This window comes from Cannabis sativa, chromosome 2 (assembly GCF_029168945.1).
Source record: "Cannabis sativa cultivar Pink pepper isolate KNU-18-1 chromosome 2, ASM2916894v1, whole genome shotgun sequence".
Classification (NCBI taxonomy): domain Eukaryota; kingdom Viridiplantae; phylum Streptophyta; class Magnoliopsida; order Rosales; family Cannabaceae; genus Cannabis; species Cannabis sativa.
In genome coordinates, this window is record NC_083602.1 from 11,091,811 (window position 1) to 11,235,989 (window position 144,179).

Sequence of the window (144,179 nt, forward strand, 5' to 3'; positions counted from 1 at the left end):
TATTCTTCTCAACTGAGCCTGAAGTAGTAGGATTGTCGGAGGAATCATTCTCAATATCTTCAGCGTTCTTTTAGCCCTTATCTGCATTACTGGAGAAGGACCTCTAGGACCTCCATGCAAGTGACAATGTCCGTTCATAAGCACACAATTCAGCGTCCAACTTGTCTATGTCAGACGAGTTCCAATTGTTAACAAAAAATTGGTTAAACTCAGGTGATAAGCTGTTGAGAACAAAATGAACTATTAGCTCTCTAGATAAAGCAATTCCCAACATAGCTGCTTTATGGAATTTCATGTTTATCATGAGCAAGTGTGAAGTGATACTCTAACTAGGAGTCATCTTCACACTTTGAAGTTCATTCCTAAAGGCATATACTAGATGAGGATTGGAGTGTGGGTTATACATTTTAACACTACAAATATCACTAAACATAAATAAATTATTGGTTCAATTAAATTCATACACAAGTTCAGAAAATAACAAGTAAAGCAAATATGTTTACAAAAATACCAAAAAATTAAACATATTAATTATTTTCTAAGGTTTCCAACATAATGAAATACAGTGTCCTAAGAGGCGAGAGTCAAACATAACATTAGTTGAATAGAGTAGTCAGCTCATCTAAAATAGACACCATTTTAGTAACCTTTTATTCGATCAAAATAAGAATTCAACGTTGTCCAGGTAGGCGAGAGTCAAGGATATTCTCATTTTATGAGCTTCCACCATTGTTTCATATTTTGTAAGTTTATTTCTAAGTAGTCACTGTATGGGAGAGTCTAATAGAAACAAAAACTTACAAAATATTTATCGTACGAGATCTTACGGTGTTGAGTGCTTTCAACGAATAACCATCCATAAGGAGGACGAAGTCTAGCATCTCAAAGTTATATTGAAAACAATTAACAAATGTAAGACCAACAATGGAGATCGAATATCTCTTTGATTAAAGCTCATTATTTAAAATAATGTATTTTTAACAAATCATTTATTTTGATCTATATATTTTAATAATGAAAATTGATTAATTTAAGTTGGTCCAAAATTAATTAAAATTAATTTTTAACTTTAATTTAATTTTCAAACAATAATTTCGAAAATCTATTTATAAATAAATATGAAATTTCAAAATTATAATAATATATAATCAAATAAATTATTGAAAAATATCTAATTTAAGTTATTCTAAAATAACAAAATTTTCAACTTAAATAATTTTCCAAAATTTAATTAAATAACAAATTAAGTATTTTAAACTAATCGCCTAAATTTGAAAAAATATCCCTATTTAAGTTAATCTAAAATTAACAAATTTTCAACTTAAAAATATTTTTAAAGAATATCAGAATGATTAATTTCTTAGAAAATTCTACTTAGTTATTAATTTTAAAATATTCTAATATAAGTTGATCCAAAATTAGTTTGAAAAACTAACTTTCAACTTAAATATATTTTCTATGAAAATTTAAATAATTAAGTATATAGAAGAATCTAATTAGTTATAACTTCTTTTATTTAATTAAATACAAAAAAAAAATACATATAGTTTATCTTGAATTATTTCATTAAACTAAGTGTGTTTTTTTTAAAATTAATTTCAAAATAATCTGATGAAAAATTAATTTTATATATTTCGAAATTAATTATGTTGCTAATCAATTTTATTAGGTTATACTAGTGTAATTAACCTACTACAGTTATTCAAATAAGGCAAATAAGTCTTCACAATTGGGGTTGTTCATGTGAGGGAGGGCTGGGTACAGCATGTCGTACCCACTACTAATGGCCGCCTAACTCTCACACAAGGCCCAAAGAAGAGGAATTTAACCTTTCATTAAATAATTGTTATTCATTGAATAAGCCCAATACTAATTGGGCCTAAATAAAACTAGGGACTTTTTTATTTTTACACTTCAAAATAGTTTTTTTTTTTTGTATTTTTCTGAAATTCTACATAGAAACTCATATTGTAACTAGCGCTAGAGGTGTTCGCGGTGCGGGTGGTGCGGTTTTTGACTATTTTTTCAAACCAACCCGCACATGCAGTTTTTCCAATTTTCCAAACCGCACCCGCACCGCGAAACTAAAAACCCGCAAAAATCGCACCAAAAAAAATAGTGCGGTGCGGTGCGGTTTTTGTGGTTTATGTGGTTTGGACTATCACTAAATAATTAAACTATCACAAAATACAACAAACTTTGAGCAAAACTTGTCAAAATACTATAAGACTTGAAAATAAATATATCAAAAAAAAAGTAAGTGTCAACAATACAATAATTAGTGGACTTTGAGTTGAACATTCACATATTGGACCTAAGTAAATATAAAAATTGGTATTTTTATAATGTGAGGTGCGGTGCGGTTTGAACCGCATATTAACAATTCAAAACCGTAAATCGCACCGCACCGCGCGGTTTAGGAAAAATTCAAACCGCGACCGCACAGCAAAGAATTTAAAACTGCATTTTTTTTGCGGTGCGTGCGATTTGAGCGGTTTGGGCGGTTTGATGAACACCCCTAACTTGCGCTAAAACCTAAATTGTCACAAAAAATCGTATAGAATCCCCTATTACAACTAGCGCTGCAACCACTTTAGAAACCCAAACCGTAAATTTGAAAAAAAAAAAGTTAAAAAAATAGTATATGGGGTAATTCTCCATAAAACTATCATGTGTGACATTTTATTTTAGAAACCTAGTCCATTTTAATTACAAAAATTAAATGGACTTCCTATATGCATCTAAGCCCAAAGCAAACATATGGGAAAAGGCACATACTAATTTGGATGGATCCTATCATGTTACTAGGTTTATACACAAATGAAAGAAGATTACAAAATTTACCTGTTTCAAATTATTAATTTGACTATTGATAATTGAACTATTAGTTAAAATTAGATCATTAGATCTGTCAACAAGTTAACCATAGCAATTTAGATCAAACAATAATAAGATTTATATAAAAAAAAAGTTTTAATAATAAATAATATATAAAGCACACACATGCAACAAACTGGATAGTTGGATATAGGATTTATTTAATTTAAATTAATTAAATAATTAAATTATTTTCAAAAATCTAATTAATAAATTATTATTTTCGAAAATCATAAAATTAAATTAAATAATTAATTTTAAAATTAAACCTAAAAATTTAAAAAAAAAATAAGGGTTTTAACAAACCTAAATATCTATTCAAAAAATGTCAACTAAGTTTTTAAACTTTATATTATTTTAAAAAAAAAATTAAATATCTAATAAAATAAAAAGATAAATAAATATTATTTATCTAATTTTATAATGTAATTTAAATAAAATAACAAAATTTAAAAGGTGACAAAATATCTAGTTAGATTTTTAAAATTCTTTAGATTAAAATATATCTTATTTTAAATTTCAAATAAGATCATTTTATAAAATTAATTAAATAATATAAAATATATGACCTTAAATTTAAAAATAAGATAAAATAATTAAACTTTGTAAAAAAGTAACCAATTAAGTAGAAAAAGAATAAGATTTTATCCATTTTCAGGTTCAAAATCTACTAATATCTAAAATTAATTAATTTTATTCTGATAATTAGATTTGATATTTAAAAAATAAAAATCTAAATACAAAGTTACACAAAAAGTTCGAAATTAATTCAATGAAAAAGCATGAAAAAAATGAAAAAATCGAAAAAAAAAATTGCATTTGGTGCGGATGGTATGTAGTGCATACCATCCACGTGTGCATGGTGGGGATTAGCCGAGAATAGTCGCATAGCCATGCTGCACGTAGCATTTCCGTGCGCAGATTAGGGCTTCAGACACGGCTCGTGTGTGTTTTCTCGAACAAAAACTGTCCGACCACGTGTGTGTCACGTGGTGTCCGCGCGCACATGGGGTGTCACGACCCCTCGATATTTTTTTATTTTTCAAAAAGTCATAACTAATTCAAATAAAATCGAAATCAAGTTCTGTTAAAAAAGTGAATTACTTAATTTTTTCCATACTATCCAAGAAAAATAATTCCAGAATGCAATTCTAATTATTTTATGTAATAATTTCGCAAACATCAAACAAACATCAATAAACACATAGATCAACATGAATCACATCCAAATCACACATACATCGTTTTAAATCCACATTTCTTGAAAGTAAATCAATTACCATGACTTTGAGGCCAGTTGTTGGAATTTATTTTACCATGACCTAGATTTACTAACAAGTATATTTTTAACATCCTAAATATGAACTTCTAAAACGATATAAAATTAAACACATAAAAGATATGAGAAACATTGCATTGGTTGCAGCAGAATTAAATGAATCCTTCCGCTTAGATCTCTAACTCTTGCATCCTTTCTGTCGCAGAGTATCACCAAGATCTGAGCCCGACACTCCTTCAGTTGTTTGGATTCCTCAGTCTTACACACTATGATTGAGGACTAACTTGCTATGGGTGGGCATGCACTCAATCACTTAGGCTCGAATGGTGAAGAGCACTAAGAATTTCAAAATTAGTAGAGAGAAAAGAAGAAGAAGAAGTCTCAAAACTCTAGTTGTCTAACAGAATAAAAACTAGGTTTAAAAGCTATAGAAGCATTAGTTGGATAGTGAGACCTCTCTTTTCTTTTTATATTAATTCTCTTAGGGTTAGGATTGAATTATTTGGAATAAAAACAAATGATAAAATAAGAGCAAAAATATGACCTAGTGGCAGGCCTTATGTGGTCCATCACTAGTTAGATTTTTGCCACTTTTCTTCATAAATACCACTTTTTGCACTTTCAATCCTATAAATGCCAAAACTATTTATTTAATAATTAACTTAATTATCAAATAAAATTGTCATTTATATTATTTATTAATTAGACTCCATAAAGTCTTTTAATTAACAAATAAATCCTAAAATTCTATTTTTTCACAATCAAGCCACATCTTACTGAAAATTCATAAACTAGACACAGTCTAACTTTAGAATTATAATTGAATAATTAAAATCAATTAACTGAGTCTTACAAGAAGTTTATCTCAACTAGTATTGGGATCATGGGCCTATATAACCGAGTTTCCAATAAGTAGATATAGAATTTACCAAGTAAATTTCCTGACTTATTAATTCCTTCTTGCACCACTATAGATTTGGAATTGCACTCTCAATTATATAGAACGTTGTATATGTTCCACAATCTAGATACGTTATAAATTATCTATTTGTTATAATCTTAATAATCAATGATCATCTATAGATGATTTACATTGAGTATAGACAAATTTACTGTTACACCCTTCAATGTATTTTATCCTTAAAACACTTAACTATCTATAAATGATATTTCAATGAACTAATATAATCACTAAAATGAGCCCTCTATCATTTATCTCTATCAAGCGAAGCTCGAAGGAAATTATCGTTTCACTTCTATGTTCGGATAGAAGCTATAGATTCTGTATCTATAATTAGCGCTCCCACTCAATTGAACAACCATGTCCTTAATATATATGTCACGAGAAGATCCATTAGTTGACTTTAACAAATAGATTGAAGAACACAAATAATACAATCTAACTATAACATAACCATCTCAGGATTGAGATCATTTGATCGAAGATCAACTAGGTGATATTGAATTGAATAGATATTACGGTAAGTTTATTATATCTAATCCAAGTTAAATATCGGTCCCTTCCGATGCATACTCTATACATCCAACCCAAGCTTACTTTAACCAATGCCCTGGAAAGGACATAGCACTTTTCCAAGGTGCAAGTAAACTACATTGTAGATTATCCTATCAGTTAAACCCTATGTACTGATAAATCATAGGAATACATTTAATCACACAATCTTGATTACTTTCCACTGTGTTGACAACACAATAAACAAGAATAACAGTGTGATAAGGATTTAAATGAATTTATAAATCAAATAAATAAATAATCACATGAACTAAATAACACGTTAAACAAGTAATGAAATTAAGTCTGTTTCTTTATTAATAATTGAATAGAAAAGATTATCTTGAAATAGAGTTTTATTTAAGGCATAAAGTCCAACACCATGGGCGTGCAACCTTGATCAGGTGGGGGGCAAGCTTCGGACACACCCTTGTCTGAAGGGATTTTGTCCGAGCGAGCCACAGATGACACGGTCGTGTCCCCTTCATGCGCGCGCGTAGGCTAGAAACCCTAGCCTAGATATTTTTCCAACTTCAAAAAATCATAACTAATTCATAAAAAAAAAAAAAACAATAAGTTCTATAAAAGCCTAAATTTATTAATTTTTCATCTACTTTCCAGGAAAATATTTTCAGAACGAAATAAAAAATATTTATCATCGTAAATTGCGATTTCTATACAATCATCAAATATGCACATAAACCAACATGAACACATCCAAATCAACACAAACATCATTTTAATTCCATATTTCATGAAAGTAACTTGCTATAAGTGGACCTATACTCAATCACTAAGGCTTGAATTTTAATGGTGAAGAACACTATAGGATTCGAATTAGGCAACGTAATACAAGATCATTAGATTAAAGCATCGACTTGCCTGATTAGGCAATGTGATGTAATGAAGATGGTTACTTTATGAAATAACATATATAAAATATACATTTTTAAATGAAAATGATTCCTGTTATTGGTATAATGATGTTGTTTTACCAGATATCTGTATACTGATACTTATTCATGGTAGAAGCCAGTAGTGATTTTGGATTTCATTTTATGAACAATGCGTAATGGTTTGATTCTGATTGTGTATAAATGACAGTATTTGAATAATAAACTATATGATTATTATTATTTTTCTTGCTGAGTCTTTGTGACTCACGGGTGCTATGTGGTGCAAGTAAGGGCAAAGAAAAGTTAGAGCTGCCATGAGGTGACTACCTTCTCCAACAATGTACATATTGACCTCGCTAGCTTGCGTGCTGGGCTGCCAGGATTTGTTTTGGACTGTATCTATTGTGTATTTTGATTTATATGTTTTGAGGCATCGTCGTATATAGTTCTTTTGTAAAACTTTTATAACAGGGATCCCCGGAATACACATTTTATGCCATTACAATGTCTATTTTTAGTGTTTTATTTTAGTCAAGTTTTTAATATTATCACGGGTTTTAATAATTAATTAATCTTTAGTATTAAACTAGTTTATAAAATCACACGCGTGGCGTCCCTATAGATTAGGGCGTTACACAAACCATATTGCTTTCTTTATTTCAGATAACATGACTTGGGATACCACCTGCCTACTGCAGTTTTACCCTCCTCACATTGTTCAAGAAATTCTAGCTATCCCTTTGCCCTTCACACCCACAGAGGACACCCTTATCTGGAGTCCTACAAAATTTGGCACCTATTCTGTCAAATTTGGATATCATTTGAGCTACTCCACCAGTTCCGATAATAGCATTCTCACATCTTCTTCTCCCTCTCATTTTTGGAAAATAATTTGGCATCTGAACCTCCCTTCAAAATAAAACACTTCGTTTATAGAGCCACCACCTCTAGTTTGCCCTAGGAGTGTATGTCGGTCGGTTTGGTCGGGTTATAGCATATTTTTACAAACCCAATATAAATATTGGGTTGCAAATATTTACTTGTAACCCGCCCAATTAAAAATTAGTAAAAGTTTAACCCGCCCAATAATTTTGTCATTTTGGTCAGGTTAACCCGTCCAAACCGTTCTTCACTTTTTTTATATAATTATTATTGTTAGTTTCTAATTCATAAAATTAGATCTAAAAAAATAAAAATATATTATTTATCTTTCAAGCTAAAAAATAATATAGTCTAAATTAATTTTAAGAACTTTAATATAAGATAAATATAATTGAGTAAACATGAAATAATTGAACAAAATAATAAAAAAAGTACTAATAATGTACAGATTATAAACTTCAACTTCAATATCCAAATAAAATAAAAATTATTAATTATAAAGTCTAGATTTTATGTTACACACTGTCCAAACTTTAAATACAAAATAATTTGACTTACAAATGTAATTTATGTAATATATTATATACAATTTTATTAAAAAAATATATAAATCGGTTTAATTTAGTTTATTCGGGTTAATTGAGCGGTTTAAAATATTTTATAAACCACCCAATATATTCATTGGGCAGTTTGAATTTTCATTGTACTATTTCGAGTTGTATTTTTTGTCGGTTTATTCAGGTTGGGCGGTTTGTAAATTTTGTTGAAACCCCTAGTTTGCCCCTCTATAAACCTTGTTATTTTTCGTAAAATCATTAGTTCACCTTCTTGTCCACATTGTTATGGAGATATAGAAATTCTTACTCATGCCTTGTTCTTTTGCAGCTGTGTTAGAAGGGCTGGAAAGGTACAATCTTCTATCCTTTATTTATTTATTTTTTGATCAATTAGTGAATTTCATTACTCCGAAAGAATATACAATTACAACCTATTAGCACTTTCATCTGAAGGCCTTATATTTTAGTCTATACAATCTGATTACTCCTCTATTACACGTTTTTTATATTACAACCATTGGATTACAAAATCAGAACAAAAACAGACCAAAACCAGAAATTGTTTCCTGGTTTGCACAACTTCTGGTTTTTAGATTTAAAAACCATTCTCTGTCTATCGGCTTGGTTTTGCTTGGCCAGAAACACAATGTTCTATTCTTCCTATCCTCCTTAATCTTTCTCACAACCTGCTTAACTGATATGGCATCTGAATTCCATAAAATACCATTGCGAACTTGCCAAATGTGATACACAACAGCAGCAACAGCAACTGTTATAACAACTTTTCGAAATGAGCTGCTTTTTGCTCTTTTTATCCACCTAAGCAATCTGTTCAAATCTGTTGTTTCAGCTCTCCAATTTAACCATTCTTTAACTTTGGATAAGCAATTATGAGAGAAAGAACATAAGAAGAATAAGTGTTTAGAAGACTCAATCTGATTTCTGCAAAACAGACATGAGTCCTCCTCAATAATATTCAACCTATGCAATCTTTCTCTAGCTTTGAGCCTAACCTGTACAACAAACCACAAATTAAAGCTATGTCTAGGAATATTTAGTCTATTCCAAACCTCATGGCTCCAATTCACTATGCTTTGTGATGGACAAAGAGCTTTGTAGCCATTAGAAATTCTATAAGGGACTGCTGCATTTTGCTGAATGTTCATGACCTCTTTAACTTGGTTTTTGACAGCCACCAATTTCTTCCGATACCAACTAGCCTGGGAAGGAGCTTAATAATTCCACCAATCCTCGCCTTTCATATATACACAATGGATCCATCTAACCACAAATTGTCTTCCTTGTTTGCAATTGCCCACAGATATTTGGTCATCGCAGCAATGTTTCATTCAAAAATCTTTTTCAGTCCTATTCCTCCAACTTTTTTTGGTTGACAAACATAATCCCAAGCTATAGGAGCAGCTCCCACAGACACATGATGACCTTTCCACAAATAGGCTCGACATATAGCTTCAATGTCCCTTATAGTCTTCTTAGGTAACACCATAATTTGGCTCCAATATAAGTGAATTGACATGAGGATAGAGTTAACAAAAACAACCCTTCCTGCTAGTGATAAATTCCTTGAACTCCATGTTTTGATCCTTTATTGTCTCGTATATCTTTTCATGAGATTATCTTTAATAATAATGCTAACATGTGTGCACAAGATGTGAAATTCTTTCTGTGTAGCTTTTTATTTGGCATAATAAGAATAAGGCGTGAAGGAGTTAGCTCTCAGATGGGGATTCTACCATTCTTAGGATTCTACCATTCTTAGTTTGGCTAAGAGTTATTTGTAAGAATTTAAAGCCGCCAACTATAATAGCAACAGTATTTTGTTATATACAACATGCCTCTAGCTGATGAACTTTGGACCCTTTCGCCTCTGGGTCAGTCAAAACTCAACATTGATGCAGAAACATGAGTCCAACAACACAAAGCTGGCTTTGGAGGTGTAATTCGTAATAAAGTTATCGCAGCAATGGCCTTTTCTTATCCTTGAAGCAAAATTCCTTCTAAAAACCCTGTCTTGGTGCATTGGGGAAGCTTTCCAACTACATCAAATTGAAACAGATTGCAAAGCAATTACAAAATGCTATTCTTTTAAGCAAAGAAGACCACTCACTTTTTGGAGAACTAATCACTCAAATTAAGAACACTTTATCTCATTTCCTCACTGCTTCGGTCAAGCATGTGAAGCGTTCGACCAATACTTTAGTTCATAAGCTGACAAAGCATGTTTTGGTCTTTCATAGGCCATCTTTCCAAAAAAATAAGATACTTCGGCCAAGGAAATTTTGACAATAAATTGTCAAGATTCATACAACCCCAGCGAGTCGATATATTAGATTTTGAAAAGTAAATTACATATGTTATTTTAGGCAGATTTTTATGGAAGGATATGATATAATAATTTTGTTTACGTTTTGTTTTTGCTGAAAAAAAATTAATAAAAATAAAAGGAATAAAGGTCCAAAATTGAAAAGACACGTGAGGAAAGCAAAAAAAACCGGTAAGTTCGATAAATCGGAATAAGATACGTGTCAATATTAAAAAGAATAAAGTACAACCTAACGGCCAACTCTTGTTCTTATCTTTGTTTTTTTATATTATTATTTTGGAGTGATCGACGGTCTTGATCACTCCACACTCCCAACGCTGAGCCATTCTTTCCGACCTTATTTAAACGCTTCCATCCCTCTCACCACGCGTTTTACTCTCTCAATATCCATCATTTCATTTCTTTTTTCCTAACAGATTTTTCTCTCTCAAAAACCCCAAAACTTTGGAAAATACTCAAACCTAGGGTTTGATTTCTTGTTTTTGGGTGTAGCTAGAGAGAGGATCGGAGTTTTAATGATTTTAATTTATTTGGAATAATAGGATCACTGAAAAATAATGGCTGTCATCTCTGTGCATGGCGAGGTTCGTCAACACCAGCCTCAGGTGGGGAGCTCTCGAGCTTTATACGCCACGGAACGTGATGATTCCTATTCGCTCAAGTCTGAATCGTCTTCCCGCAATCTTGCCACTTTCAAGGCCTCTGATTCCATTGAAGGTTTGTTCAATTTCTGTTAAAGTTTTTTTTTTTTTTTTGGGTAATGTGAAGTGACGAAGCAGCTAGATTTTTTAGTTTTATTGTTGTAGAAATGATTTCAGTAGACTTGCCTTGATTTTTTAGTCACTTCTTGTCGTTGCAAGTGCCTTAAAATAATGTTTTATTTGTATGTATTGTAGTCGATGAAGATACGCATTTGGCTCTAGCTCATCACATGTACAAGGCTGGGAACTACAAGGAGGCGCTGGAACATAGCAATTCTGTTTACGAAAGAAGTCCAACTCGGGCTGATAATTTGCTTCTTTTGGGTGCAATTTATTATCAGGTTCTTTCTTAGCTCAAAAATGTTCAGATTTGAGTTTACTGTACAGCATTTCGATTAAGTTATGTATGTTGAAAATGTTTTTATTTTTTCTTTCTTTCTTTCAGTTGCATGATTTTGATATGTGCATTGCTAAGAATGAAGAGGCCGTTCGAATTCAGCCACATTTTTCTGAGTGTTATGGTAACATGGCTAATGCCTGGAAGGTATTTTCATATTTACCACTATGTTCCACTATCATTGGTGTATTTATCTTGGTTCTTTATTAGGTAGTGAACTAAACATTTTACCTCAATAATCAATTTGGTATTTTTTTTCATAATGCAGGAAAAAGGCAATATCGACCTTGCAATTCATTACTATTTAATTGCTATTGAGGTTTGCATATACCTGTTTCTTTTTTTCTCTTAGTTATCTTTATTTAGTATTAGTTTGTGGCCGTGAATTAAAGTTTATGCATCTTGGCTAGTTATTGATCTTTGATTTTCTTTGACTGCAGCTTCGCCCCAATTTCTGTGATGCGTGGTCAAACCTGTGTAGTGCTTACATGCGAAAAGGAAAACTAAATGAAGCAGCACAATGTTGTCGTCAGGCACTTGCTCTGAATCCGCTTCTGGTAAAATGCCTTCTGTTTTTTTTTTTCCTTATCTATAACACGCTTTATGTTGCACCAGCGTTTTCCACATTGCCTTCAATCTTGGCTAGAGTCTTTTGTTTACATTTTTTTTGCTATTAATGATCCTAATTATTGAATTCGCACACAGGTTGATGCCCACAGCAACCTTGGGAATCTAATGAAAGCGCAGGGATTTGTGGAAGAAGTAAGTTCTAAATACAAAATAATTACACATTCTATGAAGTGCTTGTATGGTTTATACTTTCTTTTGTTGTCGTCAATGAAAAGCTATAATTGGGTTACTGGTGTCTCACTTCTGCTAGTATTGTGGATGTAATGAAAAAGTAATTTGTCCTCAGTTTTGAGTTGACTTCCAATTGAAGTCACCTGTTCCGAACTCTTTTCCTGCTCCCACATAAATGTGGGTGTAGTAAGATCTGGAAGAACCCTTCCACAATTAGACTTTCACGATACTACAGTAAAATTACTGATGTTAGCAATTCATGTGTGGAACTGTGATTCACAGTTCGATACAGATATAATCTACAAGGCAGGGGTCAGATGAGGGTTGCTTCTAGTTGTACTTCCACTTCCGAGACTGCAAATAGTCAGAATCTAACATTTTATGCAGGCATACAGTTGCTACCTTGATGCTTTACGTATACAACCAACATTTGCTATTGCATGGTCAAATCTCGCGGGTATATTTATGGAGTCGGGTGATCTTAACAGAGCCCTTCAATACTATAAGGTAATCTTTTTTTCTTGCTTTTATTTTCTTGTTCGACCAAAAAAAATTGCTTGCTTGATATGCTTTGCTATCGGTGTTAATGAATTTTTGTTACAATTATGATTATTAGGAGGCTGTAAAGCTCAAACCATCATTTCCAGATGCATATTTGAACCTTGGGAATGTTTATAAGGTAAGCAGTTATGTATGTGCCAGTATGGTTGGCTAGCTACAAGTGGATGGAATCATATTGGAGAAAAACACGATATTTCTTTTGCCCTTTTCCAGGCTCTTGGAATGCCTCAAGAGGCAATTGTGTGTTATCAGCGGGCTCTACAGGCAAAACCAAACTATGCAATGGCTTTTGGTGAGTGTTTCTATACATTGTAGACTGTCCTGGCATTTCTATATTTCATGTTTTAGCTATTATTTTAATTTTTAACATAGCCTATAAATATGAAGACATAAATTTGAGCTAAAATTTTGATGTTTATGTTGTCTTAAAAGACCCATACTTGCACACTTGAAAAACTAAAAGTAAAATCCAACACAAAGTCCTGCTAACGTACAAATTTCCCTACGAGGTTTGCTCAAGTGAATAGTGGGAGTTTTATGTCCCCTTTAACGTATGCATATATATTAAAAGGCGCTTAATGTATAAAAAAGTAGTAATAATACACATGCATATTTATTTAAAGGAGGTATTATGTATGTTTTTCCCACTATTAGTTATTTTTCCCATTTGAAAGATTCTTATTCGTCTTGTAGTTTCTATTTTAACCCTTTTAGATTTATTCCATATATAAAGTATGGGATATTATTGAGGAACAGATGTTTTGAATAATCCTTCCTAAATTTCGGGAATTATTTTCTTGGTTCTGCCCTTGGATTTTGTTAGATATTAGGTGTATATTAGCTGTAAGAGAGTTAGATATTTAGTAGATATTTAGTAGATATTTAGTCTCCTAACTCTGTATATAAATATGTATTATTCTATGAAATCAACACACAATTTGAATCACTATTTTCTACATGGTATCAGAGCATTGTGATTCAAAATTCGAAATTCGAAATTAGGGTTCTGAAAAAAAAAAAAAAATTTTAGGGTTTGAGTTTAGGGTTGTTTTCGAAAATCCTATTTGGAGTGAACATCTTTTCTCACCGCCCACATAGGAGGACTGCCCAGCCGCCGATCTACAAACCCCCGAAGTCCGGTCGCCGGATTCCTCGCGCGTGGGGCTCACGCGCCCCCTGAAGCTTCTGCGCGTGGGGCTCACGCGCCGGCGCGTGGAGGCGCGTGTGACGGCGCCTTCGACGGCGTTCTGTTGCCGATTCTTCACTGGGTTCTTCTAAGCCCACTCGCATCTGTTCTAGGTTGTAATTCGGTATTTGTTTGTCTTCTTCGTGTTTGGGTGTTCATTCCTTGGTGTTCTTTTGTTCTTTTTCTCTGTCCTTTGTGTTTGTTTTTGAGATTATGGCAGAGATAAGATTAGATTCAAAATCAGTTGTTGTTTCTGATGTTGTTCCCGTGATGTCTAAAATCACGGATCATAAGTTGATTGGTTCGAATTATTTGGAATGGAGTAAGACGATTCGACTGTATTTGAGGAGTATTGACAAAGATGATCACTTGACTGACGATCCTCCTGAAGAAACAAACGATTCAAGGAAAATATGGCTCCGTGAGGATGCTCGCTTGTTCCTTCAAATTCGAAATTCTATCGATAATGAGGTAATTAGTTTGATTAATCATTGTGAATTGGTTAAAGAACTAATGGGTTACTTGGAGTTTTTGTATTCTGGCAAAGACAACATATCTCGCATATATGATGTTTGCAAAGCTTTTTATCGCGCGGAGAAACAAGATAAGTCTCTTATGAATTATTTTATGGCTTTCAAGAAAACATATGAAGAACTTAATGTGCTATTACCGTTTAGTCCTGATGTAAAAGTTCAACAGCGCCAACGAGAACAGATGGCTATTATTAGTTTTCTTGCGGGACTCTCATCCGAATTTGACTCGCAAAGTCACAAGTTCTCTCCGGTTACGATGTCTCCTCTTTACAAGATGTGTTTACTCGTGTTCTTCGCACGAGACTACCTCTTCAACTCCTCCGAATAGCGCCTTGGTGAGTCGTAATAATGCACCGGAAAGAAACTCTACTCCAAGTGGATTTAAAGGAGATAATTCACAAGGACCTGATAACCGCACACCAAATTCTGGGAGCATCATGTGCAATTATTGTAAGAAACCAGGCCACACCAAGTTTGAGTGTAGGAAGTTACAATTTAAGAATCGACAACAACACTCTGCCAATATTGCAAGCACTAGTGATGCATCTGACAAATCGGTCCTTATTTCTGCTGATGAATTTGCCAAGTTCTCAAGGTATCAGGAAACACTTAAGTCTTCATCTTCTTACATCATCGCGATTGCCGAATCGGGTAACTCTAATGCATGCCTTCTTTCCAAATCCTCAAAATGGGTCATTGATTCTGGTGCCACAGATCATATGACAGGTAATTCCCGTCTCTTTTCCACTTTTCAGTCTCATAGTCCCACTTCTGTTGTCACCTTAGCTGATGGGTCAACAGCTTCTGTTCTTGGATCTGGCACTATTGTTCCTACACCTATGCTATCTTTGTCATCAGTCTTACATTTACCTGATTTGTCCTTTAATTTGCTTTCTGTTAGTCAACTCACTCGTAATCTAAATTGTTGCATCTCATTCTTTCCTGATCATTGTTTGTTTCAGGATCTTGTGACGAAGAAGATTATTGGTAAAGGACATGAATCTGGTGGCTTGTATGTTCTTGACCCACTTCCGCCAACCTCTATTGCTTGTTCGAGTGTTGCTTCCGCTTTTGAGGCTCATTGTCGTTTAGGTCATCCATCCCTTCCTTTGCTCAAGAAACTGTGTCCCCAATATAGTAGTTTATCTTCGTTAGATTGTGAGTCATGTCAGTTTGCCAAACATCATCGTGTTAGTTTGAGTCCACGTGTCAATAAACGTGCTAGTGTTCCTTTTGAGTTAGTTCATTCTGATGTTTGGGGTCCTTCTCCTATTTTGTCTCAACTTTGGATTCGGTATTTTGTTACTTTTGTGGATGATTATTCTCGTGTAACTTGGTTATATTTAATGAAAAATCGTTCTGAGTTGTTTTCTATATTCTGTGCTTTTTGTGCTGAGATTCAAACTCAATTTAATGTATCTATTCGTACTTTGAGAAGTGATAATGCCAAAGAGTACATGTCTGCTCAATTTCAATCTTATATGACCTCTAATGGCATGCTTCATGAAACTTCTTGTGTTGATACGACATCTCAGAATGGTGTTGCAGAACGTAAAAACAGACATCTTCTTGAAACTGCACGTGCTCTCTTGTTTCAAATGAAAGTCCCTAAACCTTTTTGGGCCGATGCAGTTTCCACGGCATGCTTTCTTATTAATCGCATGCCATCCTCTGTTCTTAATGGTGCAATTCCATTTAAAATTCTTTTTCCTAATAAGTCATTATTTCCAGTTGCTCCGCGAGTGTTTGGTAGTGTTTGTTTTGCTCGCGATGTCCGTCCATCTGTCACCAAATTAGACCCTAAGGCACTAAAGTGTGTCTTTCTTGGTTATTCTCGTCTTCAGAAAGGGTATAGGTGTTATTGTCCTGATCTCAACAAATATCTTGTTTCTATTGATGTTACTTTTGTAGAAAATACACCTTATTTTTCATCTTCCACTACTTCTACTAGTCAGGGGGAGGATGATGATTTGTTGGTTTATTCTGTCACATCCTATGCGCCTGCTACATGTTCTGGCGGGTCTCTAGTTCCTTCACCTGCCTCGGTCGTCACCCCCACAGTGTCTACACCTCCACCACCTCCACCACCTCCCTTAAGTCTTTCATTCACACCCAGTTTAACACGAAAGATTCAGGGGAGCTCAAGTATTTCTTGGGGATTGAAGTTACTCGGAGTAAACAAGGTATTCTTCTGTCTCAAAGAAAGTATGTACTTGATTTGCTAACTGAGACAGGGAAATTGGGATCAAAACCCTGCAATGCTCCAATGAATCCAGCTGTGCATCTTACACGTGATGGGAAACCATTTGAAGATCCTGAGAAATATCGCAGGTTAGTTGGAAAGTTGAATTATTTAACTGTGACTCGTCCAGATATTGCATTCCCGGTTAGTGTTATCAGTCAGTTCATGTCTTCTCCAACAATTCATCATTGGGCAGCATTAGAACAAATTTTATGTTATTTAAAAGGAGCACCAGGACGAGGTATAGTTTACAAGGATCATGGACATACCCAGATTGAGTGTTTCTCTGATGCAGATTGGGCAGGCTCCAAGGTAGATAGACGATCCACTTCAGGATATTGTGTATTTGTTGGGGGCAATCTGGTCTCTTGGAAGAGTAAGAAACAAAATGTTGTATCTAGATCCGATCCGAATCGAATATAGAGCTATGGCCCAGTCTGTGTGTGAGGTAATATGGATTTATCAGCTTTTGACTGAATTTGGGTTTAAGACTTCTATTCCAGCAAAATTATGGTGTGATAATCAAGCTGCTCTTCATATTGCCTCGAATCCCGTATTCCACGAGCGAACTAAGCACATTGAGATTGATTGTCATTTTGTTCGTGAGAAAATTCAACAAGGTCTGATCTCCACAGGATATGTGAAGACCGGAGAACAACTAGGAGATATTTTTACAAAGGCTTTGAATGGGGTGCGGGTTGATTATCTTTGTAACAAGCTGGGCATGATTAACATCTATGCTCCAGCTTGAGGGGGAGTGTTAGATATTAGGTGTATATTAGCTGTAAGAGAGTTAGATATTTAGTAGATATTTAGTAGATATTTAGTCTCCTAACTCTGTATATAAATATGTATTATTCTATGAAATCAACACACAATTTGAATCACTATTTTCTACAGATTTTATCATATTTTGGCATGCAAGAATGAGGTAATATCCTCGTGTTCCTCAAATATTGTAGGTTTGAGTGAGGAGCCTAGTGCGTGTGTGTATTTTATTTCGGTCTATTGGATGGCTTTTGGTAAAGTAGATTTTTCTGGAGGATAAATGTTGGGAGAATTATTTCTTGGTTCTGCCCTTACATTTCATCAATTTTTGGCTTGCCAGACAATTTCTTCATGTTCCTCAAATATTGTAGGTTCGGGTGAGGAGCCTAGTGTGTGTGTGTGTTCCTCAAATATTGTAGGTTTGGCTGAGGAGCCATGTGTGTGTGATATTTCATCGTTGAAAGTTGGCAGGTGAAACATAGTATTTGAAAACTTTTACAAAATAGTATGGTGCCTAATGTTTAAGAGATCCTTTGTCATCTTGGTTTTGATATTTCAGCATTGAAGGTTGGCATGTGAAACATAGTATTCAAAAACTTTTACAAAATAGTGTGGTGCCTAGTGTTTAAGAGATCCTTTGATCTCACTGTAAGAGGAGTACACATTTTGATGCTCAAATAATGACTGGAACATCAAAAGTTGTAAAATCTTAGATAAAGTCTGCCTAGTGTCCAAACATCTTTTCAATATGCATAAACCCCACTTTTTCTCCTAAAGGATCAACAAAATATTTGGTTTCAAGGATGACAATGATTCATAAATTAATTTTGAACTAAAATTCGTATGCAATAATTGCAATGTATTTGTGGTATATCTTTGTAGTGAAGAATGGCCAAATTCAATTTAGATAAATCTTTGTTTTTTCCTTTATTTTATGTGATAGTAGTCATGAACACACATTATTTCTTTCAATAACTAAGTCAGTCATATAATAACGGCAGGTAACTTGGCTAGTACTTATTACGATCAAGGCCAATTGGATTTGGCCATTCTTCACTACAAACAAGCCATTTCATCAGATCCAAGATTTTTGGAAGCTTACAACAATCTGGTTGGCTCTCTCGTCGCCTGAATGATGCAATCTTGATATTGAATTTGTGATTTTATCGATTGACTTGATTTTTGTACCTTTTTTAGGGTAATGCTCTGAAAGATGTTGGCAGGGCGGATGAAGCAATTCAATGCTACAATGTATGTTGATCTCATATTTTGGATGTGTTTGTTTTGAAGTTGTTCAATGTTTAATCTCTCTGTATAACTTGAATCTGTATTTGAATGTCTGAAGCAATGCCTTACATTACAACCAAACCATCCACAAGCGCTTACAAACCTTGGGAATATTTATATGGAATGGTATGTTGCCCTGATGCCACTCATTGATCATCTAGTTCATATAAATTCCATTCCTGACATGATGTGTATGAACAGGAACATGGTGCCAACTGCAGCTTCATATTATAAGGCCACATTGAGTGTGACAACCGGATTATCTGCTCCTTTTAGTAATCTTGCAATTATTTATAAGCAGCAGGTATGATTTATTATTAATATTGTATCTTATATAGATAAATAATTTTAATTTTTCTTTTATATTTTTGGGACCCCTTATTAGAGCTATAATAATGCTCAGCATGTTAAATTAAAACTTGAGATGAAAGATAAAAAGGAACCAATGTAGGAAGGATTATACACAGTAGTATAATTTCTTCCACTTTTTTTCTAAAAGAAAATCATTGAATTTCTGGGGCACATATTTTCATCACAGGGAAGTTATGCAGATGCAATATCTTGCTACAATGAGGTGCTTCGCATTGATCCCTTGGCAGCTGACAGTCTTGTCAATAGGGGAAACACTTACAAGGAGATTGGCAGGGTAAATGAAGCAATTCAAGACTATTTACGGGCAATAGCTACGAGGCCAACCATGGCTGAGGCTCATGCAAATCTGGCTTCAGCCTATAAAGACAGGTAATTACTATCTTTCATATTGTTCACATCGTTGAATTAGTTTTCAAGTTGGACAAGGAACCAGTATTTTTGAAAGCTGTTTTAGTAGCCTGAAAGTCGTGGCTGGCTTGGTGTAGCACCAACAACTATGGTGATTGTGTCCGGAAGTTTTGAAATATTATTTTATTATGTTTACAATCTGCATATCTTATTTTTATTATAATTTTAAGATATTTCTTTTACAATTTTATTTTAAGAAGGAAAATCATGTAGTAATTTAATTTAAATTTTTATTGCCTAACTCTCAGCATATGAATGAAATTTCTTACTGTGACAATAAAAGAGTTCTAATTGGTGTTTATGCTGTAGTGGGCTTGTGGAGGCAGCTGTTAAGAGCTACAGACAGGCTTTGGTTCTTCGACCTGATTTTCCTGAGGCAACTTGTAACCTGCTCCATACATTGCAGGTTAATGATTTTTATTGTATCTATAATTTTGGTGTGCATAGTACTTGGCTTTTGTAATTCTGAGTTTCAAGAAATTCAGTTATTGATTTCCATAGTGTTTTTTTTTCTTTCTGTATTGCAACATTTACTTGAGTTCAATTATTCAGGGGATAAATTTCTATTTTCAGGTGCTGGGAGCCATTGTATTTTGATTTATTAATCATGTTAATAACATCCTTGCCTTATGAATGAACAAAGCCTAGATATTTGTTCTTGTTTATTACGATCATTAACTTTAATTCTTTTTACAGTGCGTGTGCAGTTGGGAGGGTCGTGATAAACTTTTTACTGAAGTTGAAGCAATAATCAGGAGACAGATTGATGTCAGTAAAAGTCTCTGTGTTTGTCTCTTTTTGCTTATATCACCAGCTATGTTAATTTTGTAGTGTTGATGGGTTTTTGTTTTTTCAGATGTCACTTCTTCCTAGCGTACAGCCGTTCCATGCAATAGCATATCCCATCGACCCAATGCTGGCTCTTGAGATTAGGTAAGACACTCCTTTAGAATACTATTTTTCTCAGAAATGTTTTCTTGTTTTTCTTACTTCTTTGTCTGCTCTTTCAGCTGTAAGTATGCTGCACAGTGCTCCATAGTTGCTTCCCGCTTTGCACTTCCTACCTTCAACCATCCTACACCAATTCCTGTTAAATGTGACGGAGGAAACAGCAGACTTAGAGTGGGGTATGCTCTCTGATTTGTGCACGTATATGTTTAGCTACTCTAGTATTTCTTACCCTACGACTGTTTTCTGTGCCAGATATGTCAGCAGTGACTTTGGTAATCATCCTTTGTCACACCTCATGGGGTCTGTTTTTGGCATGCATGACAGACAAAATGTGGAGGTTCGTAGTTCTTTACCTTTCGTTTTGTTCTGTAAAGTCAGCCATTGAGCTTTTCTAATTATTGCAGGTGTTTTGTTATGCCTTGAGCCAAAATGATGGTACTGAATGGAGACAGCGTATCTTGTCTGAAGCTGAGCATTTTCTAGATGTTTCTTCTATGTCATCAGATATGATTGCGAAGATGATTAATGAGGATAAGATTCAGATCTTGATTAATCTTAACGGTTATACGAAGGTGATGCTATTTACCCCTTTTTTTTGTTTTCTATCTGAAGCTTCATTGTTGTTTTTTTTTATCATAAACACATAAAAGTTGAGGAAATAACTATATACTAACTGGTGCAGTTTCAGAAGAATCATTGTTTGTCATGGGTTCTGATGATGATTTTGAAAAAGTGAATCCATGGTTGCTTTGTCTCATTACTTTCCTCTTTAAAAATGCAGGGGGCAAGAAATGAGATATTTGCCATGCAGCCTGCACCTATTCAGGTATCGTATATGGGATTTCCAGGGACAACAGGTGCTAGTTACATCCATTACCTGGTAACTGACGAGGTAAGATGGGTCAAATTTTACATCGACTTATTTGCTTTGCCTTTTTGGGGGGTCTCGGTTTCATATAATGCCCTCTGTTTGATTTCAGTTTGTCTCGCCTTTACACTTATCTCATATTTATTCTGAGAAGCTGGTACATCTTCCCCATTGCTACTTTGTGAATGACTATCAGCAGGTCAGTTTTCTAGCATACTATGTTAGAGAGAGATTCTGTAATTTTTTTCCCTGTTACCTGAATCTTTTTTGTCCTGCATACAGAAAAATCAGGATGTGTTGGAACCAAACTGTCTGCACAAGCGATCTGATTATGGTCTGCCCGAGGACAAATTCATTTTTGCATGCTTCAATCAGTTGTATAAGATGGACCCTGAAATATTCAGTACATGGTACTTTCACGATACTTCTTCTTTTCATTTTTATAAAAGCATCTCATTTTTTTTCATCCTTTTCATATAGGTGCAATATTCTTAAACGTGTACCCAACAGTGCACTATGGCTACTCAGATTCCCAGCTGCTGGTGAAATGAGACTTCGTGCATGTATGATGGCTGATTTACTATAACCATTAATTCTTCATCCGCACTCGTACACACTAGTTTATGGAAAATTTCTGCTTTCTCATTGCATATTTAACTTTTCCTCTGGTGAACTATTCAGATGCTGTTGCTCAGGGAGTGCAGCCAGACCAGATCATTTTCACAGATGTAGCTATGAAAAAGGAACATATTAGGCGCAGTTCTTTAGCAGATTTATTCCTTGACACGTAAGTTTTTCCTCCACTTTATACGTGTTGCTGATCTCTCTATTGTTCCTTTTTGGATTTAAGATGCGTGCATTTATGTGAAGTTGCCTTGGGCTATTTGGTTTTTATTGATTATTGAATTTTCCCTTTCGCGTTTTAGGCCTTTATGCAATGCACATACAACTGGCACAGACATTTTATGGGCTGGTTTACCAATGGTGACCTTGCCTCTCGAGAAAATGGCTACAAGAGTTGCAGGATCACTCTGTCTTGCCACAGGACTAGGAGAGGAGATGATTGTAAATAGGTAAGCATTTTGAATGTCAGTATGCAGCACATTGGTATATGGTAATCTGTGACTGAAAAAGTTATCCACCAGTGCATTTTCCAATATGAATGTGTTTGCCTTTTGGGTTCTTGGGAATAAATAAATTGTGCACACATCATAATTTTAGCTTTGGTGCGTGGTTCCTTGATTGTGTCTAATCTTTTCTTGTATGCCTTGCAGTATGAAGGAGTACGAGGAGAAGGCAGTTTCATTGGCATTGAATCGTCCTAAGCTCCAAGCTCTTACTAACAAACTTAAGTTGAATCGATTGACTTGTCCGCTATTTGATACGAAACGCTGGGTATGTTTTTCTGATGTTACTCGTTATTCTGTTTTGCATTACACAGCATTAAGAGAAATGGTTGAGTCTTTTACTACTGTTGCAGGTGAGGAATTTAGAAAGGTCATATTTCAAAATGTGGAATATGCATTGCTCAGGCCAGCACCCTCAGCATTTCAAGGTCACTGAGAATGATTTGCAATTCCCGTACGATAGATAAGGTATACAGTTAGGAGAGGCGGCATTGTAGATAGAACAAACATGAGGAAATTATTTATCAAAAAGTAAAATTATGTTGAAAAGTTTGGAAATGAGATGAGTACAAGAAAGATTTGTATTTGCGTGATTCTTCCAGTTAAAATGGAAATATTCAAGATTAATATTTGCTGTGTAACTCTGGGACCGGCTTCTTGGCCCTTCCTTGCGTGCCTTGACAATATTGTGTACAAGTGTCTTTTCATGCGATCATTTTGTATCCTTATGGTCTCAATGAAGGTCACTAGAGTTGTGCTCTGATTTTCTAACTATTCCTAAAAGCCTCATCTATTCCTTAATAACGGAGAACGTAACTCTTCAGCTGTAATGGGCTACACAAGAATATTGTATCACTCTTTCACCTGTAATGTTTGCACAAAACCTTAAAATTGGAATCCGAAGTCTGAACAAAATTACCTTGCTATTCAAGGAACACCACCACCTGAAATACCAACTCCAAATTTGGGACGATTCTGTTGTATGACATCTTCATTTTCTCAGCAGAGTACTTGACCTACATGAGTTCACCGTCTTCAAAAACCTCATACGACATTGGATTATAACTTCTATTGCTTTGAGTTGACAAATGGATACCGAGCTCTCTTTGATCTGCAAAATTTTGCATACATGGTATCTGTAAGCATGCCATTTTAGGAGGAAGCGTTCACCCGGATTCAAACAAAGAAATAATCATAAATTGATATGTTTAGGAATCTAAGTATGATTTTTGAAATGTTAAAAAGCATTTCCGAAGTGCAACTTTCGACCCAAAGGAGCAAGATATTTGGACATATAAAAACTTTCCTAGTACCTCTTCAATTATCGCTTTATCTCAATAAGAAAAGACACACTACAACCTCCGATCAGCAAATGATGATTAACCACATTATCATGTGCCACGTACAGAAACTTCTAACTGCTCAATCCTACTAGCCAAATCATGCTTTCCACAATTCTTCAAACCATCAGTGACCAAATCAAAGCACCGGGAAATGGGAGTCAAACCCAATTCAGTCATCTCCATCAAGAAATTAGCAGCCTCGATGAACCTGCCGCCACGGCCGAACATGGTTATCAACATGGTGTAAACGGGTCGATTGGGCGGGTGACCTTTAACCTTCATCTCACTAAAGAAGCAATGAGCATCATCGAACTGTCCACTCTTACACATTCCTTTAATTATGGGCGCATACAAGCTTGGAAATGGCTTGTGCCCATCTTCAATGGAATTATGCAGAAGCTTAAAAGCTTCATCGATTCTACCCAATTTCGAAACCGCAGGAATCAATACCTTGTAAGTATTGATATCCGGAACAAGACCGATTCTGCATACTTCGTGGTAAAGCTCAATGCAAAACTCAACTTCACCAGACTTTGAAATGACTTCCACAACAGAATTGAACGTAGAAACGTCTGGAGAAAAGCCTTGTTTCACCATTCTTTTCACCATTTCTTTGGCGGACTCGATGTACCCAGCATTCAGTAGCCCTTCCACTAGTAGATCCCGGCCTCGCACCGGCGGATTGAACCCTTTTTCACTCATTTCCTTCAAGAACAATTCAGCTTCTCTCATCTTTCCAGCCGAGCACCAAGCGTTGACAAGAATCGTGTAAGTCCGCTTATCGGGGACCAACCCTTTTCTTATCATCCTTCGTACTAATGCATAAGCGCCATGAAAGAGTTTCACTTCGCAGAGCGAGAAGAGAAGGGAGTTATGGAGCTCGACGGTCTGCTGACATCGGAAAATCTTCGAGGCTCTGTTAAAGACTTGGACTGCCTGGTCTACGAGGCCCTGTTTCCCGTATTCCTCGATTATGAAGCAAAGGGTATCGGAAGAGACGATTAAGCCGTGAAGGGTCTGCATCTGTTGAAGGATTTTCCACATTGACTCGTACTTTTTTGTCCGGGCGAGAGTTCGCGCCAGCTCCTCCAGCTCGACGGTGGTGGGTTTGTAAGAGGGGTGGTGGGTCCGAGCCCAGTTGAAGAAACGGAGTGACTCAGTGCCGGATTTGGAACAGGCCCGGAGGACTCGGTAGACAAGTTCAGAGTCGATGGAGATTCGCATCTTGTTGAGAGTTCGCTCCATGTAGAAATCACGCTGTACGATGTTGGAGATGTGGTGGATTGCTGCAAAGTAATCATCTTTGGAAGTTTTAGTGCCATTTCGATTTCCCTCGATGCGGTCGCTGGTGTGGAGGTAGCGGACGATAGGCTGGAGGCTCTGTGTCTTGTATGTGTTTGTGTTTATTCCTCTGAGAAAGAGGAAAATAGCGTTTTTGGAGGACCTAAACATCTTCGTCTTCTTTAGCAAAAAATATCAAATAAAAAAAACATCTTCGTTTTTGCCAGGTGCCACGATTGTTTTTTTAGTAGCTCACTTATATACTATATTCTTGAGTAATTTTTCAAGTAAATACTATGTTTAACTCTTTTACACATAAATATTTGGATTTTATTAAGATAAATACTTCAATTTAATTTTTAATTGTAATAAGAGTTAAATTTAATTATTACGTCCTAAATTATTCTATATTCTTAGTCAACTTTCCTTTTCTAGTTTCTTTTTCAACAAAAATAATTCGTTTTCTTGAGAATTTTATTTAATTTTATTCTTAAAAAAATTATTGGGAACATTTGAAAACTAAAAATTGTCTTTTAATAGTAAATTAATTTTGGCACCCATAAATTTATATAGTGATTTGAATATTGCTACAGTGTGTCTAACACCAGCATTATTTAAAAGATGGTGGTGTTGAATACTATGGAGAAATAATTAAAAGTGTGACAGAAAACGTGAGATGATAATTTTTTTCGTTCTCTTTTGCATGTTAACATAATGTGTGTGGTTTTCATATTTCATTTGCAAATTTTTATTGTTTTGCCATACTTTATTCCGTCAAAGTAATAATCATTGATGTCATTGACGGAGGGAGGATTTATATGTTTGGGGGCAAATTGTGAAAAAAACTAATTTGTGGGGGGAGGATTATTAATTACTATAGATAATTGTTTTTTTTAATATGTGAAAATATATGTATAAAAATACATGTAAGCAATTGTGTTAAGCCCCCTAGCTAGTCTCAAGAGTGGCTCCGTCAGTGACTGATGAATAGTTTGAGGATAAAGTCACACTCATGCACACAAGATTCGCTTCTAGTTATCAGTTATATGTAGCCATAGTCTAGTATAGAAAAAGAGGGAGAATGAGATGATGTATATGCCTCACAAACTGGTAACTAAATTCTTTTTTTGTATTAATAAATTCAGTAAATGAAAGGTACATAGGGGACCTTCTTATTTAGTAATGACTACTAGTGTCACTATAACTGGAAATTAAGATATGAATAATTATTGAAGTAGTAGCACAGAGGCACTATTACAAGATCATATGGCAGCATCTTTTCAGCTTATCTAATTGTTGTCATACCAGAACTGCTTTTGAAGATGGTTGATAATGTTTTTGTCAACCTGGAAGGCCTTGGCAAGGACATCAGGGTTGATGGGAGGGTCCGAACCGAACACAGCATTTGCAATGGTGATCACTCCTGCATTTTGGCTGCTGAGAGCAGCAAAGGCAACTGCTGGTGTGTGTCCTTGATTGAATTGGAAATGAATCAAACCAATTGGGAACACGAACACATCTCCCTTGTTCAGAACCTTTGTGAAGAGGCGGTTTTTGCCATCTTTTTGGTTGGATGTCACAAACCCAACGTAGAGTGTTCCCTCAAGGACGACCAAGATTTCAGTTCCACGAGGGTGAGTGTGAGGCGGGTTTTGGCCATATGGTGCAAAGTCAATGCGAGCCAATGTTATTCCAAGAGTGTTGAGTCCTTTAATCATGTCAACATTCACTTGTGTCACATTGGATCCAACAGGGTTGTGTGTGTCTCTTGGAGTGTCCAGCCCAGTGAAGAAAAAGTCTTCTGCCTTGACCTGCATTGGATCCTTACAGAATTTTCCATTCACAAACACTGTAAAATAAACACTTGTTAGTTAGCATGAAAGAATTGCACTCTATACATAAACTATGTTAAATAACGAGTAAAGAGAGTTAGTAGTGCGTTTACATACAAGCATTTTCAGGGTCGTCTACTGCTACACAGAAGTCCTGAAGAGGACTAGGATCATAGGCAGAGGCAATGGATGATGCCAAAGCAAATATGGCAAGTGTGAGAAGGAAATGAGCACTCTTCATTTTTGGTTAAGTGGCTAAGGTCTCCTAAATAATTATTCTATTCTGTAGTTATAAGCGAGTTATTGTGATATAAGCTAGCATGAAACCAAGTCTATTTATAGAGTTATTTTCTAACCTGAACCTACTCCATCTTTTCTTATCGAAGATGTGAGTAATACTTGGAAAAATGTAGTCTTAAGGTTGGTATATATTTAATAATAAAACAAAGAATCATTCTTCAACCACTATGAAGAAGTTTATTTCATTTAACTTGATCCGCAATCGTTTGCTTCATACAATTACCAATTGGTAAGGAAGTGGTCATCTTTCTCTCTACTAGTATTACTTACCTATATTAATTATGTACACTATTAGAGCTTATAGTTTAGTACGTAAATAGAAAGCAAAACTAATCTAATGATTTTTTTCTTTTTAGTAGTATAATGCAAAATATTTTAGCTTAAATATCATAAAGCTTTTAGTGTATTTTAACCCACTTATTTGATTTTAATTATTATAGATTAATAATATATGACTACATGCCTTTAGAATTTAGATGTGAAAACAAGAATTCTCTTAATTAGAAACAATTAATTCAATGTCTTGCTTGAGGAGCACTCTACAGAATTTGCAGATATATATATCCTACATATCAAAGCAACCATATACTTTTCAACTTACAAACAGTGCTTTTCTACAATCTTACTAGTTTTTCTGGCCATTTTTCTACATTTGATCTGTGAAAGAAATGTGCTACCTAATTGGCTAAGTTTTCTTGAGTTATGTCTTTTAAGACCTCAACAAAAGATGAGCTATAGTTCTTCCCTTCATAAAAAAACATGAACATGATGAGGATACCATTTGATGAGGCTAAGCTGTAGCAAAAGAAGAAAAGAAGTTGCATCATCTAGCATAACTACATGTTCTATTATTTGAAACATGCAAATTAATTTACTACTAGTAGAAACTATTAGTGATAAGTAATAAAATAACAACTTTTTTAATGGTTAAAATCTCTATCTTCATTACAAATCTTGATTTTTATCTATCTATATATTATATTTATCTGCATTGAATAAACAACCTTCATTTTCCTGTGGAAAAAAGTTTCAACTGGTTCATATTCAAATTCAAAGAAGGTAGTTAGAGCTTTCACTTAGATAAGTATCATATTTCCCAAATTGATTTTAAAAGATGATGTGATTGTTTACTTAACAAAACATTGTATATATATAAATATATTAATAACACAGCACAATAGTTATATAGAAAGTGTTTAACCATTAATAGCCAAGAACGTGGTTTTGACTTGTTTGAACTTTCAGTGAAAGAGTAATTTATTTTACTGAAACAATGACGTCTGGGCTGAGACTAAAGATTTATCTGGTGCAGCCTTTCAAAGAACGTGTCAAATTGAAACTTCTTCTAATGTATATTTTTTTCCTTATACGAGTATTTTCTTCTCAGTTCCTATTTTACTTTTTATGATGTTTTAATTTGTTTCTACTAATTTCATTTTCCTGTTGTATTACTTACTAGCCCATTAAAATAAAATAAAATAAAGAGTATGCAAACTATTTTGCACATGGTATAAAAGACTCTGTATATCACTAATAAAAAGTCATGTTATTTTTGTTGTCTTTTTAAAGAGATGTTTTCACAAGTACCCAAAAATGATAATTTTTTTTTTAATAAAAATGCAGATTTATAATTTTTTTCAATATTTTTATGGTAATTTTTTTATTTTTTTACAAAAAATTTGAATTTTTATGCACATAATTGGTTAGGTAAACAAAAACTTAAGGTAATTGTTAAATAGGACTATTTTGCTTAAACCTCAAAAATACTTCTCTCATAATCACCTCCCCCTTTTCTCTCTCCTTCCCCTTTTCTCTCTGCCCGTGCGATACCCCATCGCAAGAACACACCGACCCACAACGCCCACCCCACAGCACCATTCCGACCGACCCCCACCCACCATTCAGACCGATCGATTACCGCACGGAGTCAACCGAGTATTCCGACCGACTACTGCGCGGAGGAGAACCCCAAACTCGAAATTTGTTGTACCGGGTTCGATTGGTCCGATTGGGGCCCGATGGGTACCCGAAATTATTTTATACAATACTATTCTAATAACTCCTCATTTTACCCAAAATACCCTTACCATTTATTTTTTTTTTCAAAACCTAAAAAACTTAAAAATAATCCAATCTCTCTCTCTCTCTCTCTCACTCTCTCTCTCTCTCTCTCTCTCTCTCTCTCTCTCTCTCTCTCTCTAATCCCATATGAGGAGAACCACTTTGCCAAAAAAAAAACCCTACAGCCGCCACCTACCGTCGTTGGGATACTCGGCCAACCGCCGTGAAGAACGTTCGCCCAACCTTCCCTCATCAGCCCAACCGCCACCCCTCATCATAAAGGATGTCCGCCCTACCTCCCTCTCATTGTGGATTAATGGTAAGTGTTTTGTAAAACATTTTGTTTGAAAGTATTTTGTAAACTTTCTTGCCCCATGTATAGTATATTTTCGTTAGATCTATGTGGTTGTTGTTTATTTGTTTGCTTTTTTTTTTGGTGTTGATATAAATTTTGCGAAAATCGTGAGATCTCGTTGTTTGGAGTATTTGTCTGTTCGTATTTTTCTTGATGGGTTCTTGACACCATTGTCTCAAGGTTAGAGATGATCTTTCTCGACTGGTTCTTGATATGTTCTCGATAGGTTCTCGACACGGATGTCCCAAGGTTAGGGAAGACCTTTCTCGACGCATTATCGATATGTTCTCGAAAGGTTCTTCAGAAATATTAAAAATTTTACTAACAAACTTTTGTGGTTGATTTAGAATGATTGTTTAATGTTCGTCTTGAAATACACTTAGTTTTGATGGATTCTTCTGAATATTTGGTCAGTTTTGAATGGTGGTTATGGTGTTTCCCGATTCGATGGTGTTGGTCGGGAAAAATAAAAACGATGTATGTTCTTGATTATTTATCGACAGATTCTCGATAGGTTATTGACAGATTTTGGTGGGAGTCATTAAGTTTAGATATTATCGATGTGTTATCGATATGTTATCGACATGTTCTTCATAGTTGAAACATTGAAAAAAAAAATTGTAATTTTGTTTTTTTTTTATTGATTCTCGTTTGAATGTCAATTGATTATTGACGAGTTGTCGATAAGATTTAGCTTTTGGTGATAGTCATTAAGTTTAGCTATTATCAATGGGTTATCGATATGTTATCGATAGTTGAAGCATTGCCAAAAAAATTGTAATTTAGTTTTTTTTATTGAATATCGATTAATTATTGACGGATTGTTGATAGGTTATCGATTAAGATTTAGCTTTTGGTTCTTGACATGTTAAAGTCTGTGTTATCGATATGTTCTTAACAGGTTCTCGATCGTTGAAGCATTAGAAATGAATTGTAATTTTTTTTTTATTTATTATCGCTTGAATATCAATTGATTATTGATGGGTTGTCGACAGAATCTTGATAGGTTATAACACAATAAAAGTGGTCTAATTTTTGGTGCATAATGGAATATTATAAGATGAAAAAATAAAAATAGTTGAGTAAGAACAATAGATCTAATATATAATATAATATGTTGGTATCTCGTAACATTACTTTTTTATTTATATATTACAAATTATCACTTGTTAAACAAACAATAGTGTTAGTTAAGTTATATTATTACAATTAATTATATAATGTTCTTGGTTAATGACAACTATAACAAACAATTTTTATTACGTACTTAAAAGATTTGTCAATATAAACAGTATATATATGTATATGTCAAATGAAGAAGATGATGAAGCTTTAAGAATTACTCTGTTGCTAGAATTAATATATTTTTGCACTTTAATAAAATTGCAAAAAAATAAAGCAAACATTAATGAAAGTACATAATCAACTATCTATTTGATGACCTTCAAATCAGCTTTGACTTAAGTAGCATTACTTGCCCATTTAAAAGATTAATTTAGTTCAATATGAAGCAAAAATATACTAATTAATTAAAAAAAAAGTTTAATGGTAAATCATTAAATATGAAATGTAACAGAAGAATAAGGTAGAAAGGAAAACATAAGTATTGACCTCACTTTTAGACAACAACAATGAGTTAATAAAAGTGATTAGAAATAATAAGTAATGATAATAATAATTAAACAAATAAAACACATAAATTGTAGAAAAGAACTAAGAAGTTCTTAATCTATCTCGAAAGCTCGTACAATAGTTTTTGCAACTTAAGTGCTCTGAAAAAACTGATTTCGGATCCCAAAATAGTGAAATGATTTCACTATATATAGGTAATGATTACATCAATTAGGTTTCCCAAAACTAATAAGATCTTAAAATAGGAAACTTAAGTACTTTCCTTAAACAAATAAAGTAAAAAACGAAAATAAGTAGGGTTCCTCTTATTTTCTTGTCATTGCAAATTTGTTTCATAAAATGGGAATATAATCGTGACTTGAATACTTGAGGATTTATATAAAGTATCTCTGTAACACCTTTCGAGAACGTATCGATAACTCGTCGAGAAAGGTCTTCCCTGACCTTCGGACATCCGTGTCGAGAACCTATCGAGAACGTATCAAGAACCAGTCGAGAAAGATCATCCCTAACCTTGAGACAATGGTGTCAAGAACCCATCGAGAAAAATACGAACAGACAAAATACTCCAAATAGCTAGATCTCACGATTTCTGCAAAATTTATATCAAAACAAAAAAAAAAAGTAAATAAACAAACAACAACCACATATATCTAACGAAAAAAAACTATACATGGGTCAAGGAAGTTTACAAAACACTTTCAAACAAAATGTTTTACAAAACACTTACCCATTAATCTACAATGAGAGGGAGGTAGGGCAGACATCCTTCACGACGAGGGGCGGCGATTGGGCTGATGAGGGAAGGTTGGGCAGACGTCCTTCATGGCGGTTGGCCGAGTATCCCTGCGGCAGTAGGGTTTTTTTTTTTTTTTTTTTTTTTTTTGTAAAGTGGTTCTCCTCATATGGGGTTAGAGAGAAAGATTGGATTATTTTTAAGTTTTTTAGGTTTTGAAAAATAAAATAAATGGTAAGGGTATTTTAGGTAAAATGAGAAGTTATTAGGATAGTATTGTATAAAATAATTAGTAGAGTATTTTTTGTAATAGGGATTTTTATTAAGTATAAGAAATGAAATTTCCCTATTAAAAATAATATTTGTTTGAAAATTGGTTATAAACTTATAATTATTTTATTAATTATTTAATTTTAAATAAATATAATTTATTATTATATTAACTATTTTCTAAAAAGTTGTTATAGGTAACTTATTTTTAAACTTATATTAAAATATTATTTTAAACAAACATAAATGCACATAAATTTTGTCTTTAGTTAGTGATTAAAAATTGTTTTTAAAACCTAACTATATGTTATATATATTATTGTTGGAAATTATTTTACCAGGATTTTCGATCTACTCACAAGTATGTTGATTAACACCCTAAATATGAACTTTCTAAAACGATGAAATAAACACATATAAAGTTTAGTAAACCTTACATTGGGTGCATCGGAATAATATGACTCCTTCCGTTCAGATATCTAGCCCTTGATTCCTTTCTGTAGCAGAGCATTATCAATATTTGAACCTGGATCTCTTTCTCTGATTCTTAGTGCTGAAACTCCTTCTTGCTGAAAGTCTTTCTTCATGATCTTCCTTACTATGATTGAGGTATCACTTACTGTGTGTGGGAACTACTCTAGCACTAAGAATTTCGAAATTCAAGGAAGAAGAGAGAGAGAGTGGGGTCGGCCAAAGATAGGGAGAGAGAGGCTCAGTTTTTTCTGAATGAAAAGTTAGAAGAAAAGTGTGAAATTTTAGTGTAAATTTCCTGAAGCCTTCACTATCTATTTATAGCATTCCACTAGGGTTAGGTTTGAATTATTTGACATTTAAATAATGAAAATATCAGAGGAAAAAACCCTACAAAAGTGGCCGGCCCTATACATGTGGATTTGGGCCTCACTTTTTTGCAATTTTGCAGTTTTATCTTTTCTGCATCTGATTTTCTAAAAAATGCCAATTTTCTAATTCAACCATTTAAATGTCAATTCTAACTATTTAATAACTATAAATAATTATTAAATAATATTGTCATTTATTATATTTATTAATTGAACCATACAAAGTATCATAATTAACAAATATGCCCCTTAAACTCTTTCTTTATAATTTTGCCCTTACTTAGTGAAAAAATTCACAAATAGACATAGTCTAAATTGAGAATTATAATTGATTAATCAAAACCAATTATATGAGTCTTACAAGCAATATTATCTCAACTAGTGCGGGAACCATGGGTCTATATAACCGAGCTTCCAATAAGTAGATCAAGAATTTATTACTAAAATTCACTGACTTATTAATTCTTCGTTGAATCCACGCATAGAACTTAGAATTGCACTCTCAGTATATAGAATGCTCTATATATTCCACCATATAGACACATCATTAGTTATCCATTGTTATAATCCTAATTTGATCAATGATCCTCTATATGAATGATCTACACTGTAAAGGGATTAGATTACCGTTACACCCTACAATGTATTTAATCCTTAAAACACTTAACCCCATATAAATGATATTTCAGCTTATGTGAAATGAGATCTCCACCATTTATTTTCGTTTGGTCAAGCTCGAAGGAGATCATCCTTTACTTACTATTTGCCAGATAGAAGCTATAGATTCCATGTTTATATTAGCGCTCCCACTCAATTGCACTACCGTGTTTCCAAAATGTACGTATCACCCTGACCCAAAAGTAGGTTAACTAACAAATCAAAGAACACGAATAGCCTCTTGAGATTGAGCCTAATCATAACAGGATTAAGATCATTTGATCTAGGATCAACTAGGCGATATTGACTTGAATAGATATTACGGTAAGTTTAATAAATCTAAGTCAAAGTTCAATATCTGTCCCTTCCGATGCATACTCCATGCATCCAACCTGAGCTTTACTTTAACTAATGCTTTGGAAAGAACATAGCACTTCTCCAAATGCAAGTGAACTCTGTTGTAGATTATCATATCAGTAAAACCCTATGTCTGATAAATCTAGGAAACTTTATTCACATAGTCATGTTTACTTTCCAATGTGTTGACAACACAATAAACAGGATCAGGTATGTGAAAAGGGTTTCAGATGAATTTATACATTATGTGCATATAATCATGAAATAAATCATGTGAACCATGCAACATTAAATGTTATTTCTGATCTATATTAATAAGTAAATCTGATTATATTGAAATGAGTTTTATTTAGGGCATAAAACCCAACAATTATATATATTGTATATAATAATTAATTTCAATTAGTAATTAATTGTTTTGGAAATATTTTAAAATATTTCTATTTACATAATTAAGTAAATTTTAATTATTTAATTATTTAATTACAATTAATGAAATGACAAGATAAAGGGTTTGAATTAATTTGTTAAAATTAATTTGTAATTAGAAAAGGTGCTTCTAATTACATGGTGGTCGATTATAAATGATGGTGTGAAATTCCCAAAGCTACATCCATGAAAAACAAAGAAGATTTTTTATCGAGAGAGATTGGTCAAGTGTAGTTTATTTCTTTTATTTCAAAGGTTGTAATTTTAGAAATACTTAATATTTATTTGATTCATATTTTTAATATTTGATTAATTGTTTGCTAATAGTGAATTAGCACATGCATATTAATTTCCATACATATAATGCATATTAATTGCCATACATATATTTCCACACAATTTACTTTTTGATAATCACGCATCATGTAATGACCGCTTTAATAATTTGGATTAGTAAAGGCAATTAGACTAATTTCTGTTATTTTATGAATTAATTATCTGTGGACCCTAATATTTAGAAATAAATATTAGAGTTATAATTTCTCAATTCTTGAGATTTTATTAAACTCTAGGGGTATTATTTATCTTATATGTGAAATATGTAATTTTTGTAATTTTGCTCGGCGACAACGGAAAATACGATGGATGGCTAGATTGATCACATGGGTAAGTTTAGAACCTTACTTCTTGATGGGAAATATATTGGAGAAAATAAAATACCGAGATTAGACGGGGTTATGGAAATTGACCATTTTACCCCTAGTTTTTAAATGCTTAAGTTATAGGCGTAAGGGTATTTTAGTCTTTTATTAAGGGAAGAGTTAGGTGGCTGGTTGTGGTTGTGACACCTAGCAAGTTAAAGGGCAGAAAGGATTAATTAGAAATCCTTTTCCCTTTGAGGAAAATCAAAATTAAAAGGAAAAAATAGAAAAACAATACACCTCTTGAAACTCTCTCTCTCTCTCTCTCTCTCTCTCTCTCTCTCTCTCTCTCTCTCTCTCTCTCTCTCTCTCTCTTTCGGCTGGGGTAAAACTAAAGAGAATCATTCTCAAATCTTGGAGTTTTGCTGGATTGAAGCTAAGGATTTGATCATTCTTGAAGTTAAGGTAAACCTTAACCATTAGTTTATGTTTTTAAGCTTTTTCTTGAGTTTGAGGTTATGAAGTTGTGATTTAGTGGTTGTTGGGGTTTGGGATGTTTAGAGTTTGATTTTTAAGGTTCATTTGAGTTGATTAAGAGTCCTAGCAGCTGGTTTTAGTATGTGATGTTGATTTTATGCAAGTTTGAGTTTTGAACTCAAAGCTTTGATTATTAATGGCAAGTTGAGTTTTAATGGTTTGTTCTGTGATTTTCGGGTTGAATTATGTTGTAAATACATTGTACAGGTATACTGGAAAGTTTGGTAGAGTTTGGTTGGATTTTGAGGTCATGGGGGGAATTTTTTGGGTTCCCAGCACGGTCCGGAATTCGGTTACGGGGACACAACAGCAACCGGTCGACCGGTTGGTGTCCCAGAACCGGACTTCTGGTTGGGAACCGGTCTGCCGGTTGGGGGAGTTTTTAGAACCCTAGTTTTTCCCATTTTTGAGATATTTAGGGTATTGTCATGTTATCTATCGATAGGGAAACTTATAGTTTCAAGTTTAAGTCCCTGGAAAGTGATTTAGTGAGTCACTCATCTGTGTTATAATTAATGTGATTAGGGCATCCATCTAGCACGAGACTTTCCGTTCAGGTCGGCCAGCACACTTGAGTTCGGAAAAAAGGTAAGAACTGTATATATTGTGTGATATGAATATATGAGTGTATGTATATGTTATGTGTATATGCGTGCTTAAAATGTTATTTGCACTACCAACACTTATACGGTTATAGTATAGAGTGCATTGGTATAGTGAATGTCATCTGAGAGTACCGTGATACCAGCATAAGTACGGAGAGGTACTGGGAGTGCGTGGTATATCACTCAGGGGTACTCAGGGTATGAACAAACCCTACCAACACTCGTACATTGAGGTACGTAGTGTATGTGGTATAGTGGCTATACCCTAGTATGGAACGTTCGTACTCATCTGTTAAGCCTTGTAAATAGGTGTATGGGCGCCTAAGTACAAGTCGGAAATTATATGATATGTTATATGCTTTTCTTGCTGAGTCTGTCGACTCACAGTTCTACTTCCTTGTGTAGGTAAAGGAAAGGTGAAAGCTGAACATGAGTGAGCCTGAGCTGAGATGAGATTGTACATGTCAAAGCAGAGTGACCTGGAGTGTTCGGTCACGGGACATCTGGGAGTTGTATTTTGTAGTCGCTGTGCGACCTGTATATTATGTATTTTGGAATATTAAGTTTAAAAGTTTAAAAACAGGATCCCGACACTTGTGAATATTTTAATATATTATAAAGTTTGTTAATTAATATAAAAGTTTTAATTTGACACGTTTTTTAAGAAAATTCTTTGATTAGCAAAGACTGCACTGTAATTAAAAAAGCACTGTAGTGTGCCTTAGCATTAGGGCGTTACACATCACATACCTAAAACATGATTATCTAAGATTGTCCTATATATATTATGTATATTTCATTTAGAGAAACTAATGACATTTTTTTTTGTGTCCTTTTCTTCGGCAAAATAAACAATATTTAACACTGATTTATTTGAATTTTACTGGAGGCACTCTATAATTCAATTGATGTCTTATTATTTTACTTATACTAGCAAAATCTTTTCCATTATAGTTCGGGAAAGTAATGGGACTAGTCACAGTATTATTATTATCAGGAGACTTATCATCATCCTCAGAAATATTCAAAACATCTATCTTATTAGAAACGGAATCATTAGAATTATGTCCTCATCACCAGCAATGACAATAACATTTTCAATATTTGCTCCAGTGGCAATCACTGGAGGATTAGGACGACATGCCATGAACAATATGAAACACACCATTTTGTTAAAAAGGAATACATGAGAAGCGGAGCAGAGCCTAGAAAGCTTAGGAGGCAGAGTAGAGCTCGGGGAATTAGGAAATAGAGTCTGCGAAGTTTGAAGAGGGGAGGCAGAGGAGAAAGTGCGCACAAGGATATGAAGAGAGCAAGTTCACGTGGACCAATCCGAATGTGAGAAAGGGAAAGATGCAACGGTCATTCTTGCCTATAAATAGAAGACTCATTGTTCAAAAAAAAGCACGAATTCTTGACCACACCAGACTAGTCGTAACTCTGTTGGAATCCATCCTCAAACTATTTTCAGTTTGGAGCACGGGAGACTTAGAGATAAAGTTGACAATAATTAGTGGAAATTATGTAAATCAGCATAATCCATTTCAATTAAGATCAATCATTGTTTAAAGAATTCAAATTCATAGTACAAATTTGTTGCTAAACTAATTTTCAGCATCAACAAATACTATGTTAGCAAATTTTATAAATTTATGAAAGGAGCACAACTATATATTTGATTATAATCATCAAAAATGAAAGAGTACATATGGATGTTTAGTAAGATCACTGAGATACACTCATGACCAAACTATTTTATTGTACAACATAAAACACAGTATATAAAATATTATTCAGTTCAGAGCTTCCCTTCTCCAAAGCATGTTTAGTTGTCGTTATCATACCAGAATTGCTTCTGAAGTTTTTCAATCACATACTTGTCAACTTGGAAAGCCTTGGCAAGCACATCAGGGTTAATAGCAGAATTTGATCCAAATATTGAGTTTGCAATGGTGATGGTTCCTGCATTTTGGCTACTAAGACCAGCAAACGCAACAGCTGGAGCATGTGCCGGATTAAACTGAAAGTGAATCATGCCTATTGGAAACACAAATACATCTCCCTCTTTCAAAACCTTAGTAAACAGTCGGTTTCCATCTTGGTTCGATGACACAAAGCCAACGTAGAGAGTTCCCTCAACAACAACTAGGATTTCAGAGCCACGAGGATGAGTGTGAGGTGGGTTTTGACCAAATGGTGCATAGTCAATACGAGCCAATGTTATTCCAAGAGTGTTAAGTCCTTTAATCAAGTCTACATTTACTTGTGTCACATTAGATCCAACTGGATTGTGTGTGTCTCTTGGAATGTTGAGCCCAGTAAAGAAGAAATCATCAGCATTAGCAAGCTTAGGATCCTTACAGAATTTCCCATTCACAAATACTGCTTGACCAAAAAAAATTAACATTAAAGAATTTTAAGTAAATGCATATAGAAAAGTGCTATAGTAAGTAAAAGTGTATTACTTACAAGCTTTGTGGGGGTCATCTACAGCCACACAGAAGTCTTGGAGAGGGCTTGGGTCAGAGGCAGAGGCTATGGAGGATGCCAAAGCCAACACAACAAGTGAAAGAAGAAAATGAGCACCTTTCATGGTTGAGTAATCGATCAATTCACCAATTCACTAGTATATATATGCTATATATAAATCTCTTATCAAAAACGGTCTTTTTTTTTTTTTGCTTGAGTGAGAGGTTTGATAATATATGAACTAGATTAACAATCCTATTTATAGATGGAAGTTCTTGAACTAGTCTCTCTAATTACTTCAGGGAGCGGATAAGAGACTATGAATTTTTTTTCCCTCTTATAGAAGACTTGGTATAAATTAGTTAGTGACTATTAACATGACGATGAATTGCTTAATTGTATATACACATTAATTATTTAAGTTAAATAAGGGTTTTCATCCAGAAACCTTACAGAAAAAAAAAAGTTTTTCATCCAGAAACAATCTTACAACATTGAACTGGTCATTTTAGTTATTTAATCACTACTTAACTTTAAGACTTCTTCACCCACTACTGCAGCTTAAAAAAAAATTGTGACACTTTCAATCAAATATGGTATTTTTTTATTGTTAATTTTTTACGATGTAAATGTTTCGCTTCAAGAATTCTAGCTTTGAACAAAACACGGCATAAAATGTGATGACAAACTTTTAGCTCTGGTTAAGTAAATATAACGGGTAAAGACATTGATTCGTTCGTATGAAAGTAGATTAAAATAAGAGAAGATTTCAAAAAAAAAAAAAAGAGACAAACATTAAATTAAATGAGGAAATCCTTTCAAAAAAAAAATAATAAATGAGGAAAATTTAGTGAAGGAAACATCGTCACTTTGACATGTTCTTTGAAAAGTGTTTTAAAAGTTAATGAGATTTATGGTTAAAATATTTAAACTTTGTATTTGCTTACTGTTAAATATTAATATTTTTTGGCTGAAAAAAAAAAAAGAAAATACTAATATTTTTTGGTTTCATAAAAAAGATAGTAATATTTTTTGGTAGTACCAAAATGTTACATTTTGTTCTTTTGTTTTTTTTTTTAAAAAAAAAATCACATTTTGTTATATTGTAGTACTAATTGTTAAATTTGACTTTTGAAATAGTTTGCTCTATGTTTTGGTACTTTGACCACCAATTTTTTTTTTCATCATTAAGTAAACACAAAATTTACATATTTTAAGAGTAAATATTTTTTTGACACAATATTTCAACAGTACATTTTCAATTTATTGTTTATGAGACAAAAAAACGTTTTGTTTAAAGATTTAATTTTTAATTATATTTAAATAAAAATGTTTTAATTAAAATAGTTTAATTTTTTTAATTGTTAAAATCAATCAAAACAATTTTTAATAATTTTTTAAATTACTTATAAGACTAAAAAATTAATTAAAATATCGTAAAATGATTTATGTAAATATTAACCTACTGATTTGTAATGATTTGTACGATAATATCATGGAGTAATCTGATTAATTCCAACTGGGTAATATTAGGGGTTTTAGAAAAAATTCCATACAAAATATACATATATATCGATCTCTCTTATATAAATATTATTATAAAACAAAAAATATTAATTTTTTTTTTTAAATACTACAATTCAAATTTAATCTAGACATTTTTTAATTTATTGTTATTTTTTTAAAACTCATTGCATATTTAAAAAATAGCATTCTATTATTTTTTTTTTACATATATCTAAAAATGTATTTTTCTATTAATGTTTTTTTTTTTTTAAAAACAACAAAATAGAAAAAAAAAAAAAAGTATTTATGAAATGTGACCTTATTACTTATTGTACCTAGTTACTAAAAAAAAGCTTTCAAGCTATTCTAAAAGAAATACATAATTAAAATAAAAATTGTATTACCCATTAATGGGTATTAAAGATTTTTTAAAAAATATACGTACAATATAAAATGATTTCGAAAATAACTTAACAAATCTTAATTACAATAATATTTTACCACGTCATTAAAAAATACATTAATTCTAAAATAATATGCCTAAAATAAAACTAATCTCGAAATTCTTTTTTCTTTCTACGTTTCAAAAGTAACCTTTTGTTTACTTATGATGTTGTTTAATAAACCAATAAGTATTTTTTTCACAAAAAAGTATCACTTCTGTATTATATAATTTGAGATACATTTTAATTACGTCTAAAACTTATATGTATGCACTTTAATAATTAATTAATTATTTAAGTTATATTAATATATTTGAGTAACTTTCAAGTTTATTTTCAAAAATAATGAATTGTCATCTAGCAAGCTTTCATTTTAGTAAACTGTATTTTTAGAAAATATATATCATAAATTTAAATTAATATATGTATTTTAATTAGTTAAATAAAGAATGAAGTTACAAATAACTTTTAAATTATTACAAATATGATATTTTTTTTGGACCAATTAATTATAATTTCAATAAGATACAATTGGTTACTTTTGACAAAATCATCAATTTTAAATAAAAAGTTGATGATCAGACTAAAAATTCTATAATGATATATGTCTATACTCATATATGTCAGTCAAATAAACTTATTAGTTTATTTTGACATATTACTTACTTTGGCATATTGAATTTTTTTTCATTCTTTGTTACATTTTTCGTACAATCTACCATTGTATATGCTAATAAATCTATTGGTTTATTTTGACATATTGAAATAAATTTTTATTTTTCTTTTAGTATATTGGAACAACAAATCATTTTATTTCATAAGCCTACCATTATATATGTCAATAAACCTACTAGTTTCTGTTTGTTGGAACAACATTTTTTCTTTCTTTTTTTTTTAATACAGAGTAAACTATAATCAAACATAATGATATACGCCAATAAAACTATTAGTCTATTTTTCGTATATTGGAACAACAATTTATTTTTTTTTTAGGCCGAGACATCAAATTTAGTTTTATACAAAGTACATGACTGTAAGATGTCTTATAACTTACATATTAAAGTTAGATAACAATATATGCACTTGTTAAAGATTTGTATGATGAGATGTCTTGCTCATATAAAATGCCTTGTTTATAAGTTTATTTGGTATATATAGCTATACTATGTCTATACCTATACATGCAAATAGTTTATTTTAGCATATTAAAACAAAATTTTATTCTTGATTTACATGATAGCTTTTTGTACATAGCCTATACTATCGAATAGGTTAATAAACTAATAAGTTATATTAAAAAAAAGAGAAGTTAAAAAATTCACATGTAAAATTTGTACACATCTAAATTGCTAATTAGTTTTATCAAAAAAAAAAAATTGCTAATTACTTATTTTAAAATTATATTTTTAGTTATCTTAAATTTATTGTAAAAACTAATTAGTTGTCATATAAAATACCACATATTTATAAAATAGTTTTGTTTAGTATATACTTTACAATAATATTCAAATAAAACTATACAATACACATGTAATCACTTATGAATTATAATAAAACAGAACTCACATAATATTCTAGTTAAATTTGTTGACATTTAAGTTATCAATAAGTTATTTTAAAATTATATTATAGTATCTTTAATATTTTAAAAATATTATTTAAGATATATTTTTGATAATTTTAATTTTGTTATTGAAACTAAGGTGACAAATATAATTAGTATCAAGAGCAACTCAATGATTTATTTAAATTTAAAAATAGTAAAATAAAAGGTATATGATTTTTACATTTTAAAATATCACATTAAAGAGTAAACATGATAATACTTTTCTGAAGCTTAATTGAGAAATGATGTGCATGGAAATAATAGTTTTGGGTGATTCTACAATGCACCCAAAGGGATGTACTGATACACCCTTAACTCGTTTCGGCCTCGAGAAAATTTTTTTAGTCTAATTTTTTTTTTCATATTCATGTACGTTATAACTATTTAAGATAACCTACAAAATTTTGAGAAATTTCGAATAATTTACAATTTAAAAAATAATGTTCAAACAGTTTATTTTACACACGTATAAAATAAAATAGTCACGCGTGCAATACACTGTTTGAACGTAGATTTCGGTGTGTTAAACTTTTCCGAATTTCTTAAAATTTTGCAGGATGTCTTAAATAACTATAACGTACATGACCATAAGAAAAAATTTGACTAAAAAATTATTTCGAGTGCTAAAACAGATAAGGGTGCATCAATGTATCCATTTTAAAGGGGTGCTGTTATATTATTTATAATAATATAATATATAGATTAAATATGTGTAATAAACTAATAATATGTAACATATGACTATATTACTTGTCATCTTTTTGTAACATTTGAGGAGTTGTTACTATGAGTAACCTCCACCATTATCACCAACATTAAGAGTGTAAAAGATGTTACACACATTTATTTGAAATTCTTAATGCTATCACTACTACAATTTGCCTTTTTAGTGACACTATATAGTGACACGCAGAAAAGTGCATGTCACTAAAGAGTCAAGAGTGATTTTTAGTGACATGCACAATTAGACTCTAAAAATTCAGTATTAGTCTCTTGTAATGTGAGTCAAGTAAAATATGAAGTGTCAATAAAGACTAAAATCTAAAATTTTCTGATTTTTATTAATATAAAAAATATTAACATATAGTGACACGCCAGGCGTGAATGGATAAATATATCCCCACCCATTTAGTGTGTCACTATATCATAAATATACTTTTATTCTTTTATTTTTATAAATATATAAATGCTAGCTGTACCATTTATTGGGGATATCAAAATAAATTAAAAAAATAAAAAAAAGAAGAAAAGTTCATCCCATTTACCGAGCATCACATTTATTAATACTCTTTATAACTTTTTTTTTTATTTTTCTAATTAATACCCTTAATAATTCAAAAAACAAGAAACCCTAGCCCATCATATTCCCAGCTGCCTTCCCCTCTCTTTTTTTTTTCCTCTGTCGGTCTGGGCAGAAAGAAGGTTGCCTCCCCCTCTCTCTTTTTTCCTCTCTCGGTCTGGGCAGAAAGAAGGCGGACGACCAAGAAGATCGACGGCCAAGCGGACGACCAAGCAGATCGACGGACAGGCGAACGATCGAATTCGGCTAGGTGATCAGATCGACGACCGAATTCTGTCCAAAAAATATATTTTCTCTCCATATATCCGATTTCTCACTCTAAAAAAACCCAGATCTCGACGGTGGTGGAGAAGAACGACAAGGATGGTGGCGCTGATAAAGATGAACGATGGATGGTGGCGCTGATTGTAAAGCTTCACAGATTGAAATATTCTTCCCACAGATTGTAAAGCTTCTCCATTTTTATCTGGTTTGATTTTCTCTATAGCTCGATGGATGGTTGTTGGTGGTACTTCGTAGACGCTTGGTTGGTGGTTCGTGGCGGTTTATAGTTGCCCGCGGTTGGTGGTTCGTGGACTGTAAAGATTTAAGGATTATTGTTTTATTTTGAATGTATGTAAATGCCCTTTTTTTTTATTATCCTGAGATTTGTTTTATGTTGAAGGAAATTATGGAACAATGATCATTATTTGAGATTTACAGAAGCTGGAATAAATATTTAAACTTGTGGAGGAAGTTGCATATGCGTCTACTATAAAATTGAAATTATCATCTTTGGACATTGCTTCAACATTCAAAAAACTGCTGCTGTGAAATGGTGGGGGAAGATATAATTAATTAAATTATTTTAATAAATTTTATAATATATAATCTGAATTTAAAAAAATTAATATTTATTTTTTTTTAAAAAAAAAAAAATAGATATAGTGACACTTTTAAAGAGTAGTTGATTCTAATAAAGTCTGACTCTAAACGCCTATAGTGACGCACCGAGAGTGACTGTGAAAGGGTTCAGTGACACATGTGAAGTGTCACTAAAAATTGTTTTTCCAGTCACCCTCATTAGTGACGCGCGGTGAAGTGTCACTAAATAGTTTTAGAGATACTCAATGTGGGTCACTAAAACCTATTTTTCTAGTAGTGTATAGGAGTTATGGTGTGTGTAAGAGTTACATTTGAGTCCATAACATCTATAGGGGTTATGAGTTTGAATTTCAAATGGTGATATCCTAAACACTATATAAAGGAGGTCTATGGTGCTCATTTGGGAGTAAGAGATGTCAAGTTTTCTATCAAGAAAGCACATTGCTAGAAAACTCTAAAAGGCTTGATAATTCCCAAAGCTATTTCCTAGAGAGTTCCCTTAGTGCTTAGAGATAGGGGGAAATAAGCTTTTGGACAAAGGTGTAATACCTTGTTCAAGTCATGGTGATCCCCACTAATCTACACTCAAGGTTGTGAGTGAGTGTTTATATATATATATATTATTCTCTTATTATATATACATATTTTATATTGCATGTGTTCTTATTTTCTTCCACCTTTCTTATATATAACATATATAGTGTATATATTATATATTATATTGTTGTAACATTTATTTAATTTCTTTGTTGGTCCTTGTATTGTATTGCAATAGAGTTGTAATATCTTGGTTTATCTTCCATTGTAATAATATCTCTAACAATCAAAAGCTTATCCCTTTTCAATGGAAGAGGTGATAAATCAAGATTGTGAGAATACAAGGATAAGAGATTTTATGTGAAAGTCATTCATGGGTGAGCATGATGGTGAATATTATGTGATTTACTATTTTATATGATAGTAATATATAATATATATATATGAATTATATATATGTGACATATATATGATTATGTGTTTGTATCATATTAATATATATAGTAGTGTATAATATGATATTTAAATTTTATATCATGCTATTATATGTATATATGTGAGATATATAATATATAATATGTATGTATGAGTAATATATATTATATATATGTAGAGCATGTGATATAATATATATTAGTGAGATTAAATATGTAGAAATAATTATTTTTATGTATTTATATGAGACATGCATACATAATATATGTTATATATGTGTATATAATATATATCATGTATATTAATGTGTATATATATGTTATATATGTGTGAGGTATGTAACATATATTATAGTATATATGTTATATATATGAGATATGTAATATATATATTGTGAATTTAATAATATTGATATTATGTGTATGTTACATATGAGATGTTGATTAGTAACATACATATTATCTTAATATATGAGTTACATAGAATGATAATAATGTTGATAGTAATAAAATAGTGTTTATTATTATTGTGAGAATTATTATCATCTATTTTGTGAATAAAGAATATTTTAAATTCTTTTTTAATTTGGTGGTGAACATCTCACTTTATGAGATAATAAAAGATGGCTTTTGAGAAGTTACATCTTTTATTGGATTATAAGAGATAATCATCTCATATTATGAGATAAGAAAAGTGAACTATATGAGAGTTACACTTATGAGAATTGTCTTGTCATAGCAAGAACAATAGATTAAAAAGGGATCCAAACTTGTGAAATGAGCCATAAATTAGAAGAGCAATTTTGGACTCAAAAGTAAATGAATCAATGTGGATTCAAAAAATAGTGAAGCAATTTGGAATCTTAAATAATCAAAGTTGTGAACAAAATTGATGAGAATTTTGTTAACTTTGGTATAATTTTGGGCTAATCTCAATGAGGAGATAGCTTTAAAATTATGGTAAAAATAATCACATTATTTTATGAGTAGTAATGTGAGTTTGACATTTTAGATTTATTGAGAAAACTAAAAATATCAAATGATATTTTTTAAGGTGACCTTAAAAAGTCATTTCAAGAGGAAATACACAAAAGTGATATTTTATATACACTATGCTAGAAATGTGGGGGTGAGCCACAATGTGTTGAGACATTGTTGATTAATTTATTTGATTTTGAATTCAAATTCTAAATCAAGTTTGGCTATGTGCATAAGTGAAAATATTGACATATTTGGTGTCAAATTTTTGGTAAAAATAATTTCAAGAAGGAAATTAAATTTAAGAAAAATTATAGAGACAAAGTGGTCTTCTATATTTTAAAATCAAGATATTATCTTGATAGTGAAATGTGAAAGTGTGGGGGTGATACTCCAATATGAAAAGTTTAAGACATGTTTGGTGTCTTAAAATAAAGTATAATTTAGACATGTTTGGTGTCTAAATTAGTGTTTAATTTTGATATGCATGGTATCAAAATTATTGAGAATTTGAGTGTGTGAAAATTAATCTTTTATGATTAAATTTTCAAAGCTTAAGTACTTAAGGAGAAAAGTGGTCACAAAGTGAACACTATATTTTGGCATGCATGATTCACATGGAATCAATAGTGAGAGGTTATAACAAATCGCTTAATCTCCGTACAAGATTAAAGCATGAATTTTCGAGGGATGGGACCTAAACTCCCTTAGTGTTTTGCTCATTGATGGTAACCTATCTTAACACTAGTAAACATCTAGTCTTAAGTTCAATAGGTAATAACAAGTCAATAGAGTGAATATGGTACTCAATTGTCTCATCTATGAATGAGTACATGTGGTGAAAATTGAGGATTAAAACCGAAAGGTTTTCTTAATGGAGCTTAAGCTTAAGAAAACTCACTTAAGCTTAAGAAGTGTCTAAAGAGTGGTGAGACACTAAAACTCCACCTATATGGGCTAGAGGTGGTGCCGCCTCTTATGAGAATTGGGAGTCTTCTCTAGAGAGTCCATGAATTGGAATTTTGCACATGGCCATTAACGGTGCAAGAGCGAGACCTGCGGTCTCAAGTGAGCATTAGCGAGGGTGTGTGTGTTATCACCGGTTTGTATTAAAGGAATAATGGTTCAATGCTACGGCAACCAAAATTTCATCAAACTTTGTGGTAACTACACTAATGTAAAATTCAAGTCGAAAGACATTTTACCTAATGCACCTAAGCAAGACTTCTTAAAAGTGTGTATTTAGTCAATCAAAGTGGGGGAATGTTATATTTTGATATAATATTTTTGATTGATTAAATAAATGTTACAAATGTTACAAGTTTATTACTAAAGAGATAATATTTAATCTAGTGGGGGATTGTTATATTATTTATAATAATATAATATATAGATTAAATATGTGTAATAAACTAATAATATGTAACATATGACTATATTACTTGTCATCTTTTTGTAACATTTGAGGAGTTGTTACTATGAGTAACCTCCACCATTATCACCAACATTAAGAGTGTAAAAGATGTTACACACCTTTATTTGAAATTCTTAATGCTATAGGAGTTATGGTGTGTGTAAGAGTTACATTTGAGTCCATAACATCTATAGGGGTTATGAGTTTGAATTTCAAATGGTGATATCCTAAACACTATATAAAGGAGGTCTATGGTGCTCATTTGGGAGTAAGAGATGTCAAGTTTTCTACCAAGAAAGCACATTGCTAGAAAACTCTAAAAGGCTTGATAATTCCCAAAGCTATTTCCTAGAGAGTTCCCTTAGTGCTTAGAGATAGGGGGAAATAAGCTTTTGGACAAAGGTGTAATACCTTGTTCAAGTCATGGTGATCCCCACTAATCTACACTCAAGGTTGTGAGTGAGTGTTTATATATATATATATATATTATTCTCTTATTATATATACATATTTTATATTGCATGTGTTCTTATTTTCTTCCACCTTTCTTATATATAACATATATAGTGTATATATTATATATTATATTGTTGTAACATTTATTTAATTTCTTTGTTGGTCCTTGTATTGTATTGCAATAGAGTTGTAATATCTTGGTTTATCTTCCATTGTAATAATATCTCTAACAGGTGCATTGTAGAATTTTCCAATAATTTTTTAGGTTAAAAGAAGTGAGATAAGAGGAAAAGAGAAAGATTAAAAATAAAGAGAGAATCATTGAAAAGGATAAAAAAAAAAAAAGTAGGGCATCCAATATATGTTACGAATGATTACAAAAATAACTGTAACAACCAGTTTCATTTGCTTCCCATAAAATGATAAATATACCTCATTATTACAAAAAATATAAACTTAAATAATTTTTTAAAATCACTCATTTTTAATTTTTTTTCTCAAATTAATTTATATTAATTTCAATACTTATTTTGGTTTCATTTTTATAATTTTTTTTAACTCATGTATATATAAATATATATATAAATTATATTTTTCTGAGAAAATTTCATATAATTTTTTATTTTAATTTTTCTGTCATAATATTTAAAATATAATTTATTTTTGTTCAATAGGTATATTTTTTAAGCATATGAATTGGAAGAAAAAAGTTAAATAAAACTTAGTATAATTAAAGATATAAATTTTATATAAAATAAAAATTATTAAAATGAAGTGTTTTTAGAAATTTTCTCGGTGTAAGTAAAATTTCCATTAATTTTAAAAACAATGTTAAAAATAAACGGTATTAATTATAAATTGAATTGGTCACGCTATTTTTGAAATTGATATTCAAAAAGGGAAATTTACATGGTATACTAACTTTTGCTATTTCTTTACAAAAGTATTGTCAGGCGGTATTTTTTACTTTTTTACTGTATTTTTTTATAAGTTTCATATTGTAGAATACTGTGTTAAGTTTTCACTGGTGTTTTACTGGTGTTCTACTGTTGTTTTGAGTTGTCCTGTTTGTGTTTTACTGGTGTTTTATAAAAATACAGTATTTTTGAAAACTTTTCTGCGTGACAGTATTTTTGTAAAATTTAACCTAAATTCCAATATTTTTGTAAATTTCCCTCCAAAAAAACAGTGGCTAATGTAAAAATTCCTTTTGTTAAACCCCATAATATAGCCCAACAGGAAAAGCCCCAAAAAATGATAGAGATCTGATCAAAGGCCCAATAGAACTGAAAATTGCCTCCAAAATCCAAATCATCGGAGCTCTGCCTTTTTCTATTTCTATAGGTTGTTTGTTCTTCTTTCTTACTCCCCTGTCTGATATTTTCTTTCTTTGGTTTTCTTTTTTCAACAGCCTTCTCTTCTATTTTCATTCTCTTTCCTCTAATGGCTTACACTACTGCTTTAACCTCGCACCTTGCTGTTTGTCACCGACTCAGTGACCCCAGACCACGCTTTTCTTTCTGTAAGTTCTTCATGGCTTAATTTAATGTATATTCAGGTTTTCTTGTTCGCTGTGTAATTCATTTCTTGTTATTGTACTCATTGACCTTTCTTGAACATTCTTCTAATCACTCTTATTAGAAACCAGTACCTTCTTGATGGAATAAAATTGAATTCACTCGTTAATTTTCTTGAATATTGTACGTGTGTTTGGTTTAGTACATGTTTCTTTATATACATATATTTATATATATTAAAGATAGCGTGGGAAGCTTTAAATAATCATCAAGTTATTGGAAGGGTTAATGTGTTTTCAACGATGAATATCCCCATGTATGGATAATGCCATAATGCTAAGTTTAGTCAGTAAACGTATTCAATGAGTAATTGTGAATTGGTAACAAAAATGTCAAAGCGATTGTGTGATCAGTTACTTGTGCGATATGTTCAACTTGATATAATTTATCTAAACGTGTTTGTATATTATACATACATATATATATATATATGTCAAGAGTTTATGGAATAATTTGTTTTCGATTGGGTGCGCTTCGTCTTTCGTTTTGTTTGTTGTTAACGTATACATGTTCTTAGTGCAATATTAGATATTTCTTTTTTCTTGAAAACGTATGGCATGTATTCTGATGCAAATCAAGCTTAATAAATATCTTATATTTGGCATCTAGGTGAAGCAGACTTGTGTAAAGGTCGTCCGTTGGTTCTATCTTGGCCTACTACTAAGACTGGGAAGAGAACAAGATCTCTTCGTCTTAATGGCTTACATGGTGAGAAGAAGGATGACAATGAGAACAGTGATGATAGAACTTCGAAGGTCTAGCTACTTAACGTTCTTGCTCATCATGTTAGTTATTAATTATCTACACTATGGATTGTTGCACTAAACTTTTCTTTATGAAAGCAGTTATGAAAATATCTAAATATAGCCAGCCGGACACTACGATTAAAACAAAACCTGTCATTCAGTTATAAACTAACATAATTGCTCTTTAACCAAGTTGTGATGAGGAGGAAAGTATAGTAATGTTGCATGCGATATCATACCATATTCTGCATATACATGAGGAAGGTTTTTTCCTAACAACAACTTTACGCTCAATTTCCTTGTGTGCCATTTAATTTCAGATAGAGACGATTCTCGGCGGTATGAATAAGCTATTCGAAACTGTTAAGAAAGCCCAAATGGTGGTACAAATTGAGGCAGTGAGTGTAAAGAAAGAGCTTGATGTGTATGTTTATTGCCTTTTGTTTGATTTTGCTATCGGATTGATGGTAATATTAAATTTTGTCATGGTAACAACTTTTCGTTTAATGTTTTTCAGGGCAGAGTTTGATGGTTATTGTGAAGATGAGCTTGTAAAGGTGTGGTTTACTTGTTTAGGGTAAAGGTGGTCTTATGATCATTCTTTAGGAATAGAATCAAGTTTAGGAACCTAAAATTGATGCCTTTTTCTTTAATCTTAGTGGGCACTGGGCATAGTAGCACATTTTCCTTATCTGATTATTCTTGTTGTTTTTTATCTAGGCAACAATCACCGGTAACCAGGAACCAGTGCGCGTTGAGATAACTGAGGCTGCCGTGGCACTTGGGCCAGAAGTAGGTGGAGTTTATTATTTAGTGTCATATACAATCTTTGTGACCTCTTTTTCTAGCCATAAATATATATATGTATATATATATCTTCATGTGTAATAAAGCCTGTTGCTGTTTTTGTTTAAGAAGAGATTACGCATTTTTGTGTTTACATGTGTTGTTTCAATGTGGCAGAAACTCTCTCTTTTGGTTACTGAAGCATACAAGAATGCCCACCAGAAGAGCGTTCAGGTAAAGATTAGTATTCTGCTTTTTGGGGCCTCTTCTTTGCTTCTTGATTGATACGTGTTGTACTTGCGTTTCATCTCACAGGCCACGAAGGACAGAATGAACAATCTTGCCCAAGGTTTGGGAATGCCACCACAATTCCTCAATGAGGAGGAGCAACAGTGATAACCGATACTTATCTGTTTGTTTTGGTTTAGTTCGTATCTGATTTTAATTGTCTAGCTTAAGTGGTAAATCTGTTGATTGTTTCTGTATAGCCTTGGGGTCATGCTTGTCTTTGAGTTTTCTCTCAAATGCTGGTAATTGGTGTAATGATTTTCTTTTGGAACCTTATAAGGTCATATTTGATTTAGAAGAATAGAATTAAAGTGTAAAGAGTACTTGACAAGAAAATCAATCTCCAACGGAAATTAATGCTAAAGTAAATAAGAACAAAGAATAATTAGTTGATTTGCCTCCTAACATTTGTTATTGGTATGATTTGATCTCTAACTTTTGATTTAGTTTATTTTGCCCTTTAACTAACAAAGTAGCTAAGCGCATATAATTCTCTTAATTGTAATTAACAACAACAAAAATGAATAATAACATGTAATCTTTTAACAATATTAATTAATTGGATTACAGAATTTTAGATGCCAAAGATAGCATGCAATGAATCAAATAAATAATAATAAAATGATTGAAACAAAAACTAACATTATTAATACTAGCTAGCTCAAAACAATAAAGAAAAGGCTAACACTCCAAATGCCACAACAAAAAGACCACTTCTTCTGAAGCTGGAAGTGGCGGCGCTGGTCGGAGCAACTGCCGGACCATCGATATCAGCCGGAGAAGGAGCCGGAGAAATACCAAAGAATCTGCTTCGCCTTGGTGACAGCACAACCACGATCAGCTTCTGTCCCTTCTGACAATGTCCTTTGGCCCCGCTAATGAAGTAGAATGGCCCTGCTCTGTCCAAACTCACCTTAGTGTTCCCATCTTTGTGCTCTTTAATGACTCTTCCAGTATTACAAGCCTCGTAATCCTCCTTACTCACTTCCAACACTGAATCCTTCTCACCATCATAGTTCCACACTGAAAAAATATATATAAAAAAGTAATTATTAATTAATCAAACGCGAGATCGAAATAGGAAAAAATCAGAGAGAGAGATAGAGAATTGGGAAATTACCAAGAGTGTCTCCTATGCGGAAACGGTTTTTACCAGCCCATTGATTGAGTTGGGTTTCATTGGAAGTTGGAATTGACCATGAATCGGAATTGCCTCCAACTAATATTTCTTTAGCTTCTGATATGGTGAAAAGAAGAGAGAAGAGTAGAATCAGAGATGAAGATGAAGACGATCTTGAAAACCCAGCAGCCATAATTGTTTGATTTGATTTTGATTTAGAAGGACAAAAATGTAAGATTGAGATTGACAATGCTAAAAAATAAAAATTTATCAATAAAGAGTGAAGATTGAGATTGATGCTTTGATTTTGAAGGTCTGCAATGCTGTTTCGCATTTTGAGGATTCGAGTATGTATGTATTTATAGGATCGATAAATGGAAAACTAGCCGTTTTGAATGATTTGGCGAAGCGGTAAGTGGGGCCCATATGCCAACTAAGTTACCTTGGTATTTGGTCTTGTCTTACACTACAAACTAGTCTTTTTTAACGGTAAAAAATGTAACTGCTCGACCTCGAGTACTCTTTAGTGTCTTTGTGATTGAATATTAGATTAATATAGGTGCCGTTTGGTAACACTTTTGTTTTTTAATTTTTTAATCAAAAAATGAAAGTAAAATTTTTGTTTTTAAAAAATTTATTTTTGGAAAACAAAAATGCGTTCTATAACTACTTTTGTTTTTCAATTTTAAAAACAGAAAACAAAAGTGTGTTCTGTAAAGTTCATTTTTATTTTTATTTTTTGATTTTATTTAAGTCGGGTCTAGGTCCGGGGTCGGATTCGGGTTCAAGTCAAAAGCCGGGTTCAGCGCCAGGGCCGTGGGGAGGGGATTTGGGTCCGGGTCTGGTCGTAATCTAAAAGATTGTTTAAGAAAAAAAAAATTGTTTAAAAAAATATTGAAAGTGATTTTTGTTGTTTTTAAAATTTTGATTTCCAATTATAAAATTGAAAAGTAAAAACAGTTTTATAGAACATGTTTTTGAAAAATATTTTCACTTTTCTACTTTTAAAAACAGAAAACTGATTAAAAAAGTGTTACCAAACGCCACCATAATTGTACACACTTATATAACAATGATGTATAATAAATGTGGGCATTGCTCTTTAACAAGTAAACTCAGATGAAGAAATGCGCTTGGATTTCACAAATATATAATATTCATAATTTAAGTGGTCAAAAGTCAAATTTTAATCCTTATAAGAAGATAACAATTATAAATGATCATTTAATTTATATTACTAAATACTTGTTATAAATATTAATAATTATGTGGATGTCCAAATCTTTTATTTATTACCATGAATTGTAATCAACATTCCTCTTTTTCTTAGTTTCCCTTTTTCTTAGTTTCTTAATATCTTACTCTTGTATTTGTATAAATAGGGGTTCACCCCATTGGAATAAACAACTTAGAAATTCTCATTCACTTTCTCTTTCTCTCTTCATCTTCTTCTTCTTTCTTCTCATCTACTTTATATTATTTTATAACACGTTATCAGCACGAGTCTCTGCCCAAGCTTCAAGCATGAATCTCTGCCTAAGACCCAATGTAAGTATTTTGTTAAAGTTCTTGAATTGTTTCAAAGTCACGATACACTAAATATATATTTATATATATACTCATCTCACTGAAACAATTTCAAGAATCATTTGGTTTCCTTTTTCTTTTTATCTATATATCTATATATTATATATGTATGTATATGTTTTTATATATTTATTATTAATTTCATATCTATATTATGTTCTTATCATTCATAATATTTACAATATATGTGTGCCTATGATATGATAGAGAAAATCTATATAAATTATACATATATCTAAAAGATTATGTATTATCGATAAAATATTGCATATATCCTAAAGATTATGCATCATCGATTAAATATTGCATATATCCTGAAGATTATGCATCATCGATAAAATATTGCATATCTTGAAGATTATGCATCATCGATAAAAAAAAATTGTATATATCCTGAAGATTATGCATCCTCGATAAAATATTGCATATATCCTGATGATTATGCGTCCTCAATAAAATCTTGCATATATCCTGAAGATTATGCAAACGTAATATTCATTATATAGTTGATAGATATATAATGAAAGAGATGAATACATATTTATATATATGTTCTTGTATTCTTTGAGGACAATGAAAAGTAATCTAATATCGATATAGATTTTGACAAACATTTCCTGAAGTAAATGTTTTATATTTGTAAAAAAAAAAAAATGATTGTATTTATGTGAATACAACTAAAGAATAATTAAAAATGATTATTATTGATGCAATTTTATAGTGGGTTTTGAATATCCAAAAAGAATATTAAGAAAATTGCATTGAAACATCAAAGTATAAGAATAACAATGAGCATGACTAATGTTATTTAAATACATGAGGCATGTATTTATTGTTCATCATTCCCTGCAGAGAATGATACGAATTGAAGTCAATTACTTTTAAAGATTCCTCGTATTAGTCATGTTATTATACATTGTTATTACTTGCAATGTTGGAAATTATTGAATCTGACATATATTAAAGATTAAATTTTGCATACATCTTGGAGACTATGCAAAAATTGCATTCATATATTCTTTGAAATATCGTAAAAGAAATTGTTGAATAATTTCTTATATTTTTATGGATGAACAAGTAATAAATTTTTAAGAAATGTATAATAATGTTCTACTTGTTCAACGTCATTCCCCGAAGTGAATGTAATGATTTTAAATAATCAATGACATTATTTACTACTCAAATATTTCCAGAAAAAAGTGGAAACAACCAAAAGATGAGATACCACACACAATCAAAGTGCATGAAATCTATATATCATGTGTGGAATTGAATAATAGTGGTCGCGTACTTGTAGTACGGACACACTTATAATCAAGATAAAAGTATACTTGATTATTTAATAGAATGTGAATTGTACAAACTTATTGTACATTTAGAATATTTAAATATCATTACCTAAAGAGAATGAATAGGCATGAAATTCTATTTCAAAGAATATAGATTTCACATATATTGGTAATGCCAGAAACAAATTAATATATACATATTTTATTATTTCTTGAAATCAATAGTTTCAAACTATTGTTGGTACATGATATGTAAATATATAGTTACCATATAATTCAGTTTGCATATCTCCAAAAGTGGATATATAATTTACTAATATTTGTTAGTGATCTAATATAATCAAAGTGATAAAGAATCACAAAATGATTAGTTGAAAAGCTTCCTGAAGAAGTCTTACATACAATTGCTATTTTGAGTAGTAAAATGTCTTTGTATGTACATAGATGTGTAACTTTTATCTAGTTATGAAAGTGATAATAAATAACTTATTATATGTACTTGTTGTACATTTAAATATATAATATATCAAGTCATGATAATTAGACTGATGAATAGTCTATTAATAAATTAGACGACTTGTTAAAAAGATATCAGGAAAAATGAATGATATGTTATGGTTATATCTATTTGACCATTACAATAACATGATGAAGTTGTCATGTATCTTTTAAATTATACACATCATTGAATTGATGATAGTGATTCCTGAAGAGTGTATATGTTTTGGAGAATAATATAATTATATTATTCGTGTATATAAAAATGAAACTTGTAATGATTATGTTGTAATGAATTTACATTACATTTTGAAAGTTTCATTGAAATACAAATTATAGTGAACCTGAAGTTCATGAATTGAATTATTTTGACATGATCAATCATATGCAATAAATTATCAAAGAATTTAACTAAATTTTGTTGAAGAACCAGAAGATTCTTCTCATTGTTATTTATAAGGCTCAAAAGAAGAATGTGCATATATTTGCACATAGAAAATATTTAAATTATATTTTCTTAACAATCTTGAGCCATTGTTAGATTTTTATTGCATAGTTTCTTATCGATGTGATAAGATTATATAATCATGCATTTACAAAATGTGTAAATTTATGTATTTCTAATTATACACGTATGACTCATTCTTAGAAATGAATTAAGTTCATAAGGATTGAACTTGAAACTGAAGTTTATTGAACCTGAAGTTCAATGTCATATAGTATATATGAGTTTAAACAAATATTGATTCATTGTGATATACTGAAATCCCTACAGGTATATTAATATTATTAGATATCACAATTTTTAAAAATTCTCTCGATCAGGGGGAGAGAAGCAGTTGGGATCGATGATAATTTTTGAAAAATGATCCTTGCACAAAGTATATAAGAACAATATAGTTCAAAATGATATATACCAACTGCAAATCAATATTATTCAAAGTTGAGATAGAATGAGTTGAAAACGCCTGAAGCGTAAATGAACAATGTAGAAATTATTAATAAATGTTCATTTGATTTGCCTTGAAGTTGTTAAATCTAGAGGTACTCATGGAGATACCTTAGTGTTATAAAGTATTAAAATGATAGCGAAGTGATGAAAACGGTACTCGAAAAGACTCCCAAGAGAAGTTAGACATAACACATTTGATCATAATTGAATCCCTGAAGTGATTCTATATAGGTACCTATAAATGATAAACATATTTGAAAAATATGTAATTTAAAGAGATCTCTATAAGTTATGTCAATATGGGAGGAAATTATCATTTATTGAAATTTTTATCGACAATAAATATTGAATGTTTGCATATGCAATAAACTAACATGAGATAGCAAGGATCATGGTATTAGATTTGTCGAGAATCATCGACATACATTTTAATTTTTGGCCAAAATATTATGACGCAATCCAGACAAATTTACTCACATAAAGTGAAGTAAGACCTGTAGGGTGTGCAAATAAATATTTCTAATGAGAAATTTGCATATATGTATTTGTACATAATGAATTGTTGTACAAAGTTTGCATAGACATGAGATTGATTGAAGTAAGGCTTAAATATTGAGAAAATATAATCATGATTTGATTATAGCCTGGAATATATTTTATGAGGATTTATAAGCGTCACATAAATGTTGCAACAAAAGGTTATTTATTTGGAGCTCCTAATATAGTGAGAATTTGAAATAAGCCTTATCTAAAAATTCTAGAAGAATTTAATACATGTCTTAAGTGATATAAATTCAAAGTCGCGCGCCTTGTATATGACAAAGATCTTTGTATGAAATAAAGACATGTAAGTAAATTATTATTTGAAAAATACCTATGGTTGTCTATGCAATATAAATACGTAAATTATACGTTGTGATAGACTCTTGAAGAGTTTTTGATTAATTGAAGAACAAACTTTTATTTCTTTTGTATTTCGAGAAATATTAATGTATAAAGTTTGTTCATTAGTATTGAAGTCCTGAAGTACTTCATATGTATCAAGAATTGTAGATATATGATCATTTGATATGGAAATTAAGATCATACAACAAGATGGAACAAATACGTGGTCTTGGAGTACCATCATTGTCACAAATGAAAATTTATAGTACCATTAATGTGTTATGTTCATATCTACTTGAAATTTTAAATTTTAGTATGAACAAAGTTGTGTACACACATGAATGATACAATTAGTTGGATAAAGACTAATGTTCCACGAACCCCTCATCTATAATTTAGAAGTCCATACATACTCTGAAAGAGTTATAGAAAATATATGATCAAAGATATATATGGTGATATTTTAAAAGTGATAACAATAATCTTATGAGATATATTATCACCAAAAGAATTATGGATCATATGTGCATGAGGGGGAGACATATTCATGTTGCACTCTTTTTCCCTTAGTTTAGGTTTTGTCCCAATGGGTTTTCCTGGCAAGGTTTTTAACGAGACAACTTGCAAATAATTATGAATATGAAATATACATTGTACTCTTTTTCCTAGCTCAGATTTTGTCCCACTGGGTTTTTCTGGCAAGGTTTTTAACGAGGCAACTATAAATCATGTTAACATACTTGCATTTTATGAAGCAAGTAGAGAATGTGTGTGAGTGAGATCATTGGCATAGCATATTCGGGAAACATATGGATTCCACTCTATAAAGAAGTATCAACACAAACAGTTCTCTATGAAGATAATATTGGTTGCATCGCTCAACTGAAAGGAGGTACATTGAAGGAGATAGAGTTAGAACACATTTCACGAAATTCTTCTTTATACGCTTCAAGAAAATGCATATTGGTGTTCAACATATTCAATCAAGTGTCAATCTTACAAACTTATTCACAAAGTTATTACCAACATCAACATTTGAGAAGACGGCAGACAAGATCAAAATTCATCGATTAGAAGATCTCCACAAATGCCTAAATGAGGGGGAGGGAGTTAGTTTACACTATACTCTTTTTCCTTTCACCAAGTTTTTCAGCAAGATTTTTAATAAGGCAGCTATTATGGACATCCAAGGGGGAGTGTTATAAATATTAATAATTATGTGGATGTCCAAATCTTTTATTTATTACCATGAATTGTAATGAACATTCCTCTTTTTCTTAGTTTCTTAATATCTTACTCTTGTATTTGTATAAATAGGGGTTCACCTCATTGGAATAAACAACTCAGAAATTCTCATTCACTTTATCTTTCTCTCTTCATCTTCTTTTTCTTTCTTCTCATCTACTTTATATTATTTTATAACAATTTATGAATTAATTCCTATATCGATATGAAAATATTTGTAACAAAACTAGGACGATTCATTAATATAAAAGAACAATAATATCCCCCACAGTTATGTAATCACCGGATAGATAGATATAATAAGTCAATAAAATACTAATATAATATCTAACATCTATCATTACTCATTTCTAGCTAGTACAAAGTTAATTTAAGTCATCCAGATCAGCTTAAATACAAAATCAGTTTTATGTAGAATAAGACTAAACTAATAACAACTTTCTTCCTCAACGGTACCATCCTCATCCACTAGCATTAAATTTAGTTCCTGGAATGAGAGAAAATAGAAGGTGAGCTTATAAAGCCCAGTAGAAAAATAACTATTATTGTAACACCCTAACTAACTTAGGCGTATTACGTGAATTTTTAAACGTACTGTGCAGCTCGTTGCTAATCAACGAGGTTTATGGAAAAACGTGATTAATTAAAATTTTGCTTTTTCATTAAACTTATAAACCATTTTACCAAAAAGTCTCGGGATCCCGATTTATAAAAATATTTACAAACGTTTTCACTGTTCAACTTTTACATCAAAATAAAGTCGTCTAACGACAATTACAAAATCTCAGCCGTGCTGTCCCGAGGATCGTACGCTCCAGGCCTAACCGCCCCGACATGTACAATCCCATAAGCTCGCTCACGGTCCATCAAGAATCGCCTTGCCTTTACCTACACATGCAACGTAAACTGTTAGTCGACAGACTCAGTATGAAAAGCATAATAATATCATACATAAAAGCCCATTGCCGTGCCCAACACGATGCGAGTCCCGCTACGCCATGTCCAACATGGTGCCGAGCACTTCTTGCCATGTCCAACATGGTGCCGAGTTTTGAACGTTCGGGGGACGGTACTATTGACACGTAACAACTGATCGGTCGAGCCGGTCATACTCCGTGCTGGTCATACTCCGGCTGTACCGAGCGTGTTACTATATCCTCACGATCGGTCGAGCCGGTCATACTCGACTGCTGGTCATACTCCCGGCTGTACCGACGGGATACGTCAATAGCACGGAACCACCAACCAAGTGTCGGCTGATCGGTCAAGCCGGTCATACTCATTCTTGGTCATACTCCGGCACTGTCTTGAGCGTGACGGGGTTGGATGGTTCGAAGCCTAAATACATATCTAATGTAATCTAACAGGCTTCCTACATGCACGCTAAACATGTAATCTACATATGCATCTTGTTATACTAATCTTACCTGGATTAGATTTCGGTGTGTCTTGACCTTATTTGGAAGCGAAGCTGAACGGCGGATTACTGGCTCCTAAACCATAAAAACCACAACGCTATAAGTGACACGCTAAATCACTTCCCGGGGACTAAAACTCGAAACTAAAAGTTTCCCTATCGATAAAAAGCATGGCAATACCCCTAAAAACCCAAAAACGAGGAAAACTAGGGTTCTGAAAAATCCCCCATCCGGAAGTCCGGTTGCCCAACCGGAATTCCGGTTCTGGGAAAATCTGAACCCCATCCGGAATTCCGGATGCTCAACCGGAATTCCGGTTCCTCGCAGGCCGCAACCAAAAATTCCCATATCTTGACCAATTCGAACCCAAATGGTCCCAAACTTTCCAGACCTCCTACATAGGTCCCAAATGACCATTCCAAGGCCTCGAAACCTACCCAGAAACCTCACAAACAAATTTCACCATTGAAGACCAAGCTTTGAGTTCAAGAACTCAAACTTGGTTAAACCCACTAGCATGCACCCTAGCCTAGTTAATTCTACTTAACTAAGCAAGAAAAACCCTCTGCAAACTAACAAAAACACCCAGCAATTATACAGAAACAAAACATGCATTTTCTCACAAAAATCATCAATTTTCATATATAATAAAAAGCTTGAACAATCTAGCTACTCATGCTTCACACAACTCATTTAATCATCAAAAATCATGCTTTGAACAACATAAATCAACAACAAAATACAGCAGAAACAACTCTCAAAATTCACATGCATTTTCAACACTTTTCATCATTTTTTTCCAAGAAATTTAAAGAGAAATGAACAAGGAAGCACATACCACAACAAGGGATCACAAAGTAGCAAGTTAGAGCTTGAATCACCAAAGAAAACCAGCCCTTTGAACCCCCAAGCCTCAGCCGAAAGAGAGGAAAAAGAGAGAGAGAGTGTTTTTTTTTTCTATTTTCTTTAAAATTGCCTAAGTGTTGAAATTTTAGAAAAAGGGAATATAACACATTTACTTCAGCCAAATAATCACATAAATAATCATTTATTTTCCAATTAATAAATCATACAAAACAAACACTAATGGGGCAAAAAGACCATTTTGCCCCTCCACCATAAAATCATGCAAAACATACTAAAGGGGTATTTTTGGGACATTCTAAATTCCCGGCCATTCCCGACATTCCCAATGTCTAAAACCCGTCCCCAAAATACTAACATACTAAGTTGTGATTTCTACTGAGCCAAACGCCGCGTTCCAAAATACCGGACACCGGAAATGCGAAATATAAAAACTGCTGATGACATAAATATGCATATCTGAATTCCGTAAATAACAATGATAAATTATTTAAATAGCTATAAATAATTTCCTGATTAATCATAAATAACTGCTAATTTCCAAATTAACTAAGCGGGCTTTACAACTATCCCCCCCTTAAAAGGATTTCGTCCCCGAAATCTAACCTGAATAACTCTGGATATTGAGCTCGCATATCTGATTCTAGCTCCCAGGTGGCTTCTTCCACCTTGCGTTTCTCCGAGAGAACCTTGACCAACGCTATGGTCTTATTCCGAAGGACTTTATCCTTTCTATCCGGGATCTTGCCTTGGCCGTTCCTCATAGGACATATCGGCGGAAGGCGAAGGCTCTCATAACCGATTATATGAGAGGGGTACGAAACGTATTTTCTCAACATTGAGACATGAAATACGTTGTGCAACTTCTGATAGAGCCGGAGGCAATGCTAACCGATATGCCACTTGACCTATCTTCTCGAGAATCTCGAAAGGCCACCAGTAAATCTAGGGCATAACTTGCCTCTTTTCCCGAAACGTTTAATCCCCTTCATCGGAGATACTCGCAAAAACACATGGTCCCCTACTCGGAACTCAACATCTCGACGTTTCGGATCTGCGTAACTCTTCCGTCCATGCCTTTCTGGGAGGCAAGCATTCTAGCTTTAATCTTCTCTATTGCCTCATTGGTCCGTGAACCGACTCGGACCTAGGTATTTCCTCTCCCCTGTCTCATCCCGGTGGATAGGGGATCCGCACTTCCTACCGGTACAACGGTTCATAGGGTGCCATCCCTATCGTACTCTGATAACTGTTGTTATACGAGAACTCCACTAACGGTAGGTATTTATTCCATGAACCCTCAAAGTCCATAACACAGGCTCTCAGCATGTCCTCCAATATCTGAATTGTCCTTTCGGGTGACCATCCGTCCCCGAGGATGGAATGCTGTCTTGAATTTTAGCTGCGTACCCATTGCCCGTTGCAAACTCTGCCAAAATTTGGAGGTGAATTTCGGATCCACGTCCGAAACTATAGACTTCGGTACCGTGAAGTCTCACTATCTCCCCGACGTATAACTCGCCAACCGATCCACTTTGTAAACGTTGTTCTAACCGGCGAGAAAATGAGCGATTTCGTAAATCGGTCCACCACTACCCAGATGGAATCATACATACCCGTGGTCCTAGGTAACCCGACCACAAAATCCATAGTAATATCCTCCCATTTCCATTCTGGTAGGGTTAGAGGCTGCAACAACCCTGCTGGTCTCTGATGTTCAGCCTTGATCTGCTGACACGTGAGGCATCTCGATACGAATTCTACCAAATTCTTCTTCATACCGTTCCACCAGAAGTACGGTTTCAAGTCTTGGTACATCTTGGTGGTGCGGGATGCGAGAGAATATGGGGTAGAATGAGCCTCCTCAAAGATCTCGTTCCTCAAGTCCACCTTTGTTCGGGACGCAAACCACGGCTTTATACAAAAGCATCCCACTATCCGACACTTTGAAAAGTCCTTGGCTTGACCGGCCAATACCTCATCTCGGATCTTCACTAACTTTCCGGATACCGTCGTCCGAGCAACTTTTATTCTTTCTAACGGATCGGATTGCGGCGTTAAGTTGTGAAGCCGACCTACGACAAACTCAATGCTGGACACGACCATATCCTCTCGCTAGCCGAGGTGAGATACGAACCATGCTAGCCACTTGCCGGGACCACTTTCTACTCAGGGCATCGGCCACTACATTGGCTTTTCCGGGATGATAGAGGATCTCGCAATCATAATCCTTCACTAATTCCAACCAACGCCTTTGTCTCATGTTCAAATCTTTCTGAGTAAAGAAATACTTGAGACTCTTATGGTCGGTATAGATCTCGCACTTCTCACCATACAAGTAATGCCGCCAAATCTTCAGTGCAAAAACCACTGCGGCCAATTCTAAGTCATGAGTCGGGTATCGCTGTTCATAATCCTTTGGCGACGGGAGGCGTAAGCGATAACCGATCGGCTTGCATCAATACGCACCCCAAACCCTGTTTGGATGCGTCACAATAGACCACGAACTTCTCCTCGTCCGAAGGCAAAGCTAGCACGGAGCGGTAATCAATCTGTTTCGGCTCACGAAAACTAGCTTCGCATTTATCTGTCCAGATAAATCGCTGATTCTTCTTTGTAAGCTCGGTTAGGGGCATTGAAATTTTAGAGAACCCCTCCACGAACCTACGATAGTACCCAGCTAATCCCAAGAAGCTTCGGTTACATCCTTGTCTTCGGTCTCGGCCAATCCCTGACGGATTCAATCTTCCCGGGATCCACCTTGATCCCATCTTTACTTACAATGTGCCCTAGGAAAGACACCTGAGACAACCAGAACTCACATTTCTTGAACTTGGCGTAGAGTCTATGTTCTCGAAGTCGTTGCAGTACCATACGAAGATGTAACTCATGCTCCTCTTACCGAGAGTACACGAGGATGTCGTCGATAAACACAATTACACGGATATCGAGGAAATCCTTGAATACTCTATTCATCGAGTCCATAAATGCTTTGCGGGAGCATTGGTTAGTCCGAATGACATAACCGGGGAACTCGTAGTGTCCATACCTAGTGCGGAAAGCCGTCTTTGGAATGTCCTCCTCTCGGATCCTCAGCGATGATAACCGAACGGAGGTCAATCTTAGAAAAGACCGTCTTCCCCGAAGCCGATCGAACAAGTCATCGATCCTAGGTAATGGATATTTATTCTTCACCGTCGGCTTGTTCAACTCTACGTAGTCGATGCACATCCTCATCGATCCATCCTTCTTCTTCACGAACAAAACCGGGGCTCCCCGGGGTGACACAACTGGGCCGAATGAACCCTATGTCAAGCAACCCACAGGTGAATCTTTAACTCCTTAAGTTCGAGTGGAGCCATCCTATACGGGGCTTTAGAAACCAGGATCCACCCACAGTGCCAAGTCAATCACGAAGTCAATCTCCCGTGAGGTGGTAACCACAGAAGTTCTTCGGGAAAAACGTCCAAAAATTCCCGAACCACGCCGATGTCCTGCGGCCGAATGGTGTACGGCCGAGTGGTGTCCACCACCACGGCCGAAACCCTAAGCACCCACCGTGCAATAATTCCCTCGGCCCGACATAGCCGAGATCACGGGATCCGAGATCCCCGAACCGAGACCCACAAATACGAACGGTTCTTCACTTTCGGGTTGGAAGACCACCATCTTCCTCTTGCAATCAATGCTCGCCGAATATTTAGATAGGAAATCCATTCCTAAAATAATATCAAATTCGACTAAGCTCATCTCTATCGGATCGAGGCGCTCGACTCTCTACCATCTATCACGATCGGCATAGACCTAATCCACCTATTGGAGATAACCAATTCTCCGAGTAACGGGGTTCCAAACCACGACTCATATCTATCAAAGGGTCTACCCAACTTACTAAAGACTACGGCCGCCACATAAGAACGTGTAGCCCCGAATCAAACTGACCTTTGAATAAAACGAGTCGTTAATAAGAATCCGACTGTAACAAGCGATGGGCTGGCATACGCATCGGCTGCGTGATCGCGAATACCACAGGCCGGAGTGGGCATCGCTGGAGCTCTCGGTGCCTGCGGCCGGAGGCGGGGACATTCCCTCTTGAAGTGCCGGGCATGCCACAATGAAAGCATCCACTGCCCCTTGCACTCTCCCCGATGGTGCCTCTTGCGGCTAGGGCACTCGGGGTAGGAGAAGCGAGTCTCATTACCACCGGGACGACTCCTGCTCGTTCGGTTCCCCCGGAACCTCTTGTTCGACGGAGCCGCCGGAAGCGATGGGTGCCCTCTTCCTGCGATCAATGGCCGAACCACTACTCCCCTGCTGAAGCCCGATGCGGGAGGGGTAGGGGCTCCGCCACCAACCGAATCTTGGCCGAATCGACATACATCCTTTGCGCCCTCGGCTCGCGGTGCCTTCTCCACCATCCGAGCGTAGGTGGTGCGTCGTCGATGGTAATCATCGGGTCATGCACGATCTTGGGATGCAACCCGTCCGGATACTTCTCCTTCCCTACGAAGTCGGTCGGCACAATACCCGAGGCTAACCTCGCCAGCCGGTCAAGGCGAGTTGTATACTCGGTGACACTCATGTTCTCCGTGGGTCAGGTGAACGAATTCCTTTCTCTTGGCGCTTCTAACCGCCTCGTTGTAGTACTTCGCGTTGAAAAGTTCCTGGAACCTCTCCCAAGTCATGGTGGTGACATCGTGAATCTGGGACACCATGTCCCACCATACCAGGGCATCCTCCTGGAACTGGAATGTGGCGCACACCACTCTGTCGTTGCCGGTGACACCCATGAAGTTCAAGATTCTGGTGATCACCGTAAGCCACTGCTCGGCTTTCGACACATCTGGACCTCCCAGGAATACCGGAGGTGCTTGCTTCCGGAACCGCTCATATAAAGGTTCCAATCTGTGGGCCGCCACTACCATCTCGGCACAGGCGGCGGGGGCGGTGCCGTGGAACTACCGGCCTTTGGGCTGCGGGAGTACCTGCTGTCTCAACCTGCGAATCTCGAGGTCTTGCTCTTCGATCCCGGCTTGCATCTCCGCAAACCGCAACTCCCGGTTCGGGGCTCCCCGATCGCCGGGGGAGCAGGGCAGCTGTGGCGGGTTCTCATCACCCCGAGCCACGAGCCACCGCCTCGGGGACCTCTACCTCGGCCCCTAGCAGGTGGGGGAAACCGAGCTCCCTCTCCCTGATTCGACCCCACTGAGTTGCCTCGACTCCTGGTAGTCCGCCTGGCGTCCATCTAGTTAGAACCGCCTGCGAAACCAAGAGTTGGCATATCAGGTCGTATTCAAGGCGAGCTCACTAATGCCGCTTAATTCGGAAATTAAAAAAAATGAAACATGCGCCTATTCTACTATCAGGCTACTAACATGCTTCCTAACAGGCTTTTCTTTTTCATAACTGAATAAAATAAACTACTAAAGCAATAAAGGCTTACTGAACCATGAACCGAGCTAACTGCTGATGATGATTGTACATGTCGTGACGATCTTCGGAAGACAACACAGCGGCTACGATACCAAATTGTAACACCCTAACTAACTTAGGCGTATTACGTGAATTTTTAAACGTACTGTGCAGCTCGTTGCTAATCAACGAGGTTTATGGAAAAACGTGATTAATTAAAATTTTGCTTTTTCATTAAACTTATAAACCATTTTACCAAAAAGTCTCGGGATCCCGATTTATAAAAATATTTACAAACGTTTTCACTGTTCAACTTTTACATCAAAATAAAGTCGTCTAACGACAATTACAAAATCTCAGCCGTGCTGTCCCGAGGATCGTACGCTCCAGGCCTAACCGCCCCGACATGTACAATCCCATAAGCTCGCTCACGGTCCATCAAGCGCCTTGCCTTTACCTACACATGCAACGTAAGCGTGAGTCGACGGACTCGGTAAGAAAAGCATAATAATATCATACATAAAGGCGATTGCCGGTGCCCAACACGATGCCGAGTCCCGCTCTTGCCATGTCCAACATGGTGCGAGCACCTCTTGCCATGTCCAACATGGTGCGGGTTTTGAACGTTCGGGGGACGGTACTATTGACACGTAACAACACTTTGATCGGTCGAACCGGTCATACTCATTGCTCTTGGTCATACTCCGGCTGTCCGAGCGTGTTACTATATCCTCACGATCGGTCGAACCGGTCATACTCATTTCTTGGTCATACTCCGGCTGTCTGCGACGGGATACGTCAATAGCACGGAACCACCAACCAAGTGTCAGCCTGATCGGTCAAACCGGTCATACTCCGGCTGCTGGTCATACTCCAGCCTGTACCGACGTGACAGGGTTGGATGGTTCGAAGCCTAAATACATATCTAATGTAATCTAACAGGCTTCCTACATGCACGCTAAACATGTAATCTACATATGCATCTTTGTTATACTAATCTTACGGATTCCGATTTCGGGTGTGCTTGGTCAACTTTGTGGGCCCGAAGCCGAACGGCGGATTGCGGCTCCTAAACCATAAAAACCACAACGCTATAAGTGACACGCTAAATCACTTCCCGGGGACTAAAACTCGAAACTAAAAGTTTCCCTATCGATAAAAAGCATGGCAATACCCCTAAAAACCCAAAAACGAGGAAAACTAGGGTTACGAAAAATCCCCCATCCGAAGTCGGTTGCCCAACCGGAATTCCGGTTCTGAAAAATGCGAACCCCATCCGGAATTCCGGATGCTCAGCGGAATCGGTTCCTCGCGACGACAACCAAAAATTCCCATATCTTGACCAATTCGAACCCAAATGGTCCCAAACTTTCCAGACCTCCTACATAGGTCCCAAATGACCATTCCAAGGCCTCAAACCTACCCAGAAACCTCACAAACAAATTTCACCATTGAAGACCAAGCTTTGAGTTCAAGAACTCAAACTTGGTTAAACCCACTAGCATGCACCCTAGCCTAGTTAATTCTACTTAACTAAGCAAGAAAAACCCTCTGCAAACTAACAAAAACACCCAGCAATTATACAGAAACAAAACATGCATTTTCTCACAAAAATCATCAATTTTCATATATAATAAAAAGCTTGAACAATCTAGCTACTCATGCTTCACACAACTCATTTAATCATCAAAAATCATGCTTTGAACAACATAAATCAACAACAAAATACAGCAGAAACAACTCTCAAAATTCACATGCATTTTCAACACTTTTCATCATTTTTTTCCAAGAAATTTAAAGAGAAATGAACAAGGAAGCACATACCACAACAAGGGATCACAAAGTAGCAAGTTAGAGCTTGAATCACCAAAGAAAACCAGCCCTTTGAACCCCCAAGCCTCAGCCGAAAGAGAGGAAAAAGAGAGAGAGAGTGTTTTTTTTTTCTATTTTCTTTAAAATTGCCTAAGTGTTGAAATTTTAGAAAAAGGGAATATAACACATTTACTTCAGCCAAATAATCACATAAATAATCATTTATTTTCCAATTAATAAATCATACAAAACAAACACTAATGGGGCAAAAAGACCATTTTGCCCCTCCACCATAAAATCATGCAAAACATACTAAAGGGGTATTTTTGGGACATTCTAAATTCCCGGCCATTCCCGACATTCCCAATGTCTAAAACCCGTCCCCAAAATACTAACATACTAAGTTGTGATTTCTACTGAGCCAAACGCCGCGTTCCAAAATACCGGACACCGGAAATGCGAAATATAAAAACTGCTGATGACATAAATATGCATATCTGAATTCCGTAAATAACAATGATAAATTATTTAAATAGCTATAAATAATTTCCTGATTAATCATAAATAACTGCTAATTTCCAAATTAACTAAGCGGGCTTTACAATTATACAAGCACCTTTGGTTTAATAAAAATTCATGCATAGTTAGCTTTTAAAAAAAATAAAATACCTCATTACTATTATCAAAACGTATAACGAAGTAGAAAAACCACATATAATCACAAAATCAAGCGTCAAATACATATCACACCGTGCACTAGACCCCTAGCGCTCAATACCAATCATAGAAAATGACATCCAAAATTGGATAGTCGCACTTGATAACCACCATAATACTGGGCCTCAAATTCAATTCATTAGGTCTTTCACCTACAGGTGAGTGCACACCTGATCTACCTATGATGACAAAGAGACTAGGTCGTAGAACAACAATATTCACAAATCATAATCAACATGGCTCTCATCAGTATAATAAAAAACAGGCAAAAATAATAAGAATAACAAAAGAACATATTACCTTTTATTTTCTAGAAAATTTGGCAGCATAACGGCTGTATTTTGAATAAATTCAAAAATTATAACCTGCATAATTATTTGTACAAAACTATATTTGGCACTTAGTGCCCCAGAATAGTCGAGGAAAATGTGTGATTAAGTTTTTAATTTTTTAAACAATTTGCAAATCATAAAAATTGGAATGTGTCTAATGTTATTCAACACATATAAAAATCAAGTCCAATAATCAAGTTGAGTCCCTACCTCTCTCAAGTCGTTAAACTTTGTCCAAAAGACGTTCTTAAGCGCTCAAGTCCCGAGCTGCAATTGTTTAGTACAATCTTAGATATCACTCTCACATATATCATCAAATGGCTAAATAATTATCATCATTGTATTCTACTTTTAAAACCGAATCCAACGACAGATAATATGACTATATTTAAAATTTGGAGTCTCAAAACCTCACCTAAGCAGTGCACATTAACTATTGGTGGCGGTAAAAAATTAGTGTACAAAAAATGTCACTAAAAATAGGGGTAGTATGTATCAAAACGACCACCTCGACGAGTAGATCACACCCATGCTAACTATTTGTCAAAATAATACACGATATTGCCGAAAAGTTACCAAAAAGGGGTGGAGCTACAAAAATGTCATCGGAAAAAATAGCGAGCTGGGAAAAATGGCTTTAATGTAGGTTGTTCTCCTCAATGAGTTGAGTCTAATGGTGAAGACAACTCGTCAAACGGACACCAGAGGTGGTCAGAAAACCTGTTCAAAGTTTGAACCTCCAAATATTGACTTGCGATTCTGGGCTGACGACGGCGAAAGGGGCGCCACTGCTTGGGGGTTGAGGTGGCCAGCACCTGAGGATTCGAATGGTCCGACACGTGGGGTCAGACGGGGGCCAAAGAGTGGTTGCTGGAGTCATGGCAGTGATGGAGTTTGTGGGTGTCCTTTTGTGGTCTGAAGAGAGAGAGAGAGAGAGAGAGAGAGAGAGAGAGAGAGAGAGAGAGAGAGAGAGAGAGAGAGAGAGAGAGAGAGAGAGAGAGAGAGAGAGAGAGAGAGAGAGAGAGAGAGAGAGAGAGAGAGAGAGAGAGAGAGAGAGAGAGAGAGAGAGAGAGAGAGAGAGAGAGAGAGAGAGAGAGAGAGAGAGAGAGAGAGAGAGAGAGAGAGAGAATGAAGGGGTGAGGGTTCCTTTTTATTATATATACATACATATTTATTTATTTATTTACTCATCATATCATTTTATATTATTTTTCTATTTTACTCAGTCAAAACCGAGTTCTTACATTCTCCCCTCCTTAAAAAAATTTCGTCTCGAATTTCAAAGTACAACCTCAAGTTAAAAATTAAATAAGTGAGGATACTTCATATACATCTGAGACTCTATCTCCCAAGTAGCCTCGTCTTTTTTGTGATTTTTCCATAAGACCTTGACTACTAGAATCTCTCTATTCCTTAACACTTTTAGTTCTCTCGCCAAGATTTTGACAAGTTATTCTTCATAAGTCACATTTTTCTGAAGAGGAATAACCTCATACTCAATGACATGTGATGGTTCTGGAGTATACTTCCTCAACATAGACACATGGAACACATTATGAACATGTCCCAACTGGATAACCTCAAAAGGTCCAACATACCTCGGGGCTAGCTTACCCTTCACTCCAAATCTTATTACACCACGCATAGGAGTAACTTTCAAGAAGACATAATCACCAACATCAAACTCAACTTCCTATCGATGGAGATTGACATAGCTTTTCTGATGACTCTGAACAACCTTACGTCTTTCTTGGATTCTTCTAATCTTTTCAGTGGTACTAGTGATAATTTGGGGTTCAATAGTGACATTCTCATCTGATTCTGCCCAACACAACGGCGATCTGCATGGTCTCCCATATAAGACCTCAAAAGGTGCCATGCCTATACTAGCTTGGTTGCTATTGTTGTATGTGAATTCCACAAGTGACAAGTGTTCTCCCTAGCTACCTCCAAAATCCCAAATACAAGAGCGAAGCATTACTTCCAAAGTCTTTATGGTCCTCTCAGACTGTCCATCTATTTGTGGATGATGGGCAGTGTTGTGATAAATCCAACACGCAAGTATACGTATTTTTTTAACAAGTAATACTCAGGTAAGTGAGATCGTTCCCACGAGGACTGTAGCTAAGTACCAATCAATTTAATTCTTATTTCTATTTGGTAGAATCAATAATAAGGTTGAATAATTAAATAACTAAAAATTAAAAAGCAGGATAATAATAATAAAAAGTGTAATTAATTATGGATGAATATTTAGGAAAAAGAATCCTGATGATTTAATTACCCAATTATTAATGCTAATTACTATTCTCTTTCTCAATGTGAATGACAGATTATAAAAATTAACCTAACTCTTTTCAAATCTTTTAGGTCCTAAATCACATGTTATCTAATCATCTCTCAGATAGATTAACATATAATCAGCATTAAGCAATAATCTAAATGTCACAAAGGCTAGGCAAATACTTTCGTTTCACATCAAAACCTAGTTTATCTAATTTTAGCATTCCCAATTCTTACTTTTCAGATTTTGAATTAGGATCATAGAACATGTAGAAGGTGATCAATCTGAAACATGTAATTAAACACAAATATGGATAAATTCACAATCAAGAAAGGAGAAATAGCAATTATCATTAACCAAAAGTAATTTCAATCAACATTCATCATCTCCCTAAATAGGAGTTTAGTTCATAAAATCCATAATAACATCCATAATCAAAACTAAAACAGAAATTAACATAGAAATTAAGAGTTTAAGAAAGAACTAGTTGGTGATTGCATTCCGGATCGCCACCATTGCTTCCTCTGCCTCCTTCTTTCACTTTTGGGTCCAATTTCTACCTCTCTTCCTTTTAAAACACGAGCCCCTTAAATAGAAATTAGGGTTGCTACCTTTGAAAATGTCAAAAACTGGCCAAAAATCCCGTATTTCGCCCCTGGTCGCGACCATATAAAGCCTAGTCGCGACCATAGGCAAAATACGAAAAAAAAACTTGCTGTCTGGCTAGTCGCGACCGTGGTCGCGACTACTGAAGCAAAATTTGACAGCTTCAGCATCTTTTAGTAAAATGTGCATAACTTTCACATACGAACTCCAAATGAGTTGATTCAAGATGCGTTGGAAAGAAGAAAAAGAAATCTAAAACATAGTCAAATATAAGCTTGAAGTTTCAGCTTTATTTTCTTGCAGAATTTTCTCTATTCTATAGATTGTTGTTTTTCGAAATTTGATCAATTGATATATTCCTAGTGTGAAACCTGAAACCAAAAAAAATAAGCGTAATTCTATTCCAAATATAATAATAAAGAAGGAAAACAACTATAAAAAGTGACCCAAAACGTAGGCTAAAAATATCCTAACAGGCAGTACTTAAGTGAAGTTTAGTTCCTAAGGCTTGTTACAAGGCCTTCCTAAACCTTGATGTAAATTGAGGATCTCTATCAGAATTAATGCTTGAAGGCACTCCATATATTCGAACTATATTGTCTACATAAAGTCGAGCTAGCCTGGTAAGCTTGTAATCCTTTTTGATTTGAATAAAATGGGCAGACTTAGTCAAACAATCAACAATCACCCAAACAACATTATGCTTCAAAGGTGTCAATGGAAATCCAGTAACAAAGCCCATTATAATTTTGTCCCACTTCCATTTTGCTATAGGTAAAGGTTGACGTAAACCTGAAGGTCTCTGATGCTTAGCCTCAATTTCTCGACAAACCATACACTTAGCTACAAAGTTAGCTAAATCTCTTTTCATACCTTTCCACCAATATTGTCTTTTCAAATCTTGGTACACCTTTGTACTTCTAGGATGTACAACAAACTTGGACCTATTGGCCTCAATCAAAATGGACTTCCTAAGATCAGTGATATCTGTAACAACTAGTCTTCCTATATGGTATATGTACCCTTCACCATTAACTAGTCTACCCATCTAGTTGCTCCATCTTGGATTCGGTTCTCAATAAGTCTTAGCTTATCATCTTGTCATTGACGTTGCTTAACTTGTTGAAGTAGCACTGGTGTAGCCACTATGTTAGAGATGCAAGCTACTTCTTCTCCTTCATATTATTGCAAGTTATAATCACCCATTGTGATTGTCCTTTTCCAATCCTCAAGAGCCAAACATGCCAAAGTACCATGAGGATTTCTACTTAGTGCATCAACTACTACATTAACTTTCCTAAGGTGGTACTGCAAAGTGAAATTATAGTCCTCCATATACTCAGCCCATCTTCTTTGCCTCAAGTTCAAGTCCCTTTGAGTAAAAAGATACTTCAAGCTCTTATGATCTAAGTATAATTCAAACTATACGCCATACAAATAACATCTCCAAATTTTCAAGGCAAAGATTAGTGCAGCAAGTTCTATGTCATGCGTAGGGTATTTCTTCTCATGTGGTTTCAATTGTTGAGAAGCATAGGCAAACACCTTGCCATTTTACATGAGGACACCTCCTAAGCCAGTACCTGAAGAATCAGTGAATACCACATATGGTTCCTCACTATTAGGAATAGTGAATTTAGGAGCAGAAGTTATTCTTTCCTTCAATTCTCTAAAAGCTTCTTCACAACTATTATCACACACAAACTTTACTTCCTTTCTTGTTAACTTTGTCAAAGGCATATCAATCCGAGAGAAATTCTTCACAAAGCGACGATAATAGCCTGCTAACCCAAGAAAACTTCAAACTTCAGTGATATTAGTTGGTCTTTCTCACTGTAGAATAGAGTCTATCTTTACAGGATCAACATTGATACCATCTTGAGAAATTACATGGCCCAAGAATTTGACTTAAGTCATCCAGAAGTCACACTTCTCTTTCTTAGCATATAGTCGATGATCTCTCAATGTGTGTAATACTATTGTCAATTTTTCAGCATGGTCCTCACGTGTCTTAGAATACACCAAGATATCAAAGGTCTAAACACTCTATTCATGAAATCCATAAATGTATCAGTTGCATTTGTCAACCCAAATGCATCACTAAAAACTCAAAGTGTTTATAACGTGTCTTGAAAGCAGTCTTAGGGATATCTTCTTCGCCAATCCTCAATTGATGGTAGCATGACCTCAAGCCAATCTTTGAAAAGAACTTTGAACCATCAAGTTGATAAAATAATCCATCAATCCTTGGTAGAGGACATTTGTTTTTAATTGTCATCTGATTCAACTTTCCATAGTCGACACAAAGTCACAAAGTTCCATCAGCTTTCTCAGCAAACAAGACTGGAGCTCCCCATGGAGATGTACTATGTCTGATGTAACCCTTATCCATTAACTCCCCTAATTATTTTTTCAATTAAGCCAACTCTTCATGTGTCATGCAGTAAGGCACAATAGAAACTGGTTGAGCTTCGAGAATCTAATCAATGAAAAACCCAATCTTCGTATTAGGTGGTAACCCTGATAAATCCTTTGGAAACACATCCAAAAAACCAGTAACAACTGATATCCAAGGGAACTGGTCTAAATCCCTAGAATCATCCTCAATCGCAAATAGATTCCCATAACACTCTAAGTTTCTCTTTCCACCTAAGCATGCCCTTAAGATAGGATCTTGTCTCACAACACTCATTTTGGCTCGGTAAACAATAAAATCACCACTAGGGGGTTAAAAGAGTCATTCTTTTACGTGAACAATCCACAATAACTTAGTATTTAGACAACCAATCCATACCTAGAATTACATCAAATTTCCCCGGAGGCAACACTAATAAGTTTCCAGACAACTTGTGTCCCCCAAACACAATACAAACTGACCTACATATGGTGGATACCTCACCGTGATCTCCCATAGGTACACTCAAATATAATGCAGGATTAAAATTTTCCCAACTTAAACCTAACACACTAGCAAACATGAATGATATAAGGGAATGAGATGCACCAGTATCAAACAACACATGAGCCCAAGAGTGTGAGATAAGAACCATACCATCAACAACTCCTAGGTCTGCACCACCCTATACATCATCAACCCCAAGAGCATAGGCTTGAGTGGATGACTTTGGTTTTGCTTTTCCCTTTCGTTGACTAGGATGGCTTGTACTTACACCAGACCCTCCACCTTGATTGTACCCTCTTTGACTCCCACTAGGAGTAGGAGTTTAAAAACCTTGTCAGTACCCCATGTTGAACCCTGAACCTTGTGGCCTAAGCTAATATTGATATTAAGATTGTTGGCCTGATTGGGTTGTTAAACCGTAGGAGGAAGGCTGAGACTGGTTGGTCTTGGGCTGTCCATGAAAAGGAGTAGACTGTACATAGCTCCCTCTGAGTCCTTATTGTGGTAATTGCAACACGCGAGTAGAAGTGTTTGAACAAGTATTACTCACAAAGAGTGAGGTCGATCCCACGGGATTGTAGTTAAGTACGTTATAATTAAATTCTTACTTCTATTTGGCTAAATAAAATTTTGAGAGAAAATTAAAATTAGAAGAACGAGAAAAACAATGAATGTAAGAAGCATGTAAATTAATAAAGAAAATTTAAAGTGAATAAAAGTTAGGGCTTTCGATTTCAATTGTATCTATTGATTATGGCCTAATATGATTATCTTCCTATTACCAATTTCTATGCAATAGCAGGTTTACTAAGGTAATTTATAGTCTTCTCAGATATATAAATCTCAATTACATACAAATTTTCTACTCTCGTGATAAATTAAACATGTAATAGGCATTAAACACAGAAACCCTATAAGCTATCTAAACCATATAGGTACTCTCGTCCTATATCAAAATTAAGTTCTATGAGAAAGAGTAGACTCTACATAGCTCCTTTTGGGTCGTTATTGTGGTAATTACAACACGCAAGTATACATATCGTTTGAACAAGTATTACTCACAAAGAGTGAGGTCGATCCCACGAGATTGCAGTTAAGTACGTTAAAATTTAATTCTTACTTCTATTTGGCTAAATAAAATTTTGAGAGAAAATTAAAATTAGAAGAACGAGAAAAACAGCGAAAGTAAGAAGCATGTAAATTAATAAAGAAAATTTAAAGTGAATAAAAGTTAGGGTTTTTGATTTCAATTGAATCTATTGGTTATGTCCTACTATGGTTATCTTCCTATAACCAATTTCTATGCAATAGCAGGTTTACTAAGGTAATTTATAGTCTTCTCAGATATATGTTGGAAATTATTTTACCAGGATCTTAGATCTACTCACAAGTATGTTTATTAACATCCTAAATATGAACTTTCTAAAACGATGAAATAAACACATATAAAGTTTAGGAAACCTTACATTGGGTGCAGCGGAATAATATGACTCCTTCCGTTCAGATATCTAGCCCTTGATTCCTTTACGTAGCGAGCATTATCAATATACGAACACGGATCTCTTTCTCTGAATCTTTGATGCTGAATTTCCTTTGCTGATGATCTTTCTTCACGATCTTCCTCACTATGATTGAGGTATCACTTGATGTGTGTGGGCACTACTCTAATCACTAAGGATTTCGAAATTCTAAGGAAGAAGAGAGAGAGTGGTCAGCTAAAGATAGGGAGAGAGAAGGCTCAGTTTTTCTGAATAGAAAAAGTCAGAAGAAAAGTGTAATTTTCCTGAAGCCTTCACTATCTATTTATAGCATTCCTCTAGGGCTTGATTTGAATTATATGGCATTAAAATAATGAAAAAATCAGTTTAAATTTCCTACAAAAGTGGCTGGCCCTAAACTTAGTGGATTGGGCCTTGCTTTTTGCAATTTTGCAATTTTAACACCTTTTGTATCTGATTTTCTCAAAAATGCCAATTTCCTAATTCAACCATTTAAATGCCAATTCTAACTATTTAATAACTATAAATAATTATTAAATAATATTGTCATTTATCATATTTATTAATTGAACCATACAAAGTATCATAATTAACAAATATGCCCCTATAAACTCTTTCTTTACAATTTCGCCCTTACTTAGTGAAAAATTCACAAATAGACATAGTCTAATTTGAGAATTATAATTGATTAATCAAAACCAATTACATGAGTCTTACAAGCAATATTATCTCAACTAGTGGGGGGACCATGGGTCTATATAACCGAGCTTCCAATAAGTAGATCAAGAATTTAACACTAAAATTCACTAACTTATTAATTCTTCGTTGAATCCAAGCATAGAACTTAGAATTGCACTCTCAGTATATAGAATGCTCTATATGTTCCACCATATAGACACATCATTAGTTATCCATTGTTATAATCCTAATTTGATCAGTGATCCACTACATAGATGATTTACATTTGTAAAGGGATTAAATTACCGTTACACCCTACCTGGTATTTATTCCTTAAAACACTTGACCCCGTATAAATGATATTTCGGCTTATGTGAAATGAGTACTCCACCATTTATGTTCGTTTGGTCAAGCTCGAAGGAGATCATCCTTTGCTTACTATTCGCCGAGATAGAAGCTATAGATTCCATGTTTATGATAGCGCTCCCACTCAATTGCACTACCGTGTTCCCAAAATGTACGTATCACCACGACCTAAAAGTAGGCTTAACTAACAAATCAAAGAACACGAATAGCCTTTCAAGATTGAGCCTAATCATATCAGGATTAAGATCATTTGATCTAGGATCAACTTGGCGATATTGACTTGAATAGATATTACGGTAAGTTTTAATAAATCTAAGTCAAAGTTCAATATCGGTCCCTTCCGATGCATACTCCATGCATCCAACCTGAGCTTTACTTTAACCAATGCTCTGGAAAGAACATAGTATTTCTCCAAATACAAGTAAACTCTTATTGTAGATTATCATATCAGTAAAACCCTATGTCTGATAAATCTAGGAAACTTTATTCACATAGTCATGTTTACTTTCCAATGTGTTGACGACACAATAAACAGGATCAAGTATGTGAAAAGGGTTTCAGATGAATTTATACATTATGTACATATAATCATGAAATAAATCATGTGAACCATGCAACATTAAATGTTATTTCTGATCTATATTAATAAGTAAATCTGATTATATTGAAATGAGTTTTATTTAGGGCATAAAACCCAACAAACTCCCACTTGCACTAATATAAAACAAAAAGTGCGTTTCAAATAATCTCAACACCTTGATATACAAATCAAGTGTAGTAGTAGTAAACTCCTCGTAATAGGATCTGAAAGGTTGAATTAACCACAACCTTTTCTCCACCATTACTCTTCCTTTAATCACAAAATCATTGATAATGTGAAATTCCTCTCTATATGTCTACTCTCTTGGGATACTGGATTCTATACCTTTGGCAACTACTTTTGGTTAATCAGGAAATTAACACTAGTAGTTTAAGGCAATTTGGAATGGTGCCAAAGATGTATAGAACTTTCCTTAGGCTGAATAAGTACCTTTCCTGCAGCTTTAACATTCAGTCTCTCTCTGGTAGACCTAGAGACTTCAGATAGGTTTTTACACTTCTCCAAAATCACTATTCCACCCCCAGAGTAATCACCATCTTATCAGAAATATTTACTAGCACATAGGCAAATTTTGAAATCTGATATGGTGTAGTCTAAGAGTTTTAAACACACCCTTATAGACTAACATATAGTTCCTCTTCTTTATCTTAGGATTTACTTGATTGTCTTCCAATGTTCTTCTCCTGGATCAATCTGATACCTACTCATTACTCCCACTCAACAGCAGGTGTCTGGTCTAAGGCATACAAAAGCATATCTAAGACCTCTCACTGTTGATGTAAGAAATTCTTTCATGGCTTTATCTTTTCTGGAATAGTTAAGACTTTTCCTTAGATAAATAAAATCTATACCTTAGAAGTTGTGAAGCTTCTATAGATTGCCATTAGAAAGAAAATGCTTCAGCATCTTACTAAAGTAAGTTGCTTGCATTAGAGTAAATAATTACCAGGTATACCACAAGCCATAGGTTTAGATAAACTCAAACCTATAATAGTAGGAACAGGAAGTTTGTTAAGTCCATTGAATAGACTTATAAACAAAATTTCCTTTTATGTCCTTGTAATAGAAAACTTTAGGTTATTCCATGTGAATGGATTAAACCATAGTTCTATTGGCTTTCTTCTTATTTTCTTATCTTGACAATCCATTACTTGTTTAAACTCACAATGGATTTTAATCACTAGTGTCTCCCAAGTCATAAGAAGGTGAGTTCCTAGAAACTCTCCCACTACGACAAGGCACCGTGAATTATGTCTAAGAAAACTAAATGGTATTAACCTCTTTGGTTGTGACAAGACAACAGAGGCAGTGGGATCATCATATGTTATATAAGATGATAGAACACTTTTGGAATCAAGAATTAAATATCTCCTTTATTTGCTACTTGTTTTCAGACTTAGTCATTTTCTTAGAAAAGTAGTATTTGTTTGAACAAACACTTTCTTATCTATTGACAATGGGATGGTCCACCCCTAATCACTTAGAATAGCTAACAAACCATGGTTAACAGTTCTAGCTTTTCTTAAGATTTTGATTAGGTCATCCATGAATCTAGTAATGATTTACATTAAGTATACAACCATTACATCATTCTGAAATTGTATTACCATAGAAGGAATTAGGCAACGACTAGTAACTAATCATCAACATGCAACTCGAAATTTACGGGAGGTAAGTTTGGATATAATTCAAAAATCAAATTAATGATCTTTGAACTGCATATCTACTAACTATTTCTCCACCCCTATCAGTTCGCTAGATCTTTAACCACTTACCTTAATGGTTTTAACCATTGCTAGAAATTAATGAAAATTTTCAAACATTTCAAATTTCTTTGCTAAAAGGTATAATCTAGAGTTATCGTTTTAAGAATACAACGAAAAACTCATATCCACCCCTGAATGTACATCCATCTGCGAATGAGATGAACTACTTTCAGTAGATATAGGCATATTAACTCTTTGCAGAGATTGATCTTGTCAAATCCACTATGAACAAGATACAAATGCCATAGATTAAAAGAAAGTGGTAGTGTCTATGATGACATAGGTTTAGTTACATCAAAGAGTTCTTAGAATACTGCAAGTGGATCCTGGTCACAGAATACCTAACTCATATTCTATACAGTTTTAATCCATTAATAGAAGATGGATATTAAACACTTGAGAAAGTGTAACTGTATTGTATTCTGGAATTAGAAATTTAAGAAAATTTCTATTTGGAATCTAAAATTAAAGTCAAAGACTTAAATTTATACCAAATATAATGAGTAATTCTATCTTGGACCAGCACTACTAATACAAACTCTAAGTCAGATTTGCCCATACAAGTAGGAGATTTCTGAGATTGAGGATTTATATCAATTGGGAATAGAATTTCGGGATTATAATCATATGCGTCATTTAATTTCTTAAGAGAAAATATAATGACATGAAATGATTTATAGACCATTCATCCAATGATATATTATTGAGCTAATTCGAAATGAATAAGCTAAGAGGAATTAGGATAATTTCGTTTATAAATAAGAATCCAACCATGCTTCGATTAGCGAAAGACAAAGTAATCTTATTTATGTAATCTTCTTGTTTCATATCGTAAAAATACTAGTCTTAGGTGTCATCAATTGATGAACAGTTAGATGTCGCATATACAATACTTATCTTTCAAGATCTTACACTATTATGTATGTCTAATGGTGAAAATCCACTAGGGATTTATCTCATTAGATAAACAAACATGTTAGACCAACAATGAAGATTCGAAATTAAACTACAACTTAATAACAGAAAATAACATGGTTCAATATAAATTCATACACAATTCAGAAATTATAAACATATAGCAAGTAGGAATGACTAGTGAAAATACTAAAACATACAATCCTAAATAATTTCCAAGGTTTTCAACAAGCGATACGTGTCCCGGTAGGCGAGAGTCAAAGCATCATTTATTGAATAGAGTTGTCAGCTCATCTAAAATAGAAACCATTCTAGCAACCTTTTATTCGATCAAAATAAGAATCCAACGTTGTCCCGGTAGGCGAGAGTCAAGGTTATTCTCATTTCATGAGCCTCTACCATTGTTTCATGTTTCATAAGTTTATCTCTAAGTAGTCACCGTAGGGGAGAGTCTAATAGAGACGAAAACTTACAAAACACTTATCAAATGAAATCTTACGGTGTTAAATGCGTTCAACGAATAACCATCCATAGGGGGACGAAGTCTAGCGTCTCGAGGTTATATTGAAAACATTTAACTTTTGTAAGACCAACAATGGAGATCGAATATCTTAATAATAATCAAGCTCATTATTTAAAGTGAGTTGTATTTTCTTTGATTCTCCTTATTTATTCTATTTATTTTAAATATATATTTATTTAATTAAAATTTCCAATTTAGAATGAAAAATTCTAAATATAAATTTTAATTTAATATTTATAAATTTTACTTAGATGGATATGAAAATAACATGAATTATTTCCATCTTAGTAATAATTTCCAATAAATATTTAGAAAAATATTCAATTTAAGTTGTTACAAAATTAATTTAAATTAATTTACAACTCAAATTTAATTTTCTATAAATATATATTGCATTTCGAAAAATTAAAGTATATAAGAATACAATTTTCGAAAAATGCATATTAAAATAAAAAATAAATCCTGGAAAAATTATTCTAATTTAATGTTGGCCCAAAATTAATTAATAAAATTAATTTACAACAAAAAAATATAATTTTCCTATTTAATTAAATATATAAGAAAAATTTCAAATATTTAAGTATGATGATGAAAATCAACTTAAATATTAATTTTCTATTTAATTAAATACACTAGAAAAATACTTCAAGCAAAAATATCATCTATCTAGATTTTCCTTTGACTAATTAATTCAATTTCTAATAATATACTTTAATTCAATTTATTTTAAATTAATCAATAAGTGAAAAAATCATTGATTTAAGTTGATCCAAGAGTTAATTTAAATAATTAATTTACAACTTAATCTATTTTTCAAGATAAAATTCGAAATTCTAGCATTTAAGAAATGCAATTTCGAAAATTGATTAATAAAATAAAGAAAAAAATATATTTTGAAAATTATTTAAATTTAGTTGAAAAATTAAATTTCAACTAAAAATAATTTTCTATTTAATTAAATGTCATGAAAAAGAAATATTTAAGTATGATGATAAAATTAACTTAGATATTTAATTTTCAAATTAATTAAATGTATTAAATTCAAGAAATAAATAATTAAGTGTAGAGAAGGCTTAATTATTAATCTCTAGTTTAATACTAGGAAAAAATATACTTAAAATAAATTGTACCAAAATTAATTATTTAAATAATTAATTTCACAATGTATAATATTTTCCTATTTAATATTAGAAATAATAAGTAGTCTAGAAATAACTATCTAGAAAATATCTTATTTGACTAAGTATCTTTTCCACAAAATTTGAAAAAAATATCTAATTTAAGTTGTATTAGAAAAAATCTAGAACTTAAATATTTTTCAAATTTAAATTTAATTAAATATCAAAAATTAAGTTGTAACCACTTAATTTGAAAATATTCCATTTTAAGTTAATATTCGAAAAGGTATTAACTTAAAAAATATCTAAAGAATCTTAATAACCAATGCCTAAAATTCCTCAACTTAATTTTAACTTAATTTTAAGATAACTAAATATCAACTTAAATAGGAATATTTAATGAAAAATTTAAATTAAGTTCCAGAAAGAATCTAGATGGTTATAATTCTATATTTAATTAAATACAAGAAAATACATATAGTTTAGCTTAGAATATAAAATTCTTTAAACTATGATTTTCTAAATTAATTTCAAAATAAATGAAATTAATTATGTTGCTAATCAATTTTAATTAGGTTAAACTAGTGTAATTAACCTAGTACAGTCATTCAAATCAGGCAAATGGGCCTTCACAATTGGGGTGGTTCATGTGAGGGGGTGCTGGGTTCAGTATGTCGTACCCACTTCTATGGCTCCCAACTCTCACACAAGGCCCAAAAGAGAGGAATTTAACCTTAATAAGAACAACTGTTATTAATTGAATAAGCCCAATAACTAAATGGGCCTAAATAAATTCTATCAAGAACTATGATAATTTATTTTAGCAACAACAACCTATATGTATCTATAATCAAATTAAACACATAGGCTCACACAGGCACACTTTGGATGGGTCCTATCATGTTGCTAGGTCATACACAGATGAAAGAAGATTGTAAATATACCTGTTACAAATTATTATCTTGACCAAGGGAGCCATCAGATCATTAGATCTGGCAAAAAGTAACCATGGCTATTTGCAATCAAGTAATAATAGGTTTTAAAAACTTACACATAAGCTAAAACACATACTCCTGCAACAAGGTTAGTTGGATAGTTGGATGTAGGATTTATTTAATTTTAAATTAAATATTTAATTTCGAAAATAATTAATTAAATAAAAAAAATAATTTTTCGAAAAATTTAAAAAAAAATTTGAAAAATTCGAAATTTTTTAAAAAATTTAAATTTAAAATTAAACCTACAATTTTTGAAAAATTAGGTTTCAACCAACCTAAATATCATTTCAAAAAAAAATTTGCTAACTACTTTTAAATTTTAAATGTTATTTTATAAATAAAAATTAAATAAAAAATTAGAAAAGATAAATAAATATCTTTTTCAAATTTTAAATGTAATTTAAATAAATAAAATAACAAAATTTAAAAAAATTAGCAAAATATCTTATATCATTTAAAAATTACATGATTATAAATATCTTATTTTAAATTTAAATATGGTCAAAATATCTAAAAAGATTTAATTAAAAAATCTTAAAAGATAAGATATTTTTAAAATATCTTAAAAGATATTATAAATATCTTAAAAGATATTATAAATATCTTAAAATATCTGACCTTAAATTTAAAAAAAATATAATCAAATTTAAAAATAAGATAGATTTTTAAGCAAAAAGATAAATACTAATTCTATTCAAATTCAAATTACACTAATATCTTGAATTAAATTAAAAAAATTTAAATTAATTCAAAATGATAATTAGAATTGAATTAGGAATAGTAATAGTATATATACAAAACCATACAAAAAATTGGAAGTTAATTACATGAAAAAGTATGAAAAATTGAAGAAAATTGAAAAATTCGAAACTGTACGGACAGTTCTGCGATCATGAAACTATCAAGACACAGCCCCGATTTTGTCAAATCTTCGAAAAATCATAACTAATTCAAATAAAATCCAAATTGAGTTCTGTAAAAGGCTAACTTGCTTAATTTTTTCCATACTATCCAATAAAAATAATGCCAGAACCGAAATAACAATTATTTTTCACGAAAATTTCACAATCATCAATCAATCATCAAATAACACTCAATACAACATGATACCATCCAAAGAACATACAAACAATCGTTTTAAAGTCCAAATTACATGTAAGTAAATCAATTACCATGGCTCGGAGGCCAGTTGTTGGAAATTATTTTACCAGGATCTTAGATCTACTCACAAGTATGTTTATTAACATCCTAAATATGAACTTTCTAAAACGATGAAATAAACACATATAAAGTTTAGGAAACCTTACATTGGGTGCAGCGGAATAATATGACTCCTTCCGTTCAGATATCTAGCCCTTGATTCCTTTACGTAGCGAGCATTATCAATATCCGAACTCGGATCTCTTTCTCTCGAATCTTTGATGCTGAATTTCCTTCCTATTTGATGATCTTTCTTCACGATCTTCCTCACTATGATTGAGGTATCACTTGATGTGTGTGGGCACTACTCTAATCACTAAGGATTTCGAAATTCTAAGGAAGAAGAGAGAGAGTGGTCAGCTAAAGTTAGGGAGAGAGAAGGCTCAGTTTTCCGAATAGAAAAAGTCGAGGAAGAAAAGTGTAATTTTCCTGAAGCCTTCACTATCTATTTATAGCATTCCTCTAGGGCTTGATTTGAATTATATGGCATTAAAATAATGAAAAAATCAGTTTAAATTTCCTACAAAAGTGGCTGGCCCTAAACTTAGTGGATTGGGCCTTGCTTTTTGCAATTTTGCAATTTTAACACCTTTTGTATACCGATTTTCTCAAAAATGCCAATTTCCTAATTCAACCATTTAAATGCCAATTCTAACTATTTAATAACTATAAATAATTATTAAATAATATTGTCATTTATCATATTTATTAATTGAACCATACAAAGTATCATAATTAACAAATATGCCCCTATAAACTCTTTCTTTACAATTTCGCCCTTACTTAGTGAAAAATTCACAAATAGACATAGTCTAATTTGAGAATTATAATTGATTAATCAAAACCAATTACATGAGTCTTACAAGCAATATTATCTCAACTAGTGGGGGGACCATGGGTCTATATAACCGAGCTTCCAATAAGTAGATCAAGAATTTAACACTAAAATTCACTAACTTATTAATTCTTCGTTGAATCCACGCATAGAACTTAGAATTGCACTCTCAGTATATAGAATGCTCTATATGTTCCACCATATAGACACATCATTAGTTATCCATTGTTATAATCCTAATTTGATCAATGATCCTCTATATGAATGATCTACACTGTAAAGGGATTAAATTACCGTTACACCCTACACTGTATTTATTCCTTAAAACACTTGACCCCGTATAAATGATATTTCAGCTTATGTGAAATGAGTACTCCACCATTTATGTTCTTTTGGTCAAGCTCGAAGGAGATCATCCTTTGCTTACTATTCGCCAGATAGAAGCTATAGATTCCATGTTTATGATAGCGCTCCCACTCAATTGCACTACCGTGTTCCCAAAATGTACGTATCACCCTGACCTAAAAGTAGGCTTAACTAACAAATCAAAGAACACGAATAGCCTTTCAAGATTGAGCCTAATCATATCAGGATTAAGATCATTTGATCTAGGATCAACTTGGCGATATTGACTTGAATAGATATTACGGTAAGTTTTAATAAATCTAAGTCAAAGTTCAATATCGGTCCCTTCCGATGCATACTCCATGCATCCAACCTGAGCTTTACTTTAACCAATGCTCTGGAAAGAACATAGTATTTCTCCAAATACAAGTAAACTCTTATTGTAGATTATCATATCAGTAAAACCCTATGTCTGATAAATCTAGGAAACTTTATTCACATAGTCATGTTTACTTTCCAATGTGTTGACGACACAATAAACAGGATCAAGTATGTGAAAAGGGTTTCAGATGAATTTATACATTATGTACATATAATCATGAAATAAATCATGTGAACCATGCAACATTAAATGTTATTTCTGATCTATATTAATAAGTAAATCTGATTATATTGAAATGAGTTTTATTTAGGGCATAAAACCCAACAATATATAAATCTCAATTACATGTAATTTTTCTACTCTCGTGATAAATTAAACATGTAATAGGCATTAAACACAGAAACCCTATAGGCTATCTAAGCCATATAGGTACCCTCGTCCTATATCAAAATTAAGTTCTATTTTAGTATAGCATAATCGACAATTACTTCTTGCATCAAAATCATAAAACAATTAATTGATGGTCAGGCAATTAAAAGTAATTAAGTACAAATGAAATAAAATACATAGAAATTGAGGGAAAATTAAATCATATTAAAACTATAAATCAATATCAAACAATCTCCATCTAGACCCTAATTAATTGTTTAGCTACTCATGTTCATTGTAGCGAATTCACACATATTAATTTAAGAAAAGAGAAGAAATTAGAGAAGAAATGAATGCTAAAAACTCTCTAAAAGAACGCCTCCAGTATTGAATTTAATCTCCAAAATTCATACTCAGTTGAATGCTTCTGATTTTCTTCTCAATTCCTTTATGAAATCAACTGAAGTTCACTTATTATATAGACAGTGATGGAATAGAAAATATAGCATAAGATAGCACATGCAGAAAACCTATTCAGCTTCGAATAAGATAGGGAAGATAAGTCCACGTTGAAAAACTCCTATTCTGCCTTGGAATATTATGGGCGGGCCGCGACATGCTCATCCAGCGCTGCGGTCCGTGTATGAAATTTCTCACGTCTTCAAAGCTTGCTTTGTCACGTGTCGCGGCATGGTATTTCCATGCCTAGGCGCGGTCCCCACTTTGTGCCCATTTATCTTTTATGTAATCTTTTATCTTTTTTTATTTTATCTTTTTCCGTTGATATTTTTCTAATCTTTTTCTATTTTAAATCTCTGAAAATAAAAGATAAAAAGCGTAAAATTGCTCCAAACACAAGTAAAACTAAATTAAAAATACACTAAAATTAATCTACAAATAATACTAAAAACAGCCTAACAAATTCCCCCAAACTAAATATTTACTCAACCTCGAGTAAAACACTAAAACGAAAAACAAAAGTTAAACAAGTCAATCTCTAGAACATGAGTAATTTTCAAGTAGACTCAATAACATGATTATGAAAAATTTCACTTTTTGTATAACAATCAAGAATTTCAGTTCAATTACGCCCTTGACACACTTCAATTTAATTTCATTCAGCTCATGAAACCATAGAACACAATTAATTAACAATTGAACCACATTATGCATGCCAATTTCAATCATCAATCAACTAACCCAAAGTTCCATATGCTTGCAATACTTACTATTCTCCACTAATATAAATCAATACACAACTAAGAATCAGAAGGTCTTTATAGGCTTGTAGTGTTAGGCTTAGGTAAGGGTAGTTGAAATTGTCATCAGTTAGGCTTACCTATACTATAGCCTTCTCCGATCATGTCACACCAATAAAAATATTTTCTTTCACACACAATCTTAATACCCTTTTTTTTTCTAATTACATGAGAGTTTTTTTTTCTTTTTTTTTTCAACAAGATTGCAACAACTTTGTATTTTTTTTTTTTTCTGAATTTGACACTAGTTGTCAGTTTTTTCTTTCTTTTCTCTCTGTTTTTTTTTTCAAGTTGCTATCAGTCAATTTTTTTCTTTCACACTCTCTCAATTTTCACCCCTTTTCCCACACACATGTCACAAACTTCCCATCCAAATTTCTCCAAACTAAAGATCTACTTATGGTATAATTAGGATTAAATTTTTGGATATTCATGGGTTTATTTTTTCTAGGCTCAATATGTGTAGAAGCAAAGAATAAGTTAAGGCTCAAAAAGGATAACTATGGTAAAATTATAGGGATGACTTGAAAGGCACAATCGATCCAAAGAATGCCTAAATCACTTTCCTAGTCATGCATAATTTATTATTTTTCCTTGTAGAAAATAGTGATTCGAATTGTATATTGATTTCATAGAATAATACATATTTATATACAAAGTTAGGAGACATAAAAGGGAAACTACCAAAAAAATAGGAAACTACTAAATATCTACTAAACATCTAATTCTTTTACAGCTAATATCTAACACTCCCCCTCAAGCTGGAACATAGATGTTAATCATGCCCAGCTTGTTACAAAGATAATCGACCCGCACCCCATTCAAAGCCTTTGTAAAAATATCTCCTAGTTGTTCTCCGGTCTTCACATATCCTGTGGAGATCAGACCTTGTTGAATTTTCTCACGAACAAAATGACAATCAATCTCAATGTGCTTAGTTCGCTCGTGGAATACGGGATTCGAGGCAATATGAAGAGCAGCTTGATTATCACACCATAATTTTGCTGGAATAGAAGTCTTAAACCCGAATTCAGTCAAAAGCTGATAAATCCATATTACCTCACACACGGACTGGGCCATAGCTCTATATTCTAATTCAGCACTGGATCTAGATACAACATTTTGTTTCTTACTCTTCCAAGAGACCAGATTGCCCCCAACAAATACACAATATCCTGAAGTGGATCGTCTATCTACCTTGGAGCCTGCCCAATCGGCATCAGAAAAACACTCAATCTGGGTATGTCCATGATCCTTGTAAACAATACCTCGTCCTGGTGCTCCTTTTAAGTAACATAAAATTTGTTCTAATGCTGCCCAATGATGAATTGTTGGCGAAGACATGAACTGACTGATAACACTAACTGGAAATGCAATATCTGGACGAGTCACAGTTAAATAATTCAACTTTCCAACTAACCTGCGATATTTCTCAGGATCTTCAAATGGTTTCCCATCACGTGTAAGATGCACAGCTGGATTCATTGGAGCATTGCAAGGTTTTGATCTCAATTTCCCTGTCTCAGTTAGCAAATCAAGTACATACTTTCTTTGAGACAGAAAAATACCTTGTTTACTCCGAGTAACTTCAATCCCCAAGAAATACTTGAGTTCCCCTAAATCTTTCGTGTTAAACTGGGTGTGAATGAAAGACTTAAGGGATGAGATGCCTTCAATATCATTTCCAGTAATAACGATGTCATCAACATACACCACTAACAAAATGATACCAACAGTTGATCTTTTATAAAACACAGAATGATCTGACTTACTTTTCAACAAACCAAACTTCTCGACGACGACTAAATTTACCAAACCAAGCACGAGGGCTTTGTTTCAATCCATATAAAGATTTGCGAAGATGAAAAACTCGCCCTAACTCCCCCTGAGCAACAAACCCAGGAGGTTGCTCCATATATACTTCTTCCTCAAGATCTCCATGAAGAAAAGCATTTTTAATATCAAGCTGATGCAAAGACCAATGATGAGTAGCTGCCATGGAAATGAACAGTCGAACAGATGTGAGTTTAGCAACAGGAGAAAAAGTATCACAATAGTCCACTCCATAGGTTTGAGCATAACCCTTGGCAACAAGACGGGCCTTTAAGCGAGCAACTGTGCCGTCTGGATTGAATTTAACCGTGAACACCCATTTACACCCGATGGCCTGTTTTCCGGAAGGTAAATCAACCAAGACCCAAGTACCATTCGCAACCAAAGCACTCATCTCTTCTATCATTGCAGCAAGCCAACCAGGATGAGACATCGCTTCTCGAACAGTTTTAGGAATAGTGATAGAATCAAGAGAAGCAATAAAAGAACAAGAAGAAGAGGAGAGATGATTATAAGACACAAAAGAAGTAATAGGAAAAGTACATTGGCGTTTACCTTTACGTAGTGCAATGGGAAGATCATCTGAGATGTCCAGATCTGATGACGAAGATGCGAGTGCGGGACATGAAACAGAGGTGGAGGAGGGGGCGCCCGGTGTACACTATAGGAGGCCGAGGGAGTGGTGGAGGTGGTATAGGTGGTGGAGGTGGTGGAGGTGTAGACATTGTGGGGGTGACGACCGAGGCGGTGAAGGAACAAGAGACCCGCCGAACATGGAGCGTGCGCATAGGATGTGACAGAATAAACCAACAAATCATCATCCTCCCCCTGACTAGTAGAAGTAGTGGAAGATGAAAAATAAGGTGTATTTTCTACAAAAGTAACATCAATAGAAACAAGATATTTGTTGAGATCAGGACAGTAACACCTATACCCTTTTTGAAGACGAGAATAACCAAGAAAGACACACTTTAGTGCCTTAGGGTCTAATTTGGTGACAGATGGACGGACATCGCGAGCAAAACAAACACTACCAAATACTCGCGGAGCAACTGGAAATAATGACTTATTAGGAAAAAGAATTTTAAATGGAATTTCACCATTAAGAACAGAGGAGGGCATGCGATTAATAAGAAAGCATGCCGTGGAAACTGCATCGGCCCAAAAAGGTTTAGGGACTTTCATTTGAAACAAGAGAGCACGTGCAGTTTCAAGAAGATGTCTGTTTTTACGTTCTGCAACACCATTCTGAGGTGCCGTATCAACACAAGAAGTTTCATGAAGCATGTCATTAGAGGTCATATAAGATTGAAATTGAGCAGACATGTATTCTTTGGCATTATCACTTCTCAAAGTACGAATAGATACATTAAATTGAGTTTGAATCTCAGCACAAAAAGCACAGAATATAGAAAACAACTCAGAACGATTTTTCATTAAATATAACCAAGTTAAACGAGAATGATCATCCACAAAAGTAACAAAATACCTGAATCCAGGTTGAGACAAAATAGGAGAAGGACCCCAAACATCAGAATGAACTAAATCAAAAGGAACACTAGCACGTTTATTGACACGTGGACTCAAACTAACACGATGATGTTTGGAAAACTGACATGACTCACATTCTAACGAAGATAAACTACTATATTGGGGACACAGTTTCTTGAGCAAAGGAAGGGATGGATGACCTAAACGACAATGAGCCTCAAAAGCGGAAGCAACACTCGAACAAGCAATAGAGGTTGGCGGAAGTGGGTCAAGAACATACAAGCCACCAGATTCATGTCCTTTACCAATAATCTTCTTCGTCATAATATCCTGAAACAAACAATGATCAGGAAAGAATGAGATGCAACAATTTAGATTACGAGTGAGTTGACTAACAGAAAGCAAATTAAAGGACAAATCAGGTAAATGTAAGACTGATGATAAAGATAGCATAGGTGTAGGAACAATAGTGCCAGATCCAAGAACAGAAGCTGTTGACCCATCAGCTAAGGTGACAACAGAAGTGGGACTGTGTAACACCCCAACTAACTTAGGCGTATTACGTGATTTTTAAACGTACTGTGCAGCTCGTTGCTAATCAACGAGGTTTATGGAAAAACGTGATTAATTAAAATTTTTCTTTTTAATTAAATTTATAAACCACATTACAAAAGACTCGGGATCCCGATTATAAAATCATTTACAAAAAAGTTTCAACTGTTTAACTGTTACATAAAATAAAAGTCGTCTAACGACCAGTTACAAAAATTCAGCCTTGCTGTCCCGAGGATCGTACGCTCCAGGCCTAACCGCCCCGACATGTACAATCTCATAAGCTCGCTCACGGTCCATCAGCTATAGCCTTGCCTTTACCTACACATAAACGTAAGCGCGGGTCGACGGACTCGGTAAGAAAAGCATAATAATACTCATACATAATTCTAGCTGCCGTGTCCAACACGATGCCGAGTCCCGCTACGCCATGTCCAACATGGTACCGAGCCCTCTTGCCATGTCCAACATGGTGCGAGTTACGAACGTTCATAGGGACGGTACTATTGACACGTAACAACTGATCGGTCGAACCGGTCATACTCATTGCTTGGTCATACTCCGGCTGTACCGACGTGTTACTATATCCTCACGATCGGTCGAGCCGGTCATACTCATTGCTGGTCATACTCCGGCTGTCACAGACGGGATACGTCAATAGCACGGAACCACCAACCAAGTGTCGGCTGATCGGTCAAGCCGGTCATACTCATTCTTGGTCATACTCCGGCTGTCTGACGTGACGGGGGTTGGATGGTTCGAAGCCAACATACAACTAATGTAATCTAATAGGCTTCCTACATGCACGCTAAACATGTAATCTACATATGCATCTCGTTATACTAATCTTACTCGGATTCCGATTTCAGGTGTCTTGGTCCAACTTTGGCCCAGGAACCGAAGGCCGAGCGGCGGATTACTGGCTCCTAAACCATAAAAATCACAACGCTATAAGTGACACGCTAAATCACTTCCCGGGGACTAAAACTTGGAACTAAAAGTTTCCCTATCGATAAAAAGCATGGCAATACCCCTAAAAATATAAAAACGAGGAAAACTAGGGTTTCTGAAAATTCCCCAACCGGTAGACCGGTTGCCCAACCGGAATTCCGGTTCGGGAATCTTGCACCCATCCGAATTCCGGTTGCACAACCGGAATTCCGGTTCCTCGCAGGAATTTTTCAAAAATTCCTAACTCAACCAAATCAAACCCAAATGGTTCCAAAACTTCCAGACCTGCTCTAAATACCCCAAAGAACAAATCTAAGGCAACAAACTAACCCAGAAACCACAGAAACAAAAATCACCATTGAAGCTCAACCTTTGAGTTCTAAACTCAAACTTGAGCAAATCCCACAAACATGCAATCAAACCTGGTTAATTCTACTTAAACATGCTTAAACTAGCTTCTGAAATCAAATAAAAACATCAACAACAACCCAGCAACAGATTCAATCAATTCTCTTTGAAAACCATATTTTGAGCTAAAACTTCCAATTTTGAGCAAAGCACTTAACATTCATTACTAACAACCTAAATAATCACAAATCAACATACTTAAATCTCAGAAACAACAACAATATTTCAGCAGCAACAAAATCAAAGAATCAAGCATGCATCACATTAAAACTCATCCAAAATTTCAAAGAACATGTAGAGAAGTTAGAGCAAGGTTTACCTTGTCTAGGATTACTTAGATCTTGCTAAAATAACTTGAATTCAACAAAGAAACCCAGCCCTAGCTGCTCCCTAAGCTTGGCCGAAAATGAGAGAGAAATGAGAGTGTGTGAATTTGGACTTTTCTTTCTAATTTTGACTAAGTGTAGAATTTTTGTGGAAAAAGGAATATAAGCCACATATCACATTTTATTTCAGCCAACAAATAATCAAATAAACACTTATTTTCCATTTCATAAAATCACAAAAGACAAAATACTAATGGGGCAAAAAGACCATTTTGCCCCTCCACCATAAAATCATGAAAATCATACTAAAGGGGTATTTTTGGGAAATTCTAAATTCCCGGCCATTCCCGACATTCCCAATGTCTAAAACCCGTCCCCAAACTACTAACATACTAAGTTGTGATTTCTACTGAGCCAAACGCCGAGTTCCAAAATACCGGGCACCGGAAATGCAAAATATGCAAGCTACTGAATAACATAAATAACAGTATAATAAATTATTTAAATAGCTATAAATAATTTCATAATTAATCATAATTAACTGATAATTTCCAAATTAACTAAGCGGGCTTTACAACTATCCCCCCCTTAAAAGGATTTCGTCCCCGAAATCTAACCTGAATAACTCTGGATATTGAGCTCTCATATCTGACTCTAGCTCCCAGGTGGCTTCTTCCACCTTACTGTTTCTCCAGAGAACCTTGACCAATGCTATGGTCTTATTCCGAAGGACTTTATCCTTTCTATCCAGGATTTGCACTGGCTGTTCTTCATAAGTCATGTCTGGCTGAAGCTGAAGACTCTCATAACTGAGTATATGAGTGGGGTCTGAAACGTATTTTCTCAACATCGAGACATGGAATACGTTGTGCACTGCTGATAAGGCTGGAGGCAATGCTAACCGATATGCCACTTGACCCATCTTCTCGAGAATCTCGAAAGGTCCTGTAAATCTAGGGCATAACTTGCCTCTTTTCCCGAAACGTTTAATCCCCTTCATCGGAGATACCCGTAAAAACACATGTTCCCCTACTTGGAACTCAACATCTCTGCGTTTCGGATCGCGTAACTCTTCGTCCGCTTCCGTGAGGCAAGCATTCTAGCTTTTATCTTTTCTATCGCCTCATTGGTTTGCCGAACCGACTGCGGACCTAGGTATTTCCTCTCCCCTGTCTCATCCCGAGTGGATAGGGGATGCCGCATTTCCTACCGTACAACAGTTCATAGGGAGCCATCCCTATCGTACTCTGATAACTGTTGTTGTAAGAAAATTCTATCAACGGTAGATACTTACTCCATGAGCCTTCAAAGTCCATAACACAGGCTCTCAACATGTCCTCCAATATCTGAATTGTCCTTTCGGACTGACCATCTGTCTGAGGATGGAATGCTGTACTGAATTTCAGCTTTGTACCCATTGCCCGTTGCAAACTTTGCCAAAATTTGGAGGTAAACTTCGGATCCCTGTCCGAAACTATAGACTTCGGTACCCCATGAAGTCTCACTATCTCTCTGACATAGAACTCTGCCAACTGATCCACTGTAAAAGTTGTTCTAACCGGTAGAAAATGAGCAGATTTCGTAAATCGATCCACCACTACCCAGATGGAATCAAATAAACCCGTGGTCCTAGGTAACCCGACCACAAAATCCATCGTAATATCCTCCCATTTCCATTCTGGTAGGGTTAGAGGCTGCAACAACCTGCTGGTCTGCCGATGTTCAGCCTTAATCTGCTGACACGTGAGGCATCTCGATACGAATTCTACCAAATTCTTCTTCATACCGCTCCACCAGAAGTACGGTTTCAAATCTTGGTACATCTTGGTGGTGCCGGGATGCAGAGAATATGGGGTAGAATGAGCCTCCTCAAAGATCTCATTTCTAAGTTCCACAGTGTTCGGAACACAAACCCTGACTTTATACAAAAGCATCCCACTGTTTGACACTGAAAAGTCCTTGGCTTGATCAGCCAATACCTCATCTCGGATTTTCACTAACTCCGGATCTGTCATCTGAGCGACTTTTATTCTTTCCAATAGATCAGATTACAGCGTCAAGTTGTGAAGCTGACCTACCACAAACTCAATGCTGGATCTAACCATATCCTCTGCTAGCTGAGGTGAGATCTGAATCATATTAGCTACTTGCCCGGGACCCTTTCTGCTCAGGGCATCAGCCACTACATTGGCTTTTCCGGGATGATAGAGGATCTCACAATCATAATCCTTCACTAATTCCAACCAACGCCTTTGTCTCATGTTCAAATCTTTCTGAGTAAAGAAATACTTGAGACTTTTATGGTCGGTATAGATCTCACACTTCTCCCCATAAAGGTAATGCCGCCAAATCTTCAGTGCAAAAACCACTGCGGCCAATTCTAAATCATGAGTCGGGTATCGCTGTTCATAATCCTTTAACTGACGGGAGGCATAAGCGATAACCCGGTCGGCTTGCATCAATACACACCCCAAACCCTGCTTGGATGCGTCACAATAGACTACGAACTTCTCCTTGTCCGAAGGCAAAGCTAGCACCGGAGCAGTAATCAACCTCTGCTTCAGCTCCTGAAAGCTAGCTTCGCACTTATCTGACCAAATAAACCGCTGATTCTTCTTTGTAAGCTCGGTTAGGGGCATTGAAATTTTGGAGAACCCCTCCACGAACCTACGGTAGTACCCAGCTAATCCCAAGAAGCTTATGATCTCTGTCACTGTCTTCGGTCCCGGCCAATCCTTGACGGATTCAATCTTCCCGGGATCCACCTTGATCCCATCTTTACTCACAATGTGCCCTAGGAAGGACACCTGAGACAACCAGAACTCACATTTCTTGAACTTGGCGTAAAGCTTATGTTCTCGAAGTCGTTGCAGTACCATCTGAAGATGTAACTCATGCTCCTCTTCTGATTGAGAGTACACGAGGATGTCGTCGATAAACACAATCACACAGATATCGAGGAAATCCTTGAATACTCTATTCATCAGGTCCATGAATGCTGCAGGAGCATTGGTTAGTCCGAATGACATAACCAGAAACTCGTAATGTCCATACCTAGTGCGGAAAGCCGTCTTTGGAATGTCCTCCTCTCGGATTCTCAACTGATGATAACCCGAACGGAGATCAATCTTAGAAAAGACCGTCTTCCCCTGAAGCTGATCGAACAAGTCATCGATCCTAGGTAATGGGTATTTATTCTTCACCGTCAGCTTGTTCAACTCCCTGTAGTCGATGCACATCCTCATAGATCCATCCTTCTTTTTGACGAACAAAACCGGGGCTCCCCAGGGTGACACACTGGGCCGAATGAACCCTATGTCAAGCAACCCTTGGAGCTGAATCTTTAATTCCTTAAGTTCAGCTGGAGCCATCCTATACGGGGCTTTGGAAACCGGTTCCACCCCTGGTGCCAAGTCAATAACGAAATCAATCTCTCGCTGAGGTGGTAACCCTGGAAGTTCTTCGGGAAAAACGTCCAAAAATTCCCGAACAACTCTGATGTCCTCTGGCCGAATGGTGTCTGGCCGAGTGGTGTCCACCACCACGGCCAGAAACCCTAAGCACCCGCCGTGCAACAATTCTCTCGCTGACATAGCCGAGATCACCGGGATCCGAGATCCCTGAACTGAACCCACAAATACAAACGGTTCTTCACTTTCCGGTTGGAAGACCACCATCTTCCTTTTACAGTCAATGCTCGCCTAATATTTAGATAGGAAATCCATTCCTAAAATAATATCGAATTCGACTAAGCTCATCTCTATCAGATCAGCACTTAACTCTCTACCATCTATCCTGATCGGCATAGACCTAATCCACCTATTGGAGATAACCAATTCTCCGCCAGGTAACAGGGTTCCAAACCCTGATTCATATCTATCAAAGGGTCTACCCAATTTACTAAAGACTCTGGCCGCCACATAAGAATGTGTAGCTCCAGAATCAAACAACACTGAATATAGCGAGTTGTTAATAGAAAGCTGACCTGTGACAACTGATGGGCTGGCATCTGCATCAGCCTGCGTGATAGCGAACACCCTGGCTGGAGTGGGTATCGCTGGAGCTCTCGGTGCCTCTGGTCGGAGCTGGGGACATTCCCTCTTGAAGTGTCCGGGCATGCCACAATGAAAGCATCCCTGACCTTTGCACTCACCCCGATGGTGCCTCTTGCAGCTAGGGCACTCGGGATAGGAGAATCGGGTCTCATTACCACCAGGACGACTCCCTCTGTTCTGGTTCCCCCAGAACCTCTTGTTCTGACTCGAGCCACCGGAAGCAGTGGGTGCTCTCTTCCTCTGGTCAATGGCCGAACCACTACTCCCCCTGCTAAAGCCTGATGCAGGAGGGGTAGGAGCTCCGCCACTCACCGGAGTACTGGCTGATTCTGACATGCACCCAACTGCGCCCTCAGCTCGCAGTGCCTTCTCCACCATCTGAGCATAGGTGGTGCTGTCGTCGGTGGTGATCATCAGGTCATGCCTGATCTTGGGATTCAACCCGTCCAGATACTTCTCCTTCTTGCTGAAATCGGTCGGCACAATTCCCGAGGCTAACCTCGCCAACCGATCAAACTGAGTAGTATACTCAGTGACGCTCATGTTCTCCCGCTGGGTCAGGTGAGCGAACTCTTTCCTCTTGGCGCTTCTGACCGCCTCATTGTAATACTTTGCGTTGAAGAGTTCCTGGAACCTTTCCCAGGTCATGGTGGTGACGTCATGGATCTGGGACACCATGTCCCACCATACCAGGGCGTCCTCCTGGAACTGAAACGTGGCGCACACCACTCTGTCGTTACCGGTGACACCCATGAAATTCAGTATCTTGGTGATCACCGTCAGCCATTGCTCGGCTTTCATTACATCCAGACCTCCCAGGAATACCGGAGGTGCTTGCTTCTGGAACCGCTCATACAATGGTTCCAATCTATGGGCCGCCACCACTATCTCGGCCTGGGCAACAGGGGCAGGTGCCACTGGAACTATGGGCACAGGAACTGCAGGAGCACCCTGCTGTCTCAACCTCTGAATCTCGAGGTCTTGCTCTTCGATCCGGGCTTCAATCTCCGCAAACCGTAACTCCCAGTTCGGGGCTCCCTGATCGGCTGGGGGAGCCTGGGCAGCCTGTGGCGGGTTCTCATCACCCCGGCCACGAGCCCTGCCTTGGGGACCTCTACCTCGGCCCTAGCAGGTGGGGGAAACTGAGCTCCCTGACCTTGATTCGACCCTACGGAGTTGCTCTGACTCCTGGTAGTCCGCCTGGCGTCCATCTAGTTAGAACCGCCTGCGAAACCAAGAGTTGGCATATCAGGTCGTATTCAAGGAGAGCTTACTAATGCCGCTTAATTTGGAAATTAAAAACGAAACATGCGCCTATTCTACTATCAGGCTACTAACATGCTTCCTAACAGGCTTTTCTTTTTCATAACTGAATAAAATAAACTACTAAAGCAATAAAGGCTTACTGAACCGTGAACCGAGCTAACTGCTGATGATGATTGTACATGTCGTGACGATCTTCGGAAGACAACCTGGCGGCTCTGATACCAAATTGTAACACCCCAACTAACTTAGGCGTATTACGTGATTTTTAAACGTACTGTGCAGCTCGTTGCTAATCAACGAGGTTTATGGAAAAACGTGATTAATTAAAATTTTGCTTTTTAATTAAATTTATAAACCACATTACAAAAGACTCGGGATCCCGATTATAAAATCATTTACAAAAAAGTTTCAACTATTTAACTGTTACATAAAATAAAAGTCGTCTAATGACCAGTTACAAAAATTCAGCCTTGCTGTCCCGAGGATCGTACGCTCCAGGCCTAACCGCCCCGACATGTACAATCTCATAAGCTCGCTCACGGTCCATCAGCTATAGCCTTGCCTTTACCTACACATAAACATAAACTGTGAGTCGACAGACTCAGTAAGAAAAGCATAATAATACTCATACATAATAATACTCATTACCTGTCATATGATCTGTGGCACCAGAATCAATGACCCATTTTGAGGATTTCGAAAGAAGGCATGCATTAGAGTTACCTGAATCAGCAATCGCAGTGACAGAAGAAGATGAAGACTTAAGTGTTTCCTGATACCTTGAGAACTTGGCAAATTCATCAGCAGAAATAAGGACCGATTTGTCAGATGCATCACTAGTGCTTGCAATATTGGCAGAGTGCTGTTGTCGATTCTTAAATTGTAACTTCCTACACTCAAACTTGGTGTGGCCTGGTTTCTTACAATAATTGCACATGATGCTCCCAGAATTTGGTGTGCGGTTATCAGGTCCTTGTGAATTACCTCCTTTAAATCCACTTGGAGTAGAGTTTCTTTCCGGTGCAGAATTATTACGACTCACCAAGGCGCTATTAAGAGGAGTTGAAGAGGTAGTCTCTGTGCGAAGAACACGAGTAAACACATCTTGTAAAGAGGAGACATCAGAACCAGAGAGAACTTGTGACTTTGCAGAGTCAAATTCAGATGAGAGTCCTGCAAGAAAACTCATAATAGCCATCTGTTCTCGTTGGCGCTGTTGAACTTTTACATCAGGACTAAAGGGTAATAGCACATTAAGTTCTTCATATGTTTTCTTGAAAGCCATAAAATAATTCATAAGAGACTTATCTTGTTTTTCCGTGCGATAAAAAGCTTTGCAAACATCATATATGCGAGAGATGTTGTCTTTGCCAGAATACAAAAACTCCAAGTAACCCATTAGTTCTTTAACCAATTCACAATGATTAATCAAACTAATTACCTCATTATCGATAGAATTTCGAATTTGAAGGAACAAGCGAGCATCCTCACGGAGCCATATTTTCCTTGAATCGTTTGTTTCTTCAGGAGGATCGTCAGTCAAGTGATCATCTTTGTCAATACTCCTCAAATACAGTCGAATCGTCTTACTCCATTCCAAATAATTCGAACCAATCAACTTATGGTCCGTGATTTTAGACATCACGGGAACAACATCAGAAACAACAACTGATTTTGAATCTGATCTTATCTCTGCCATAATCTCAAAAGCAAACACAAAGGACAGAGAAAAAGAACAAAAGAACACCAAAGAATGAACACCCAAACACGAAGAAGACAAACAAATACCGAATTACAACCTAGAACAGATGCGAGTGGGCTTAGAAGAACCCAGTGATGAATCGGCAACAGAACGCCGTCGAAGGCGCCGTCACACGGGCCTCCACGCGCCGGCGCGTGAGCCCCACGCGCAGAAGCTTTAGGCGGCGCGTGAGCCCCACGCGCGAGGAATCCGGCGACCGGACTTTGGGGTTTCGTAGATCGGCGGCTGGGCAACACGGCTGAGTGGGCGGTGAGACTAAATTCGCACTCCAAATAGGGTTTCCGAAAAACCCTAAACTCAAACCCTATTTTTTTTTTTTTTTTTTTTAAGAAACCTGATTTCGAATTTCGAATTTTGAATCACAATGCTCTGATACCATGTAGAAAATAGTGATTCGAATTATATATTGATTTCATAGAATAATACATATTTATATACAAAGTTAGGAGACATAAAAGGAAAACTACCAAAAAAATAGGAAACTACTAAATATCTACTAAACATCTAATTCTTTTACAGCTAATATCTAACATGCCTCAAATAGCAAGCAAGCAAGTTCTAGAATTTTTTCCATACAACTTTCCACATTGTACAATTAGCATACATAAACTAATTCAATTACTAAAAAATTACCTAATATGATTCCATGTTCTTTTAAATCACAAAATTAAAATTAATCAAGAATGTAATATCACCAAGCACACAAATTTTTCGAAAAAAATAAATAAATGAACTTTTCAAATCATGCTATTACCTACTTTCAAATTGACTCACATTAAACAACGAAACAACTAAAAACTAAATTAAGAACTTAACAACAAAAAACTAAAAATAAAAATTTAAGTTCACCCCCAAACTAAAGTGACACATTGTCCCCAATTTGACATTAAAGAAAAAGGATGGGGAACTTACCTGAGCGCCACATCAGTATGGCAGTGGTGGTGGTTGCTATGGATACCATGTCAGTGGCTGCGAGAAGTGATCTGGAGCATCGGGGTTCATCCTCCACATAGAGAAAGCAGATCCTCAACTCTAAAATACATGTCAAAGGCATCTCATTCCTTCTTGAGATATTTCCTGTTCTTTGACAACGATCACACGCTTTGACAAATTGATGAGCATCTTTAAATAGAGTAGGCCAAAAAAATCTACTTTGGAGTACCTTTGTCGCACCAAAATGTCCTCCACATTATAAGCTATGGCAATGGGTTAATATAGAGAACATCTCCTTTTCTAGCACACATCTTCTGATAATTTGGTCAGCACAATGCTTATAGAGGATAGGCTCTTCCTAGTAGTAATGTTTGACTTCTGAGTAAATTTTTTTTCTATTATTGCCTTGTCAAATCTGGTGGTGTAATGTTGGTGGCTAAGAAGTTCACATAATCTGCGAACCGAGGTACTGTTAAATCTAATTGAAACAACTGCTCATTAGAAAAGTCCTCATTAATTTGGACTTCTTTTGTGTTCTGGCTCTCTTCAAGCTCCAACCTTGACAGATGATCTGCTACCAAATTCTCTATGCCCTTCTTATCTTTTATTTCTAAATCAAATTATTGTAGAAGAAGAACCCATCGAATCAGTCTCAGCTTTGCATCCGTTTTGGTCATCAAATACTTGATTACTGAATTGTCAGTGTACACTATCACTTTATTTCCAATCAAGTAAGGTCAAAATTCGTCACATGCAAACACTATGGCCAACATCTCCTTTTCTGTAGTAGCATAATTCAGTTGGGCATCATTCAAGATTCTGCTTGCGTTGTAGATAGTCCGAAATACCTTGTCAACCCTTTGTCCCAATACTGTACCAATAGCATAATCATTGGCATCACACATGTTTTTGAAAGGTAGCTCCCAATCTGGTGTAGTGACAATCAGCGGTGAAATTAACTTCTCCTTGAGAATTTGAAAGGCTTTAAGGCAATCCTTCCCAAACTCAAAAGATACTCCATTAGCAAGAAGATTAGATAAGGGTTTGGCAATATTGTAGATCAGGGAATGAACTCTGATTAGTTGTTATCAGTTGAGAATTCAGGAAATGAGTATTTCTAGTTTAGTTATGGATGTCCGGTATGAGAAATATTGCCTCTATCGTATAGGTTACAATAATTCCCTTTATAACGGTGATTAACTGTTAGTGATTTGGAAATTTAAAAGTTGTGTCAGTTTAAGGAAAATTGATACCAATTATAATAAGTAGAGATGAACAAGATTCAAGTTGATAATAAGGTGGAAATTCTTCATAGTTAAGTGAACAAAACCGATGAGAAATTGTAAGAGGTTAAGGGAGTGATTGAAATTAGATTTAATTAACGAAGGAATGAAAGCAAGAAATACAATTAGGAACGACAAAGACGCATCTACTTTCTATTAATCCACCATGAGCTTACCTCAGAGTTAAGCATACTTAACTTGGGGTAATCTCAAGATGGGAAATCTTTCATGAAGTCATCTCAAAAAGTATATAAGTAAGGACAAAGTACGCTAGAAAGATTAGTATTAAGATGCTGAATCAGTAGTTGTTCCAAAAATTATAAGGAGAAAGAGATGTGTTAATAAGTAGAGATTTATAAGGTATCGAGATGAGTATATAGTGAGTAGAAATAAGAAATGCTCTAATTGAGTATCTATCAAGAACGAATACTTAAGTTGTGACTAAGTTAAGTGAGTAGATTAGCTTAAAAGGACCCATAGGAAGAATAGAAAGATATAATTATGAATTATGTACTGTGGGATCTTATGATTTCATCTAACTTGTAGCGGTTGGATGCACCGACTTAATATGTTGTCTATTAGTGTAGATAATTTATGCATCAAATGAGAATATGGAGTTCATACGAAGGAATTTTCTAATCTTCTGAATTTCCAAGGTTGATATCTTTGGCAAACATGTTAAGAATTAAAGAAGGTTATTGAGAACCATGGAGATTAAAGAGAAAATAGTACGATGTTTTATTATTAAAAGGTTGGTAACCTGAGAAGATCAATAGAATATTAGAAACATGCTGTAAGCATATTTGATAAAGGTTAGATTATCTTAGAATAATCTCTTCCCTGACGAAGCGTTTATCTAAAAGTGATAATTAAATGTACTATTGGTTAGATACTTTAATAAGTGTGGTATGAGAGAAATATTAGACACCTGTTCACTGGAGTAACATAGGTGAGAAAAGAATACGATGGACCGAAAAGACCCAAGGAACTAATAAAATCATAGAGTGAATTCGAGTTGTATGCTCGCTTCATTGAGTACACAGAACAGCTACGCTGATTTACAGCATAGGATTATCGAGTTTTAAATAGGATATTTTGTGTTTCTTCAAGTATTTCCTATAAATGGATACGCAGAGAGGGAAGTTAAACCTTAAATGTGCTATACCTTCTAATAGTGGAGTAAGTAAGCCAGGTAGCCTATTAGCTAGACTTAACTCATGCATTGTCCAAAGTATATAATGTGTTTCATATCTCCATGCTAAGAAAATATGTATCAGACTTGACTCATATTCTGAGCTGTGATGATGTTAAGCTAAGATAAATTTATTATATGGGAAAAAACATCTTGTCCAGATTTTGGACTAGAAAAAAAAGGAAGTACTATGGAATGAGACAATTCCACTAGTTAAGAAAGTGTTGTAGAGAAAAAGCAAGATAGAAACAAAAATTTGAGAGTTAGAACCATAAATACGGGGGTAATATCCCGAACTGTTTAAATAAATTTCGAGGACAAAAGGATGGTTGTAATATCCTGATAAGCCTAATGGTAAATAATTAAGTTTATATTTATATTATGGATTAATTAGGTTATAAGTGGGATTATGATCCTACTAATCTATTTTAGCATAAAATTTAAATTTACTATAAGTGAGTAAATAAGTGTAATTTATAAATTACGGAGATTTATATATCATGTGTGAATGTAATATGAGCTCTATATGCAATAAAAATATTTTTATGTTCAGTGACCCCGAAGACACGATAAGTAGATAAATAAGCGTAATTTGTTAATTATAGAGTTTATCTAAAATATGTGGATATAGTGTAAGTTATTTATAAAATAAAAATATTTTTAGATTTGGCGACCCTGGAGACCCGATTGGAGACCAAAAATTTCACAACGATATTAGTTAGAAATATTGATGGGATTATTGAGGTAAGTCGATTTTAGATATATTAGGATATTTTGGGATACTCAAAATTGGCAAATACCCTAAAAGTAGAGATTTTTTAGTGACTAAAAATGATAGGATAACTATTAATAATAAAAATTTTATTCATATTATTTTAGTAATATTACTATTATTATAATATTATTTATATATATATATTAAACTTAATATATATATTATAAGTTTATAATAGTACGAATGAAACTCTCCTCCTCCCTCGACGAAAACTTTTTCTCCTTTTATTTATTTTCTTCAATTTTAACTCAAAACCTAGCAATCTAAGCTCCATAGTAGTGGGATATCAAATCTTTAGAGAAAGAAAGTCTAAGGTATAGTTTAATTTTATTTTAAGCTTAGAACGAATGATTTTATATAGGAGTTTCGTGAATTAGAATAGTAATGGAGATTTTGACTTCGTAGAATTATTTTTTGGTAGCTATGGACTAGTTTCGATGTTTACTTGTTGAATTTGAGGTGATTTTGAGTTAGAAATCGAGTTTAGAACTTTTTTTTAAGGCTTAGTCCGAACGTTAATGGCGTTTTTTGTTTAAGGGCTCGTTTTTAATTTTAGTTACGTTAGGACTGTAGTATATATGGTAGGGGTGGGCATCATCCAATCCAATTTAATGAACCGAACCGATCGAATCCAATCCAATTAGAAAAAGTTGGATATCGAATTACAATTGGATTGTAGTGGATGCTAAAAGTTGGATTCTAATTAGATTGGATCGGTTATTGGATGTTAATCTCAAAATCTAATTAAAAACTGATCATATCCAATTACATTTATATATGTTAAAAAATTATTTATATAATGAAAATATTGAAAAATATAATATATGTTTATTACATTTTTATTAGATTTTTTTTTTGTGTTGAATTTATAACACTTGGTTGTTTTTATTTTCACGATGTTTTGCTCTATTTTATTACTTAGAGATATTGTTGTTTTAATTATTTAAACTTTTTGGATACATTACTTGTAACGATCATATGTTTATGAAGTATTACACTTAAATAAAAGGTGATACTTAGTTATTAAGTATTTTTCAGTTAATATTGTAATTTAGATGTGTAATTGGATATCTAATTAAAAAATCGATCCAATCTAATTAGTAATTGGATTGGATAGGATTTTGAGGTCTAATTGGATTGGATCGAATGGTGATTTTCTAAATCCAATTGTTGATTGGATTGGATCGGATGAGAAAAAAAAGATTGGATTAGATCGCATGCCCACCCTTAATATATGATATATATGTGCCCTGTGAAGTATTGGTCAAAGTTCAAGGGGTTAAAATACTAATTTATAATGGTAAAAAAATAGAACCTAACAGTAGGGGTATTGTTAAACCCGAAGTTCGGTAAGCACATCAGAGGAGAACACGTGTCGAGCTGGGAAGAACTCAAGTACACAAACGACAAATACGCTTAGCATGGAGCAACTCGTTGAAAATATAATTCCCAGGATAGGTTTATAACTCGGTTGGCTGAATAGCCTTCTGCTAGACAGAAACGTACGATTTGCTAATTTATGTATTGACGAGAAACCATGTGAGTGCATACGCTCATGACGAGTCCTCAACCTCGCTGTGTGAAAGAGAAAGCGACGACACTAAAAATACTTAGCGTATATTATGCGATATACAAACTGAGCATAGATAGTATATATGGCGAACCAAGATAACAGGCAACGAGGCGTTTATCTCACTAAAAGATGTTTTGCGTGCGAGGAAGATCTTCTCGACCCCAGAGAGTATAACCATCAAGGTTAAGATGATATTAGTCTCGAGAAGCTAAAATGACAAGCAGCTGCTCGCTATCAAAGTGATCTTGGCTCCCTCCTCGACGAGGCATCCCTATGAGATACGATTTACTGTATATCTTTAATTATGCCCTCATCTCGGCCCAATAAAAGCGGGATATTCATAGTTGTGTAAAAACTTCATTTATTTGGCTTGATTTGTATCAAATCCTACAATTTTGGGGACAATAACCGTAAATGTATTTTGGTCAGCTTTCTAATTAACTGCCACTATGCAGTTATAAATAGTGGCAGATAAGATTAAAAGAGAGGAGGCCCAATAAGAAGAAAAACATACTCAGAAATCTGAATAAGATTGACTCGTGGACTATGTAGAATTTTAACTACAAAACCACGTAAAAATTTGGTGTTCATATTTTTATTTTTCTATAGTTTTTCTGTGTTGAATCATATTCGCGAGGCTCAATTTCGGTTAACGAAAATCTGCGTTAACATGTATAATTATGTAACTGTTATTTTTTAATTAGGAAGAGTTTTTAACAAGGTGTATATTTTAGAGAGTAAAATCAGGTAGTGCTGAAAGTTCAGGAAGCAAAAATACTAATTATTTATTATTTTTTCAAATAAGATAAAAAAAAATTAATCAATCCTAGTTTAAATACATTGCATTTAAGACTATTGTATTACAATACAATTGCCCAATTAAAACAAACTATTAAATACCCTATAAATAAGATATTTTTTTTTTAAATTCCCTACCTTAAAAAAAAAAATCATACATAAATATTTTGTTTTTCATTCCAACTATATATTGACCATATCTGAGATTTGATTTTAAAATTTTTATATATGTTCAAATTCGGAGCATTAAATTATTATTATTATTTTTTTATATATTAACGGAGCATTGAATTATTGATGCTGGATAGCTTGGCAGAAAATTGTTGATGAATAAGTCATATTGGCTCGGGACAAAACCTTCTCCAGGAATTAAAAGATTTTATTCTTTAGAATTTGTACGATGCATGTCATAGGTGTGTTTAATTTGTTTTATTTTCTTACAAATACATAGCATAATTAATTGGATGTGTTATTTCCTGTAATTTTTTATCGTCGATCGAGACATTATTTTATTTTGTAAACGAAACATTGAGGAGGCAAAAGGTCAGAGCTACATACATATATGTCATATAGTTGATAAAAAATTAAAGTTGCTCCTGGTTTTACTATATCTAAATACATATACACTAGAACCTCTATCCAAGAATACACTAGGGACCAAATAAATTATATTCTAATTGAGAGGTTATAATTAAATAGAGTTACACTAAAAAAATTTAAAAACAAAAAAATATCAACATAACAATTATAACAATAAATAATCATTAATACTATATCATAATAGAAATATTTTAGAGTAAATATAATAAAATAAAATTATTAATTTTACATAAATAAATTTACAAAATACATGTATATATTTTATTAAGATATAATTATTCTTATATAGAGGTGTACTTTGGTAATACGAGACTTAGAAAATGTATAACTAATTACAATATAGAGGTTATTTTTATTTATAACTTGCCTAAATTGGAATTTGATTTTTTTTATAACAAATTCGAAATTATTCTTGAATAGAGTATTTTTAAATAAAAGTTTTATTGTAGATAAGTTACATATGAAAAGAGAAAACAATATTAATGATCCAACTGAGGGAAATAGAGAGTAATTTTGACATGCTCTTCGAAATTAATTATTATATGAACATGTGATTAATTAAATGTAGCTTACATATGCAGATGCATCATGCATGATGACATAATTGGAAAAGATTACATAAGAGATATCATGAGACAACAAAAAACTTTTTTCTGCATACCACTTAAAATAATCTAAGTCTGACTAAGCAATGCGAGATACTATATAAATAATTCATGTAAGTATTATACGAATTTCATTCATCTGGAAAACGTACTACAACTAAGTTAAGTTTACGATTATTTTTTTCGTTTTTTGATGAATTGAATTTTAAAAGACAATAACCTTAAGTTGTGTCAGCAACAATATTAATAAAATAATAATAATTAATTACCAAATCTATAAATAATTAAAATTTGAATGTGTCTCGTTTATTTAATTTTTGTGGGGATTTAATTATGTTTGAGAAATTGAGTACTTGACAAGATAAGATTTAGCCAGCGATCTGTTCATTCCTTATAGAGGCCAATAATGGTTTCATTTGAAAAAAATACCAAAGACTTAAATCATTTTTCTGATTAAATCATTTGGAAAAAATACCAAAGACTTAAATCATTTTTCTGATTTAACTGCCCCTCACCTCACATGACTCTATAAGTGTCCCTCAATTTAATTAAAGAGTTGCAATAAGTAAATATTTTTTTTATCTCAATTGCCTTTACCTATAATCTTATTTTATATATTTATATTTTTTTTCAAAACCACTTGAGTAAACACAGAATTAAAGATAAACCTTAATAGGGATAAACCTACAATCTTATTTAATCTCTCAAGGATATATTTATAGAAAATAATAAATTAACGGAATAGTAATAACTAGAAGAATCGACCATTTCAAATTTGAAAGGGTCACTTTTGAGGAAAATAATTACATCTGCTAGAGTTGTTAAATTATGGACTATATCCTTATTACTTAATATATTAAATTAACAACTACATAGTCATTGTATTAAATTTACCAAGTCATCTTTTGTATAATTTTTTAAATGATGAAGAGAAAACCAAGTCTCCGCTTATTCTCTTGTAGTTGTAAGATAGATTGCCTCAAATTCTTCTATAAATAGATGTGTTACCAGTGCAAGAAAAATCACCCTCAATCAACAGCAAACATAGCATAAAAATTAAGTGATTTATAGTCCTCAAAGTTCATACACATATTTCAATCATGAAAAGTGTTCCTTTTCTTCTCACACTCACTGCCTTGGCCTTGGCAAGCTTCATAGCCTCTGCCTCTGACCCAAGCCCTCTCCAAGATTTTTGTGTGGCAGTAGATGAACCCCACAAAGCATGTGCGTACACATAAACTTTCTATAACATTTTTCTATAACATAAGTATGTGATTCAATATACTAATTAACAATTTTTCTTTCCTTTTTCATTTATGTCAAGCAGTGTTTGTGAATGGCAAATTTTGCAAGGATCCCAAGCTTGCTAAGGCTGAAGATTTTTTCTTCTCTGGGCTCAACGTTCCAAGAGACACACATAACCCAGTTGGATCTAATGTGACACAAGTGAATGTGGACTTAATTCCAGGATTGAACACTCTCGGAATAACATTGGCTCGCATTGATTATGCACCGTATGGTCAAAATCCACCTCACACTCATCCTCGTGGCTCTGAAATCCTAGTAGTAGCTAAGGGAACTCTGTATGTGGGATTTGTATCATCAAACCAAGACGGAAACCGTCTGTTTACAAAGGTTTTGAAAGAGGGAGATGTGTCTGTGTTCCCAATAGGTATGATTCACTTTCAGTTCAATCCAAGACACGTTCCAGCAGTTGCATTTGCAGGTCTAAGCAGCCAAAATGCAGGAACAATAACCATTGCAAACTCAGTGTTTGGGTCAGATCCTGCCATTAATCCTGATGTGCTTGCCAAGGCTTTTCAAGTTGATAAGAACGTGATTGACAAGCTCCAGAAGCAATTTTGGTTTGGCAATGACAACTAAACTAAATATACTAAAAAAGAAGATTGAATCCACAAATGAATAAATCATTATATTTACTATTTTTTTTTCTCATGTATTAATAATAAACAGTATTCTATTTCATAATTAATTTGGAGAACTGCCATTAAATCTAGTATATCTATTTGTTTTAATACATTAATAAAATCATGTATTGTTAATAAAAATTTTATTATGATTATTTGACTCAATTTATTTATTTGTATATGCTCTAATATATTTTATTTAAATTAGTTTAAAATATATGTAACATATAATTAATTTTGCTATTGAAATTTTATATATAAATACTATTAAATAAATTACAAAAAATTGAGAAATAATTTTAAATTATTATAAGAGTAACTTGAATAAATAAGAGTAATCAGTGACGACATAATATATAAGAAAAAGTAATATTTATTAGGGTTGATTTAAATTAGTTTAAAATTTAAAAAATTATTTTTATTTTATTATTGAAAATGTATATAAAAAAATTGGTTAAAACATAAAGAAAAATTAAGTAAAATATTTTATATCAATATAAGGGTTTTTCATAAACATACAATAATTATTTATTTATTTTATGAATAAGATTATTGCTCAACCAAAACTTGTCACAACCTCCCACTTACAATCCCTTTACAACAAAAAATGCAAAATCTCTTCTAATTTTTAGAAATTCAAGCAAAACAGTCTCTATCACTAGCCTTTCTTGGTATTACAAGACTAATTCTAAATTAATTTTATTTTCTACTCTTTGTACAATATGTTTGATAACTCAAATTTTGTGTGACTAAAGAACATCATTTCTTGCTCTCCAAATATAATAGACAAGATCAGCAAGAATCACATACATAATATTTCTCTAAGCATTACTAACTTTTTTCGCTTTATTGATCTAACGAAGTAGACTAGCTAAATCCATGGCACCACATTTCAACCGTCACAAATGCTTAATCTCCTTAAGGCAGGTGCTACTATAGCTACAATGGAAGAACAAATGATGCGTATTTTCCTTAGCAGCCCCGCACAATAGACAATTTTGATCAGCCACCAAATCCATTTGCAACATAGTATCTTTTGTCTGAATCCTCTATAACAAAACAAGCCAAAGCACTATTCTACGTTTCAAAATGCTCAGCCTATCCCAAATAATTTGGCTCCAAGTCACCACTTGAGGTTGCTCAAAAAGCAATTGATGCCCTTATTTAATGTCGTACTTTGAAGCTGTAAAGGATACTAGATCAGTTTTAGCATTTAAAGCATCTTTGATAGCAACAAGTTTTTTCCACTACCAACTACAATCGGTGGGAGCTTGGTAATCTCACCAATTTCTATCCATTAAGTAGATGCTATTAATCTACTTAACAAATAGATTATTCTTCTTGGTTTTAATTGCCCTAACATATTTTCTCATGGCGGCCATATTCCAATCAAGCACTCTTCGAAAGTCCAACCGCCCACTTTCTTTGGCAAACACACATTTTTCCAAACCACTAAACTTGGACTACTATCATGTGCTAAGCCTTTCCAGAAAAAGGCCCTACAAATAGCTTCCACATGTTTCAAGAGTTTCTTGGTAAAAAATTATTATTTGAGCCCAATAAGAGTGTCAAGTAATCATAACTGAGTTTATGAGAGTAACTCTCCCCATATAAAATAAGTTCATTGAACTCCATACCTTTATTTTGGTAGTCATCTTCTTTAAATGCTATTATATTCTACTACAGACATGCTTTTTGAGCAAATCGATACGCCAAGATACTTAAAAGGGAGGTTAGTTCTGGAGTATCCTGACATTTCAAGAACTCTTGCAACTTCAGCTTTCTTCATATCACTACAATATACATCAATTTTATATTCATTTGGTATCATCAGCCTTAATATTGAAGAAAAGAGTTTTAAGCCCTAATTAGCATTAGCATAACAAAAACAAAATCACCATGAAAAAATAGTAGCAAATAATCTGCAAAACAAATGTGATTTAGCTTCAAATTTGCACATTGGTTATGAAATTTGAAGCCTTTCCAAGAGCCAACCTCTTTTATAATTCTAGACAAGTATTTCATGACAAGAATTGTAAGATAATATTAATACACGAGTATATGCAATCGAATCAAATAATATAATGATAAATAAAGAATTGTTCCCACGAAAATTGATTATCTAGTACTAATTAATAAAATCTTTAGTCTTACTTGATCAGTAATAATATTGGAGAAAAGTAAATAAAACAAACAATAATTAAAATTTAAATAAATAACAATAATAAAAATAAGAATTATTATGGTAGCTCTAACCATATCCTTTATTTTACTTCCTAATGAAATTACTCAATTTCTCTTATTCCTATTCAATTGATCAGTTGAATGAAGAAATTTATAATGTAGTTAAGACTTATAAACCCAATCTATGTGAAAACTCTCTATATTTCTATGGTAAGTTTAATCATAAAGATAGCATTTATAAGCATAACAACAAATAAAATCATACAAATAGCCTAGGTACTTTTATCCTAAATCAATTTACAATAAATATGCATAACAATCACAGCATATTCAAATCTTACCTTCCAAAATTTTGATTCGAATTCATAGATGACAATTATAGATGACCAGTAAATAATTACAAAATTAAAACAAATTGTATGGAATTGAATTAAATTAGAAGAAGATAAAATTGGAAAATCATTTTAATCCATAAAATAAATTCAAGTGGTTCACATAATAATCCTTAAAAGAAAATTAGCTACTAGAAGGCATTCTAAAACAATAAATATTCAATTAAAAACATAAAAGATAGAGATGGAGAGATAGAACATTGTTTGGAGTCCTCCAATGGTATCTTCTGCTCCTTGCCCTCCTTCAACACTCAGAATTTCTCTCAACTTTTAAATATTATTAAATCTAAGCTCTCAGCTCCTTTAAATAAACAATTAGAAAGGTTTCCAAAATCCACCAATGCCCAAAATTGGTCTCCAAGTTTGAATGATAAAGGAAATGTAGTTCCAACTAATTTTATAGACAAAATTTGAGAAGTTTCCCTTCTTTTTTTATTTCTCCAAGAGTCGCGACTCGCTCGTTTTCTGATTTCCTACTTTGAGTACTAATAGTATTTTGGCTACAACTCTCTCGATATAGCTTGAAATTGGATGTTTTGCTCTACTATAAAACTAGGCTTCAGAGGTAGTTTGTAAGGCCTTTCAGCATCAATTTTTGTAAATTTCGCTACAGACGGTGTTCTAGGCGACGCTAAAGGGGTTCAAAATAACCGTCACTATAAGGACCCTATGGCATCGGTTATTATGAAATAACAGACTTCATAGGGGCTTCCTATAACTTTTTTCAGCTTTAATTAACATAAACTTTTTAACTTTGATTAAAATATAAATTTATTTTTTATACATATATTATTTTATTATTAATATAATTAAATTAAAGCATAAATAAAAATTACATTAAAAAGTTAAATAAATACAAATTTACATTGCTCTAAATATTTGTATATTTACTATTCTTTTATTAATATCTTATATTTTATAATATCTGTTTGTATTTTTTTTAGTATTTTATTATCATTTTTATAATTTTTTAAGTTATGCTTTGTATAATAATTAGTATACTGAATAATAAATAATGTGCAATATTTTAATTTTTATGTGATTTAATATTTTTATATATTTAAATTTTATAATATGGGCTTGTATTTTTCTAGTATATTAGTATTATTTTTATATTTTTTAAGTTATGATTTTTATAATAAGTATTATATTGAATAATAAATAATGAGCAATATTTTAATTTTTATGTAATTTAATATTTTTATACATTTATTTTTTTTAAAAAAAACTTTACTCTAAACAAGTGTATTACACTAATATTATTTTAAAATTAATTACTTTAACTATTTAAGGGTTATCAAAATATGAAAAAAAAACTATTCTTATAAAAGGAACATACCTCATACCAAATGACGATGTGTGTATGAGATATCATAAAGGAATTTCGTACTGAAATTTTAATAGAATAAAAAAAAGTTATATGCAATGAAATGATGAGAAAAAGAATGAAAAATATAAGAGAAGGACCAAAACTATGGGGTGGAGAAACTTAAATTGAGTAGAGGATTGTTAGTATGTTCGAAATGGCATAATTTTTTTTATGAGTAATTTGTGGAAAAATCCCCTAACTATCAATTTACTTGCAAAAAACCATCAATAACTTTTGATCCGGTTGTCCGTTTGAGGCTATTTCTTTTTTTGAACTTGGGTATTTTTTCGCCTTCTATGCATCCCAAACCATCAAAACCATTTCGTCAAAAAAATGCTATTTTGTATACTAAAATCAGATTATGTACCCTTTTCACCTAATTTTTTGTGTTTTATTTTTCTATTTTATTTAAAATAACCTAATAGAATTATTATGTTAAGTATTAGAATAAATGTTTCTAATGTATTTGTTAATTCTACTGCAATGAAATGTGCAATACTAATTTCATTTTATACCTCTTTTAATATTTAAATATTTTTATGGTTGCTAATTTATATAAAGGTAGTCTTTTGGTATAGTGGTAAGGACTTATCAATATATTTTTTTTGTCATCGGTTCAAATCTCAATAGATTCTTTTTTGTATTTCTTTTTCTTAGCTTACGATATCTATCTTTAGAACTCAACAATATCTATCTTTATCACTCAACAAAATAATAATATAATATTTATCCTAACTATTACAATACTAATTACTAACATTGTAACAAACTCTAAGTTACTAACTAGTAACTAAATTATAAAGTAGTAACTAGTCCTAGTTCTACCGAAATTTCAGGAGCATAACGACTATAATTGAATATTCTCAAAAAAGTTATTAATAATAACAAAACACAATCAAAAATAATATAAAACAATCACAACAATATTTAGCAATATAAAATTTTTTACCTATCTGACCACAGTACATGCATATACAGAACCTTTCACTGTGGATGAATATTTAAGATATTCAAACTCATTTAACATGCATATTATTTTACCCATCCGACCAATATATTACAGAACCTACTTCACTACGAATGAATCTTTAAAATATCTCTAGTTATATAATTTATGAGTAACTAGTTAGTAATAAAAATACATGAATAACAATGAAAATTAGTAAATAGTTAAATAGTTGTAACTAACTATTTACTAGCTACTAAAAAAATAAATACATGAATAAAATTAAAAATAAAAAAATTCCTAAAAAATAGAATTAATTTCTAAACTTTGTTTCTAACTAATTTTTAGAAATTAAATTCTAAACTTTTATTTTAATACTCTCCTATCTCATTCTCATTCACAATATTAAAAAAAATTAATAGTTTAAAATATTCAATATATACATATACAATACATAAAAAATATATAATATAATTACAATATTTTTATACATACATACATACATATACAATATAATTATAAAATATATACATACAATATATATTCAATAAAATACAAAATACATACATATATGCTATTAAAGTTTAGATTTTTACCTCATTACCGAAATCTGGCCACCAATATCGACTAAAATCTAGCCACCACGCACAACCACAATAACACAATCTAAAAAATTTAGAAAATCCTAAAAAAAATTAAAAATATTAAAAAAAAAGCAATGTAAATTACTAAAATTATTAGAGATTAGGTTTATACCTTAATAGGCGTTGAGATTAAACGATTTCTCCACCAAAAGCGGTAGTCGTAGCTAAAACCACCACAACCACCACCTCTAAGCTCAAGTTATCCTGAAAAATAGGAAAAAAAAAGACGATCAAACTCTTGGGATATGTTTTTGGGTATGAAAAATGTAAGATTTTTAAAAAAAATGGGTGAAAATGGATGAAAAATGGAGAATTGGGAGATGGGAGGTGGTGGTTGGGCGAGCGTTTCGTGAAAGGCCTGCTGGTTATTTTTTTTGGGGAAAAGACAAAGTGAGGAAGACAAAGGGCTGAATAGGGTTATATAAACCCTATGGCGTCAGTTATTTTGTAATAACTGACACCATAGGGGATATGCATCAACTGAGGCGTGCCCCTATAGCGTCACTTATTACAAAATAACTGATCCTAAATGTGGTGTTATAAAAAATTTAACACCTTATCGTGTTAGTTATTTTGTAATAATTAACGTTATAGGGTGTTTTTATTAAAATTTTATTTAGCCAGACTATATAGCATCGGTTGCTTATTACTAAGTTGAAAAAAGTGCCTCTAAAGACTTGTTTTGTAGTAGTGTTGGAAAGCTAAACGAGAGATCTAGAACTTTCATTCAGAAAGTTTTTCCAAGAAGTGAATGGGTCATAGTCAAAAATTCGCTTGAAGCCTCAGACTTTATTTTCAGTCACAAATGGACAGTGTTCAGCATCCAAAACTTAGAAGTTTTTAATTTATTTTTGGAAAGTTATCACTCTTGACTCTAGATCACGGATTTTAGAATTAAAAAAATACAAACTTTGACCAAATTAAGGCAACAAGAAATCCAACTAAGCATTACTGAAGTTTCCTTTTATTTACACCAAGAGTAGCCTTGATGACATGGATATCAATGTTTGACATGTGGCAAGAATGATGACATCTCGGAGTTGAGTAGTCCCGAGTCATAGAAGGTCGACATGGGAAAGGTCCCTAGTCCTGCGCCCAGGTTGACTTCGTGAACTCCGTAATGGAATGATTGTATCTAGAATAATCATCAATAAAAGTGACAAAGTATTCATAACCACCTCGAGCTTGAATACTGATTAGTTTGCACACATCAGTGTGTACTAGATCAAGTTGTTCTTTGGCTTTGTTGCCTTTTGAAGTAAAAGGTCTTTTAGCCATTTTTCACAAGATTCGCATACCAGAACAGTTCAAACTTTTAGTTCTCTCAAAGGACGAACTTTTTTATGATAGGTTAATTTTATCTAAGACAATATGGCCTAAACGCAGATGCCATAGATATGTTTTCTCATCATTAGAAACCTTTTGCCTCTTATTTTGTTGAGGCAAAGCTACTCTAAATAATTAATTATTTAAAATTAATTGCTTACTTGGTCTGAGCACATAATGTTCATTTCTCTATTTTACACAATAAATAAGCGTTCTAAACTTTGAAATAATAATCTCATTAATTATTAATAAAATTAATATAAGAGGATTTTCCATGCAAAAGAGATAAATAAATTATATTCCTGGAACATTCAAGAATAAAATCAACATTTTTTAATCACAAATACTTACTATTCAAATTTAAATAGACCCTACCGATGCATTTGCAGACACTTATGCTCCATCGCCCACATGCATGGTCACCTCTCCATTACCCAACTCTCTTGACGGATCAAGAATATGTTGGAACTTATTTTACTAGGATCTAGATTTACAAACATGTATGTTTGATAATGATCTATAATCTAACATCCTAAATATGAATTTCCTAAAATAATAAAATAAATACATATTAAGTTTACAAAAAAACCTACATTGGTGGTAGTAGAATATAATGGCTCCTTCCGTTCAGATCTCTAACCCTTGTTCCTTTTTGTCACAGAGTATTACGAAGATCTGAACCTAGATCTCCTTAGATGATGGAATTCTTCACAATCTTCCACACTGTTTGAGTATTGACTTGAATATTGTGGGCAAGCACTCACTCACTCTAGGGTACAAAAATAAGAATAAAAGAGAGAGAGGATTTCAAATTCTAGAGAGGCTCTTTATTTTTCTCAGTTATCTAATAAGCTTATGAAAGTAAGAGTTATCTAATTCTTTATTTAGGATTTTATTTAGGGTTAGGATTTAAATTATGTAGAATTTAAAAAGGTAAAAAAAAAATGGCTCTAATAACTTGTCTTTTCTTTCACAAATACCATATTATAATTCTCATCATATAAATGTCAAATCTATCAATTTAATAAGGGATATTTGCGGCTAAACTACCTGAACTTTAGGGTTTGTAACACTTAACCACAAAAACTAAAATTTTGGCGGCTAAACTACCTAAACCCTTTTTCCATTTTGCTCTGCATACCTTCGTCCAAAAATTACAGTTAAGTGTCATGGTGGACTGTCGACGTGTAAACACTTGTACACGTGGTAATTTTTTTAGTCGTCCACGTAATATTAATTTTAAAAAATAATTATAAATATTAAAAAAAAATTAAAAAATCAGAAAAAAATAATTAAAAATAATTTTCTTTTTCTTTTTCTTTTTCTCTTCTCTCTCTCTCTCTCTCTCTCTCTCTCTCTCTCTCTCTCTCTCTCTCTCTCTCTCTCGGTTAAAAAATTATAGTGTTGTCAGCATAGTGGAATATAATCTTAATAATATGTTCGAAAGTTTATTCCCTGATTGTCAGAACACTGGATTTAGACTGACATGGTATAATCAGCGATAGGTATTCTTACACCTTGGAAAAGTGTTACGTCCTTTCCAGGACATTGGCAAAGTTTACCAGTATTGGATGTATGGAGTATACATCGGAAACGACCAATATTGAACTTTGATTAGATATATTAGAATTTACCGTAATATCTATTCAATTCAATATCACCTGTTGATCCTAGATTAAATGATCTTAATCCTGATATGATTATGTTCAATCTCAAGAGTGTTATTCGTGCTCTTTGATTTGCTAGTTAAGCCTACTTTTGGGTCAGAGTTATACGTACATTTTGGGAACACGGTAGTGCAATTGAGTGGGAGCGCTAACATAAATATAGAATCTATAGCTTATGTCTGGCGAATAAAAAGTTAAGGATGATTTCCTTCGAGCTTAACCAAACGAAAATAAATGGTGGAGTACTCATTTCACTTAGCTCAAATATCATTTATACAGGGTTAAGTGTTTTAAGGATAAAATACATTGTACGGTGTTACGGTAATTTAATCCCTTTACAGTGTAAATCATCTATATAGAGGATCATTGATCACATTAGAATTATAACAATGGATAACTAATGACGTATCTATATCGTGGAACATATAGAGCGTTCTATATGACTGAGAGTGCAATTCCAAGTTCTAAGAGTAGATTCAATAAGGAATTAATAAGTTAGGGAATTTACTTGATAAATTCGGTTCGACTTATTGGAAGCTTGGTTATATAGACCCATGGTCCCCATACTAGTTGAGACCATAGTGCTTGTAAGACTCAGTTAATCAATTTCAATTAATCAATTATAATTCTAAAGTTAGACTATGTCTACTTTATGAATTTTCACTAAACAAGTGCGAAATTGTAAAGAAAAGAGATTCTAGGTTTATTTATTAATTAAGAGACTTTATATATCTAAATTAATAAATATATTAAATGGTAATATTATTTAATAATTATTTTTAAGTTATTAAATAATTAGAATTGGCATTTAAATGGTTAAATTGGAAAATTGGCATTTTTGGGAAAATGGGAAAGTTGCAAAGTGAGGCCCAATTCCCTTTGTATGGCCGGCCACATTGCAAGAAATTACCATTTATAGTTTTCATTATTTTAATGCCATTCAATTCTAACCTAAACCTAGAAGGTATTCTATAAATAGAAAGTATTGGCTTCAGGAAACTCATGACTTTGAACATTGGTTTCTTTCAGAAAAGCCATGCGCCTCTCTCTCTCTTTTGTTCTCTAAAATTTCAAAAATTTCTTGATTGATAGAGTAATGCCCACACACATCAAGTGGTACTTCAAACATAGTATGTAAGACTAAGGAAAATCAGCATCAAAGAAGGAGAGAAAGATCCAGATTCAGATCTTGATTATGCTCTGCTACAGAAAGGAATCAAGGGCTAGAGATCTGAATGGAAGGAGTCATAATATTCCGCTGCACCCAATGTAAGGTTTTCTTAAACTCTTATGTGTTTATTTCATTGTTTTAGAATTCATATTAGGATGTTAATAAAATATACTTGGTAGTAAATCTAGGTCCTGGTAAAATATTTCCAACAACTGTGATACGTACATTTTGGGAACACGGTAGTGCAATTGAGTGGGAGCGCTAACATAAATATGGAATCTATAGCTTCTATCTGGCTAATAGAAAGTTAAGGATGATTACCTTCGAGCTTAACCAAACGAAAATAAATGGTGGAGTACTCATTCACTTAGCTAAAATTTCATTTATACAGGGTTAAGTGTTTTAAGGATAACATACATTGTAGGGTGTTACAGTAATTTAATCCTTTTACAGTGTAAATCATCTATATAGAGGACCATTGATCAAATTAGGATTATAAAAAGGGATAACTAATGACGTATCTATATCGTGGAACATATAGAGCGTTCTATATGACTGAGAGTGCAATTCCAAGTTCTAAGAGTGGATTCAAAAAAGTTAGGGAATTTACTTGGTAAATTCGGTTCGACTTATTGGAAGCTTGGTTATATAGATCCATGGTCCCCATACTAGTTGAGACCATACTGGTTGTAAGACTCAGTTAATTGATTTTAATTAATCAATTATAATTCTAAAGTTCGACTATGTGTACTTTATGAATTTTCACTAAGCAAGGGCGAAATTGTAAATAAAAGAGATTCTAGGTTTATTTATTAATTAAGAGACTTTATATGTCTAAATTAATAAATATATTAAATGGGAATATTATATAATAATTATTTTTAAGTTATTAAATAATTATAATAGGCATTTAAATGGTTAAATTGGAAAATTGGCTTTTTTGAGAAAATGGGAATGAAAAATAACAAAATGGGAAAGTTGCAAAGTGAGGCCCAATTCCCTTTGTATGGCCGGCCACATTGCAAGAAATTACCATTTATAGTTTTCATTATTTTAATGCCATTCTATTCTAACCTATACCTAGAAGGCATTCTATAAATAGAAAGTATTGGCTTCAGGAAACTCATGACTTTGAACATTGGTTTCTTTCAGAAAAGCCATGCGCCTCTCTCTCTCTCTTTTCTTCTCTAAAATTTCGAAAATTTCTTGAGTGATAGAGTAGTTCCCACACACATCAAGTGGTACCTCAATCATAGTATGTAAGACTATGGAAAATCAGCATCAAAGAATGAGAGAAAGAGATCCAGATTCAGATCTTGATTATGCTCTGTTACAGAAAGGAATCAAGGGCTAGAGATCTGAATGGAAGGAGTCATAATATTCCGCTGCACCCAATGTAAGGTTTTCTTAAACACTTATGTGTTTATTTCATTGTTTTAGAATTCATATTAGGATGTTAATAAAACATACTTTGTAGTAAATCTTGACCCTGGTAAAATATTTCCAACAACTGTGATACGTACATTTTGGGAACACGGTAGTGCAATTGAGTGGGAGCGCTAACATAAATATGGACTTTATAGCTTCTATCTGGCGAATAGAAAGTTAAGGATGATTTCCTTCGAGCTTAACCAAACGAAAATAAATGGTGGAGTACTCATTTCACTTAGCTGATATATCATTTATGGAGGGTTAAGTGTTTTAAGGATAAAATACATTGTAGGGTGTGACGGTAATTTAACCCCTTTACAGTGTAAATCATCTATATAGAGGATCATTGATCACATTAGGATTATAACAATGGATAACTAATGGCGTATCTATATCGTGGAACATATAGAGCCTTCTATATGACAGAGAGTGCAATTCCAAGTTCTAAGAGTGGATTCTATAAGGAATTAATAAGTTAGGGAATTTACTTGGTAAATTCGGTTCGTGTAATGACCGCATCTTTATGCTATGGATTAGCAAAGGCAATTAGAATTAAATATTGATATTTTATAATTATGTATAGTTATATATTATTGTGGGTCCCATTTTTAGAAATGGGCATCAGAGTTATCATTTCTCAATTTTGGAAATTTTATGAAATTTTAAGTGTATAATTTATGTTATATGCAAAATTTACAGTTTTTATATTTTTTAGCCCGACAACGATGGAAAATGAGATGGATGGCCAAATTAGTCACATGGGTTAGTTGGAACCTTTTTATTTAGGAGAGTATTCATAGGTGATATTTAAACTATCGAGTTTAGGCGAGGTTATGGTTTTGGACCATTTTACCCCTAAGCCATTTAGTGAGCTAGACATTTAAGGTAAGAGCATTTTGGTCATTTAACTATAAGGAGAGGTGGCATTCGGTTGTGTTGGCAGCTGATCTTATCTAACTAAGCATGAAATGATAATTATAATATTAATGTATAGATATCTTTTTCCAAAATAGAAAATTTAAGAAAATTAAGAAATAAACCTTTTCCTTGTCTCTTTTTTCCCTACTTTCGGCTCCAAGGGAAATCAGTCGTGGAGAGCTAATTTCAATAATTTTCTTTGAGGATTCAGCCAGGTTTTGAAGTTAGTTGAGTGAAGGTAAAACTCTAGTAAACCTAATTGGGGGATTATGTTTCTGTTTTGGTTGATTTTTGAATAAGGTCATTTTTGTAGATTTAAATTGATGACTTAGACCTGTTTGAGTTGTTGTTAGTGTTTAATTATGTGGTTGAGCAAGTTTAAGTTCAAGAACTTAAAACTTGCTCAACAGTGGCACTTTTTAATTCTTGGAGTAATTATTGTGTTTGAGTTGTAAAATATGTTTAATATGTTATATGTTGATGCTCTGGAAAGTTTGATGATGATTGGGGAAGATTTGAGTAGGTTTTGGAGGCTTTTAGTTTGTGAATTCTCGTGTTGAATCTGCCCAGACAACCGGAATTTCGGTTGGTTCAGGGTTGTTCCAACCGGAATTCCGGTTGACAGTATCGGGGAAGGCCGATTTTAGTATTTTGGCCATAACTTTTCACTCGGGTATCCGTTTTAGACGTTCTATATACCGTTTTAAAGCTTATGAAGAGCTCTACCATATGGTATATAAACTAGAGGCAAATTATGTATTTTATTTTAGGGTGTCTTCACCACAAAGTTCAGTAGAAAAACCCTAGGTTCTTTTCAAGCATTAGAGACGTGTTCTAGGGTAAACACTTATAAATTTTATGTTGTGACATAGGGCCTCCATTCAACGCGCAATTTTCCATTCAGATCATCTGGCACACTTAAATTCAGAAATGAGGTAAGAGTAGCATATAACACATTATATATATGCATGTGTGTTTGTGGCTGTATATGTTTTGGGTGATATCATAGCGGGACAATCATTGTGTCAATTTGGAAGTACATGCACCGTACTGGTTAAGAATGATATTCACTCCAGAAAGTATTAATTAGCGCTATCATAGCGACACAACTATTGTGTCAGTTCGGCAGTACGGGCATAGTACTAGTTAAGAGTGATATCATGGCCAATTATACTTTTGGGTACTATTGATGCTATCATAGCGGTACGAACATAGTGTCGATCCCGCAGTGCGATCATAGTGCTGGTAGTGGGTGATATCATGGTCGGTAGTACCAACTGTTAAGAACGTTCTTGATCATTTGGTAAGCCTTGTGAATAGGTGTATGGGCGCCTAGACAAAGGTCGATTATTTATATTCTGTTGTATGCTATTCTTATTGAGTCTTTTGGCTCACAGATTCTACATTTATGTGTAGGTAAAAGAAAGGCTGAAGCTGAATAGGAGTGAGTTCCGAGCTCGGGTAATGATTGTACTTGTCAAGGCGGAGCAATCTGGAGTGTTCGTTCTCGGGACATCTAGAGATATATTTTGTAGTCGTTATGCGACAAGTTTGAAAGAAAAAATATTTTCAAAATGTTTGTAAAAGTTTTTAGCACGGGATCCCGATTATATAATACATATACATATGTATGTTTATAAATTTTATTAATTTTATTCAAGTTTTGACTTGACACGATTTTCAAAGAAAACCCTTGATTAGCAAGGTAGTATATTATTTGGAAAATCACTGTAGCGCGCCTAAGAATTAGGGCGTTACAATTTTGGTATCAGATATATCAAACTAGATTTGTTGGGGAGGATAAAAAAAAAGATGTGGTAAATTATGAGTCTAAATGTCTAACTTGTCAGCAAATGAAAGCTGAACATCAGGAGCCGGCAAGATTACTGCAACTATTAGCCTTTCCTGAGTGGAAGTGGGAAGATATTACAATGGGCTTTGTAGTTAGATTGCTTGGAACCACTAGAATATATGACTCAGTATGAGTTATAGTGAACCATTTTCTGCTGGTAAGGATTACTTATACAATGGATCAGTATGCAGGGATTGTATGTAAAGGAGATAGTTTATCTCCACGGAACTCCTAAATCCATTAACTCAGAAAATTTACATCGAAATTTTTGGCAAGGCTTCAGAGAATGGTTACAAAATTAAAGTTACTTTTCACCTTAGAATGGTGAGAAATCAGGAAGCATCACTCGAATATTAGAAAACTTACTGCGAGCCTGTGTCATGGACTATAAAGGTTCATGAAATAAGTATTTGCCTTTAATGGAATTCTCATACAACAACAGCTACCAGAGTATGATAGGAATGGCTTCCTATGAGATACTATATGGTAGGAAGTGTCGTTCCCCTATCCATTGGATTAAAAATGGAGAAAAGAAGTGTCCTGAGTTAATAACCAAAAAGGCAATAAACAAGATCAAGGTTCGAATGCTTGCTTCGCAAAGCAGGCAGAAAAGTTATGCTAATCCAAAGTGCAGAAATACTACATTTCAGGAAGGAAAATGTAATGACCGCTCTAGTAATGTGGATTAGAAAAGGCAATTAGCACTAATTTTTATTATTTTATTATTATTTGTGAATTAATTTATTTGTGGACCCTAATATTTAGAAATAAATATTAGAGTTATAATTTCTCAATTCCGGAGATTTTATTAAACTCTAGGGGTATTATTTAGCTTATATGTGAAATATGTTAATTTTGTAATTTTTGCTCGGCGATAACGCAAAATGCGATGGATGCCTAGATTGATCACATGGGTAAGTTTAGAACCCTATTTCTTAGTGGGGAATATTTTAGAGAAAATAAATTATCGGGATTGAGCGGGGTTATGGATTTTGACCATTTTACCCCTAGCTTTGAAAATACCCTAGTTTTAAGTCTAAGGGCAATTTTGTCATTTGATCTATTTGAGGTTAGGTGGCTGGTTATTTTGGTGACACCTAGCACCCCTTTTTCTCAGCCAAGATAAGTTAAATATATTGCTTAACTTAATTAAAAAGAAGAAAGAAAAGAAATTGGAAAATTAGAAATTGGTGAGAAGTTCTTTCTTCTCTCTCTCTCTCTTCGAAGGCAGCAAGAACAAGGGGGAAGGGGCTGGGATTTTTCTATGTTTTCAGCCATAGATTCAAGGGGAAACAACCTAAGGTAAGCTTCAATGGAACTCTTATTTAGTTTTCAAGTTTTAAGCTTAGGTTGAAGGTGTGAAATTGAATTTCTGGGGCTGTTAGGTTTTAAAATGTTTAGGGTTCGAATTCTAGAGTTATTTTGAGTTGATTTAAGTCCCTAGTTGCTGGTTTTTGATGCTTGAGAATGGTTTTAAGCAAGCTTGAGTTTTGAAACTCAAGCTTTGAGCTTTAATGGCATAAATTGAATTATTGGTTTGTTCTGTGATTTGTTGGTTGGAAATGGATGTTTATACATTGTATAGGTATACTGGAGAGTTTGGTAAAGTTTGGGATTGAATTGAATCAAGGGGGATGATTTTTGGTTCCCAGCAGTAGAACCGGAATTCCGATTCTGGGTGGTCTGTACCAACCGGTCGACCGGTTGGTGACCCGGAACCGGGATGCCTGGTTGGGAACCGATGCACTGTTGGGGGAATTTCCAGAACCCTAGTTTTGGCCAATTTTGAGATATTTAGGGTATTGCCATGAGGTTTATCGATAGGGAAACTTTTAGTTTCAAGTTTTAAGTCCCGGAAAGTGATTTAGCGAGTCACTCATCTGTATTACTATTATTGTGATTAGGGCATCCATCTAGCACGTGAATTCCGTTCTGTGCCTGGCCAAAGACACTTGAATTCGGAAAACAGGTAAGAACTGTGTATAATGTATGATGTGATTATCTGAATGTATGTATATGCGTTTATATATGCATCCTTGAATTATGTTAAACGCTACCAACACTTGTATGAATAAGTTATAGAGTGTATTGGTACAGTGATTGTTGTGATTATGAGTACGATACGGTGATACCAACACAAGCATGGAAAAATGCTAAGGTGTGTGGTACATCACTTAGTGTTACTCCGTGATCGGGATAAACCCTACCGACACTCGTACAGTGAGGTGCGATGTGTATGTGGTATAGTGGTTGTACCCTGGTAATGAACGTTCATACTCATCTGTTAAGCTCTGTAAATGGGTGTATGGGCGCCTATTTACAGGTCGGAAATTATATGGTATGTTATATGCATTTCTTACTGAGTCTGTTGACTCACAGTTTCTGCTTCCATGTGTAGGTAAAGGAAAGGCGAAGGCTGAACAGGAATTAACCTGAGCTCGGGTGAGATTGTACATGTCAAGCGGCGCGACCTGGAGTGTTCGGTCTCGGGACATCTGGGAGTTGTATTTTGAAAGTCGCTGTGCGACCCAGAACTTGTGTATTTTGAATGTAAAGTTTAAACAGTAAATTTTCAAAAGTTTGAAATCGGGATCCCGGGATTTGTAAATATTATATTATTTTACAAAGTTTAATGTTTAAAGCAAAAATTTTAATTTAACACGTTTTTCGAGAAATTTCTTTGATTAGCAAAGACTGCACAATAATTGAAAAAAAAAACACTGTAGCGTGCCTTAGCTTTAGGGCGTTACAATTTTGGTATCAGAGCCGCCAGGTTTGTCTACCGAAGCTTGCTATGACATGTACAATCTTCATCAGAGAAAGCTCGGTTCACGGTTCAGTAAGCCCGTACCTGTTTAGTATTTTAAATAAATGTGAAGCATGTTAGGAAGCATATTAGATTTAAATTAAATATATTTTCTTAAAAAGAAAAGAAAGTGTGTTGCCTTTAAGTTATTAAGAGCGGTGTTAATTTTGATCGCTGTCTAACCTGCTTGGCTTATGGATTCGCAAGCTAAGTCCTATTAAATGGACGCCTCGCGAAATACAAGAAGTCAGGGTGGCATGGTTAAGACCGGAGGCGGTCAGAGGAATCCTCAAAATCCTCGTGGTCGTGGCTGTGGCCGTGGCAGAACTCAGGGTGGTCGCCCTGTAAATCCACCTCAAGCTCCTCTTGATTGGGAGTAAAGATTTGCTGAGATGCAAGATAGAATTCGTCAGCAAGATGAAGAGATCCAAAGATTGAGGCAGCAGGGTCCTCCTGCCGTGCCTCCTCAAGAAGTTCAGGCCGTTGCAGTTCCAGCGGTGCCAGCAGAACAACCTGTTGTTGGCAACCGTATGGAACCGTTGTACGAAAGATTTCGAAAACAGGCACCTCCAGTGTTTCTGGGAGGCCCTGATGTGATGAAGGCTGAGCAATGGCTTTCGATGATTGAGCGTATTCTCAACTTTATGGGAGTGGTTGGAAATGACCGGGTGACCTGCGCCACTTTCCAGTTTCAGGAAGATGCCCTCGTGTGGTGGGAATTGATAACCCTCACTCGGGACGTCACGCTGATGACCTGGGAGGAATTTAGGGAGTTATTTAACTCCAAGTATTACAATGAAGCGGTCCGCAGTGCAAAGCGGAAAGAGTTCACTGATCTAGTTCAGACTGAGGGTATGTCAGTCACTGAGTACACAACGAAGTTTGATCGGTTGGCTAAGTTGGCGGCAGGAATTGTGCCAACGGACTTCAGTAAGAAAGAAAAATATTTAGCGGGTTTGAGTGCAAAAATCCGACATGATCTGGTTATTACCACTACTGAAGCAACCACGTATGCAGATATGGTTGAGAAGGCTTTGAGAGCCGAGGGTGCAGTAAAATTTCTTCAGGAGCCCCGGGTGGCTCCGAGTGTTGGTGGAACCCCCACTGTTCCTACTCCTGTTTATGGTAGGGATGGTGGTAACTCCACCACTGAGCAGAAAAGAAAAGTTGTTCCAGCTTCTGGTGGCTCGGGGCAAAGCAAGCGGTTCCGTGGGAACCAAGGTAGAGGAGGACGCCAGGGTTACTCTTATCCTGGGTGTCCGAGGTGCAAGAAACATCATCCGGGAGAGTGTAACCGGAAGACATGCTTCCTGTGTGGCATGGTGGGGCATTTCAAGAAAGATTGCCCTCAGGCAAAGAAAGAGGAGCCGAAATCCGAGGTGAAACCGGTTCCTGCTCGTGTGTTTGCCATTACCCAAGCTGATGCTGCAGCCAGTCCTTCTGTTGTGACAGGTCAGCTTCCCGTCAACAACTTGTTATTTACGGTATTATTTGACTCGGGAGCTACACTTTCATATGTAGCTACAAGAGTGATTGATCTTCTGGGTAGGCCTTGTGATATTTTAGAAAGAGGGTTTGGAACCCTAATGCCTAGCGGGGAATTGGTTATCTCTAATAGGCGCATTAGGTCTATGCCGATTAGGATTGAAGATAGGGAATTGAGTACTGACCTTATAGAATTGAAATTAACTGAATTTGATATTATACTGGGAATGGATTTTTTATCTAAGTATTCGGCCAGTATAGATTGTAGGCGTAAAATGGTGATTTTTCAGCCGGAAGGTGAAGATCCATTTGTTTATGTTGGATCGGTTCAGGGGTCTCGGATCCCGGTTATTTCTGTGTTGAGAGCTAGGGATTTACTATGCAATGGTTGTGTAGGATTTCTAGCGGTAGTTTTTGACTCCAGCAGACCTGAAACATTTGGGCCTGAGGTAGTCCGGGTGGTGAAAGATTTTCTTGATGTCTTCCCCGAGGAATTGCCGGGATTGCCGCCACAGCGAGAGATTGACTTTGTAATTGATTTGGCACCTGGAGTCGAACCTGTTTCTAAAGCTCCATATAGGATGGCTCCAGCAGAACTCAAGGAGCTTAAGTTACAACTTCAGGGGATGCTTGATATTGGGTTTATTCGACCCAGTGTATCGCCCTGGGGAGCTCCGGTTCTTTTTGTGAAAAAGAAAGATGGTTCCCTCAGAATGTGTATTGATTATCGGGAACTAAACAAGCTGACGATTAAGAACAAGTACCCGTTGCCTAGGATCGATGATCTGTTCGATCAGCTTCAGGGAAAGACAGTGTTTTCGAAGATTGATTTACGGTCTGGTTATCATCAACTCAGAATTCGGGAGGAGGACATACCGAAGACTGCTTTTAGAACCAGATACGGGCACTATGAGTTTCTGGTAATGTCATTCGGATTGAGTAATGCTCCTGTGGCCTTTATGGATCTCATGAATAGGGTATTCAAGGATTTCCTCGATAACTGTATTATAGTGTTTATCGATGACATTCTTGTATACTCTCAGTCAGAAGAGGAGCACGAGCATCATCTTCGAATGGTGTTACAGCGACTTAGGGATCACAAGCTGTATGCCAAGTTCAAAAAGTGCGAATTCTGGTTGTCCGAGGTGTCCTTTCTAGGTCACATAGTTGGGAAAAATGGAATTATGGTTGATCCAAACAAGATAGAATCAGTGAAGAATTGGCCGAGGCCCAAGTCTGTAACAGAAATTAGAAGTTTTCTTGGGTTAGCAAGGTATTATCGACGTTTCGTCGAAGGATTTTCTAAACTTTCTATGCCCCTAACCGAATTGACCAAGAAAAATCAGAGATTTGTGTGGTCAGATAAGTGTGAATCAAGCTTTCAGGAGTTGAAGCAGCGATTGATAACAGCTCTGGTGTTAGCTTTGCCATCGGATTAAGAGAAATTTGTTGTTTATTGTGATGCATCCAGACAGGGTCTGGGATGTGTTCTGATGCAAGCTGACAGAGTCATAGCTTATGCCTCTCGTCAACTGAAGGATTATGAGCAGCGTTACCCAACTCATGATTTAGAGCTCGCTGCTGTGGTTTTTGATTTAAAGATTTGGCGACATTATCTTTATGGTGAAAAGTGTGAGATTTATACGGATCATAAAAGTCTTAAATACTTTTTCACCCAAAAACATTTGAATATGAGGCAGAGAAGGTGGTTGGAGTTAGTTAAAGACTACAATTGTGAAATACTGTATCACCCCGGGAAGGCCAATGTTGTGGCCGATGCTCTGAGCAGAAAAGGTCCCGGTTAAGTGTGTACTACGGTTATGATAACCCCTCAACTAGCCTCGGAAATGATTAGTGCAGGAATTGAGTTCGTGGTCGGGAAATTACATAATTTAACACTCCAATCTGATTTGCTGGAGAGAATCGAAAAGGCATAACTGGAAGATCCCGAGCTAGTTAAAGTTCGAGATGAAGTAATGGCTGGTCGGCCTAGACGCTTTTCAGTCTCGAGCAGTGGAATGTTGTTATATAAAGCTCGAGTTTGTGTTCCTAGTGTGGATGAGCTTAAGAAAGAAATACTGGATGAAGCTCACACCACGCCTTATTCGTTACATCCGGGAACCACCAAGATGTATCAGGATTTGAAACCCTACTTCTGGTGGTATGGGATGAAAAGAGATGTGATGGACTATGTGTCCAAGTGTTTAACCTGCCAGCAGATTAAGGCTGAACATCAGAGGCCGGCAGGGTTATTGCAACCTTTAGTCCTTCCAGAATGGAAGTGGGAGGACATCGGAATGGACTTTGTAACCAGTTTATCTAGAACTACAGGGATGTATGATTCTGTATGGGTCATTGTGGACAGATTCACAAAGTCGGCTCACTTTCTACCAGTGAAAGTTACCTATTCAGTGGATCAGTATGTTGAATTTTATGTGAAGGAGATAGTTCGTCTCCACGGAGCCCCTAAATCTAATGTGTCAGATAGGGATCCAAAGTTCACATCGAAATTTTGGGTGAGTCTTCAGAAGGCTATGGGTACCAAGTTAAAGTTTAGTACAGCCTTTCACCCTCAGACTGATGGTCAGTCAGAAAGAACTATCCGAATTTTAGAAGACCTACTGCGAGCCTGTGTCATGGACTTTGAGGGTTCATGGAGTAAGTACTTGCCTTTAATTGAATTCTCCTACAACAACAGCTACCAAAGTACAATAGGGATGGCTCCCTATGAGATGTTATACGGTAGAAAATGTCGTTCTCCTATTCATTGGGACGAGACAGGAGAAAGGAAGTACCTGGGTCCAGAGTTAGTGCAAAGGACCAATGAAGCTATTGATAAGATCAAGGCTCGGATGCTTGCTTCTCAAAGCAGGCAGAAAAGTTATGCTGATCCGAAGCGCAGAGATGTCACATTTCAGGCAGGGGAACATGTTTTCCTGCGAGTTTCACCCATGAAGGGCATTAGGCGCTTCGGAAAGAAGGGTAAGTTAAGCCCTAGGTTCATTGGGCCATTTCAGATACTCGAGAAGGTCGGGCAGGTAGCGTATCGGCTAGCCTTACCACCAGCATTATCAGCTGTTCATGACGTATTTCACATCTCTATGTTAAGGAAATACGTGTCAGACCCGACTCATGTCTTGAGTTATGAAGCCCTTGAACTACAACCAGACTTATCCTATGAAGAGCAACCTGTTCAGATTCTGGATAGAAAAGAGAAAGTTCTTCGCAACAAGACTATTGCACTGGTTAAGGTGCTCTGTAGGAACAGTAAGGTGGAAGAAGCCACCTGGGAATTGGAGTCAGATATGAGGACTCAACATCCAGAGCTATTCAGGTTAGATTTCGGGGACGAAATCCTATTAACGGGGGGATAATTGTAATGACCGCTCTAGTAATGTGGATTAGAAAAGGCAATTAGCACTAATTTTTATTATTTTATTATTATTTGTGAATTAATTTATTTGTGGACCCCAATATTTAGAAATAAATATTAGAGTTATAATTTCTCAATTCCGGAGATTTTATTAAACTCTAGGGGTATTATTTAGCTTATATGTGAAATATGTTAATTTTGTAATTTTTGCTCGGCGATAACGCAAAATGCGATGGATGCCTAGATTGATCACATGGGTAAGTTTAGAACCCTATTTCTTAGTGGGGAATATTTTAGAGAAAATAAATTATCGGGATTGAGCGGGGTTATGGATTTTGACCATTTTACCCCTAGCTTTGAAAATACCCTAGTTTTAAGTCTAAGGGCAATTTTGTCATTTGATCTATTTGAGGTTAGGTGGCTGGTTATTTTGGTGACACCTAGCACCCCTTTTTCTCAGCCAAGATAAGTTAAATATATTGCTTAACTTAATTAAAAAGAAGAAAGAAAAGAAATTGGAAAATTAGAAATTGGTGAGAAGTTCTTTCTTCTCTCTCTCTCTCTTCGAAGGCAGCAAGAACAAGGGGGAAGGGGCTGGGATTTTTCTATGTTTTCAGCCATAGATTCAAGGGGAAACAACCTAAGGTAAGCTTCAATGGAACTCTTCTTTAGTTTTCAAGTTTTAAGCTTAGGTTGAAGGTGTGAAATTGAATTTCTGGGGCTGTTAGGTTTTAAAATGTTTAGGGTTCGAATTCTAGAGTTATTTTGAGTTGATTTAAGTCCCTAGTTGCTGGTTTTTGATGCTTGAGAATGGTTTTAAGCAAGCTTGAGTTTTGAAACTCAAGCTTTGAGCTTTAATGGCATAAATTGAATTATTGGTTTGTTCTGATGATTTGTTGGTTGGAAATGGATGTTTATACATTGTATAGGTATACTGGAGAGTTTGGTAAAGTTTGGGATTGAATTGAATCAAGGGGGATGATTTTTGGTTCCCAGCAGTAGAACCGGAATTCCGATTCTGGGTGGTCTGTACCAACCGGTCGACCGGTTGGTGACCCAGAACCGGGATGCCGGTTGGGAACCGGTCTGCCTGTTGGGGGAATTTCCAGAACCCTAGTTTTGGCCAATTTTGAGATATTTAGGGTATTGCCATGAGGTTTATCGATAGGGAAACTTTTAGTTTCAAGTTTTAAGTCCCGGAAAGTGATTTAGCGAGTCACTCATCTGTATTACTATTATTGTGATTAGGGCATCCATCTAGCACGTGAATTCCGTTCAGGTCGGCCAGCACACTTGAATTCGGAAAACAGGTAAGAACTGTGTATAATGTATGATGTGATTATCTGAATGTATGTATATGCGTTTATATATGCATCCTTGAATTATGTTAAACGCTACCAACACTTGTATGAATAAGTTATAGAGTGTATTGGTACAGTGATTGTTGTGATTATGAGTACGATACGGTGATACCAACACAAGCATGGAAAAATGCTAAGGTGTGTGGTACATCACTTAGTGTTACTCCGTGATCGGGATAAACCCTACCGACACTCGTACAGTGAGGTGCGATGTGTATGTGGTATAGTGGTTGTACCCTGGTAATGAACGTTCATACTCATCTGTTAAGCTCTGTAAATGGGTGTATGGGCGCCTATTTACAGGTCGGAAATTATATGGTATGTTATATGCATTTCTTACTGAGTCTGTTGACTCACAGTTTCTGCTTCCATGTGTAGGTAAAGGAAAGGCGAAGGCTGAACAGGAATGAACCTGAGCTCGGGTGAGATTGTACATGTCAAGCGGCGCGACCTGGAGTGTTCGGTCTCGGGACATCTGGGAGTTGTATTTTGAAAGTCGCTGTGCGACCCAGAACTTGTGTATTTTGAATGTAAAGTTTAAACAGTAAATTTTCAAAAGTTTGAAATCGGGATCCCGGGATTTGTAAATATTATATTATTTTACAAAGTTTAATGTTTAAAGCAAAAATTTTAATTTAACACGTTTTTCAAGAAATTTCTTTGATTAGCAAAGACTGCACAATAATTGAAAAAAAAAAACACTGTAGCGTGCCTTAGCTTTAGGGCGTTACAGAAAACATGTTTCCCTGCGATTCTCTTCAGTATAGGGCATTAGACACTTTGGTAAGAGGGGCAAGTTAAGCCCTAGTCTCATTGGGCCATTTGAGATACCCGAGAAAGTCGACCAGGTAGCGTATTAGCTAGCCTTATCACCTACGTGATCGACTATTTACAATGCATTTTATATAATTCGATGTTGAGGAAATATAGTTCAGACCCGATTTATGTCCTGAGTTACGAAGCCCTAAAACTACAGTCAGACTTATTTTATAAGGAATAGCCAGTTCGAAAAAAAAAAGTTCTTCGAAATAAGACTATAATTTTAGTCACGGTGCTCTAGAAGAATAGCAAAGCAAAGGAATCACTTGGGAATTAGAGTATGACATGAGAACTCAATATCTAGAGATATTCAGGTTGGATTTCGAGGACGAAATTCTTTTAACGAGGGGATAATTTTAATGACCGCATCTTTATGTTATGGATTAGCAAAGGCAATTAGCATTAAATATTGATATTTTATAATTATGTATAATTATATATTATTGTGGGTCCTATTTTTAGAAATGGGCATTAGAGTTATCATTTCTCAATTCTGGAGATTTTATTAAACTCTAAGTGTATAATTTATGTTATATGCAAAATTTACAGTTTTTATAATTTTTTGCCCGACAACGATGGAAATTGAGATGGATGGCCAAATTAATCACATGGGTTAGTTGGAACCTTTTTATTTAGGAGAGTATTCATAGGTGATATTTGAACTATCGAGTTTAGGTGGGGTTATGGTTTTGGACTATTTTACCCCTAAGCCATTTAGTGAGCTAGACATTTAAGGTAAGGGCTTTTTGGTCATTTAACTATAAGGAGAGGTGGCATTCGGTTGTGTTGGCAGCTGGCCTTATCTAACTAACCATAAAATGATAATTATAATATTAATGTATAGATATCTTTCTCCAAAAAGAAAGTTGAAGAAAATTAAGAAATAAACCTTTTCCTTGTCTCTTTTTTCCCTACTTTCAGCTCCAAGGGAAATCAGTGGTGGAGCAGCTAATTTCAATAATTTTCTTTGAGGATTCAGCCAGGTTTTGAAGTTAGTTGAGTGAAGGTAAAACTCTTGTAACCCTATTTATGTTATTCCTAAGTTTTGATAGCTTAGGGTTGAAATTGGGGGATTATGTTTCTATTTTGGTTGATTTTCGAATAGGGTCAGTTTTTGTAGATTTAAATTGATGACTTAGACCTATTTGAGTTGTTGTTAGTGTTTAATTGTGTGGTTGAGCAAGTTTGAGTTCAAGAACTCAAAGCTTGCTCAACAATGGCACTTTTTAATTCTTGGAGTAATTATTGTGTTTGAGTTGTAAAATATGTTTAATATGTTATATGTTGATGCTCTGAAAAGTTTGATGATGATTGGGGAAGATTTGAGTAGGTTTTGGAGGCTTTTAGTTTGTGAATTCTCGTGTTGAATCTGCCCAGACAACCGGAATTCCGGTTGACAGTATCGGGGAAGGCCGATTTTCGTATTTTGGCCATCACTTTTCACTCGGGTATCCATTTTAGACGTTTTATATACTGTTTTAAAGCTTATGACGAGCTCTACAATATGGTATGTAAACTAGAGGAAAATTATGTATTTTATTTTAAGGTGTCTTCACCACAAAGTTCAGTAGAAAAACCCTAGGTTCTTTTCAAGCATTAGAGACGTGTTCTAGGGTAAACACTTATGAATTTTATGTTGTGACATAGGGCCTCCATTCAACGCGCAATTTTCCATTCAGATCGTTTGGCACACTTAAATTCAGAAATGAAGCAAGACTAGCATAGAACGCATTATATATATGCATGTGTGTTTGTGGCTGTATATGTTTTGGGTGATATCATAGCGGCACAATCATTGTGTCAATTCGGAAGTACAGGCACCGTACTGGTTAAGAATGATATTCACCCCAGAAAGTATTAATTGGCGCTATCATAGGGACACAACTATTGTGTCAGTTCGGCAGTACGGGCTTAGTACTGGTTAAGAGTTATATCATGGCCAATTATACTTTTGTGTACTATTGATGCTATCATAGCGGTACGAACATAGTGCCGATCCCGCAGTGCGATCATAGTGCTGGTAGTGGGCGATATCATGGTCTATAGTACCAACTGTTAAGAACATTCTTGATCATTTGGTAAGCCTTGTGAATAGGTGTATGGGCGCCTAGACAAAGGTCGATTATTTATATTCTGTTGTATGCTATTCTTATTGAGTCTTTTGGTTCACAGATACTACATTTATGTGTAGGTAAAAGAAAGGCTGAAGCTGAATAGGAGTGAGTTCCGAGCTCGGGTAATGATTGTACATGTCAAGACGGAGCAATCAGGAGTGTTCGGTAGAGATAAATTTTGTAGTTGTTATGCGACAAGTTTGAAAGAAAAAATATTTTCAAAATGTTTATAAAAGTTTTTAGCACGGGATCCCGATTATATAATACATATACATATGTATGTTTATAAATTTTATTAATTTTATTCAGGTTTTGATTTCATACGATTTTCAAAGAAAACCCTTGACTAGCAAGGTAGTATATTATTTGGAAAATCACTATAGCGCGCCTAAGAATTAGGGAGTTACAGTTCGCCTTATTGGAAGCTTGGTTATATAGACCCATGGTCCCCATACTAGTTGAGACCATACTGCTTGTAAGACTCAGTTAATTGATTTTAATTAATCAATTATAATTCTAAAGTTAGACTATGTCTACTTTATGAATTTTCACTAAGCAAGGGCGAAATTGTAAAGAAAAGAGATTCTAGGTTTATTTATTAATTAAGAGACTTTATATGTCTAAATTAATAAATATATTAAATGGCAATATTATTTAATAATTATTTTTAAGTTATTAAATAATTAGAATTGGCATTTAAATGGTTAAATTGGCAAATTTATATTTTTGAGAAAATGGGAATGAAAAATAACAAAATGGGAAAGTTGCAAAGTGAGGCCCAATTCCCTTTGTATGGCCGGCCATATTGCAAGAAATTACCATTTATAGTTTTCATTATTTTAATGCCATTCAATTATAACCTAAACCTAGAAGGCATTCTATAAATAGAAAGTATTGGCTTCAGGAAACTCATGACTTTGAACATTGGTTTCTTTCAGAAAAGCCATGCGCCTCTCTCTCTCTTTTCTTCTCTAAAATTTCGAAAATTTCTTGAGTGATAGAGTATTGCCCAGACACATCAAGTGGTACCTCAATCGTAGTATGTAAGACTATGGAAAATCAACATCAAAGAAGGAGAGAAAGAGATGCAGATTCAGATCTTGATTATGCTCTGCTACAGAAAGGAATCAAGGGCTAGAGATCTGAATGGAATGAGTCATAATATTCCGCTACACCCAATGTAAGGTTTTCTTAAACTCTTATGTGTTTATTTCATTGTTTTAGAATTCATATTAGGATGTTAATAAAATATACTTGGTAGTAAATCTAGATCCTGGTAAAATATTTCCAACAACTGTGATACGTACATTTTGGGAACACGGTAGTGCAATTGAGTGGGAGCGCTAACATAAATATGGAATCTATAGCTTCTATCTGGCGAATAGAAAGTTAAGGATGATTTCCTTCGAGCTTAACCAAACGAAAATAAATGGTGGATTACTCATTTCACTTAGCGGAAATATCATTTATACAGGGTTAAGTGTTTTAAGGATAAAATACATTGTAGGGTGTTACGGTAATTTAATCCCTTTACAGTGTAAATCATCTATATAGAGGATCATTGATCAAATTAGGATTACAACAATGGATAACTAATGATGTATCTATATCGTGGAACATATAGAGTGTTCAATATGACTGAGAGTGCAATTCCAAGTTTTAAGAGTGGATTCAATAAGGAATTAATAAGTTAGGGAATTTACTTAGAAAATTCGGTTCAACTTATTCGAAGCTTGGTTATATAGACCCATGGTCCACATACTAGTTGAGACCATAGTGCTTGTAAGACTCAGTTAATTGATTTTAATTAATCAATTATAATTCTAAAGTTAGACTATGTCGACTTTATGAATTTTCACTAAGCAAGGGCGAAATTGTTAAGAAAAGAGATTCTAGGTTTATTTATTAATTAAGAGACTTTATATGTCTAAATTAATAAATATATTAAATGGCAATATTATTTAATCATTATTTTTAAGTTATTACATAATTAGAATTGGCATTTAAATGGTTAAATTAGAAAATTGGCATTTTTGAGAAAATGAGAATGAAAAATAACAAAATGGGAAAGTTGCAAAGTGAGGCCCGATTCCCTTTGTATGGCCGACCACATTGCAAGAAATTTCCATTTATAGTTTTCATTATTTTAATGCCATTCAATTCTAACCTAAACCTAGAAGCCATTCTATAAATAGAAAGTATTTGTAAAGACCGCTTAGTTTAATTTGGAAATTAGCAGTTAATTATGTTTAATTATGAAAATTATTTATAGATATTTAAATAATTATTTATGCTGTTATTATTGATTTCTGAAATGCATTTTATGTCATATAGTGAATTTCATAATTTTGCATTTCCCGTGCCCGGTAACATGGAACTCGGTGTTTGGCTCAGTAAAATCACAACTTAGTATGTTAGTATTGTGGGACGGTTATTTAGAGATTGGGAATGTCGGGATTGGCCGGGAATTTAGAATTTCCCAAAATACCCTTTTAGTGCCCTTTATGTTATTTTAGTTTGGAGGGGCAAATTGGTCATTTTGCCCCCATGATATTTTGTCCTTTAGTGGACTTAGTGTAATGTGATTTTAATTGATAATTTTTGGCTGAAATAAAGGTTTGTTATTTGCATTCCACTCTCATTTTATTCAAAGATTTCAAAAGTTAGAAAAAATTGTGAAAAGCTCTCTCTCTTTCTCTCTCTATTCGGCCCTCCTTGAGCAGCAAGGAAGTGGATTTTTTCTTGGTGATTCAAGCTCTTTTTAGAAAGATTTAGTGTTCACAAGTTGTTGGTATGATTTCTACATCTTTCCTTTATGTTTCCTTGAATTTTTGAAGAGAAATGGTAGGTTGCATGCTTAGTTTTGAGTTGCTTGTTGCTGCTGTGTTTATATGTTGTATTCAGAGGTTTAAAGCATGCTTAATTGAGTGGAATGAAACTGTTTTGATGCATGTTGAGTTGGTTTTATCAATATATGGAATTTTGGTTCAAAAGCTATGGTTTTTAAAGTAAAAATGTGAACTTGGTTGCTGTGCTTGTTGCATGAGTTTGAGAATGTTTTCTCCAATTTCTATATGCTTGATTATGTAGTTTAATTCTAGTTTTGATGCTTGTAGGTGAGCTTTAGCCAAGTTTGAGTTTTGAACTCAAAGCTTGGAGCTCACATGGCCTTTTTCGTATCTGTACTTGCTGGGTTGTTTTGATGCTTTAGAAATGTTCTTTAGGGTATATAGAACAGGTCTGGAAGGTTTGGTTTGGTTTGGGTTTGATTTGAAAGAGTTATGAATTTTTGAATGTATCCTGCGAGGAACCGGAATTCCATTTGTGCAACCGGAATTCCGGATGAGGGTTCAGGAATTCTCAGAACTGGAATTCCGGTTGCAGAACCGGTCTACCGGTTGGGGGATTTTTAGGAACCCTAGATTTTCTCGTTTTTATGTTATTTGGGGTATTGCCACGCTTTTTATCGATAGGGAAACTTTTAGTTTCTAGTTTAAGTCCCCGGGAAGTGATTTAGCGTATCACTTATTAGTGTTGTGATTGTTATGGTTTAGGAGCCTGTAAACCGCCGTGCAGTTCGTTCCACTAAGGTTGACCGGCACACCTTAATTCGGAATTGAGGTAGGATTAGTATAACAGTATGCATGTGTATTACATGTTTAGCGTGCATGTAGGAAGCCTGTTAGATTACATTAGATATGGATGTTGGCTTCGTACCATCTGACTGTGTCACATCGGTACAGGCTAGAGTATGACTAGGAGCTGGAGTATGACCAGTATACCGAGTATAGGCTGACACTGTATCACATCGGTATAGGCTAGAGAATGACTAGCAGCTGGAGTATGACCAGTGTACCGAGTATAGGCTGATACTAGGGTTGGTGGTTGTAAAGCCCGCTTAGTTAATTTGGAAATTAGCAGTTATTTATGATTAATCAGGAAATTATTTATAGCTATTTAAATAATTTATCATTGTTATTTACGGAATTCAGATATGCATATTTATGTCATCAGCAGTTTTTATATTTCGCATTTCCGGTGTCCGGTATTTTGGAACGCGGCGTTTGGCTCAGTAGAAATCACGACTTAGTATGTTAGTATTTTGGGGACGGGTTTAGACATTGGGAATGTCGGGAATGGCCGGGAATTTAGAATGTCCCAAAAATACCCCTTTAGTGATTTTTATGTGATTTTAGAAAGGAGGGGCAAAATGGTCTTTTTGCCCCAATGACTTTTTGTCTTTTGTGACTTGTAAATGGAATTATATGTTGATTTTAATTATTCTTTTCTTGGCTGAAATTAAATGAATAATATGTTATAAAATCCTTTTTTTTCTCAAATTCCATCACTTAGGCAAATTTTTAAAGAAATTAGAAAATCAAATAGAAAATTCTCTCTCTCTCTTTTCCTCTCTTTCGGCTGAGACTTGGAGGTTCTAAAAGCTGGATTTTCTTTGGTGATTCAAGCCCTAACTTGCAACTTATTTGATCTCTTGTGTGGTATGTGTTTCCTAGGCACTTTCTCTTTAAATTCTTGAAGAAAAAATGATGAAAATGGATGAAATTGCATGTGATTGTGGAATGTTGTTGCTGCTGTAATTAGTTCTTATTTTCTGAGTTTAAGCATGTTAGTTTAGGGTTGTTTTGATGCTTGATTGCTAGGTTGAGCATGCTAGAGAGTTATATGTGAAATTATGTAATTTTGAGAGAAAATGCCATGAATTGTTTCTGTGAATTGCTGGATGTTGTTGTTTGTTTTCAGAGGCTATATTATGCTAGTTTAGGTTGATTTTAGCTGGTTTGCATGCTTGTTTTGTGGTTTTGCTCAAGCTTGAGTTTGGAACTCAAAGCTTGAGCTCCAATGGTGAAATTTGCTTGTGAGGTTTCTGGGTAGGTTTGAGGCCTTGGTTTGGTCATTTGGGACCTATGTAGGAGGTCTGGAAAGTTTGGGACCATTTGGGTTCGAATTGGTTAAGATATGGGAATTTTTGGTTGCTGTCTGCGAGGAACCGGAATTCCGGTTGAGCATCCGGAATTCCGGATGGGGGTTCGTATTTTCCCAGAACCGGAATTCGGTTGGGCAACCGGACTTCCGGATGGGGGATTTTTCAGAACCCTAGTTTTCCTCGTTTTTGGGTTTTTAGGGGTATTGCCATGCTTTTTATCGATAGGGAAACTTTTAGTTTCGAGTTTTAGTCCCCGGGAAGTGATTTAGCGTGTCACTTATAGCGTTGTGGTTTTTATGGTTTAGGAGCCAGTAATCCGCCGTTCAGCTTCAGTTCCAGTCAGGTTGACCGGCACACCTGAAATCGGAATCCAGGTAAGATTAGTATAACAGTATGCATATGTAGATTACATGTTTAGCGTGCATGTAGGAAGCCTGTTAGTTTACATTAGATATGTATTTAGGCTTCGAACCACCCAACCCTGTCACGTCGGTACAGGCTGGAGTATGACCGACGGCGGAGTATGACCGGTTCGGCCGATCAGTGACAACTGGTTGGTGGTTCGATCTATTGACCTATCCCGTCGGTACGAGCTGGAGTATGACCGGCGGCGGAGTATGACCGGTTCGACCGATCAGGAGGATACTTGTCAATAGTGCCGTCCCCTGAACGTTCAAAACTCAGTACCATGTTGGACATGGCAGTAGTGCTCAGTACCATGTTGGACATGGCAGTAGCGGGACTCAGTATCGTGTTGGACACGGCAGTCAGTTTTATGTATGATATTATTATGCTTTTCTTACTGAGTCTGTCGACTCACAGTTTACGTTGCATGTGTAGGTAAAGGCAAGGCGATTCTTGATGGACCGTGAGCGAGCTTATGGGATTGTACATGTCGGGGCGGTTAGGCCTGGAGCGTACGATCCTCGGGACAGCAGGGCTGAGATTTTTGTAACTGTCGTTAGACGACTTTCTTTTTGGATGTAAAAGTGAATAGTTAAAAAGTTTGTAAATATTTTTATAAATCGGGATCCCGAGACTTTTTGGTAAAATGGTTTATAAGTTTAATGAAAAAGCAAAATTTTAATTAATCACGTTTTTCCATAAACCTCGTTGATTAGCAACGAGCTGCACAGTACGTTTACAAAATCACGTAATACGCCTAAATTAGTTAGGGTGTTACAATTTGGTATCAGAGCCGCCAGGTTGTCTTCCGAAGATCGTCACGACATGTACAATCATCATCAGCAGTTAGCTCGGTTCACGGTTCAGTAAGCCTTTATTGCTTAGTAGTTTATTTTATTCAGTTATGAAAAAGAAAAAGCCTGTTAGGAAGCATGTTAGTACCCTGATAGTAGAATAGGCGCATGTTTCATTTCTAATTTCCAAATTAAGCGGCATTAGTAAGCTCGCCTTGAATACGACCTGATATGCCAACTCTTGGTTTCGCAGGCGGTTCTAACTAGATGGACGCCAGGCGGACTACCAGGAGTCGAGGCAACTCAGTGGGGTCGAATCAGGGAGAGGGAGCTCGGTTTCCCCCACCTGCTAGGGGCCGAGGTAGAGGTCCCCGAGGCAGGGCTCGTGGTCGGGGTGATGAGAACCCGCCACAGGCTGCCCAGGCTCCCCCAGCCGATCAGGGAGCCCCGAACTGGGAGTTACGGTTTGCGGAGATGCAAGCCAGGATCGAAGAGCAAGACCTCGAGATTCAGAGGTTGAGACGAGCGGGGTGCTCACTGCCGGTTCCGGTGCCGGTAGTTCCGGTGGCACCCCCCTCGCTGCCTGTGCCGAAATGGTAGTGGCGGCCCACAGATTGGAACCTTTATATGAGCGGTTCCGGAAGCAAGCACCTCCGGTATTCCTGGGAGGTCCAGATGTGTCGAAAGCCGAGCAGTGGCTTACGGTGATCACCAGAATCTTGAACTTTATGGGTGTCACCGGCAACGACAGAGTGGTGTGCGCCACATTTCAGTTCCAGGAGGATGCCCTGGTATGGTGGGACATGGTGTCTCAGATTCACGACGTCACCACCATGACTTGGGAGAGGTTCCAGGAACTTTTCAACGCGAAGTACTACAACGAGGCGGTTAGAAGCGCCAAGAGAAAGGAATTCGTTCACACCCGACGGCGGGAGAACATGAGTGTCACCGAGTATACTACTCGGTTGTGACCGGATGGCGAGGTTAGCCTCGGGAATTGTGCCGACCGACTTCAGCAGAAAGGAGACGTATCTGGACGGGTTGCATCCCAAGATCGGGCATGACACGATGATTACCACGGACGACGGCACCACCTACGCTCGGATGGTGGAGAAGGCCTTTGCGGGCCGAGGGCGCGATGGGGTGCATGTCGAGGAGTCGGCCTAGTACTCCGGTTGGTGGCGGAGCTCCTACCCCTCCTGCATCAGGCTTCAGCAGGGGGAGTAGTGGTTCGGCC

At 34.6% G+C, this 144,179-nt stretch overlaps 10 protein-coding genes across 11 annotated transcripts; 3 read left to right on the forward strand and 7 right to left on the reverse strand.

Annotated features, from left to right (window-relative positions):
* Window positions 1-8,534: 8,534 nt before the first annotated feature.
* Window positions 8,535-9,170, reverse strand: LOC133034120 (uncharacterized). The gene is made up of 2 exons (XM_061109141.1): window positions 9,075-9,170; window positions 8,535-9,017 (listed from the first exon to the last, which is right to left on the reverse strand). The coding sequence occupies exons 1-2, from the start codon at window positions 9,168-9,170 to the stop codon at window positions 8,535-8,537; spliced, it is 579 nt and encodes a 192-aa protein (XP_060965124.1).
* A 1,480-nt stretch (window positions 9,171-10,650) lies between these two features.
* On the forward strand, window positions 10,651-23,324 carry LOC115719735 (probable UDP-N-acetylglucosamine--peptide N-acetylglucosaminyltransferase SEC). 2 transcript variants are annotated; one of them, XM_030648909.2, is made up of 28 exons: window positions 10,651-11,065; window positions 11,245-11,390; window positions 11,495-11,593; window positions 11,715-11,765; window positions 11,887-12,003; window positions 12,152-12,208; window positions 12,635-12,754; window positions 12,864-12,926; window positions 13,022-13,100; window positions 18,539-18,648; window positions 18,735-18,788; window positions 18,883-18,950; window positions 19,026-19,128; window positions 19,363-19,565; window positions 19,914-20,010; window positions 20,301-20,372; window positions 20,461-20,537; window positions 20,615-20,731; window positions 20,808-20,892; window positions 20,960-21,127; window positions 21,337-21,447; window positions 21,536-21,622; window positions 21,706-21,833; window positions 21,904-21,986; window positions 22,105-22,210; window positions 22,350-22,496; window positions 22,698-22,818; window positions 22,904-23,324. In XM_030648909.2, exons 1-28 carry the CDS (start codon window positions 10,906-10,908, stop codon window positions 23,015-23,017), a joined length of 2,943 nt encoding a protein of 980 aa, XP_030504769.2. In that variant the 5' UTR covers window positions 10,651-10,905; the 3' UTR covers window positions 23,018-23,324. The 2 variants fall into 2 exon arrangements, with proteins under 2 accessions (XP_030504769.2, XP_030504770.2); XM_030648910.2 differs by lacking the exons at window positions 10,651-11,065; window positions 11,245-11,390; window positions 11,495-11,593; window positions 11,715-11,765; window positions 11,887-12,003 and having other exon boundaries at window positions 12,163-12,208; window positions 12,530-12,754.
* Window positions 23,071-25,431, reverse strand: LOC115719736 (pentatricopeptide repeat-containing protein At5g18390, mitochondrial). The gene is made up of 2 exons (XM_030648911.2): window positions 23,864-25,431; window positions 23,071-23,661 (listed from the first exon to the last, which is right to left on the reverse strand). The coding sequence occupies exon 1, from the start codon at window positions 25,343-25,345 to the stop codon at window positions 23,942-23,944; it is 1,404 nt and encodes a 467-aa protein (XP_030504771.2). The 5' UTR covers window positions 25,346-25,431; the 3' UTR covers window positions 23,071-23,661; window positions 23,864-23,941.
* An 853-nt stretch (window positions 25,432-26,284) lies between these two features.
* Window positions 26,285-27,316, reverse strand: LOC115720993 (germin-like protein subfamily 1 member 17). The gene is made up of 2 exons (XM_030650216.2): window positions 27,124-27,316; window positions 26,285-27,023 (listed from the first exon to the last, which is right to left on the reverse strand). Exons 1-2 carry the CDS (start codon window positions 27,245-27,247, stop codon window positions 26,464-26,466), a joined length of 684 nt encoding a protein of 227 aa, XP_030506076.2. The 5' UTR covers window positions 27,248-27,316; the 3' UTR covers window positions 26,285-26,463.
* A 10,770-nt stretch (window positions 27,317-38,086) lies between these two features.
* Window positions 38,087-39,203, reverse strand: LOC115718827 (germin-like protein subfamily 1 member 20). The gene is made up of 2 exons (XM_030647643.2): window positions 38,898-39,203; window positions 38,087-38,810 (listed from the first exon to the last, which is right to left on the reverse strand). The coding sequence occupies exons 1-2, from the start codon at window positions 39,019-39,021 to the stop codon at window positions 38,254-38,256; spliced, it is 681 nt and encodes a 226-aa protein (XP_030503503.2). The 5' UTR covers window positions 39,022-39,203; the 3' UTR covers window positions 38,087-38,253.
* A 10,491-nt stretch (window positions 39,204-49,694) lies between these two features.
* On the forward strand, window positions 49,695-52,278 carry LOC115721165 (nucleoid-associated protein At4g30620, chloroplastic-like). Its single transcript, XM_030650415.2, has 7 exons — window positions 49,695-49,957; window positions 50,622-50,767; window positions 51,079-51,182; window positions 51,276-51,315; window positions 51,479-51,550; window positions 51,722-51,778; window positions 51,860-52,278. The coding sequence occupies exons 1-7, from the start codon at window positions 49,879-49,881 to the stop codon at window positions 51,938-51,940; spliced, it is 579 nt and encodes a 192-aa protein (XP_030506275.2). The 5' UTR covers window positions 49,695-49,878; the 3' UTR covers window positions 51,941-52,278.
* A 75-nt stretch (window positions 52,279-52,353) lies between these two features.
* LOC115718558 (early nodulin-like protein 15) lies at window positions 52,354-53,299 on the reverse strand. The gene is made up of 2 exons (XM_030647359.2): window positions 52,953-53,299; window positions 52,354-52,855 (listed from the first exon to the last, which is right to left on the reverse strand). Exons 1-2 carry the CDS (start codon window positions 53,284-53,286, stop codon window positions 52,494-52,496), a joined length of 696 nt encoding a protein of 231 aa, XP_030503219.2. The 5' UTR covers window positions 53,287-53,299; the 3' UTR covers window positions 52,354-52,493.
* A 35,911-nt stretch (window positions 53,300-89,210) lies between these two features.
* Window positions 89,211-91,167, reverse strand: LOC133034122 (uncharacterized mitochondrial protein AtMg00810-like). The gene is made up of 2 exons (XM_061109142.1): window positions 91,074-91,167; window positions 89,211-90,411 (listed from the first exon to the last, which is right to left on the reverse strand). The coding sequence occupies exons 1-2, from the start codon at window positions 91,165-91,167 to the stop codon at window positions 89,366-89,368; spliced, it is 1,140 nt and encodes a 379-aa protein (XP_060965125.1). The 3' UTR covers window positions 89,211-89,365.
* A 682-nt stretch (window positions 91,168-91,849) lies between these two features.
* On the reverse strand, window positions 91,850-101,358 carry LOC133034734 (uncharacterized). The gene is made up of 2 exons (XM_061110086.1): window positions 100,123-101,358; window positions 91,850-92,478 (listed from the first exon to the last, which is right to left on the reverse strand). The coding sequence occupies exons 1-2, from the start codon at window positions 101,188-101,190 to the stop codon at window positions 92,440-92,442; spliced, it is 1,107 nt and encodes a 368-aa protein (XP_060966069.1). The 5' UTR covers window positions 101,191-101,358; the 3' UTR covers window positions 91,850-92,439.
* An 8,665-nt stretch (window positions 101,359-110,023) lies between these two features.
* On the forward strand, window positions 110,024-111,095 carry LOC115720665 (germin-like protein subfamily 1 member 17). The gene is made up of 2 exons (XM_030649828.2): window positions 110,024-110,236; window positions 110,340-111,095. The coding sequence occupies exons 1-2, from the start codon at window positions 110,113-110,115 to the stop codon at window positions 110,894-110,896; spliced, it is 681 nt and encodes a 226-aa protein (XP_030505688.2). The 5' UTR covers window positions 110,024-110,112; the 3' UTR covers window positions 110,897-111,095.
* Window positions 111,096-144,179: the final 33,084 nt, after the last annotated feature.

Excerpts from the sequence above, each read along its gene's own strand:
- LOC133034734 (XM_061110086.1), bottom strand. The coding sequence starts at position 101,190 with ATGGCAGAGATAAGATCAGATTCAAAATCAGTTGTTGTTTCTGATGTT. Across the intron at positions 92,479-100,122 it reads CAGGTAATGAGTATTATTAT|TTGGGGTGTTACACAGTCCC; the intron begins GTATGAGTATTA and ends CGCCTAAGTTAG.
- LOC115721165 (XM_030650415.2), top strand. The coding sequence starts at position 49,879 with ATGGCTTACACTACTGCTTTAACCTCGCACCTTGCTGTTTGTCACCGA. Across the intron at positions 49,958-50,621 it reads CAGACCACGCTTTTCTTTCT|GTGAAGCAGACTTGTGTAAA; the intron begins GTAAGTTCTTCA and ends TTTGGCATCTAG. Across the intron at positions 51,183-51,275 it reads GTAAAGAAAGAGCTTGATGT|GGCAGAGTTTGATGGTTATT; the intron begins GTATGTTTATTG and ends AATGTTTTTCAG.
- LOC115718558 (XM_030647359.2), bottom strand. The coding sequence starts at position 53,286 with ATGCGAAACAGCATTGCAGACCTTCAAAATCAAAGCATCAATCTCAAT. Across the intron at positions 52,856-52,952 it reads CCGCATAGGAGACACTCTTG|TGTGGAACTATGATGGTGAG; the intron begins GTAATTTCCCAA and ends ATATTTTTTCAG.
- LOC115719736 (XM_030648911.2), bottom strand. The coding sequence starts at position 25,345 with ATGTTTAGGTCCTCCAAAAACGCTATTTTCCTCTTTCTCAGAGGAATA.
- LOC115720665 (XM_030649828.2), top strand. The coding sequence starts at position 110,113 with ATGAAAAGTGTTCCTTTTCTTCTCACACTCACTGCCTTGGCCTTGGCA. Across the intron at positions 110,237-110,339 it reads AGATGAACCCCACAAAGCAT|TGTTTGTGAATGGCAAATTT; the intron begins GTGCGTACACAT and ends TATGTCAAGCAG.
- LOC133034120 (XM_061109141.1), bottom strand. The coding sequence starts at position 9,170 with ATGAACATTCAGCAAAATGCAGCAGTCCCTTATAGAATTTCTAATGGC. Across the intron at positions 9,018-9,074 it reads TAGTGAATTGGAGCCATGAG|GTTAGGCTCAAAGCTAGAGA; the intron begins GTTTGGAATAGA and ends TTTGTTGTACAG.
- LOC133034122 (XM_061109142.1), bottom strand. The coding sequence starts at position 91,167 with ATGTCTACACCTCCACCACCTCCACCACCTATACCACCTCCACCACTC. Across the intron at positions 90,412-91,073 it reads GCGCCCCCTCCTCCACCTCT|TCGTCGTCGAGAAGTTTGGT; the intron begins GTTTCATGTCCC and ends TGGTAAATTTAG.
- LOC115720993 (XM_030650216.2), bottom strand. The coding sequence starts at position 27,247 with ATGAAGAGTGCTCATTTCCTTCTCACACTTGCCATATTTGCTTTGGCA. Across the intron at positions 27,024-27,123 it reads AGACGACCCTGAAAATGCTT|TGTTTGTGAATGGAAAATTC; the intron begins GTATGTAAACGC and ends TTTATTTTACAG.
- LOC115718827 (XM_030647643.2), bottom strand. The coding sequence starts at position 39,021 with ATGAAAGGTGCTCATTTTCTTCTTTCACTTGTTGTGTTGGCTTTGGCA. Across the intron at positions 38,811-38,897 it reads AGATGACCCCCACAAAGCTT|TATTTGTGAATGGGAAATTC; the intron begins GTAAGTAATACA and ends TTGGTCAAGCAG.
- LOC115719735 (XM_030648909.2), top strand. The coding sequence starts at position 10,906 with ATGGCTGTCATCTCTGTGCATGGCGAGGTTCGTCAACACCAGCCTCAG. Across the intron at positions 11,766-11,886 it reads ACTATTTAATTGCTATTGAG|CTTCGCCCCAATTTCTGTGA; the intron begins GTTTGCATATAC and ends CTTTGACTGCAG. Across the intron at positions 20,011-20,300 it reads ACCTGCTCCATACATTGCAG|TGCGTGTGCAGTTGGGAGGG; the intron begins GTTAATGATTTT and ends TTCTTTTTACAG.